Here is a 144,179-nt window from a genome sequence, read left to right as displayed (position 1 = left end):
ATGACACCCTCACAGGTCCACATAATCATCTTGACCAGTGATAAGTGCCCATTTGCTTTACAGCTTAATAATAAGAAAGCTGGCCCCTAAGCCAATCATGGAAAAGCAGAAACATTTAGGGACTCCCCTGGTGGCCCAATGGCTAAGATTCTGTACTCCCAATGCAATCTGGGTTCGATTCCTGGTCAGGGAACTAGATCCCACATGCCGAGCCTTAAGAGTTCACATGCCACAACTGAGACCCAGTGCAATCAAAAAAATAAATATTTTTAAATTTCATTTTTAAAAATAATAAGCTTATAAAAAATAAACAATCTTCTAACTAGTCTTGAATACCATTCAATACCCCAGGTTCCCCGTGAGAAGGGACTATGCCTTTTCATCAGCCTTTCCCAGTTTCTCCTGGTGTCTCTGCTCTCCAGTTTAAGGGCTTATTTTCCCATAGCATGGATGTGGAATGGAGCACACTTGACTGGGAATCAGGAGCCAAGGCCCTAATGCTGGTTCTTCCCCAGCCAGCTGTGTGACCTGGGAAAAGTCCCTCACCCTATTCAATTCCCAGTGTGAGATAAGTGGGCGCATTAGATGCCTACCAGGTCCTTTTGTTCATCTCCAGGACCCATAGACTTTACCAAGACCAAATTCCAACGCATACATCTTTGGGACCTCAGCAATTCAAGGAAACTGAATTTAGTTACAATGGTCTCCTCACAAAGACCTTCAGAGTGATTATCTGACATAGTGACCAACTTGCTTCTGCTGGGAGGTACCCTCCCAAGTCCCCAGGTAACTCAACCCAGAGCTAAGGAGCCTACGTGAGTTTTGCCTTGAGATAATCCAAGAGGAAACCTGTTCCCCAGCCCCACCCGCAGGCACACCGCTCTCCGGCCATCCAGTCTGTGCTTTCTGCCATCTTGGAATTCTGCATGACCTCAAACACGCCATCTCTGTCCTCTTTGTGATGCTGTTTGCTGCCCAGGCTGGAGGGCAGATGGGAGGGAAGCAGGAAGCAGGGTGGAGGCCCCACGAGTCACACTGTCAGTCCAGCCGTGGGCTCCCTTTAATCAGAGACAGGCCAGAGCCTGGTTAGCCCAGGAATGCCTATCTTAGGCAGATGTCTGCTACTTCTAGAAACCATTTACAGCAGCCTCTTTCTCCTCGCAGACTTTTGGCAGCGCTCTCGCCATTTCTTCATATTAATAATGAAAAAAGAAAAGCCCTCAACGAATGTGCAGTGAAATGAATCTGCAATTAATTTTAAATAAGCTTAAAATTCCATCGAAATGCCCTCCCTTGGTATTTTTATGGGAAATGGTTTTTGCTAGATATGCACACCATAAAGATCCTGAAACATACGATAGACAAAATCCTCTTAGGCATGCTAAAGGATAATTTGGTTTTTCTCAAAGCGACATTAAAAAAAATAATAAATAAGGGATAGAAATAAGCCAGCTTTTAAGGAAATATTAACCACTAACCTATAAACTGTCCCAAAAAGCAATCTTCCTACTCAGGAAATTTAGCATATGGTTCTCTCCCAGCTTAACCATTTTGCTGTTTCACATCTTCGTGCATCTCTGACTTAAGCCAATTCACTTAAAATTCCTCATCTCCAGAGGCCTAAGAAGGCCTTTTCTCGTGCATCTAAAATCAGCAATGACCCTAAGACCAGAGGCTTCGCCAGGTTGGTCTGGCTGCAGGTCAGCCCTGTGCCAGCCAGGAGGGGCAGGCATTCCAAGGCACTGGGAAGCTTTCTCTTCCCTGGCCTCCCGGACATTTTCCAGATTCAGTTCTCAGGCATCCCCACCCCCCATCTGAGCCCAGGCCAAACCTTGGCTCCAATAATAACAAAGAGTCCCAGAAGATGAAAATCTGAATCCTCTCCCTTCCAGTTGAAACCAGGTGTGATGTTGGCAGGGAGACGTCCCAAGCTCCAGAGAGCCAGATGAAACAGTGCTAAGGCAATAACCCGAGAACAAGCCCCACGTGGGGCCAGATGCCCAGACCTTTCACTCATTTCACTATAAATGAGTTTCCTGGGGCAAAATAATTCCTTCCTTCAAAGAAAATAACAGTCAAAGGCCAGAGAAAAGAATGAGGAGAGGGGGTTGGTGAAAGGGGAGGAGAGAGAGGCAGGTGGGAGGAGCCTCTGGGTAGATGGTTCAGGACTTCCCAGAGAGCTCAACCAGGCCCCTGTGCATTCTCCTGCTTGGAAACTCCTACCTGGATGTTTACAACGGGGAAGAGCCCTAGGAGGACTGCCCAGACTTTGGGCAAATGCTGCGTCCCTCAGCAGGGAGACATGGCTTTGGGATGGTTTCCTGGCCTCCCAGAGAGCTGGATCTCCTGGTGCCCTGGGGCTGGCAGGATCCCAAGGGAGGCATCTGAATACCAGAGTAAGGCCTGGGAGGTGGATGCAGACAACAGGGTGAATTAGAAGGCTGCTCCCATCTCCTTGTGCCTTAGTGGTCATGCAGATGCAGGGACTTAAGAAGGCAGCATTCAGCCCGGACTGCCAGGAAACCTTTGATCTTCCTTTAGAGTCTCAGGGTCACATATATTTGGAGCTTTTGGACTCAACCACAAAATGAAAGCCAGACACCCTGCCAAACTGCTTCTACCTGATCATTCAGAGTGGACAGTTCTACAGGCTGAACCAGAGCTGGTAGTCACCAGTCCGGGATGGGGTGGGGGTTGGGGGGGGGGGGCGGACTTTGTGCAGTGACCAGATATGGAGACACAGAGAATGATAAAGGATCTTTCTTCATTGCCTTGGTAACAGCTCATTCAGGAAGAGAAGTATGTCTGGCTAGTGGCTGCCATGCTTCCTAAGGCCTCAGCAGTCTCTGGGATCTTGAGCCACCATGTGGAACTCAGCACATTCAGTTTGTGTCCGACTTTGCAAGTCCATGGGCTGTAGCCCACAAAGCTCCTCCGTCCATGGGGTTTTCTGGGCAAGAATACTGGGGCAGGTTACCATTTCCTTCTCCAGAGGATCTTCCAGACCCAAGGATCAAACCTGCATCTCCTGTGTTATCAGGTGGATACTTAACCAATGAGCCACCTGGGAAGCCCATTCAGTGCCAGATCGAGCACCATATCCCTCTGGTCAGATTTCTCTTTATTTCCAACTTGGCGAAGGCTGAATCCTCACTCCATCACATCCACCCTGCCAAGATGAAGGGAGGGTTTGAGGGAGTCATCTGTCAGGGGGTATTTATTGAACACCCACTGTGTACCTAGTCCTGTTGCAAGCATTGGGGATGCTACAAGCTGAGAATGGAAAGGTTCTTTTCTCCAAGAAGTTGCTGCTTGGGGTCCCAGAATATGAATCTGCAGAAATCATCCAATCTAACAACCCCAATCGCCAAGGGGCTCCAAGGCCCAGAGAGTGGCAGATCCTGCTCAGAACCGCCCCTAGCATGAACTGGGTCTCCTGCCCTCCAGACCAGTGTTCTTTCTGCAACCCCACAGTCTCACTCATCAGTCTCACAAGTCTTTATGGATCATCTGCAGTGGACCCAGCCTGGAAGACCTAGAAGATCCAAACATAAGGCAGGAAGTGGGTTTCAGAATTTGACTCTCATACCTGTCATTGAACATGTGACCCTGAGTGAATCATTGAACTTCCTGAACCTCTTCCGTCAAGTGGGATCTGACAGCTGCTGGCTCGTACTAGTGAAATTGTCATGAGTCTTCGGGAGAATGTTTGTCTAGCCTCTGTGGCTCAATAGCAGCTGTGTAAATGCCAGATGCTTTGTAATGTAAATGTAAATTACTAGGTCATGGCAACTGGCCTGTCCTCAGGGAGTAGAGAGTCTAGATGAAAAGCTAGGACGTGGGCAAAGTGGTCAGAATGCTGCCACTGGATATGTGCCACGTGTCAATGACTGGGGCAGGGGAGGGAAAGAGCACCCCGTCCTCAACTTCCTGAAGGTGATGTGCCTTGGCCTGAACTCTGATGGTCGGATAGGCTCTGGATCATTCTGAGCAGGCCAACTATTTCAGAGGGAGGGGCCTTCACGATCATGTCGTCATTCATTTATTCTTCCACTTGTTTGGTTGACAAATGTTTATTGAGCAATAATTATGTGCCAGGCCCTGCTCTAAGCATTGGAGGGATAATGGGAAATAAGACAGGTGGTGTCCTTGCCTCCGTGGAGTTTATATTCTAGAAGGAGAGGCAGTCAACAAATTAGTAAATGTGTAAATTAACAAGAGAATTTAAGGAACAGGTTGATGTAACAGAGAAAAGTGGGTAGAGAGGAACCTTCTTTGGATAGGGAAGCCAGAGGAAGTCTCTGTGATGCAGTATTTGGTAGGGGGAGGGGGGGATGCTGTGACAGCACTTGCTTAGGATCCTCCATGGAGGGGCAAAGAAAACAAGGTATCAGGATGTTGAAGCAGTTGGATGATGATACTAGGTTTTACTGAAATTATGGGTTCTGTTCAGAGCATGTTCTCTTTGATATGCTTCTTAGATATTCAGGTCAAAAGAGACATAGGGCTGAAGACACATAAATCAAAATGGAAGACTAAAAGCTATGGGGCTGGGAGATATCAGTAGGGAGAGGATAGAGAAGGAGCAGAGGACCCAGGATCAAGCTCTGGGGCCTTTTGATGTGTAGAAGTCAGGTGAGCAGAGACACTGAGAAGAATTGGACTCTGAGAAGGCATGAAAATTAGAAGAAGGTGGGGGACTCCCCTGGTGGTCCAGTGGTTGAGAATCTGTCTTCCAGTGCAAGGGATGTGGGTTCGATTTCCAGTTGGGGAACTAAGATCCCACACATTGAGAGGCAACTGCACCAGTGTGCTGCTAACTGCGGAGCCCATACACTTTGGATCCTGCACACCACACCCACAGAGAAAGGTCCACTCACCGCACTGAAAGATCCTGAGTGCCACGACTAAGACCCAATGCAGTCCTAAGTAAGTAAGTAAGTAAATAAATAAATAAATATATATATATATATATATATATATATTTTTTTTTTTAAAGAAGGTGGTGTCAGAGTAACTGTGGCTCATTTGGTTCCATTCCCACCTGCTTGCAATGAGCTTTCTTGCCCACTAGGAGGATGGGAAATGAAAGGATATCATACCCACGGCCCCTGCAGCTCAGGTTTGCCTGTGACCTAGGTTTCTTCATGCAGGCACTCACAGTTTGGAAGATGGGCCAGAGTGTATATCTGTTGCACCTCCTGGCAGGCATGGCCATGGGGGCATTTGCTTTTTTGGAACAGTTATAACAGTATTCCTTCAGTTGGCATGGACTATAGCGGGGGCAAAATGGACCAGTTGCAGCGTCCTAGCCATGGCAGAGGCAGCAGCTCCTATGGCAGGCCAGTTCTTCAGTGTTGTTCTAGGAGGTGTTTCTGCTGGATCACATGTGGTGGGTGACAGTCTCCAGCAGCCTCTCCAATCTGTCCAATGCTTTTATAAGCACTGAACTCCCCTTATTAAATCTCTTTCTGCCTAAGCTAGCTGGGGTGGATTCTCTCATCTGCAGTTGATCCTCAGATGAGTCAGAAGTGAAGGGAAGTGGTGTAAGACTTTGGGAAAGCTATTCAACTTTTCTGAGCTTCCTCTGTAAAGTGGGAAGAATCATTGTCCCCTTGGAATGGATGTTGTAAAGGTTAGATGAGATTACACACCTTGCCTAGTGCATTAAGAAGTTCTTAATGAATAGTAGCTACTGAATCAGAATTCCTAGGAGAGGAGCTTGGGATCTGAATTTTTAATAAAGTTCTAAGAGGTTATTAAGTGTTGGTTCTTGGGGTCTTCAAAAACAGTTTATCTTGGGCTTTTCATATGACCTGGAAGATAGTAGGAGCTCAAGAAGTATTTGTTGAGTGATTAGATAGATAGACAGAGGAGAAGGAAAAGGAGAAGAAAAATATTGTCTTAGTCTGCTCAGGCTGCTATAACAAAATATCACTTATAAACCACAGATATTTATTTCTAACAGTTTTGGAGGCTGCAGAGTCTGAGATCAAGGCACCAGCTTGGTTTGGTGAGGGCTCTCTTCCTGGTTCATGGCTGGTGCCATTTTACTGTGTAAAAGGTGGAAGAAGCAAAGGATTTATCTAGACCCTTTTTTATGAAATATTAATCCCATTCAAGAGGGCTCCACCCTCAATATTTAAGTTCCTTCCAAAGGCCCCACCTCGTAATACCATCATCTTCAAAGGTTAGGGTTTTTAAATGTGAATGTGATGGGGACACAAGCTCTTAGGCCATGAGAGGTAGGTAGGTAAGTAGGTAGACAGATACACAGCTATACAGATAGATATGAAGGAATGAACATAGATAGGTAAATAGAACTGGTTGTTAGGATTTCAAAATATGAATGTGATGGGGACACAAACATTTAAGCCATGATAGGTAGGTAGGTAAGTAGGTAGACAGATCGATAGATAAGAAGGAACAAACGTACATAGATACATAGACAGAACTAGCTCTAAAAATTTACCAAATCAATTTCAAACATTAAAATTTAGACCCTTCCTTGTGACATCTTGCCACTCTCCTGTAAATAACAAGGCCATAGCACATGAGTCATTTCCCTCTTTGGAGAAAAATCCCAAGGGAGGGCCTTATAATCACATAAAATTCAACACCAGGCGAAGCCAAATGAGCCGCAGACTTAGTGCACACAGACTTTTTATCTTCAAATAGAACAGTTGAGGTTTTCAGCGATGGCCTTGCAAAGCTGATCTGTTTGAAACAAACATTTCATCTGGAAGCAGAACAATTCTGTTGGCCCTAATTACACTGAATCCACTGCAGGGAACGATTTCACCTCTCCATCCCAAGATCAGCCAGAACACAGAGCACAGACAGCCGGAGAGATTCTCTACCACAACCCCAAGCCCCACCAAAGCCGGTGCTGACTCAGGCAGGAAGAATCACTTTTAAATTGGCCCTGATGCAGGTTTTCACCAATGCCTTATCATTCACCTAATTTATTAGTGTCTGGAAACCAAGGCTTTGGAATCGTCCTAATTTCACTTCTTCCTGCCTGGCTGGCAACTCTCCTGAAGTTTAAATAAGCCAAAATTTAAGTGTGTGTGGGTGGATTGGGGGGTGGGGGAGAGCGGAGATGATGAGGAAAGAAAGTCCAAGAAAAAAAATAGCCTGCCTGACATTTTCTTTCAGGAGAATCGTTTGTTATGCCATTCAAGCTCCCTCTCTCATCATTCTGGGTGAATGTCAGTTTGAATATTCAACTTTTCATCAACCTTGATCTCAAGTTGATGCCTCTTCCTCCCTGCAGAGCAGGAATTTTGAAAGGTTAGAGGCAAACAGCCTCAAAACCATAGCCTATTAAAGGTTTGGAAACCAGACTGCATCTCCTCCAACTCCATCTCTTTGGGCAATTGTTAAGCGTCCCCGGCAGCTGAGCCTCACTTGGAAAGACCTCCCAATGGCTACAACAGACTGTTTTTTTTCTTTTTTTTTTTTTTTTCAATTTTTCAGTGAACATGACATTTTGAACCTGAAGCTAGGGTATTAATAAAGTCTGCATATGGAATGCAGATCTGAATGACCTGAAATTTGCAGACTCAATTTCGGACAGTAATTGTTCCTACAGCTATTTTCTGCTGACTGCATTGGAATGCCAAAGCATCTTAAGAAGGATGGGAGACATCTTTAAGACAAGCTCAGACAAACTCAGTAGGGCAAAGCTTCAAAATATTCAGTTTTTGTCTGAGTGTGGCAGCTCAGTGTGTGAAAATTCCACCTGGGGATGGGATCCTAGCATGCTCATGAACTAGCTGTGTGACCTTGGGCCAGCTGTTTTAATCCCTCTGGACTCAGTGTTTTTATCTGTAAGATGGGTGGGAACAATGCCTGCTTCGTGAGGGCAAGTGTGAGAAATATTAATGCAAACCAGACCTCACAGGATGCTTAGCCCAGCCCCTGACACGTGGTTTCAGCTCAGCCCAAGATCATCTCTCCCTCCTACCCTGGCCCTCTTCCTAGGAGCCCTCTGCCTGGACTCCCAGGGGAACAAGGGTGGGGCGAAGCAGAACAGGTTCTTCTCAGAAGATGCTCACTGCTCAGAGAGTTCTCCTTCCAAGGTTTTGTCCCTGCATAAACTCAACAAGCAAAGATGCCTTTGATACTGGACAGAGAACACTCTGTGTCCTCACCCTTGGTTATAACAAGTTCAATATCAGCCCCTTATTTTACATCAAGAGAGACAAAGACATTGGAATTTTAAATTCCTCTGAGTGCTACAAGATAATAATCGACACTTGCAAAAAGAACTGATGCATTAATCTTTTAAAACTTGAGGGATTCTTTTTTTTTCTACACAGTAAATGAACACAGATTTATTTTTCTTCCCTGAAAAGACCTTCACATACACTGCTTAGACCTTGCTAGCATCCATCTAAACAGTGGATATTTATTTTTAGGACACAGTTACACTTTCTGCTTAAGAAAAAGAAGCTCTAGATTCTCTGAAAATCTTTTTTAGGCCATGCATAAAATCTCACATGTGCTCCACCATGGGTTTCTCACTACCAGCATGCAAAAATATCCCCCCATTAGACTGTCCTCTGCCTAAGATTCCACCACTACCAATCCACTCTCCTTGGGTTAAGCATTATCTTTCCATTTGGCTACTGGGAGTTAGTGAGTCTAACAGCAGCTAATGACAGTGTAGCAGGAGTAAATATCTACTCGTAAATTTAAACAGGCAGTAAATATAATTATATTTATTTTCCTCTACTCAAACTAATTCCAGACCCCTGAATCCTGAACCCTTCCAGAAGGTCCCCCCATTCTCCTGTTTCCCAGCCCTCTCTCGTATAAAAGTTCTGACTTCTAATTCTAATAAGGCTTGGGTAGAAAGTGGACCCCAACTAGTAGGTGTCTACCTCATTTGCCTAATCCAGTCCCCTAGGGATGGCCGTAGGTGCCTCATATCCTCCCTAAGATAAGCAATACTATGGTGACCATCTTACATCCTAGTACAAGTGTTCCAGTGAGGTTCTCTGGCATTCGAGAGCAGATGGCTGGGTGCTCGGGTACACCTATGCCCAGTTTCACTCTGCCCTGCCAGATTACCCTTTAAGACCTTAGAAATCATGGTTTCTGGTTCCCCATCGCCTCCCCAATGTTTGGCATAACGTGGCTTTCTTACTTTTGTCAACCTGCTAGATGTAATGTATATCTCATTTTGGCTCTATTTTTTGCTTTTTGTGATTACCAATGACATTAAACATTTCTTCAGGTACTTGTTACCACTAGGTTCCCTTTCTGAGAAATGCCAGTTGTGTCCTTTGCTCATTTTTCCGTATCATTCTTCATCTTTTTATTATTGATTTTTCAACAGTTGCCTGTATATTCTGAATGTTATTTTATTTCTACCTTCTCTAAATTTTTATTTTGAAATATTTCAAATGAACACAATTATCATAATGGAGTTTCCAACTGTTGATATTGTTCCACATTTGCTTTATTTGTCTTTCTTTCTTTGACATAAGCATGCTGCTGTGTGTGTGCTCAGTCGTGTCCGACTCCTTTGTGATCCCATGGACTGTAGCCTGCCAGGCTTGTCTGTCCATGGGATTTCCCAGGCAAGAATAGTGGAGTGGGCTACCATTTCCTACTCCAGGGGATTTTCCCCACCCAGAGATCTAACTCACCTCTCCTGTGTCTCCTGCATTGGCATGTGGATTCTTTACCACTGCACCACCTGGAAAGCCCATAAGAGTTGATATAGATATACAAATATATTTTGCTGAAACATTTGAAAATAAATTGCTGATGTTCATACACTTCACTAAACATTGCAGCATAAATCTTCTAAGAACAAGGACATTTTCTTATAGTAAAATTCTTCCACTCAATAAATTTAACATTTATACAAACATTTATGCAACACTAATGTCTAATTTAAGGTTCATATTCAACATTCCCCATTTGTCCCAATAATTTTTGACATCATAAAATGACCTCCCAATCTGTCTTTATTTATTAGCATCATTTATGAAGATCATTTAACAGAATCTTTAATACTTATGCCATCAAATGCATTAATGTTTTTCCCTAAGAAGAGAAGTTTTAAGGATCTCATTTAAGAAGTTTTTGGCCATCCTCAAATTGCAAGGATATGTTTCAACAGTTTCTCCTGTTAACTTTACAGTTTCACCTTTTAAAAGTAGATCTTAAATATAAGTGGGGTTTACTTTTATATAGGATAAGAAGTAGGGAGTCAACAGTCTGTTTGTTTTTTCCATAGAGTTTTTCTGATGCCATCTTAAAAGTGGTCTGTTCTTCCTGCCTTGTTTGTGGCCCTCTGTCGCATACCAGGCTCCCATGTCCCGGGTTTGTTTCCAGGGCCCCTCTTCTTTCCATATATATCTATTTGCCCCTTCCTGCATAGGAGCTACTCATGGCTTTGACATATGTTATCATATCTTTCTGTCTGATAAGTTGTACTCTCTCTCTTTACTCTTATTTTTCAAACTTGACAGCTACTTGGGGATTTTTATTCTTCTACATCAATCTTAGATTATGTTTTTTAAGCTCCACAAACATTCTGTCCATAGCCAGTCATTGTAATAACCTTGATACACAGCTGCCCTGATACTAAGTGGCAAAGTTACAAATGAAGGTTCTATCTCTGAAAACTCATTTCATATCATACCACAAAAATGCCAAAATCCATCTTGAAAGTAGACAGATAAAAGCAAATATTTGTGAAGTGATTTTGAATCACTTCCCAATTCACAAGTCCGAGGGTACGAGGAAGGACACTTTTTCTAACATCTCAAAACTGACCTGAATTTCTTTTTGGAGCTCTGCTGGAGTAGTGGAAAGTTAATTTCAGTTAATCTGGGGGGGGCGGGGGGCTCTTCCCACTTTCTCTGGGATGGTATTTGAGTTCCAAAGGGCTTTCAGAGAACCAAGGCTTCAAGGGGCAGGGAGATCTATTATGTCAGCAATGTCATTAAGTCAGGCAAGCATCATTAAATGTCTTTTGTCCAATCTGCTCTTCAGTCAGTGGTCGCCAAAGGTCTCTCTCTACTCCTGTCTGTTCCTTTTTCAGGCTCCTGACAATCATCCTGTGGTTGCAAGGAGGGGACTGAGCAATGCTGTGAGACCCCATCTGCCTAGGTGTTTCACACAACCCTCTGGGACCTTTCCACCTCTCAAAACTCTACCAGGAAAATTAGCAAAGGGCCCCTGTACTCTCAGATCCCACCAATCTGCCTGTTAAGGTGTCAGCAAGCTTCATTCTCCTCTCCCTGGGACAACTAGCAGCTATCTTCATAATAGGATTCTCCAGAGAAATGGAACCAACAGGATGTATGTGTCTATATACAGAGAAATTTATCACAAGGAATAAATTTTGGAAGCTGGCAAGTCCAAAATCTTCAGGGTGGACTAGTAGGCTGAAGACCCAGGAGAGAAGTTGTTCAAGTCTGAAGGCTGTCTGCTGTAGAACTGGGAAAAGACTGGCAGATGAAGCCCAAAGGCAGTTTGCTGGAGAATTCTCTCTTGCTCAAAGACTTGTCTTTTTATTCTATGCAAGCTTTCACCTGATTGAATAAGCCTACCCACATTTTGGAGGGCAATCTGCTTTACTCAAAGTCCACTGATTTATTATAAATGTTAGTCTCATCCAAAATTCCCTTAAAGAAACTCTCAGAATAACATTTGACCACATGTTTGAGTATTGTGACCCAGCCAAGTTGACGTGTAAAATGAGCTACCACACTTTCCTTGATTAATACTATAGCAATCAGGTTCTAGACAAGTAATTCAACATAAAGTATTTATATTTTTAATGGGCCTATAATTCACATACCATAAAATCTCTCCTTTTAAAGTGTAGGCAGGAAGGCTAGGGGGTCTCCAAACAGAAGAAATAGGCTGCAAGTGTCAGACATTTTTTATCTCTCTCTTAAGCGGCAGGAGGAAACAAACTACAAGTGTCAGATTTTGTTTCCCCTTCTCTATACAAATTTAAAAGGAGGTTTCTCTTAAAATTCTGTGTTGCCATGATGACACCTGGTTCCACCTGAACTTAGCTTTTCTCAAACCTTGAGCTAACCAATGTGTTTTTCTTATGGAAATGCTTTTCTTAAGCTATGTTAATGAACTATGTATTTACCCTAGACTCTGTCTTTCTTCAAGTTGTTTCCGCTTAAGACTCAGAACCCATAAGGGCTCAACAAACCAGTATGTTTTATTCATACATTGTTCTCCTAATCTATGTTAATGAAACTATATATTTACTTGGAAACCTGCCTTTCTTTGAGATTCATGTCGATCGTTTCACGGCCAGGGGTGACTCACCTTGTCCCAATGTTATCTCAAAATGCATGTTGTGGGTGAGCGGCCTGGTGTGCCAGTCTCCTGAGTTTTGAGAAATTTCCTTTCTCTGATTAGCAGCCTGCTGGTAGCTATATAACATCCGGCTAAAGACTAGCAGGGGGACACTCTTTCTGCCCCCTTCTGTTGTCTATATCAGAAGCTTTGTCTGTCTCTGTTATACTTTAATAAAACTTTATCACACAAAAGCTCTGAGCGATCAAGCCTTGTCACTGGCCCTGGATTGAATTTCTCTCCTCCGGAGGCCAAGAATCCCGACATCTTTCTCAGCTCAGCAACAACCTTTCACAACCATCACCACTGTCTAATTCCAGAAGCTTTTCCTCACCCCAAAGGGAAAACCCATACATATGAGCAGCCAATGGGAGGATTTAATATAGGAAATTGTCTGGATAGCTATCAAAGGACTAAAGAGGCAGAAAAGAAACTCTGATGTCATGCAAACATGTAACTTTGGGAAACAGCTACCGCTCTGAGCACTGGGGGCACAAAGGGTAGAAGTTGGGGTGACCAGAACCCAGGACCCTGGAGGAGGGGTTTCACAGAACTAGGACTTGGATCTCCAAGAAGGGGGCATGAGCTAATGCCACTGCACTACAGGAGTGCAGAGGAAACATCTAAGTGACCTCTGATGGAACATAAAGAAACACTGGAAACTGGACCCAAGTCTGCTGCCTGGCTGATGCTGACAAGAGCAGCAAGCACATAGGAGTAAGACCATTTTCCAACCTCCTGCTTTCTGGGCACTCTTTAGTGCTCCTTTTTGATAGGACTTGGAAGGGAACTGCTGGCAACAAGGAAATTGAGTTGCAAAGTTATAGCTTCACTGTCATAAAGCAAAGTATAGAAGAATTTGTGAGGAGTGGGGAGATGATAGCTTATACACCACATCTCTCAACTCTGCATCACCCCAGTCCCAGGGGCAGGGGCGCAGAGAAGTCTTATCTGGAGTTTGGACAACAGGGATAGCAGAAGTCTTGCTCTTCCTTGAGACATTTTTTTCCTGTTGCAAGTACTTTCATACTGTATCCTCTCCCTGGTCCTAAGGCCTGTAAGCATGATTCCCAGAGATGCCTGGGGTGAAGCTTGGGCTGCTGTGGTGTGGAGAGGTGAAGGATGGCAAAAGGGGGCCTTGTGCCAAAGTGGACTGGATTATAATGAATGCCCTTCGAGCCACATAGCACAGAGTGCCTCCTGAGACTGATGAGGGCCTCTGTCTCAGATGAGGTGGTCCTGGCACCTCATCACACTCACCCACATGCAGAGCTGCTCCCATTTTAACCCCAGAAGTACTTCGCTCAATGAAGCAGCTCTCATCTTAGTAAACAGGACCACACTTAACCTCAATAGGGGCTTCCTCAGTACACAAAACTGGCACTCACGGGGACATTTCTTGCCCTGGGTTATAGCCACACGGATGCTCGCTGTAGCTGCACATTTTTGTTTTGTGAACTTCAAAAAAGGTCTGCGTTGACCCTCAGACATTATCAGACACAAGTGCGAACCAATTGTGTGGCCGCCTCTGCCTGTCCCAAATAACGTTGCTCATCTCTCCACCCGTGTCCTGACTGCGTGGCCTCCTTCTGTTTACTTTAGGTGAGTAAACACTGTTTGATTTACTCAAGTAACGTCTGTGTCTGGGTTTTCCTTTCATCCAAGTCCACTGTTGACTTTTGTCTTTTCAGTATAGTAGATGTGCAATTTCCCATTACCTGAAGGGCTGAAACTTTGAAATGCAAAAAGTCAGGGGGAAAGGCTATTTTTAATTTGTACTTTTGCTATCATCTCCTCTCCGGAAAGACTCAGCACAGAATGGCCTACTGGCTTCACAGTAGGTGGCAGAGTGGGAAAGAGATGTGTCATAATTGCTTTTTTTTTTTTTTAACATTTTGATTTTGTAATATGACATACATTCTGTTCACAAAACAAAAATGTACAGCTACAAAGTGAGCATCCATGTAGCTTTAATCGAGGGCAAGAAATGTCGCCATCACCCCTAGGAACCCCCACGTGCCCCTCTATTGCTCTGCTGACCTCGGGGTTTGGATTGTGCCAGTTTTGACTAAAGTGAGATGAGGCTCCCTGGGATCCCCAAGTCACCTGTAGAATAAATCAATTTCAGTTGTCCCCCTCTCCTAACCTCCAGTTTTTTCTTGTGCAGAGTTGGAAGATAGAAGTGAAGGAGCCGCCCCTCCTTTCTAAGGGTCGTCGTGGTGAGATGTGGTGGCAGACAGATGCAGAGGTCCCTGTGAACCCCAGCTTGTCCTCACTTTCCCTTGCCTGCTGAACCAACAGCAATCCCAGCTGCAGATTCTCAGAACTGGCTGCCACACAGGGGCACTAGCCTTCTAGAGACTTCTCCCATCTACCTGTTCTAGTCCAGCAGCTGCCCATAGTGTCTGGTTTCATGATCCCCTGGAAGGCCCTGAATATCCACTCCATGCCAAGCAGTGCTTCAGGGGATTGGTCAGCAGTGTTTCTCTCTCTCCTTCAACTTGGATGAGGTGGTCCTGGCACATAATCCACTCATATGCAGAACAGCACTAGCTTTCTCTATTTGTTTATTCTATTTGTTGGCTGAGCCACACAGCATGCAGGATCCTAGTTTCCCAACAAGAGATCAAACCCACACGTGGAAGCATGCTTTCTTAACTGCTGGACCTCCAGGAAATTCCTTAAATTTTTTACAGGATATAGCAATAAAGCCTGGAGTTTTCTTCCCAGAAATTTTGTTTATTTTAAGAGCAAATTAAATTTATCTAATAGATACAGGAACTAAAGAGCCTCTTGATGAGCACGAAAGAGGACAGTGAAAACGCTGGCTTGAAACTAACATTAAAAATAATAAGATCGTGGCATCTGGCCCCATCACTTCATGACAAATAGGGTGAAAAGTGGAAGTAGTGACAGATTTTATTTTGGGGGCTCCAAAATCACTGTGGATGGTGATTACAGTCATGAAATTAAAAGACACTTGCTCCTTGGAAGAAAAGCTATGACCAACCTAGACAGCATATTAAAAAGCAGAGATATCACCTTGTCAACAAAGATCCGTATAGTCAAAGCTATGGTTTTTCTAGGAGTCATGTATGGATGTGAGAGTTGGACCATGAAGAAGGCTGAGTGCAGAACTGGTGCTTTTGAACTGCGGTGTTGGAGAAGACTCTTGAGAGTCCCTTAGACTGCAAGGAGATCAAACCAGCCAATCCTAAAGGAAATCAACCCTGAATATTCATTGAAAGGACTGATGCTGAAGCTGAAGCTCCAATGCTTTGGTCACCTGATGCAAAGGGCCATCTCATTGGAAAAGACCCTGATGATGGGAAAGATTGAAGGCAAAAGGAGAAGCAGGCGGCAGAGGGTAAAGTGGTTAGACAGCATTATCGACATGAAACTGAGCAAACTCTGGGAGATAGTGAAGGACAGAGGAGCCTGGCATGCTGCAGTCCATGGGTTTGCGAAGAGTCAGAGACAACTTAGCGGCTAAACAACAACAGTCTATTTTGAGTTTCTCCTTCATTGTGTGACACTTCTTGTAAATTCTGTTTTTTCGATTTACATGTCCATTTCTTCCATCGTGTTGAATTTTTTGGTATAAAGTTATTTATAACACTCTCTTACTTTTCATGTTTGTGGTAATAAAGCTTTATTTATTCTTGATGTTAATCATTTGTCTTCTCTCTATATTTTCACGATAAGCCTAGCTAGGAATTTACCAATTTTGTTCATCTTTTCAAGGAAACAACTTTTGACCTCATTAATCTCTTTGTATCATTTGATCTTTTCCATATTAATTTGTTCTTTTATCTTTTTAAAAAATTTTATTTACTTTGGGTTTTACTTCCCTCTCTTTTTTTTCCCCTAACTTTTAAAAGGGTACCCTTGGGCATTTGTCTTGAACTTTTCATCTTTTCTACTATAAGCATTCAAAGCTATACATTTCCCTCTAAATACTGGTGTAACTAAATCCACACATTTAGTTATTGTATTTTCATCTTCATGCAGCTGGAAACATTTTTTAATTTACTTAGGATTTCTTCTTTGACCCAGAGATTATATAAAGCTGCATTGTTTAATTTCAATATGTAGGTGTTTTTCTGGACATCTTATCATTATTGATTTCCCATTCGATTCAGTGTTGGTCAGAGAACATATTATGAGCACCCCAAATTCTGAATTTACCTCTTGGAATTTCCTTTCTCCACCTATCCTCTTCACCATTATATCAGCTGCCTAAAGTCTTCAAGCAAATTTTTAAAAATAATGTTATGTCTGGCTTTTCTTATTGTGCTAAGTGGGGGAGTTAATCCAAATTACCTAGTCCTTCATTATCAGGCATCACTAGTTGCATTTACAGAAGTGTCATTCAGACTAAATCAATCATTCAGCATCAAAGCTATGCTGTAAATGCTTTTGGTGGAATTTTTCTGCACGGACTAGACTAGCTCACTTCTTGAGACATGAGTCAAAGTTTGGGCCAGAGGTATTTTCTCCCTCTCCTAGCACAACCTTCAGAATCAAACCTGGGCAATCTTTTTACAAGGACTTCCAATAGGGACCGCAAATTGGGGTCCTCTGTCTCAACAATTTTTCACTGCCTATTCAGTTTATAAGAATGTCTCTGACATGTATTATGTGGTAATTTCTGAGGAGAAAGAAACTTCATTTTCTTCTCTTCTTCTTCTATGCCTTGGTCCCCATTTAATCCACTGAAAGGACTCATTTTAGGCTACCTTCTCTTCAATAATTAAAAATAATCTTTTCTAGAAAATTCTACAATGCTCTAGCTAGTCGTCCAGTTTTCCTCAAACCCCAAGGTCATTGTTGAGAGGAGAAGCCTCTCATGTCTCATTCTACATGGAAGGGCACCATTCTTTGTAATACCTTTGGCCTTGCTCAGATTGGAGGGTTGGAAAGAGAAACTGGGCATGTGCAGTCCAGCCCCTTCTGCCCTTTCTCTTGGGCACAGGTTGTCCTAACGAAGCACACCTCTGTTAAACTGCTCCAAGAGTAGTAATTCCCAAGCCAATATTTCAGGGGGCTACATTTATCCAAACCTGAGTTTAGAAAGCCCAAATATCAAATTCACCACTCATCAAGGAGCTATTTTGGTGTTTATACACTTAAGCTCTTGCCTTACTTCTCAGGACATTTGGAAACTAGGGTGGGGTAGCAATTAGGGTTTCCCCCAGTTTGATTCCTGGGTCAGGAAGATCCTCTGGAGAAGGGATGTGCTAGCCACTCCAGTATTCCTGGGCTTCCCTCATGGCTCAGCTGGTAAAGAAGTGTCCTGCAATGCGGGAGACCTGGGTTCGATCCCTGGGTTGGAAGGATCCCCTGGAGAGGGGAACTGCGACCCACTCCAGTATTCTGGCCTGGAGAATTCCATGGACTGTATAGTCCATGAGGTAGCAAAGAGTCAGACAGGACTGAGTGACTTTCACTTTCACTTTCTTTCACTTCCTAGGCTCTCTTGAACCCAGTAGATATGCAAATAAGTTCTCTTCCTGAAGTGATCAATCCATCCTTTATTTTATTTTTTTTATTTTTTATTTTTTTTAATCATCCTTTATTTTAAAAAGACAACATTCTCATGTTCTCAAATATTCCATAGAGAGACTGTGGCTCTTCTCAAATGGCTCCTTGGTGCAGAGGCACATGGATGTAATTCATCCATAGAAAGGTTTTCCACTTTGTGAATCAGCTCACCAGATTTTTTTGTCACCATGGATTGCCTGGACTAACAAAAAGTTTCAGTTCAGTTCAGTCTCTCACATGTGTCCGACTCTTTGTGACCCCTTGGACCTCAGCACACCAGGCCTCCCTGTCCATCACCAACTCCCGGAGATTACTCAAACTCATGTCCATTGAGTTGGTGATGCCATCCTCTGTCGTCCCCTTCTTCTCCCACCTTCAATCTTTCCCAGCCCTTATTCCATCAATTAATTTAACTTAAGGAGTCTTACTTGTGACAGATAAGAAAGATCAAAAGTGGGGATGCGGCAGTGAAAATATGAGTGTGTGCAAGCTCAGTCATGTCTGACTCGTTGTAACTCTATGAACTGTAGCCCACCAGGCTCCTCTGTCCATGGGATTTTCCAGGCAAAGAATACTGGAGCAGGTTGCCATTTCTTCCTCCAGGGCATCTCCCCGACCCAGTGATCAAATTCACGTCTCTTGCTTCTCTGGTATTGGCAGGAAGATTCTTTACCACTGAGCCACCAAGAAAGCCTGAAAATATGAGTTGAGCATCTCCAATGAAAGAAAAATATCACTCTTGACTCTTCAGTGTGATGTGATGGGACAGAACTGAGCTCAAAAATCAGCTCTGCAGCTTTGAGCAAATATTCGGCGCCTCTGAGTCCCAGCCCCCTCTCTTAGAAAAACAGACAAATAATGTCCATCTTCGAAGCTTTTAAGTGAGGTAACATATTGGAAGGCTTGAAACGTAATGAGTACTCAATAATGGCAATTGCTTTTCCCTTCCAAAAAAACCAACTGGATCAAATTTTCTTGATTATCATAGAAAGTCTTGGGGAATATTCTCAGTAATACTGAAAACTAGAGAAATAGGAAGATTGGCAAAAGCAAAATAGACAAAACAAAACAACAGAGTTCAGAGAAGAAATAATTCGCTAAGGCAGCTTACATCTGTACAACTTAATGCTTTGCCAAAGGGCTCCCCTAACTGTTATTTGATTTGAGCCTTACAATAGCTCTATGAAATTGATGGGGCAAATACTACTGGGCCCATTTGAATCAGGAGGAACTAAAGTTAAGAATCGTACGTGATTGCTCATGGCTCTTCTATGTCCAATCTAGCATATCTCTCCCATGGTACCCTCTCTGTGTCACAGCTACTCTGAAATAATGTCCATAACGATGCCACCCACGTGCATATATGGCACTTTTCAGCGTGCAAATCTCACATTCATTTTCTCATTTGTCCTCACAACAAGGATTTCTGGATATTTTACAAAGGAGGAGCCACAGGCCTCAGAGAGGCCAAGCAACCAGCCCCAAACCACACAGCTCACGCAGAGGCCTTCTGACATGCACACGGCTCCTGCGCTTACGGATATTAATCACATGGCTCAAGTGGTAAAGAATCCGCCTGCAATGCCGGAGACGCAGGAGATGTGGGTTCAATCCCTGGGTCAGGAAGAGCCCTTGGAGAAGGAAACGGCTACCCACACCAGTATTCTTGCCTGGGAAATCCCATGGACAGAGGAGCCTGGCAGGCTACAGTCCATAGGGTCACAAAGAGTCAGACATGACGGAGTACACATGCCCATAGATGTGCTATCCTATCCTAAGGACATGGAGGGCAGAGGAAGATGGTCTCATGTCCAGGGTGAAAGCAGAGCACGTGTTCTTCAGCCCTGAGGCTCACTTTGCACAAGGCCCTGGTCCTTGTGGTCACAGCAACGGTCACAGTAACTGTCACAGCCAGCACTCTGCCCTGGTCATTTAGTACAATCGGCAGCAATGATGTGATTTATTGATGGCTTTCATTCCCCACTGGGATGGCATGGAAATAATCAGATGAATAATGAGCTCATGAAGATGGATGCACTGTGAGCCAGCTCCCACAGAAGGGAAATATATGCTGGGGTTCTGCCCGGAGCAGCACAGGACGATGAATGTTTCTGCAGAAAGCTGGGCCTCATTTGCTCCTTTGGCAGAGAGTCACTACTCTCTACAGACACAGAGAGGCTTAAGAGGTAATAGCACTGGCATTTCCCTGTTCCAGGAGTGGAGATGAGATGAGCACTGATGGGCTCTGGGATGACAAAAGAGAGCCTCATCCTTGGGGGAAGAAGCTGCATTTAACCCTATGGAAGCTGGCAGGAAGGCCCGCTCCTCCAAGGTTGTCTAATGCATGGGCTCCTGCCCGACTTGGTTATGAGCCATGGGTCGGTCCTGCTGGTGCATCCAGGTTGTTTTATTGCTGAATCACAAACCACCCCAAAACTTAGGGACTTCACACAATGATCATCTTATTACTTACCGTTCTGTGGGTCAGAATTTTTTTTTTTCAATTTATTTTTGCGGGTCAGAATTTGAGTGGCTCAGGGGGAATGCTTATCTCTGCACCCTGTGTTGCTGTCTGGAGTGGCCTGACCGGAACTCAAGAATCCCAGGTGACCTCACTCCGTGTCTGGGGCTATGCTGTCCACTGTTGGCTGGAAGCCTCAGTTCTCCTCTGCACAGCTTTCCTCCAGTGGTACAGCCTGGACTTGTTTACATGACAGCTGGGTTCCAAGGGCAAAAGTGAAATTTGCAAGTCCACGTGGGCCTGGACTTTTAAATTCCCAGAAAATCTCTTCTACACATTTTCCTGGTCAAATCAAGACAAGACAATGAGGCCAGCTCAGATTCCAAGGGTGGAGACATGGTCTTCATCTCTGCATGTCACTGCAAAGGGGTGTGGACATAAGAGGGGCCCCCCATAATTCCTTGGGGGCCACTGGGAAGCAGGCTCTGAGTTGGTATGTAGTGAGTGAGCAGGATATGTATCAAGGGGGGCCCTTGGAATGGTCACCAGTAGAAAGGAGGGGAAAGGAGCAGGCGGGGGCAGAGGGGGGTGTTGAGTAAAAATCAGGCCCACAGACAGCCCAGCCTCCACCGCAGACACGCTAAATGGAAAATGGCCCTTCAGAGCTGTCCTGAGGTAGGAAAGATGGCCAGGATGTCATACGCACAAGTCAAAGGATGTGGGTGCTTGGAAAGGGACATGACTTGGGCGAGGCAGTCCCTAAAGGCTGCACTCCCTGCAGCTGGGAACAGGCCCTGCACTGAAGGGCATCTGGGTGGCCCTCACGGTGTCCACTCTCATTCTACCACGCTTGCCTTCCCAGAGAATCTATGTTCCTCTCAGCTCCCCACCACCCAGAGGACAACGCATGACACCCTGGACCCCCCTGGACCTCCCTCTCCATCTGCCTGCTCAGCGTTCTGCTCGCCGCGTGTCCAGCCTCTCCCTCCCTACCCATCGTGCCCGCTCTTACCTGGATGACTGAGATGTACTCCTACCAGGTGTCCCCCTTCCGCCCTTTCCCCTTCAAAACCCATGTTTCTGCAGCAGCCCCAGCTGTCTGAGACAGAAATCGACCCAGGATGCTCTCCTGCTTAGAGCTCTTCCCTGACCCCTACAACCGCAAGACCACACCCTGGCTTCCCACACGGCTCCCCAGGCCCAGCACATGGCCTGACCGTGGCTCCGGCCACTTCTCCCTTCACATTCCCCCCAACCCTCGGGAGCTTTGAGCACACTCTTGTCTCTGCCCCATCTGCCTGGACACTCACTCAGTCCTGTGTATCCCCCTTTCCCATGCCCCTGAGTCCCCTCAGTCCACCCCTCAGCTCACTCTTCAGCTGGCAGCCCTCCTAAGCCCCCAAGTCCACCCCAAGTGTGTCAAGCGGCCTTCCTCACGTTCCTGGGGCCCCTGCGCTCCCCGACTTCAGCAATCTGCACACGGGGGCAGTAGAGGGGCCCGTGATGTCTGTCTGTCTCCCACTAGACGGTGAGCCCACAGGGGCCGGCCCCATGTCCACTGCACCCCAGTGAGGAGAACCAGCATCACAACTGCGACCTCAGCACACAGGGGCCCAGTCACGTGTCCACTGAGTCACGTGTGACCCAAGAGCTGGAGGGGTGACAAGAGGAAGGGAAACAAGGCCTGCACCTGAGGTCCAGAATTAGACCAGCCCCGGGAGATGAAAGCCCTTGGGGGAGGATGGAGAGTGGCTCTGGAAAACGGGCCTGACTACAGCCTGTGCCCGGCCACAGGCCGGCGTGGTGAGAGCCCCTCCTCGGGTTTAAGGTGGACCAGGGCAATGGGAGCCTGGAGGATGCCCAGCGACAGTGGACACGCTGTGGAGGGCGCTACGTCCTTTAGGATGATATCCACGCCTCTACTCCCTACTGGGCTTTTCCTCAACGTTTCCTCACAGCCTATCTTCCTCCCATCCCAGAGAAATGCTGCCAACCCACAGCGCAAGAGAAGCGCCCATCATTCCTTGAGCTCGTACCCTGTCCAGGGCACTCTATAGAGATTATAGTCCTTGTGTTCCAGGTTAGGTAACGGAGGCTCAGAGAACAGAGGCGACTCACCCGAGGTCCTTAAAACTAGCACATGGCAAATCTGGGATTTGAAATCAAGCCCTGTGTCCTCTGAACACCTGAGACTTTGCACGAGGCCGAGGCAGGGCAACCTGGAAGAGACAGAGCTAACACCCCAGGAAGGCACTCACAACCAAAGAGGGATGGCGCCTCAGCAAATAGATCACCAAGTTCATATTCCAACTTCTGTAATCGACTCTACCACTCGCGAACACAGGACTGAAAGCAAACGTGGAGACAGTCTTATCTAACTACCTCTGTTTGTATTTAATTTTATTTTGAGCCCTCTGGGTTATGGTCTTAAGATCCATTCCTGTTTCTAAATGAACATCTGGCCTGTTACTTTTAAGTGTTTCCAGTGCTGCATCAACCCTGGTTTACTGCCCACTGCCGTGAGGATGGACGTCCAGATTGCAGCTCACTACAGACTCTGCTGCACTCACCCATAGTCTTGCTTCTGTCTTAAAGGTGAGAAAACAAGGATCAAAGGGTGGGGACTGGCTGGCAGCCATATTCATCTGTCATAGCCATCTCTAGTTAGCTCTAGGCAAACCCAGAGGGTGAGGCATTTCTCTCTCCTAATTTTTGCATGTCCTCTAATGACAGGGCTCTGAGTGATCTTGTTTGCATGTTCATACACATGGCAATGGCTGGGGGAGGAGGGTGCTGGAGCATTCTGATAGGCTGAGGTGGGCCATGTGACCACCTTGGTTAGGGGTAGGTTGAGCCATTTCTTACCTCCCTACAGGGGACATACAGGATGGGGAAAGAACACTGAATTCTTCAAGGAAAAGAAGAGTCTTGGCAAAGAAAAACAGCTGGTGTCCACCTGGAGCCTCAAGGTCATTACTAGGTTGGGTCAGCCGTGCCGGTCATAGGGGTGGGGTCCTCTGAGTGGTGGGCACAGTGCAGTCCTCCTAAGGAGCAGGGGTCAGCATGCGGCCCTAGGCTGCCCACCAGGAGTGGTTCATCTCCAGCGGTGTGCCACCATGGAGGGCGAAGAAGCCTGATCCGATCCCCCTGCCGTCCCTCTGAGACGCTGAGCAGCAAGAAGCAGAGCCCCTTATTGACCACACACCCCTCTCCCCATGTTGGTCCCAGCCGGGGCATGGAGATGGCGAACCTTGGCTGACGCCCTCACCACATTGCCCAGCAGCAGACTCAGGGCGGGGAGAATCTCCAGACCCAGACCCATAAGGGAGCTTCATTCTGCTAAATGTAGAGTCCAGGCCCTGCTGATACTGTCATCTGTCTGTCAGCTGTAAACTGGCACTTGCCATCTACCTCTATAAGGATTAAATCATGTGCTGCTGCAGCTGCTGATTTCCAACACCTTCTGAAAGGAGCTCAGGGTGGAGAGCAGAAATGAAGCACTCAGGAAAAACTGGCAGGACAGGTCTTCAGACAGATATTTTCAGGAGCTGATGTTATGAGCCCAACTCTTACATCTCCTCGTATCTAGAAAAGCACTAAAATTTTTCACAGTGATGACTGCTCCTTGTAACCAGCAGAAACATTCTGTAAAAAAAAGAAATGTGCTCAATTGCATGTCCCTGCCCCCTTCAGCAAAATCACATATATATTGACCTTCCCACTTACCTCTTTGGAGCAGTTTCTTGGAGCTATCTGAGGTGCTGTCTCCCAGGCTATAGTCCTCACTTTGTCCCAAATAAAACTTACTTTGCAACTTTCACACCGTACATTTTTTTAAAGTCAGCATCTCAGAACATAGAGGAAGGAGAGTGACTCCTTAATTCTGATTCCCCAAGGACTCTCTGTTGAAATGGACAAGAAAGGAAATTGAGGACATATGGTCAACCTAGAACATAGGTGTAGAGTAGTCCTGTGTCCACACCCTACACCCTCTACTGGGACCAGGGCACACCTGATACTTGGCACCAGACCCAGGCAGGGCAATCTGCAGAGACAGAACTAATGCCTTGGGAAGGGCCCATATACACTGAGGATGGAGATTTGGTGAGTCAACCTCCAGCCTCCTTTCCCTCCTGTAGGGCAGCTCTGAGACCCCTCTCCTGGGGCTCCCAGGCTCCCACGGGGATTAAGTTTTCCGTGACCACAGTGGATACATGGGCATAACACACATTCCAGGAGCTTCCTTCCTTTCTTGACTCATTTCTTCTCTCCCTTAGCCATGTCCCTGGGATCGCTTTTCAAAAAATGACTTACACTCAAATCCTTCTCCAGATATGTATCCAATTTAAAGGGTACTTTCTCAATCTCAAGAACACTTGAGAAAGTAAATCTGGAAATCTGAAGATGCAGCAGTAATAGAGTGGATGACCCTACTCCGGGTTTGGAGTCATACAGTCTGTGTTTAATCTTTGGTGTGTTTAATCTGTGTGTAACCTTTGGTGGCGGTGATGGTTTAGTCGCTAAGTCGTGTCCGACTCTTGCGATCCCTTTAGCCTGTCAGGCTCCTCTGTCCATGGGCTTCTCCAGGCAAGAATACTGGAGTGGGTTGCCATTTCCTTCTCCAGGGGATCTTCCCTACCCAGGAATCGAACCCGAGTCTCCTGCATTGCAGGCAGATGATTTACCAACTGAGCTATGAGGGAAGCCCTAATCTGCCTTTACTAGTATATAAATATTTAAAATTAAAATGAATGTTGTTTACAGACTTTAGGAAGTAGATTTCAGGACACGCAAAGCTGGAAACTCTAGAGACAGGAAGATGTCTCAAAAAGGATGGGAGGCTTTTACAAATTCTGAGAATATACAAATAATTCCTTCCTCAGAGGCAAAAAGGACAAAAGGCAAAAGAAGCCTCATGGCACGCTGAAAACAGAGACTCCACCCCCAGCCTGTAAGACAGGTATTGGGAGAACACACTTAGGCTTGCTAATATCCCCAGGACAATAGAAGGGGCTTTGTTAAAGTCCTTCCACATGAATTGGACATCAAGGAGATCAAACCAGTCCATCCTGAAGGAAATCAACCCTGAATATTCACTGGAAGGACTGATGCTGAAGCTGAAGCTCCAATACTTTTGCTACCTGATGCGAAGAGCTGGCTCATTAGAAAAGACCCTGAAACTGGGAAAGATTGAGGCAGGAGGAGAAGGGGGTGACAGAGGATGAGATGGTTGGAAAGCATCACTGACTCAACGGACATGAGTTTGCGCAAACTAGGGGAGACAGTGAAGGACAGGGAAGCCTGGTGTGCTGTAGTCCATGGGGTCACAGACAGTTGGACACGACTGAGAGACTGAATAACAACCACAACAACATGAATTGGAGGAGGAAGGGACACGCTGGTGCTTGTGACAGAGTGGGACTCTCACAGGTGACAGCAAGAAAGCAGAACTGCAAAACCCCTATTTTACTCCTATCCTTCCTACCAAAGCAAAGGTTGTAGAACATAAAAGGTAAAAACAGACTGAGTTAAGAGAAATTAACACACAACTGAAGTCCAGGTGCTGGGGCCTTACAGGATTACAGGCTGGTAGACTTAGTGAGGCCGGGCTTGGACTCCCCAGCTGACCAATCTCCATCCTGAGGGCAGTTGGCGGGTAGTAACTGAGGGTGGGCTGCAGGGTCCCGTGCTTCGTTTGAGCATGTTTTCCACAAAACATGACAATCCTAAGTACAGTGCTTGTCACAGAGAAGGCTCCAAACCCAGGATATTTTCTGGGTCAGGAAGACTCCCTGGACAAGTGAATGGCTACCCACTCCAGTATTGTTGCCTGGAGAATTTCATGGACAGAGGAGACTGGTGGGGTCGCAGAGTCAGACACAACAGAATGACTGAGCACATGAAAGACCCCACTAGCTTGTCACAGCTGGGTGTGTGTGGTGCTATTGACATCCAGCGGCCAGAGGCCAGGGATGCTGCTTAAGTTCCTACAATGTGCAGGATAGACCCTACCACAAAAGGTTATCTGTTCCAACACGTCAACGGAGCTAAGGTTGGGAAACCTGGCTCCAGGTGAATGACTGCTGAATGAGTGAGGAGTTAGTAAGCGCTGGTTTTAGAAAAGGCAGAGGAACCAGAGATCAAATTGCCAACATCCGCTGGATCATCGAAAAAGCAAGAGAGTTCCAGAAAAACATCTATTTCTGCTTTATTGACTATGCCAAAGCCTTTGACTGTGTGGATCACAACAAACTGTGGAAAATTCTGAAAGAGATGGGAATACCAGACCACTTGACCTGCCTCTTGAGAAACCTGTATGCAGGTCAGGAAGCAACAGTTAGAACTGGACATGGAAAAACAGACTGGTTCCAAACCAGGAAAGGAGTATGTCAAGGCTGTATATTGTCACCCTGCTTATTTAAGTTATATGCAGAGTACATCATGAGAAATGCCAGGCTGGATGAAGCACAAGCTGGAATCAAGATTGCCGGGAGAAATATCAATAACCTCAGATATGTAGATGACACCACCCTTATGGCAGAAAGTGAAGAAGAACTAAAGAGCCTCTTGATGAAAGTGAAAGAGGAGAGTGAAAAAGTTGGCTTAAAGCTCAACATTCAGAAAACTAAGATCATGGCATCCGATCCCATCACTTCATGGGAAATAGATGGGGAGACAGTGGAAACAGTGTCAGACTTTATTTTTCTGGGCTCCAAAATCACCGTAGATGGTGATTGCAGCAATGAAATTAAAAGACGCTTACTCTTTGGAAGGAAAGTTATGACCAACCTAGACAGCATATTAAAAAGCGGAGACATTACTTGGTCAACAATGGTCCGTCTAGTCAAGGCTATGGTTTTTCCAGTGGTCATGTATGGATGTGAGAGTTGGACTATAAAGAAAGCTGAGCGCCAAAGAATTGTTGCTTTTGAACTGTGGTATTGGAAAAGACTCTTGAGAGTCCCTTGGACTGCAAGGAGATCCAACCAGTCCATCCTAAAGGAGATCAGTCCTGGGTGTTCATTGGAAGGACTGATGCTGAAGCTGAAACTCCAATACTTTGGCCACCCGATGTGAAGAGCTGACTCATTTGAAAAGACCCTGATGCTAGGAAAGATTGAGGGCAGGAGGAGAAGGGGACCACAGAGGATGAGATGGTTGGATGGCATCACTAACTCTATGGACATGGGTTTGGGTGAACTCTGGGAGTTGGTGATGGACAGGGAGGCCTGGCGTGCTGCGGTTCATGGGGTCGCAAAGAGTCGGACACGACTGAGCGATTGAACTGAACTGAACTGCAGATGTACAGATGATTGAGACACAGTCTCTCCCCTCAAAAGCTTATACTCCAGTACAAGAGCTAGAGGCAGGTGGCTGTATAACAACGAAATATTCTTTTCTGGAGGGGATATGAGAACAGAGATAATGGAATCACCCATCCGACTAAGCGAAGGTGCCTTGTGAGCTGGGCTTTGAAAGATAAAACTTGGTCAAGACACAAGGTGGAAATGAAGGTGAGCAGAGGCATGACATGTGCCTGGTGTGTTGGGGGCATCACAAGTAATCCAGTGTGACTGGTGTGCAGGGTTCTTAAGGAAGAACTTTGGGGACCAGGTGAAGGGTGCCAACGCCATGGTGAGACCCCTTGATCCTCTCTGTGTTACAGGCACAGGGCTAAGAAAGTTGTTAGGCAGATGGTAACATGGTCAGAATCATCTAGTGAAAATAAGAATATGTTCATTATCTCTTTGGTTAAAAAGAAATCTTTTATGTAAAGAATTAGTATAACATTAAGCTCATTCACAAAGCCACCAGGATGATCTCACAAAAAACACAGCGGAATATGCTAGATCCTCCCAAAGCACACCAGAACCCTCTGCCCCACCCACCCTGCTCAATCCCACCCTTTGCCCTGTGTATGCACCAGATTGTTTTAAGTGTATGACTCAGTAATTCTCAGTAAATTTACAGAGCTGTGTAACCATTACCATAATCCGGTTTTAGGACATTTTTATTACCTCAGAGTCCCACGTGGGTATTTGTAGTCAATCCCCATTCCTACCCCCGGCCCCAGGCAACCACTGATCCGCCTTATGTCTCTATACATTTGCTATTTTTAGACATTTTGTATAAGTGGAATCACACAATGTGTGGTCTTCTGTCTCTAGCTCCATTCACTCAGCATCATGTTTCGAGGCTCATCACACGGGAGCATGAATCAGCAGTCTGTTCCTTTTTATTGCTGAATGATACTCCAGTCAGATGTCTGTTTCAAAGAAGGATGCTGGTTCTAGAAGGTAAGACGGGTAGCGGAGGAAGAAATAGAAGCCGAGGGACAAGCTAGAAGACCCTGGTGGTTGTTCTGGCTGGAGACCAAGGAGGCCTGAGTTGGCTGAGCAGCAGTGGGCACAGAGCGAAGAAGGGAGGGAAGTGACAGCGTCTGAAGACAATCTGCTCACATGAGCTGGATGGGGAAGGTGAGAAGCCTGGGCGAGGTCCGGATTCCCATGGGGTGAGGAAGGGGCGAGTGAGCGGATAGCATCTCTGGGCAGATTCATACCTGGCTAATGGGGGCCAAGCGTTCACAGGTCCAGTCAGCCCTGAGCACCCTCCTGGCAGCCTGCTGAGAGGTTGGGTCCTTGAGCCACTGGGATGAAGGCGCTGAGAACAGGTCTGCCCCTGTGCTGACACAGAGCTATGAGGGGCAGCACATTTGTGATGACTCAATACAAAAAAGCTTGGCGGGCTCAAATGATGGGCCATGGCAGAATCTGGGCAGCTCTGCAGGAGTGAGACCTACAAATGCCAGTGGACTGTGGTTTTCTGGACACCCATCTATCTTCCTGGCATGCTGTGAGCTGTAGGAACAAAGACAGTGCCTGAGGATACAAGGAGGATCTCATGAAAATGACCCCAGCAGCTGGCTTTGGTTGTCAGGGCCTCATCTTTTCAGCTTCCTATGGGAACAAGGAGCTCCTTTGCTTCACAAGACAGTTTGCCCTGCCTGAAATTCCCACAGGCCTCCAAGTCCCCACATGAAGGGTGACAGCTTTCCTCACTGCTCCTCTAGTGCCCCTGCATTGAACAACAAGCCCAGCATGCCTCTCCATGGGATGCTGAAAAGATGGGGATCTCATGTCCCTGCTTGCTGATCTTTATTTTGGTGTTTCTCCCAATAAATTCTGCTCCTTAACCCTTACTGTGTATTGTGCAAGAATTTATGATGCTATTAATCACCGTAGCAACTAACAACACAATAGGGGTTTCTTCACTTTTGAATCCATGCACTGCCAACAGAGCGTCCGACTCTTTGTGACCCCATGGACTGCAGCATGCCAGGCTCCTCTGTTCTCCACTATTTCCCAGAGTTTGCTCAAATTCATGTCCATTGAGTCGGTGATGCCATCCAACCATCTCATCCTCTGTCGTCCCCTTCTCCTTTTGCCTTCAATCTTTCCCAGCATCAGGGTCTTTTCCAGTGAGTCAGCCCTTCACATCCGATGGCCAAAGTATTGGAGCTTCAGCTTCAGCAACAGTCCTTCCAATGAATATTCAGGGTTGATTTCTTCTAGGATTGACTGTTTTGATCTCCTTGCAGTCCCAGGGACTGTGTTTGATAAGTAGCTATGGACAAATAAAAGCACAGACCACTTGGATGATAGGTACCTGCCTTAAAAGCAATTGGTTCAGAATTCCAGGTATTAAGCAAAGATTCTATCACTGCACTCTATTCATCGAGTCCCAGTTCTTGGAAACTGGAGATCTGATAACATTTACTGTAATTTCCAATTATAAAAGTAGCATATGCTCTCCAAGGCAGATTTGGACACTATAAGCAATGTTAACTTTTTGATTGATTTCTTTCTCGATACAGAAGGAATGTTCAGAATATTTATTCATTCATACATATACATAGGATACATACACACACACACACAACAGATCTTTACTACATAATTGGGATCAACAGGAGGATTTAAATTTTAACTTAAAAACATCTTTCTGTCATTAAAACTCTTTGGAAACACCCTTTTTAATCTGGGCGGAATAGTCTATCATATGTAGGTTACACGATTTATTTGCCCATTCCCCTCTCACTGACCTTGTAGGTTGCTCTGGGCCTGGGGGCTGGTTTCAGTGATACCTAACTCTGCCTGTCCCAGGTGGGGCTCCGGAGTCCTTCCCCAGCCACGTGATTCTGTTACACTTTTTGGCCCACCTCGCTCAGCACCTGCAAACTCTCCTGTTCTGGCTACCTTGCTCCAGGTTTATGTGCAGCCTTACCCCTGCCCCTGCTCCCCACCCCAGGTGCCAGTTCTGCCCCAGTTTCCTGTTTCCTCCCTCCCAAATAGCGTCTAGGACTCCGCATCTTCACAGTCCTGAAGGCCAATGGTGGCGGTTGTTCCTGGCTCTCTCCTGCCATCTCCTGCCCACTTGCAGCATCTCTAATATCCTAGCTTCAATCTTACGATGCTGGGCCACTTGGGAAAGAACAGGTCTAAATCAGGAGAACACCATTTAACAGGTTTAATTGTAAAGTCCCATACTTATTTGTTCTCAATTATCTGCAGAGTAACACTATGAAAGGCCTGATTTAACTGTACCTAAAGGAGGCAAGGGTTCAATCCCTGGGTTAGAAAGATCCCCTGGAAGAGGAAACGGCAACCCACTCCAACATTCTTGCCTGGAAAATCCAATGAACAGAGGAGCCTGGCGGGCTACAGTCCATGAGGTCACAAAAATTCAGACACGACTGAGCGATTCAGCAGAAGCACAGAAACAGTCCTAGAGGCTTTGCTTGGTAATAAGCCCTCTAAGAATCACTAATGGAATGTGGCTGTCAAAAAAAAAAAAAAAGTCATACCATTTCCAGTCACCTTTATGTACTATTTTGGGACTCAGGATCACCAGGGGGATGTCTTGGGAAGGCAGATTTCAGGTTAAAATAAGGAAAAAGCTTTGTAACAGGAGCCGTCCTCCAATGAAATGAACTGGCAGTGACTGTTACTGTTAAGAAAAGATGGGATCCCTTATGCCTCCAAGATTTTATTGCTGCCCACACACACTCATTACACACGCTTCTTAAGTGACTGCAAGGAGACTGAACACCCACGCTAGCAGTGGGAGGTGTGAGCTCTGGGTTTACATGTGAGCCTTCATTATGCAGCTTGTTCCCTGCCATCACGGAGAAGAATTCAAAGGCTAAGTGAGGCGTGTGGTAGCTCCCTGGGGTGGTAGCTCCCTGGGGTGGGTCCGGGGCAGGCCCTGAGGCCAGCTTTCCACCGCTGCTAGGCTTTGGCACTGTGAGGCAGCAGCCAGTCTCATGAACTAGGATGATGGTACCTCGGGGGGTGGTGGGGAGGAGAGTGTCCTTCACTCTCCCCAAGCTGGGCAGGCCCCACCCTGCTTTCCCATCCATCCCAAGACACTCTGCTGCTATCACCGTACCTCTGCTCCTGCTTAGCCACTAAGCCATGTCTGACCCTTTTGCGATCCCACGGACTGCAGCCTGCCAGACTCCTCTGCCCATAGGATTTCCCAGGCAAGAATACTGCAGTGGGTTGCTATCTCCTACTCTGGATCAAACCTGTGTCTCCTGCATTGGCAGGCAGATTCTTTACCTCTCGGCCTTCTTGGAAGCCATGTCTGCATTCATATAACCCACAGCAGCTCCAACAGACACTCGCCTGTTACTCACTGAACACAAATTTCCTTCCTCTAGGCCTGTTGTGTGGGTAAGTCTGCAGGGGAGGTTCATGAGTGCATAAGGGAAAGGCTCCCTTTCCCTTGGGGAGAGGGAGCAAGTCTTCAAGGGCCAAGGCAGCCATGTGAAAGGATGCTTTTGCCAGACAAGAACAAGTGCAAAAGCAGAAGGGGTGGAGTGGCTTGGGATGGGGATTGGGGAAGAAATAATTCAATATGGCAAGTTGCCTAGTCTGGCTGGGGCTGACGTGATGCAAAAAAGGGTGGGTGAGAGATGAAGCTGGAGAGGTAGTTGGGACTCAAAATAAGAACAGCCATACTAAGGAACCTGGATTCGAAACTGAAGGATGTGGGAAGCTACTGTCAGAGAACAGTACTAAAACCCCGAGAATTCAAGGACTGTGAGGTGTGTGCCTCCTTTTAAGAACAATGACCAACTGAAAGAAAGACTGAACGGCTCTGAACCCTAAGTTCGTGATTTTATAAGCTCACCTTGCCAACAGTGACCAACCAGAGGCTTCATGGAGCACCCTATGGAGAGCATGGTGTTTCATCCTCACCGATACACACTTGGATTTGTGTCCATGCACATGATGCCTCTGCTAGCACAACCAACTGTGGACTCAACTTCTACACATTCTCAGGATCAAAGACCACCTTGCTTCTAAGGAATCCAGCCTTTGTGCAAAATTAGGAAGTTGGTTGATAGATCTCATTCAAAAGTTTTTACCATGTACCAAATTATTCACAGGCAACTGGCTTTATTGTTGCTGTTTAGTTGCTAAGTTGTGTCCGACTCTTTGCTACCCCATGGACTGTAGCCCAGCAGGCTCCCCTGTCCATGCCATTTTTCAGGTAAGAATTCTGGAGTGGGATGCCATTTCCTTCTCCAGGGAATCTTCCTGACCCCGGGATCAAACCTGCATCTCCTTCACTGCAGGCAGATTCTTTACCACTAAGTTACCTGGGAAGCCCCACTGGCTTTATAGAAGGGTATAAAACTCAAGGTGTAGTGCCACTGGAGAGATGACACCTTTGAGGTTACCACATTGATTTACAGCCTATGATACATACCTTGAACCAGCAAGCAATACACAGGGCCAGGAACCAAGCCATGAATGTGGAGGTGCTCACTTGTCACTTTCATAACTAATGACTCCCCAAATTTTTGCTTCCCATCCCTATAACTCGGGGCTCTGTTTGTTTAGAGATTTTAGCCTTGAGAGAATGTTTCCATCAGGAGACAAAAATAAAGGTTTCAAAAACTTGGCTCTGTCACCTCCTCATACTACTCTGGTGTTGTAATATAGTGTGTAACATAACGATTTGGAACACACTGTCCATGGAATTCTCCAGGCAAGAATACTGGAGTGGGTAGCCATTCCCTTCTCCAGGGGATCCTCCACATCTACTACATAATTCAGGAAGAGAAAAGTATAGATGTAACTTAGAAGATCCCCTGGGACTTCTCTTTAAAAGGAATGAAAACAGTAATCGATGACACTGAATTGTATTGCCTGCCAATTTCCTTAGAGTAAAACCTCCTACTGTGGCCAATGTCAAAGCATCAATATGACATTACAGCATTCTGAACATGCAGTTTAGATTAACAGTAGTCCACCATTATGTGGTTTTTATACAATACATACAAAAGATATAAATAACCCCAAAGGGATAGATAATAGTAAAATAACTAGAAAGTGATGAGCTTGGGGTATTTATTACATTGTTTTTAATATAATTTATTTGATTGTGAGGGCTTCCCACATGGTTCAGTGGTAAAGAAGCCACCTGCCAATGCAGGAGACACAGGTTCAATCATTGGGTCAGGAAGATGCCCTGGAGGAGAAAATGGCAACCCACTCTAGTATTCTTGCCTGGGAAGTCCCATGGGCAGAGGTGTCTGGCTGGCTATAGTCCATGGAGCTGCAAAAGAGTTGGACACGACTTAGCAGCTAAACACCAAAGTCCCACAATAACACGTCATCTTTAAGGAAAACCAGGGTGCAGCACAACTGCTGACTGCCGCAGGCCTCTGGCCAACTCTGTTCTCACATGGAGGTGGGCTTAATTTGTCATCTTCTACTTCTGCAGCAGGAGGGAGGAATATGGAAGGAGGGTGAAGCTGAGGAGGAAAGCAGCAGGCAAACTCTTCAATAGAGAGCTGGAGGCTGTACTCCTACATCGCTCGCTGATTTTCTCTCCAGATCAGGGCAATTAGATGAGAACTGACTAAGTGGGAGAGCTGCAGAATCATTGTTACTGCTCTGGAATCTCTGCATACTACAGAATCCAGAATCCTTCTCTTGACATTTCAGCTGGAGCTGACAGCTGCCCCCGTGACGCCATATGGCAGCTGGGACATGGCCCCAGTTGAATCAGGCAGTGGGGACTTTCAGAATCACCATCCAGCTAGCTCTGATGTCTCGCCCAGTTATTTTTAACACAAATATATTCCACATTTTACAAGAGTTGAGTTTGGGGGGAATTTACTTATAACATTGCAACAGGGGTTTACTGGATTGGACACCAGAGGGAAGTTGGTGAATATTTGTATTTTGTTGGCTTGATTTTGGCCTTCCCAGAATTTGAAACCATTTCTTTAATTGGGAAACTCCCACTGTATGAATCTCAGTATGAGGTGGTGCTGATGATGCCCTCCACTCACTTTCCCAGCCTCCCTCACAGTGAGCCCGGGCAGGGGCAGCGGGGATGCAAACCTGCCTGGCGTCTGGCACTGAGCGATAGGAACGGTGGCACCTCCACCAAACCAATTCTGCAACGTGATGTGGCTGCTCAGCCTTCAGGTTTCGTCTTTCCATCTTCCCAGTGATTCTAGTATTTGTTTCAATAAATTACCTTTCATCTTGGGCTTCCCAGGTGGCGCTAGTGGTAAAGAACCCACCTGCCATTGCAGTAGATGTAAGACATGCGGGTTCGGTCCCTGGGCTGGGAAGATCTCCTGGAGGAGGAAATTACCCGCTCCAGTATTCTTGCCTGAAGAATCCCACGGACAGAGGAGCCTGGTGGGCTACGGTCCACAGGGTTGCCAAGTCAGTCTGACACAACTGAAGCGACACACGCCTTTCTTCTTAAATCAGACAGTTGTTCTTGTGACTAAAACCCTCGGTTGACATCATATAAATAATTCTCAGGGGGAAGTAGCAGAGTCTTATTCTAACTTTTGGACTAGTGATGCAGGAGGTAGGGCCATCCACTAACAGAGTTCTGTGCATATGGCGGGTACAAGCGAAATGACGAGCCACTTTGAACAACTCTGAAATCCTTCCTGAATGAGTCTATTTCCAGCATCAATTTCCTACTTCTATGGTGAGCTCTTTGAACTCTCTCTGCCTTTAATCTCTCCTGTCATATGGCTTGTCTTCCAGGCACCATTGTAGAGGCTGGAAGGGAGCTCTTATACCCAAAGTGGCTTGATTCTCCCCTGTATTTTTCCTCTCTGTTAATACATATAAGCAAGGACTGACTCCTTAACACCAGTGGTGAGGGGTGTGGGGACATGTGTACCAGCACACATACATCTCAAGCCAAACTGAGTCAGAAAAAACAACCCTGAAGCTCATAATTCAGAAAAACCAACAATCGTCCTAGGAGTGGAACTTTTCATCAAACTTTTATGCCAAGAAGAGCTGTTGTAATAATCAAAGCATTTCTCTTCCCACTCAGGTGTGGATATCAAGTCACACCAATATCAAGAGTATACCCAGGAGCCAGAACAAAATTTTGCTTACATCCATACATTTCACAAAACTTCATAAATTCTCATCATTAAATACATCCCAGAAAAGCCCATAGATAATATCTAACATGACCTTATACACACACATGCATACAGTAGCCAGTAAGACAAAAAGGCTTTCTATACAAAGACAAGTCCCAACTTCCAGCTAAGCTCACTAATTTCCAAAAGACATTCCTCACTTGATCTAAAGCTAATTTCTTCCCCCAGGACTTTAATCTCTTCTCCTACATCATGATGCCATTTTAGAAGGTTCTCAGCAGACTTTGGACTTTGAAATTCTAATGTGCAGTTTTTCCAGCATGGGCCCTGGCTTTTCCTGTTGACCAGCATAGCCAAGGCATAAACTGGGCAGTCCAGGCTCTTGAATACACCCCCATTCAAATGCAGAAGAGAAAGGATATGGGCCACTGCTGAATGTTTTCACTGTCACACAAAATAACAGAAAAAGTTCTTTGACCTACTCAGGTGCTAACGATGCTATCCTTTGGATTACAGTAGTAGCCCAGGGAAAAACACAGAAAACCCTAACAGAGCTAGTTTTCTTTTTTTTTTCTTTTTTTTTTCTTTTGGACTTCAGAAAGCTCAGAGCCAGCTCTGCAGGTCAAGTTTAGTTATGCTATGAGGACGTTACCCTCACCTTTCTCTTCACCCTCAATTTCCTAATATAATTTTACCTTGCCATATATATTTCTTATTTTTCTGAAAAACAAGGGGAATTTATTTTTACCATATTTAAATTTCAAATAATTACAGAGTCACTGAAAGTTTTTTTTTTTTTATCCACTTTTTTTTTTATTATTTTTTTTTTTCCAGTGGGTTTTGTCATACATTGATATGAATCAGCCATGGATTTACATGTATTCCCAATCCCGATCCCCCCTCCCACCTCCCTCTCCACCCGATTCCTCTGGGTCTCCCCAGTGCACCAGGCCGGAGCACTTGTCTCATGCATCCCACCTGGGCTGGTGATCTGTTTCACCACAGATAGTATACATGCTGTTCTTTTGAAATATCCCACCCTCACATTCTCCCACAAAGTTCAAAAGTCTGTTCTGTATTTCTGTGTCTCTTTTTCTGTTTTGCATATAGGGTTATCGTTATCACCTTTCTAAATTCCATATATATGTGTTAGAAAGTTTTAAAGGTATGAGAGAGGTCCTGCTTTTCATTTCCCAAGAGCAGGAACCACCCTGCCCTGGCTCTGCCACATTCTGATGAAAGGCCCCTGGGATCAGCTTTCCTTGTCCTGAGAAACCTACGTGCTGAGGCAAACCAGGCCTGAGAACTGCGCATGGTTGGGTGGGGTTAGCTGTTTCAAAACAACTGCTTAAAGTCCAAGAGGTTTGACAATGTGGATCTGGACTCTAATTCCCCAGCCAGGCCCCTCGGGATGCAGACCGTGTGTCCTGCATTCTGCATGTTTTCCTTCCTGTATCCCATTCATTCTTTTTTCTACATTCCCTTGCTGCTTTCTTCATAAGACATGTTTTTTGAAAGGGTAGAAGCCTTCAGTGAATTTTTCTGTATTTTTAGCTGTTTGGCCTTGTCTTATGTTTGACCAAGGAGACCCGAAACCAAAAAAGCCCCAAAGAGTTAGGGCAGCCTGTCTGGATAATAGGCATTTTTGCTTGTATGTTTATTCCCAAGATCCTCACTTGACTGAGGGGCACGGAGATTAACGGTTTCATTCTGTACCGTTTTGTATGATTTGAATTTTTACCCTATGCCTGTTATTAATTTTTTGTTTGTTTGTTTACAAAGGTATACTTCATCAACTTGTTGTAGGTCATAGCCTAAGAGAAAAAGTTTTTCTGGGAAACAAAGATTAAAGCTAGTATATTTTCCCAAAAGCCATACAGTTGTAAACGATACTCATCAGTTCATTCAGTCCCATGTAATTAATTCCTGTTGATCTGGATGAAGTAATCAGGTTTTTCAGTAGAGTTTTGTCATTTGCTGGGCTTTCCAGGTGGTGCAGTGGTAAAGAATCTGGCTGCCAATGCAGGAGACAAGAGTTCAATTCCTGAGTCAGGAAGATCCCCTGGAGTAGAAAATGGCAACCCGTTCCAGTATCCTTGCCTAGAAAATTCCATGGACAGAGGAGCCTGGAGGGCTACAGCCCAGGGTGTCACAAAGAGTTACCTAGTTTCTTCCAAGGTTCCACTTCACATAAACATAGTAAAATACCAAAACCAGGAACTTGATATCAGTACAATGTGTGTGTAAAGCTCTAGGTCATGTTATCACATTCATGTAACTCTGTAACCTCCACTGCCAGCAAGATACAGAAGCATTCCATCTCCAGAGATCTCCTTGGTGCCATCCCTTTTCAGTTGCACTCACTCCCCTCCCTCCACTGGCCCTAACACCTCTCAACCATCAATGTGTTCTCCATGGTTACAATTTGGTCATTTTGAAAGTGGTATATAATCCAGAATGCCCAATGCCTGGCAACCACTGATTTGTTCCCATTACTATAATTTTGTCATTTTGAAAATGTTGTATAATTGGGCTTTGTAGTCAGCAAAGGTGAATATATTTTTGAAGTACAATTATTTGTTTACTCATCTCTTTTTCTCTAGATCACTTCAATTTTCTACTTTACTTGTACATTCACTTATTCAAGTGGAAGAGTCTGGGCTGGGGTAGCTACCACTTGGAGAGGGTTTTTTTTTTTTTGAGCACCTCTGCTGTCCAGTAGGGTTTCCCTGGTGGCTCAGCTGGTAAAGAAGCTGCCTGCAGTGTTAGACACCAAGGTTCGATCCCTGGGTCAGGAAGATCCCCTGGAGAAGGAAATGGCAACCCACTCCTGTATTCTTGCCTGGAAAGTCCCATGGACAGAGGAGCCTGGTGGCTATACAGTCCTTGGGGTCGCAAAGAGTCGGACACGACTTAACGACTAAACCACCACCTCTCTCCAGTCGCTTAGGAGATGTTAATAAAAACAATAAAACTTATTTTGAACTTCCGTCTTTCTGAAGGTGAGAGGATAAATTTCTGTTGTTTGAAACCACTGCATACGGTAGTTTGTTACAGTTGTCGTAAGAAACCAATAGGACAACTAAGACAGTGCCTTTCTGATACAAGGCAAGCACTCAAGAAATGTTTTGTGAACTTCTTTGAATTCAGAATAAAAGGAAAAACTCTTCCAAAAGGTAATTCCTGGAAGACTTCATGGGAGTGGGATTTAAGTTATTCCTTAAAGAACTGGGTAAATCATAAAGGGAAGAAAAGGAGTGAGAGATCATTTTAAGTGGGAGAAATATGATGGGGAAAGCAAGGAGGTGGGCAAGCCTAGGACTCTGAAGGCAATGACCCAGTTTATCTGGGATAGAAGAGGGCCCTCATGGGGAAAAGTGGGGAAAGTACTGCAGTGCAAATGCCCTGGTTCCCCCATTTATCAGCCTACATGTGTGTTTTCACCAGTTTTCCTCCAATACAACCAATCTTATCCATAATCTTACAGATTATTCGTCTAAGACCTGAGTGTAAGCAGTGTTATTCTGTGGTGTGCTGTCATAATCCAAGTGGGTTCCCTTGGATTCCCTACCAGAAAGCTATATGGAGCAAGGCAGGATAGAAAGAACCTTCTTCCTCCCCTAGGATATGGCTCCATGAATTACTGATCAACTGTGTACCACTGTCTTAGTTACCATAACTCACAAAGTCTATTCATCGGCTTAGCATAGATGTGGTAATACACATAGCAAATTAATGGACTTGCCATCTGTCTCCAAGGACCCTGCCATTCACTTCACTCCCAGGACTCCAAAAGCAAATTCAGTCAGCTCTGTTGCATGCAGTATTCTGCCCAAGCTCTGTTAATGAGGACATCAGTGCATTTAGAGCATAATGATAATTAGTGTCTGTGCTGTGGCTGATGATCCTGAAATACAATAAGATCTTGACAGCCCTATGCATCCTGAAAGGCAAAGTCAAATTACTTCAATACACTTGCTTCTTTACCAAAATTCTATATTAACCAGAGCATTCCATCTCCTGCTCACATTAAAGGACAGAGTTTTCCATAATGATGGTTCTAATCAATAGGTTTACCCCAATCCCTGCCTATCTATCCAATATTATCTTTTATCTTTCTTAGAGTAACTGCCAAAAGATTTGGAACTTGAGATAACATATATATTTTTGAAGTGGAGGTTAACAGATATGTAGACACATGGAATATAATGAAGATTAAAAAATAGCCCCAAATAGAAACTTATTACACTTTTGAATGGAAAAAACCAATATTATTGCATTGAAGAAAAAAGATAACTGAATTAATTAGACAAACTGGATAGAAATATGGGTAATAACTAAACTGAATCTGTACCTCATGTGATAGCATAAAAAAGTACAAATGGCTTGTTTAATATAAACAACAATATAATTAAAGAACTAAATAAAATATAGATCCATATGTTGAGAATGTTTAAGGTATGATATCAACCCCAGAAACCATAAAAGACTGACAAATTTGAATACAAAATCTAAACTTGGGAATGAGAGAGAAAAGCCAAGTTAAAAGGAAAATAACAAAGTCAGAGGGGAAAAATTACAGCCTATTTGGCAAAGAATTAACATCCTTTTGAAGGTGATTCTTAGGTTAAATTTAACCATAATTTAAACTTAAAGGAGCTGAGAGCAAATGCTTGCCCACATAGTCCAATTCAATTAAGCACTCTTAACTTCAGACTCTTCAAACAATGGTAGGAAGCCTATTTATTGGATTCCCTGATCAAAGAAGGAAGTGCCCCCAAATCCTGTACTATTATTGCTTTACAGGATAGTCTTTCTTGGAAAGGACACAAACAGGAAGACTGAAAAAGACACAACAAAGCATTAACCATGGTTATAGCAAGGTTTGGAAGAGTTGGAGGGGTTAGTTGTTTTTTTCCTTTTTCTTGTCTGTATTTTCTAAAAGTTTTCAAATTGAATATACGTTGTTTTGGAATAAGGGGGAAAATGTTTAATCAGCCCAGATTCTTATTTGCAAGCAACAAAATTCAATTCTGGCTGTTTTAAGTAAATAGGGGATTTACTAAGAATGCACTGGATTAAAAAATTGTTTTAAATAATAATTTTTAAGATGCATTTGGAAGCTCATTGAGTTATAGAGAAGGTGGAAAACCAGACTTGGGCCTGAGTGGACAGAAAAATCTTCCAAATCATATTTGAAAGTCTGAGGAGAAGACAACAGTGGTCCCATTAAGGACTAGATGGTAATCTTTGGGATCACCTCCATCTCAGCACCAGGAACTTGTCTTGGAGCAAACCCAACTGTCCCTGCAACCAGAAAGAGAGACAAGTGCCATCTCCCCCTCTTACTTTTAGTCCCCCTAGTCAAAGTCAAGGGCACAGCTGGCAAAATGACCTGGCTTGGGTCATGTGCCTGCATCATAGGATGCTGGGGAAAGGCAAACCCTTGGCATTTGCAGCCTCCATAGTGGGCGGGTATCTCTTCATCTCGTTAAGGTACGCGAGGCAGAGAATGCCCTAGACATGGAAAAGTGGTTCATAGGCTGGTGGTCAAGAGAAAAGTAATTGGCCACTACATAATACATTTTAGAGATTTTCATTAAAAATATAGAGGGAGGTAGGAATTTGAAAAGCAACAGCAGCTTAGAGGGAATTGTGATGGGGTAACTCAGGCAGCCAAGATGGCTCCTCATGAGACAAATTATCTCCTTCTCCCCTTAAAAATAGAATTTCTTCCAGTAATTTTATTACTAAGATTATCTGCTAATTAGTACATTGTTTGGGGTTAAACATACCTTTTTTAAGTAAAAAATTTACTTATATAGTAGTTAACATGTTCTCAATAATTTATAAATATATTCATTTGGTCATACTGCTTTTTTAACTCCTGCCTCTGAAAGCGTCACCGTTACTTTCCTTGGAATAGAGGTGAGGGAGATAAAAGAAAATTGGGGTCCATGTCAGGCCTGGATAAGGGGGTGCAAAATGGAGGATTCAGGGTATGGTGAGAGCATAGGAGGCCTGAAGGGACAGGGGGAGTGAATGCACAAAAAGAGCGGAATGGAAGGCAAAAAATACCACAGACAGATAGCTACTTTAAAGTTTTGTTTGAAATATCTGTCAACCAAGAAAAAGGAGAGAGCCATCTGTTAGAATGGCCATCACTGAAAAGTCTACAAATAGCGAATGTTGGAGAGGGTGTGGAGAAAAGGGAACCCTCAGACACTGTTGGTGAGGCTGTAAATTGATGCAGGCCCTGTGGAAAACAGTATGGAGGTTTCTTAAAGAACTAAAAATAGAACTACCATATGATCCAGCAATCCCACTCCTGGGCATATATCCAGGAAAGATTAAAACTCTAATTCAAAAAGATACATGTACCCCAGTGTTCATAGTAGCACTATTTATAATAGCCAAGACATGGAAGCAACCTAAGTGCTCATCAACAGACGATTGCAGATCTTCCCAGCCCAGGGATCAAACCCAGGTCTCCTACATTGTAGGCGGATTCCTTCTCCAGGGGATCTTCCCAACCCAGGGATCAAACCCAGGTCTCCCACATTGCAGGTGGATTCTTTAGCAGCCAAGCCACAAGGGAAGCCCAAGAATGCTGGAGTGGAGAGCCTATCCCTTCTCCAGCGGATCTTCCTAACCCAGAAATCAAGCCAGGGTCTCCTGCATTGCTGGTGGATTCTTTATCAACTGAACTACTAGCGAAGCCATATACAAATGAATCTATATACAAACAGAAACAGACTCACAGACATAGAAAACGTGTGGTTACCAAAGAGGGGAACAAATAGCGGTACGGGATTAACAGAAACTATGTATAAAATAGGTAAGCAACAAGAATTTACTGTATAGCACAGGGACTTTACACAAATCATCTATAAGGGAACATAATCTGGAAAAATACAGAATCACTATGCTATCTACCTGAAACTAACACAATACTGTAAATCAACAGGAGTTCAATAAAAACATAAGGGGAAAGAAAAATACAAATTCTTCCTCGTGGACCCAAATGGATCCAAAATGTGGAGCATTATTACTCAGATTCAGTCTTATCATAGGCTCATTATTCCAAAATTTAAAAATTATTACAAAATAGCTTAAACTTTTACCATGAGATCTGATGGAAGCACTTAGGGAGATGCACCCTGTTCATCCCACTGCATGTGCCCTGAAGGGAGTTTTCACTCCAGTTTGGAATGACATGCTGGACACCTGGGGGAAAGGCTGGCCAGCTTCAGAACCAGGAACAACTGCTCTACCTAGTGGATACGGTATCTCACATGTGTGATGTCCACTTCCTTACACTGGCTGCTAGAAAGTCCCGTCAAACTGAGGCCAGTTCCAGAAATGTAAGCAGAATAGTGTTCATGGCATGTTTTCTAGATCCCGAGCTGTTCCTTGTTTTTCCTGTCTTTTTAGTATTTACCGCTCCTCTTTCCCTCTCCCATACTAAGAAAAAAATTGCAAGCCACCTTAAAAATCTTTTTTTGTAATGAGGTAGGGCAAAAAGTAATAAATATGCATATTGACATTTGCTTGGGAACCTAAAATGTAAATTCAACGCACTAGCTCCCTATTCTGGTTAGACATCAGATCACAATTAAATCTTCCTCAGATTCTCTGTTGTCCTGGTAACTGCTCTCCGCTTAGAGAACACAGAGGGTGATATCGCCCAAAAGGGTCTGGAAGGAGAGCAGGGGCGTATTAAGGAATTCTTTCTGATGTTCATAACCACACAACAAGCTGTGGCAGAATGGTAGCATGGAGCGGAGACAAGCCCTCCTCAGGTTACTCCCGTTGCTGTGATGTAGTCGGGCTTTGCTGCAGTTAAGTGGCTATGTACGTTATAATAACAAGATTGGCTATGGCACACCAAAAATATTGACAATGAATAGTACTTTGGATAATCACAGATTGCAAATCCTCTTAAACGCATTCGACTCTAACAGATATATTTAGACTTAGATGAACAGTAGCTGAGGGAATTTCTCAAAGTGTCAATTGGTGTGAATGAATAAAGATGGCTTTAAAGGAGCTATACTGCTTAGGGATTAAGGCCAACTGGAACAATTCACTTTTACAAAATAAGCCTCCAAGCTCAAGAGAGCAGCCCGTCTTTGTTTGATGGAGGCGTATACACTTCAACCCTCAGGACGTGTGCTGGCAATCCTGTGATGGTTCATCCCTGTCCATTTGTTCAAGGAAGAGGTTTTAATTGTACATTGATGGGAACTCGCAACTCCGTTGAGACAATCTTTGTAGCAACAACAAAGAGGGAAAATTTTTAAGTAGCCGTCATTTTTATTTTGGCTTAACAGATTTTAGCAGGAAGATTCTGAATATGAATCGGCTTCATTTTTAAATCCTAAAGAGAATTTCTGAAGCAGCCCAGAAGGTGCCACTTTAGTCGGAGGCAATTAAAAAAAGCCCAGAATAGCAAGAAAGAAAATCACACAATTTGTTTGGACATTGTATGGAAAAAAGTTACAAATTATATGAACTCCTTTCCTCCATCCTCCCTGAGTCTATTTGTTCTTGTTTACACTCCTACATAAAATTCTTCCTCAGTGTTTGGAGGTGGGGATGGGACAGGAGGTATGATGTAAATAGTAAGAAGAGTTTATATTATTTAAGATATTGCTTGTCATGTTTTAACTGCAACAAAGTCAAGTGTTACATGCACTTAACAAAACGGCCAGTGCAGTGACTTTCCTGGCGGTCCAGTGGCTAAGACTCCCCACTCCCAATGCAGGGTTTGATCTCTAGTCAGGGAAATCGATTCCACGTGCTCTAAGCAAGAGTTCACATGCTGCAACTAAAGATCCCTCATGCCGCAACAAAGACCCTGTGTGCCACGACTGAGACCCAGTGCAACCAATAATTAATTAATTATAAAGGGGGGGGGTGGTACACTTTTGGATGGTACAGAATCTCTTCCCATAGGTGAGTTGTTTTTCTCAAGAGTTGAATTCCAGCCTTTAGTCGGTAATGTGGGCATCAGTAGAGAAAAGTAGAAACTGATTAAAAGTCATTTCTCTCTAGGTTTTTTTTTTTTTCCCCCTTTCCCTTAAGGACCACCAGAGAATGCATTTTCAAACTTAAATCCTTTATAATGTTGAGCTACCTGAAACTATTAGAAATATGGTTCCTCGAACTGAAATGTCAACAGAGCGTACCCAGCTACTGGGATTCCCTGCAGGTACCACTTTTAAAGTGACCCGCACCATGCTCCTCCAGTGTGCGAGAGAGCTACTTAATGATGCATAAAACTAATTATTATAAAATAAGACTGAATCTGTATGGTAGCTGTTCACAATGTGGAAAATCACACTTTTTCATGGCCTATTTTCTTTTAAAATGTATGCCCTTTTCCCATCCTTAATGTGCTCTGTATATGTAAAATAAATACTCTTCGCAGCAGGACCCGGGCTTGGAGGCCTTAAAACCCAATAAAAGAGTCCTGTAGTTTAATGGTCCTTAAATGCTCAACATCTTTTTCACTTAATGTAAAATCCATCTGATCTAATAGCCGTGACTGAATTATAGATATATAATTTTTTTCTATTAAATGTTAATCTTCTGACTTGGCAGAGCAATAGAAGCTCTAAATTATTAAGAAGGCAATAACCTCTCTAAACTCTTTCCTGAATTCAGAATATTCCCAGGACTGCTATCTTGAAAAAAAAAAACAAAAACTGCAAACCTATTTAAGATATAAAATAAAAATTGGGCCTATTAAGTACAATTTGATGCTAAATATCAGTTATAAGGGACATTATTTTTATAGATGTTTATCTTCTTTATTATTTCACTATATGTATGTATGTGTTTGTAGGTATGTGTATACAGATACACACTTATAACTGGAGAAGCAACCCTCACAAGTCCTGGCTCTTTTTCATTTACATATGACATTTTTGTAACCTTGCCTTTTTGGTTGAATTCATTCATCATCAATGTTTGTTCATGCAGGCATAAATAATGAAAATGCCCTCTAATGCATAAGTGATACCACATGTCCAATTATGCTAAACACAGTCTCAATGCCCAGAGAATCTTATTGAGTGCCATCTTTGCTGCAGTTTTTCTCTTTAAATCTCTACATCCATGATTCTCATGAGCCAAAAATCCATACGTGCAGTAAGAAACAGAGCCACGTTAAGAAGGTTAGTATGTACCTGGGGAGGCTAGTATAGACACTCTTGTTTCAAATACTCAAGCCCAAAACATAAGAAAGAATTCTATTTCCAACAACAAAGTCTTAAATCCAGTTTAGTTGGGAACAACACTGAATGAAGCGCGAGCTGAAACATCTATTTAGCATTTTGTGCATGATATATCTTCTGGTGCCGTTTGCTTTTTTTCTTTTTCTGAAAATCACTCACAGTAATTGTTTTTCCTCTCTGAAATTTATTCACAACATTCAGCAGCCAGGAGCAAGGTCCAGGTTCTTCTCCCCCCGCCATACATGTGCAACCATAATTTGCACAATTATCACAGGCAATTCTCTTTCAATCCTTATTTTGGTGCCTTTACTTTGATACATAGAACTTGTAGGATGAAAAGGATCACCACAAGGTTGTAGAATCCAGTGACGAGGAAGATAAAGAGACTGAAAGAAACAGTTTTCTTCCACCATGGGGAAGCGGATGTCAAAAGAAGTTTGTAATCACTACTGTCAATATTACCCACTTGGCATTAGTGTAAGCAGGCACTGATGTATCTAGTCATCATGGACACCAAAAATTAATCTGAAACTCTTCCCTTTTCTTCTTTGAAACAAGCAAACTGAAAACATGAGCCATGTTCTCTGCAGGTAAGAAGCTCGTGTATGAGACCAATATTCAGGTCTTTGTTAGAAGGAAGGTGGTTAACACTGCAGGCAAAAAAAGTGCTCATGTTCTAAAGCTGCAAGCTTTTTAAAGCACCAGTGAGCCAATGCATTTAGAATTACAGAAAAAATTAAACTGTATAATATTGGTTAGGGACAAGAGGAAAGGTTTAAATAAAAAACAAGCTATAAGAAAGATTAAGTTTAATTCCCAGGTGGCGCTAGTGGTAAAGAATCCACCTGCAAATTCAGAAGATGCAAGAGGCCCAGGTTCAATCCTTCAGTAGGGAAGATCCCCTGGAGTAGGAAATGGCAACCTACTCCAGTAATCTTCCCTTGACAACTCCCATGGACAGAGGAGCGTGGGGGGCTGCAATTCATGGGGTCACAAAGAGTAGGACACGACTGAGCACACAGACACACACATCTGAAATTTTAGAACAGCACAGGTGTAGCTAGTGTTTGATGCTGTAAAAGTGCTTCATTCAATATGCCAGCAAATCTGGAAACCTCAGCAGTGGCCACAGGACTAGAAAAGGCCACAGTTTTCACTCCAATCCCAAAGAAAGGCAATGCCAAAGAATGTGCAAACTACTGCACAACTGCACTCATCTCACACGCTAGCAAAGTAATGCTCAAAATTCTCCAAGCCAGGCTTCAACAATATGTGAATCGTGAACTTCCAGATGTTCAAGCTGGATTTAAAAAAGGCAGAGGAACCAGAGATCAAATTGCCACATCTGCTGGATCATCAAATAAGCAAGTGAGTTCCAGAAAAACATCTACTTTTGCTTTATTGACTACGCCAAAGCCTTTGACTGTGTGGATCACAAACTGTGGAAAATTCTTCAAGAGATGGGAATGCCACACCACCTGACCTGCCTCCTGAGAAACCTGTATGCAGGTCAAGATGCAACAGTTATAACTGGACATGGAACAACAGACTGGTTCCAAATTGGGGAAGGAGTACATCAAGGCTGTATATTGTCATCCTGCTTATTTAACTTATATGCAGAGTACATCATGTGACATGCCAGGCTGGATGAAGCACAAGCTGGAATCAAGATTGCTGGGAGAAATATCAATAACCTCAGATATGCAGATGACACCACCCTTATGGCAGAAAGCAAAGAAGAACTAAAGAGCCTCTTGATGAAACTGAAAGAGAAGAATGAAAAAGTTGGCTTAAAACAACATTCGGTAAACTAAGATTATGGCATCTGGTTCCATCACTTCATGGCAAATAGATGGGAAAACAATGGAAACAGTGACAGACTTTATTTTGGGGGGCTCCAAAATCACTGTGGATGGTGACTGCAGCTATGAAATTAGAAGATGCTTGCTCCTTGGAAGAAAAGCTATGACCAACGTAAACAGCATATTAAAAAGCAGAGACATTACCAACAAAGGTCTGTTTAATCAAAGCTATAGTTTTTCCAGTAGTCATGAGTGGATGTGAGAGTTGGACTATAAGGAAAGCTAAGCACCAAAGCATTGATGCTTTTGAACTGTGGTGTTGGAGAAGACTCTAGAGAGTCCCTTGTAAGGAGACCCAACCAGTCCATCCTAAAGGAGATCAGTCCTGGGTGTTCATTGGAAGGACTGATGCTGAAGCTGAAACTCCAGTACTTTGGCCACCTCATGCGAAGAGTTGACTTACTGGAAAAGACCCTGATGCTGAGATAGACTGAAGGCAGGAAGAGAAGGCCGATGCGATGGACATGAGTTTGAGTAGGTTCCAGGAGCTGGTGATGGACAGGGAAGCCTGGTGTGCTGTAGTCCATGGGGTCGCAAAGAGTCGGACATGAATGAGCAACTGAACTGAAACTGAGCTAGTGCTTAGTTTAAAAGCACTAGCATTATTAAATTTTAAGATGTTCATTGCATTACTATTTTATTTGAAAGGTTCTTTATAATACTAACCCTTTGTTAAAAGGAATGAGCTTTTCTGATGAAGTAGAAGTGATTTAAAGAAAAAAAACAAGCAACAAACAGTAATAAAGCTTTCAATGAAGGGATTCAGTGATTCTTTCAGAGAGCACTCGTATCTTAGACAACTGATCTTCCTCTTGGCCTAAGTTCAGACTTCACAGTCTTTCTGAATACAGAACAGCAAAGTGACCAGCATCACACATTGTATATGTTTCATTTGTTAAGGCTTGTACGAGCTCTGCATTTGACATCCAAAGGTGAGTGAATGAGAAAATGAGATTAATTCAAGGAGGTTACTTGGTATTGCATTCTACATAGCTAACTGAAAATAGGTGTCATTCGATGAACATGGGTTTGGGTGAACTCCGGGAGCTGGTGATAGACAGGGGGGCCTGGCATGCTGCAGTTCATGGGGTCGCAAAGAGTCGGACACGACTGAGTGAATGAACTAAACTGATCTGTACTTTACACCCCATCATTCTCTACCCAGAATTCTCCAAAAATAGCAAATGGACTTGATCACCTTGTAAATCTCTTGCAAGGATGTTCAAAACAATATTCCACAGAAAAATGTTTTTTGATGGCTGAAGACAAAATAAAACATAAATAAACCCATACAGGGGTTCCCTTACCATTCCTAATAAGGAAAGTATAACACTGAAAATTATTCAGTTAAGAACTTCTCTACTCTAGAGCTTCAATAGGTGACTTAAAACTCATGAAATAGAACTCATGCTGAAGGACAACATTAAATATAAAATTTAAAGAATCTAAATATTGCTTATGTAAACTACATATACTTAACTAAAGAATTAAAAATAAATCCATTTCTGACTTTTCATTGCTGCTTCTATATTGAAGAACTAGGATAGTTTATTCTTTGGTGAGATAAGTTATTCTGATGGTCCTTTGTCCTTGTAATTCGCAAAAATGGGATCAAAAACCTGGTTCAGGATGCTCAAAGATTATTGATAAGGCACATTTTGCAATTAAAAAAAAACTTGGTTGAAATGATTCATTTGTGTAGTTTATTTGCTAATAGTCAAATTAGTAATTTTCAATCTGAATTGTAAATAAAGTATTAACAAAATAACAAAACAAATAATTTTTCCTTAAGGAGACAGAAATAATAAAAATGGTTGGTTATAATATTTACTATAAACATGTCCAATTGCATTATTTTCTTGCTATCTATATTCTTACAGTTTACTATGTTCCTGCACTTTTGTCTAAATCCTTAAAGATCTGTCCTCTAAAATCCATTCTCTAATGCTAATTTTGCAAGAAAACTGCCTTTTACATTATTAATCTCATTAGTGCAATTTTCCTATAAATAAGTACAAAACATTTGGAGGATGCATCTATAATAAGTGCTTGGTTACTATAGTAGCAAATGTCAGAGTAATTACTAAAAAAAAATGTCTAAAACTTTTGACACTTTGAAAAATCTAGTATACCATTAATCATAGTTTCCTACATACTCTGGCAAGAAAAGTCACCACAAGTGAAAATTAAGATACCATTATGGAGATTATGAGGCAATTTTATTATGAATTCCTGATATATTCCACCCTTGCCTGTTCTTAACCTAAATGTAATTTAGCACTGCAAACCATCTGTGAAATGAAATTTACTTTAAAAGGCATAAATGTTACTAGTGTAAAAAGAAAAAAAACGTGTACCTCCCAAAGAAGTCAAAGGCACTCATTAAGTTACTTGAATAAAAATGGAACTTGGCCAAGTTACCATGTGTTCCTTGAAACTTCATGAGATCTCATGGCTTGACTGAAGACCTGAAAGATCTTTTGAGCCACTTAAACGTGGCTCCCAACCCAATTAATTTCTCTGGAAGAAACCTTTAATTATTTCCACCTAACCCCTTTTCAAATGGACCCACTCAGTTGGCTCAGGTTTTACTGGGTACTCAATCAGTTAAAACAATCCAAGGCAAAGTGTTAATGTTGTTTGCCTATTGTAAAATTAACATACACAGAATGTAAGATTTGAACTGATACTGAAGAACTCAGTAACATAGCTGTCTAAATTAAAAACCTACTGATGGATCAAAATACACTTTATTTTAATTATACTAGCACAGCAAGGCCCAGAAAGGCCATGAGGTTGCACGCAGAATGCTCAGCACTAGCAGAAGAGCCACCGTGGGGGGTGGGTGCCCGCTAGCACACGAGCCCCTGCCGCATCTGTATGATCTGCAGTAAGGCGGCCTGCACGTCCTCATCCATGTGACCCTGGGGAGAAAGGGGAGAGGGGAGAAGTATTTTATGTTATCTCCGTTCACACACAGATTCTTAAGACACGGGGCTTTGTAACAGGACTTTATTGGTTGTGATTCACCAAATGCTAAATCCTCACCATCGTGGTGACATTCTCAACATTTTATTGGAAAGCAGAGTAGAGTTCTATCGTGGAAAGAAGGACAATCAACGTAAAAGTAGTGCACACCAGTGCCTCTAACTGTCTAGTATCAGAGAACAGATGGACAAACTTCCTTCTAGAAAAAGAAGTAAAAAGTAAAAAGACAAACTTCTCTTTTTACTAATGGCTCAGATGATAGAGGCAGCATAAGTTACAGATGAGCAAAGTAAACTATTACAAGGAAAAGTTTCTTTGGCTTCTGCCAAGTTTTTTTTTATCAGAAAAGTAATTAATGAAAATTCCTATATTTATATTTTTTACATAAATAGGATCATATATATTGTTTTGCAATTTGCCTTTCCACCTAATGTCACAGAAATCTTTTCCAGGTTATTGCTTATTTTTATTCATTTATTTATTGGACACACCACATGGCTTGTAGGATCCTAGTTCCCCAAGTAGGGATCAAACCTGGATCCATGGAAGTGAAAGCCAGAGTCTTAACCACTAGAATTTCCTGCCTTAATTATTTTAAATCATTGTATAATATCCCATTGTGTGTATGTATGATAATTTCTTTATTCATTCTCTCAAAAATAGACATTTATGGAGTTTCCAATCTTTCACGCAGGTTCCTAGAGAAGAAACTGCTGGGTCAAAAGAGCAGGCTCAACTTTTAAATTTTGCTAAGTACTACAAAATCTCCCTCTACAGAGATAATGACAAGCTACACTCCTACCAACAGGGTATAAGTGTCCATTTCCCACAATGTTCTGAACAGTGCTACAGATTATCCTTTTCTTTAATATTTGCCAATCCCAGCAGTGAAAAATGGCACCTCCTTCTTTATTTCCCCTTTTACTAGTTATGTTGAGGTCTTTCAACATGAATGTTATCCGCTTATATTTACAAAGAGACACTTTAAAGTTAAAATGATGGCAAGAGGTTGATTAAATGCAAGTCAATATGGTGGGCTTACAACACCCACCCTCCTTCCCTTTTCCTTTGCTTGAGTACTTGAATGCATTTCAGCATGACACTTCCTACTAATATAAAAAGTTTAGCTTCCAAAATCTGTTTCTATAACAGCGGGATGTTTAAATTCGAAACATTAGCCATAGTTGACTAAACTGAATTTCTTAGTTAACTTTATGATGCCAGAAGGCAAGACTATTTCATATGCCAATTGCTTTTGTTATGTTTCATTAGGAGTCAGTAGAAAATAATTTCGAATCTCAGAAGCATACATGATAAAAAGTTGATAGGCTTGTTAGCTTTGCTGTCTTTCAATATGCTGCTCCCCGCCTTGGCCAGTATCAGAGCCAAGCAAGTTCACCCTCACTCACACAGAGCTTCTATACTTTTCTACTATTTTCCCTCCAAAGAACTCCCCATCCTGCTGCCCGTCAACAGTCTTCTCTAATAATTACAATAATAACAACTTTCAAACCCCAGCTTATCTTCTATCTACTCAAAAGAAAGCAGCCAAAGAGACTACCATATTATTCATCCTTTTTCATTGGTTTCCCCTTTATCTCCTACAGAAAAGGCAGGCCTTTTTAAGAAATTGATACTGTAAAAATCTCTTCCTTTTTATTTTACCTAGTTCTTTTTCTAAAAATGATCTTTTTTTTTTTTTTTTTCAGTGTGGACACTTCAAATCCTAAACAATTTCTATTACATCTCACCTGCTTATTGCTATTCTAACATTGTCTCAACTGTCTTCCCAAAAAATCTATCCTGAGAATTTTGGAGATGCTGATCATGTTTCTACAGAGTATTAAGTATAAAACACTTCATATGTTAAACATATTTCTTAGTGTGATTTTTTAAATAGTTTTCTCATTACACCCCTCAAGAAAGCAATCTGTGGTCTTACGCTTCACTGAGATTAAGGCTCAATAAATAAATACTGCTGATATTCTAACAGAACCTCTGTTTTCTTATATTATTACGACTCTGTGCACACTTGTCACTTTTTTGGTATTCTCTACATTTCAAAGAAACACTTCTGAGCTACCAAGAAACAGCGAAGTTCTTCCTGCTCTCCTCTTTCAGCAACAGCCATGTGTGGATGTCAAGGCATTATCTCCAGCTAGCGATACCGTAATGTGTGCCGCCATCACATGTTGCCAAACTGTCTACAAAATGAGTGACAAGCAGATGGAGACAACACTAAATTTAAGATGCTGTGTTGCCACACAGCTTTGTAAATTTCTCTGGAAGACATGCAACCCATGATTAAAAGAAACAATTATTTTAAAATAAGCATATGGGGGTACAACTACGTTAAACATCAATGACTTTCACATAAATTTACTGGAAAATAAAGAATTATTTTCTCTAAAATGATATCCTATCCAAAGGAGGAGTTCTACTTTACCTGCGCAGCACTAAGAAGGTGTGTCCGATAAATTGCAATTACTTCTTGGTGCTGTCTGTCGGCATCCTACAAGTGGGAAAGATGGGGAGGTCAGACTATCAGCATTCAGTTTTCAAACACATGGAGGCCTGTAACAATGCTGCCCTCAGGCCTGATGCTTCTAAACAGTAGTATTATTAAAGCGCTCCTGCTATATTGCAATAACAAACCACCTTGGACCCACCAGATGCAAAATTCCATAGCAAAACAATAGTATAAACTTTTCTAAAGAAAGTATGGGAACATTCACAGTGAAAGCAATGCCGCTCATCCTAGGTAATATGAAATTATTGCCTTAGATCACATCTAATGCCATGAAATTATCCAGACACTTATCAACGTATGCTTTAGATTACTGCAAAAACTTCCCATCTCATCACCTGTCTCTGGACTTTATTCCCTTTCATGCTACTGAGACTCAGGTAACTCTGTCTCACATCACTTTTCACTCAAAAATCTTGGGTGACACCTCATTATCTGATATCTAATATCTCATATCTGTAAGAGGGAACTGGAACTCATCAGCTTGATTCTCAACAGCCTCCACAACTGGGCCTCAATCACAGCTCCCAGGACCAGCCAGCCCAGCACCCTTTTACTACCCTGAGGCACGCACGCCACTTGATTTCACTTCCAGGCCTTGCTTCACACCTCCTCTGCCTGCGGGAGGCTCTGTCTTCCTTTCACCTACCAAAACACCATCCATATGCAAGTTCAGCCCAGGTACTCCCTCCCTCTTTCAAACTGGCTCCTACCACATCAGTAAGCTTTCCTTCCTGGCAATTCATATCACTTAGATCCCAGGACCATATACTCAATTCTATATTTGATATTTTTGTCCCACTATTTTACTTTTTATGGATATGTATTTTGCCTAACTACCCAGAACCCTTGGGGACAGGGACTGTATACTCTCTTTATCCCTGACAGTGCTTAGCACAGTGTCATGAACATAATAAACAATAAACAAATATTTCCAAATACTGAAAAATCCACCACATCCTTTTGGTAAGATCCAAATTAGCAATATGTCATCATTAATCTGTAGGCCAAGAGTGTTATAAAATGAACACTTTAAAAAATAACTTTCTTCTATTCAAAAACAACTCACAACAAATTCCTATAGATTAGAAAAACAGCACCCAACAATTTACATTTGATTGGGCTAAATTTTACTTAGCCTCACAGCTCATTCAACTAAAAAAAGGAAACAAGCAAGCAATCAGTTCATATTATCCTATTCTAAGGATGAGGAAGCCAAGGATTAAGGGAAATGTATCATGTCACTCTCTTTTAAGTGGCAGGGCTTAGAACTGAGCTCCCAACTTCACCTTCTTAATCCAGATGTTTTCTTTTAATATATAAAGGAGATACATATCCACAAAGGTATTTATGAATGTATACATATATATACACACACACACATATTGCCTTTTAATATATATAAGGATATAATGTATAAAAACCATAGGAATGCCTACCTTTATTCATAAGGATAAAAGATTATTTAAAAAAGCGTGCTCTGTTGTGTCTAACTTTTGTGATTCCATGAACTGTAGCCCGCCAGGCACCTCTGTCCATGGCATTTTCCAGGCAAGAATACTAGAGTAGGTTGCCATTTCCTACTCCAGGGGATCTCCCTGACCCAGGGATGAAACCACGGTCTTCTGCATCTCCCGCATTGGCAGGCAGGTTCTTTACCATTGTGCCACCTGGGAAGCTTGCTTTAAAGTGAAAGTGAAAGTCACTCAGTCGTGTCCGACTCTTTGTGACCCCATGGACTATACCATCCATGCAATTCTCCAGGTCAGAATACTGGAGTGGGTAGCCTTTCCCTTCTCCAGGAAATCTTCCTACCCCAAGGATCAAATCCAGGTCTCCCACATTGCAGGCAGATTCTTTACCAGCTGAGCCACAAGGAAAGCCCAAGAATACTGGAGTGGGCACGCCTATCCCTTCTCCAGGGGATCTTCCTGACCCAAGAATCGAACAGGGGTCTCCTGCATTGCAGGCAGATTCTTTACCAATTGAGCTATCAGGAAAGAAGTGGACCAAAATTTTAGAGTCTGCAACAGTTGGAAAGCTATCAGATTTGGAGTAAGTCCCAGGATTAAATCCTAGCTGTATGATCCCAGGCATATTTTCGTCTTTGTTTCCTTAAGAATTAAATGGGGGGCTAAATAAAACCTTGTAGGACTGTGAAGAAGATCAACTTTAAAGATCAAGCACATAAAATGCTTAGTATAGTGCCTGGTACATAATAAGCACACAAAAATGATATCATATCATAGTATAAATAATTTCTAGCAAAAATGATTACATTCTTGGATCTGAACACAGCCACAAATTAATCTGATTTCTAAATAAGATTTTACAAACAAGCAAAGGTGACCCTGCACATATCAGCATGAAGCCCTGCAGGTCCCAGGTACTCACCGCCAGCTGCTGCTGCAGGGACCGGACCTGCTGCTGCAGGCCGTCAATCAGCTGACTCTGCCTCTTGCTGGGACTCCCACTCCCATAGGTGAGCTGGGAAAGGCCATTGAGGGCCTGTTTTAATCTCTCCACATCACTGAGCAGTTCAGTTATCTTACGAAAAAAGAAAAAGGGTTGTGGGAGAAACACGCATTAGTCACATATTCACCTGTAAGGAACATCTTTACACAGAGCTCATTCTCTGAGACACAAAATTCACCTTTATATACCAGAAAATTGAGGAAGGAATACTGCCAAGACTGTTTCAACAGTATGTGCAGTATATGATTTTCTCCCAGTACAGGGAGAATCTTTCATAGTTAAGGAAATCAAGTAAAATCCTAATATATGTTTGGTATGTGGGTGTGCGTGCTAAGTCACTTCAGTCGTGTCCGACCCTATGAACAGTATCCCACCAGGCTCCTCTGTCCATGGGATTCTCCAAGAATACTGCAGTGGGTTGCCAAGCCCTCCTCCAGGGGATCTTACCGATCCAGGGATCGAACCTGTGTCTCTTATGTCTCCTGCATTGGCAGGCAAGTTCTTTACCACTAGTGCCACCTGGGAAGCTCCCTGGTATGTAGTATGTGCTTACTAAGTGGCAACAACTGTAAGTGGGAAATTAATAACTTGTTATCATAATTTCATATTATATCCATAACTGATTTCCAAACAAGGTGTGAGCACTAAAGTTCTAGGTCATGTGAGCAGACATGCCAGAAGGTCAGTACTTGCACCACTCCACTGGGCTGAAGCTGGGCTGTGTCACTGCATTCCCAGCACTAAACATAGCCCCTGGCAGGTAGAAGGCATTTAATAATTATTTGAATGGGTAAAATAAAACTGCATTCAATCTCCCTGATTTCTCATCTTCCTAATACATACTTGTATTCAACTACCAGTTTTGAAAATGTTATTGAGCACCTGTTCTGTAAATTGTACAATGAGAATGAACAGTAAGAAGGAAAGATAAGTTATGACTCTGCTCTTAAAAACTGGCTGGGAAGACCACCCATATCATTCTGACATGGTAATATATATGCTGTGAAAGTGAAGTAGTTCAGTCATGTCCAACTTTTTGCAACCCCGTGGACTGTAGCCTACTAGGCTCCTCCCTCCATGGGATTCTCCAGGCAAGAATACTGGAGTGGGTTGCCATTTCCTTCTCCAGGGGATCTTTCTGACCCAGGGATTGAACCTGGGTCTCCCGCATTGCAGGCAGATGCTTTAACCTCTGAGTCACCAGGGAAGGCCTGTAAATGGATGTCAAAACACAACATACATTTTGGAAGAGGAACTGTTTACTGTAGGCTAGATCGGCCAGTGAAGGCTTTAGGAAGGAGAGTTAAGTGAAGATGTGGGCATTAAGAAATGTAGAGAATTTGAGCAGGTAGAAAGGAGGGGCAAAGACATTCTGTCTAAAGGAAGATAAAATGTACAGTGAGTTGGAGGGCTCAATTTACTGGTATGAGTGAGTTTCAAGATTCTGGGAGTCTTCAAATTCTGGGAGGCTCTGCAGTGTCTTCTGCTTCTTGCAGCCCAGAAACACAGTTTAATATTTTTCCTTTCCCATTCTTTAAGTGCCCTAAAAACCCCTAGGTTTTGATTATTCATTTTTGAGGCAAGCGAATCTTGAGTCTCCCTATCTTTCCACAGTTCTTGCCTGAACCAGATGAGAAAACAAAAGGAAAACTGCTTTTGATTTCTGTTTGTGTAACTTTACCTTTTTCTCAACTCTGTTTTGTTTTTGTTTTCGGCATATTCACAGTCACACTAAAAAGGAGGCATTTAATGATCACTTTGTCGATGCTTTGGTAAACCTGTCTTGTGGAGTGCTACAGTAAACAGTCCTATCGTATGTACCCTGGCAGTTCTGCCCTGGGGTTGCCAACACCAAGCCATGCTTCCCTAAAGTGTTATCATTACCTTATTATCTTTTGCTTCGATTTGTTTGGCAGATTCCTGTATCCTTCTCTGTAGCTCTGTGATGGTTGTTAAGGATTTGTCACATCGTTCCTGCTGATCTTTGATTTCTTGCTCAATGCTGAAATGGAGCAATTCCTTCTCATCTTTAGCAGACAGTTCCTTCTTTTTGGCATGCAAAACCTCCTCACATACTTCCTCATACTTCCTATTCAGATTGGCCAATTTTTCGTTTAAGTTGGAAATCTGTGTCTCCAAATCGCTTTTCGTTGCTTTATATTTCGACAAATCAACCACCTCCCTAGTCTCTAATTTTTTTAGCGCTTGTTTAGTATTCTGAATCTCAGACTGGAGTTTGGAGACCTCTTCGGTTTTGTTTTGGCTTTCTTCTTCCTTTTCTCTCAAGCTAGCTTTTATGATTCCAACTTCTTTCTCAAATGCTTCCTTAACCTGCAAATGCTCAGCCAGGGGCACAGAGGAGTTCTTCTGATTCTCCAGCACCTGCCGCAGTTGGGTCACTGTCTGCTGCTCTTTCTCGTAACATCTCTGCTTAGTCTTCAGTTCCTCCCTGAGTGTCTCGATTGTACCACTAAGAGATTTTTTCAGGGACTCAACCTGTTCCAGCGGAACATGCTGCTTCTGCAAAAGAGTTTGTGCTGCAAGGATCTCAGAAGTCTGCTTGGCATTTTCCTCCACAAGCTTCTCTTTCTCCTTCTTTGCCTCTGTGTATTTCTGCAACAGGTCTTTTAACTGTCTGTTCAGCTCTTCTGTTTTTCTGCTTAATGCTCTTTCTGTTTCATGAGAATTCTCAACGAGAACACTCTTATCCTTTAGATCCTTCTGAAGAGTGAGGATCTCCTTCTTTAACTTGTCATTCTCTTGCTTGCACTTCTTGGCCTCTTCTTCGCTGGTATGATACTTCTGTGTCTGCTGGGATAATTGTTCTTTAAGTTCTTTTTCAGTGGCTTTAAATTTTCTCTCACATTCTTCCAAGCTGATGATCGGAGCATATTTTAGCTTGATGCATTCCTGTATCGTGTCGAGTTCTCTTTTCTGGGCTGCGATCTCAGCATGCAGGGTTACAATCTCCTCCTGGCCTTTTTTGTAGTTAGCCAGTATTTCAGCGCTGTTGTCCTGGACCTTCTTCATGCTCTTCCTTATGCCACTCACCTTTTCTTCATGCTCTCTTAGGCTGATGTACTCAGCTTTTACTTGGTTCTGAGTATTCTCCAGATTTCTTTTTAATATTTCATTCTCATCTTTTATTTTCACAAATTCTTGATTTATATCTTCACACTTCTTCTTCACATCTACTAATTCTCTATTGGTTTTATCCAATGTGCTACTCAAGGCAGTTTTGATCTCTTCATGGGTTTTCACTGGCACATACTGATGACTCATGGTCTTTTTCAAATCATTGTTTTCAGACATGAGTGAATATATTTTCTCTTGGTCTTCACCACATTTTTTATTCAGTTCAGACAGCTGCTTCTTAAGTTCAGTGATATTGGATTTCAGAGCCATCATCTCTTTTTCGTGTCTCTCAGGAGGTATGAACACAGTTTCCAGGCGGCTGACATTCTTACTTAAACTGGCATTTTCCATAAGCAACTTCTCCATTTCCAACTTCTTTTCTGTATATTTGTGTGTCACATCTGAAAGCTTTTTATTCAAATCATCAACAATTACATCATGTGACTTTTTCATTTCTTCACTTACTTTTAAAGGGACATAATGATTTTTCATTTCAGTTGTTAAGTTATGTACTTGTTGCGTAAGGAGCTTATTATCCAGGCAGACCTTTTCGATTTCCTTTTGTAACGTCTGATTTTTTGATGTTAACTCAGTGATCCTCTTCCCAAGTTCTCCTGACTTTTGCTCTAATCTGCTCTTGAGCTGCTCATGTTCCTCTGGTTTGACGTGCTGAGCCAGTTTGGCCTTCAAATTCTCAAGTTCTCTCTTTAATGGTCTAACTTCATTAAGTGATCTTTCATACTCTCTTTCCACATCTATTAATTTTTTTGCCTTCTCGTTTACTTCATTTGATAACAAGCTCTTCATGTTTTCAAATTTCTCTGCTGGAACAGAAAGGGCCAGCTTGGCTGACAAGTCCTTTAACTGGCCTTCCATCTCAGTGAGCTTCCTTCCTCTCTTCTCTCGCTCCAGTTCACACATGCTCAACTCCTTCTGCAGTCGCTTATTCTCTTCCATCAGCTTGCCCTCATCTCTCTTAAACTCTTCAACTAACATTTCATTTTGTTTGATTTGGTTTCTCAACTTCCCCACTTCTGCAGACGCACCTTCATATTTCACTTTCATGTCTTTCAACTGCTCCTTCAGTTCCTCCATCAGTCTGTGGTTCCCAGTAGCTGCATCACTTGTCAGGTGCTCTTTCAAGGCAAGAAAATGTGTCTGCATTTGTTTCACTTTACCTTCCGACTCATACATTCTCTTCTGCACGTCTTTCAAGGCATCTTCCAGCTGCTTTACCTGCTCGTCTGAGTCCTCTTTCACCCTCTCACACTCCAGCGCTAAGGCTCTGCACTCCGCCACCTTATGAGCCAGTTCATTTTGGAGTTTGAGTCTGTCCTGTTTTGCTGAATCACAGAAAGTTCTCATCGCTTCTAATTCTTTCTTTAAAATTTCGTTTTCCGAATATGAGGCTTGGTTAGGTAAGGCTAGCTCCAGTGGTCTTAACATAGATCGGCTTTGCATATGGACTGGCATGCCTGTGGAAGTACACTGCAAAAATAATAGTAACACAATAAAATATCAATCCCAAAAGCCTAAAGAAGACACTTATTTACCAAACTTATAAAGTTGCCACATCATCAGTAGCCAAAGGGTTTCCAGACTAGTATATTAGAAAAACATAGTAGTACTGATTTTTGAGGTAAGAAAAACAGTTCTAGGCATGATTTCCTTGATGCAGTGACATTTGGAAAGCCTGTTCACTTTACGTGTATTTCTGGCAGACCAAAGAAGGAAACAGTTGTGGCCTCTGGGGACTTTTTTCTCTTTCTCTTTTTATAATATCTACCGATGAATGTCAACTGATCAAAATCCATTTACTATTTCTATGTCTTATGGCACATAATCTGCTTAGAACTTCAAATTCTGAAGAAAGTCATCAGAACCCTTGAGTAAAAACAAGGGTTTTGCAATTTTAAATCTGCAAATAATTTTATAGAATGATATATTATTATCTAATAACATATATTGACCTCTGAGTTCCCTCAATGCTAACATCAGTGTAATGTTTAAATTATAAAAATAATACCAAAATAAACCTAGCTATTATAAGAATCAAGAGAATGATATTAATCAATTCACAAAATATAAACATGTTTTCTTCTTTCAAACAGAATGATAAATTAGAATTTACCATACACTCTTACTACAAAATTGAATCAACATCTTGTTTCTTCTATTAAATGCTGACAAAAAGAAGTATAATTTAAGTTCTCACTGAAATATATCATAAGTACCAGAACACAGAACATATAATCATGAAATATTAAATTTAACTATTTCTATTTTTCCCTATCCACCCTATTACAGTAAGGGCTCTTTTAAAATACTGATAAAAGCCATGTGCTATGAGTATGTCCTACTATTTTAATAGGCAGGTTTTACTGTTGTTCACTTCAATTAACACTGCCTTCCCATTGATGAAGAAGAAAACCATGCTGTGCCTAGTCGCTCAGTCGTGTCTGATTCTTTGCAATTTTATGGACGATGGCCTGCCAGGCTCTTCTGTCTATGAGATTCTCCGGGCAAAAAATACTAGAGTGGGTTGCCATTTCCTCCTCTGGGGGATCTTCCCAACCCAGGGATCAAAAACATGTCTCCTGCATTGGCAGGTGGATTCTTTACTACTGAGCCACCTGGGAAACCCAAAGAAGAAAATTAACAACATGGAATAATTTCTCAGCCTCAGTCTGCTTTCAACTTACCAATTATCTTTGGACTAAGACTACTATAATTCACCAACAAATTACTTACACAGCTTCACAATTCTCATACTTATTTTACTACAATCAAATATTTATCTTATCTTCTTAAATATTATTCAGTTAATTGACATCCATTCTCTCAACTTAGAATCTTAGAAGTTTCCAACTTAGAGGGACCCTAGACATCATATAGGCTAATTCACTCTGCCCACGGATGATGAAGGTATATATATAAAACCTTTAAAAGTCCAAATATTTATCAGTTCTGCAGTTCATAGAGGGTACTAGGAAGGCAAACCTTGTATCCACTGGAAACTAAAAGTGAAGAGCAGCTAAGCAATAGAATCAGACAACACTCCCTCTTGGAAGCTTTATTTTGAGGTGAAGTGAAGTGAAGTCGCTCAGTCATGTCCGACTATCTGCCACCCCATGGACTGTAGCCTACCAGGATCCTCTGTCCATGGGATTTTCCAGGCAAGAATACTGGAGTGGATTGCCATTTCCTTCTCCATTATTTTCAGGTAAATTTCCCAAATATAGAATACACATTTGAATTCCAGGAACAATACATCTCAAAGTCAAAATGAATGCCTTTTGAATTATTCATACCTGTCTCCCCTGTAAATGGGCAATTACGAAGAGTTGGCCAACTGCTGTTAAAGAATAGAGGCCTAATATCAAAGACAATGAAATTGTAATTCAAATCTTTTAAGTCACTGTCACCAAAAATACTCTAGACGGCACTAAACAGCGTATCTGCTTTTACTAAACTCAAGACCACAAGACCAATTTTTCTTTGATAATGAAAACTTAATTCAATGTATATATAGATGATAAATAAACAATGCTGCTTTCCTCCTTTTAAAAAGGCACAAATATTTTTATAAATATTTTTTTAAATAAAACATTACCTGTGATTCTGTCATGTACATCTGACCTTGTTTAAGAAGCATATCTTCTTTCCCTAAATAAATCCAAATAAAGGATACCTTAAATATCCATACCAAAGAAGGCTAAGCATTAATTTGGTGTTATTATCTCCTTTATTATTCAAATAAAAAAGAAGCATGAGTTACAAAATAAAATTACCCTGTTCTAAAATGGCCATATTTTAACTTATTTTTCTATATATATAAGGAAAGTATGTATATTCTTTTGAGTAGATATGAAGTTGGTTTTTAGAATTATGTAAAACTGTTAGGCTAAATAAGTTAAATGATTATTATAAAATATGTATGTTAATAGTCAAAATAAAAATGATATCATTTGCAATTTATAGGATAAATATTACAACTGTACTTAGCTAAGGAATAATTTAATATTCGATAGGAAGCAAAAAATTAGATTTTATAGAGAAACTTTAAAGTTGGAGAATAAACACAGTGAAGATTAATTATGTAAAGTCTTAAAATAATAAAGAAATATTTATGGAACATCTAAATTCTAAAATGCTTACCTGCATGAGGTTATATCCAAAGATTTTTCCAAATCAGAAAACTATGTTTACATCTCTTTCAATAAAGAGCAAGTCCCAAATATCATAAGTTAAATGTCTTAACAATCAATATGCAAATCTGGTAATTTGTACAGCACACAATTTAAAAATTTAGGTCCTAAGGAAAATCAGAGCCTTAGTGATTAGCAGATTTTCTGCTAAGAGACTACAGGAGTCATTTTAACCTCTTCCCTGCGCCATGCTGAGGTATAAGATACAAGTAGTTGATGAAGTTTTGCAGCAGGAGTATCATATATAGTCAGAAAAAACATTCTTTTTTGCTTAAACTGGGTGAACTGTAATGATAATCTATACTTTTATACTTACTGAAATGACTTCCTGATCCTAAATGATCACTCTGAAATCAGAAGAATACATTAAAACATTTTAGATGAATACTGCTTCAATTTTGTTAAATTCTATATCTATTTTAGCTCTAAATGATCCAGTCATAAAACCACATTTTCAACATTCCTTGTTTCTCCTGGGTATTATTCTACTCAAACTCACAAAAAGGCAAAGCACAATTAGCGAGATCAGTTGGGAATAAACTACTTCACTAAGCATTTTAATAAAAGCAGCAAGTATTTCAAGAAAAAACTTTGACTGTTCAAAAGAAAAGCAAGCTCCAAATGAACTGAAACAACTTTGAATACGTACTCTCTGCTGCTTCTTTACCTCAAAAGGAAGGAAATGCCACATTCTCACCAAGAAATCAATTTACTATATCACCATTGGGGAGCAGAAACCTTAACTCATCAACTATGAAACATTAGCCTAACCCTTTATTTCAGATTTATAAAATGCTAATTACCTTTGAAGGTAACAGAGACAGAGAGCAGGAAATAAAACTGAGGCAAAGAACTGCATATAGTTCATAATAAATCCACCAATGCATCAGTTAGGAAAAGGAGAAAAAGAGAGAAAATTTAGATACTCTGAGTTAAAGTATACTTGGATTGATCCCTATCCCAAGTTAGCCAAGTACAAAGAACCTAACAGAAATTAAAATACTATACTGTCAAGAGTAAAGATATGCAGATGTACATCATGTTTCTATATTTGTCTATATTCATACTAATGGCTGTGTGTCAAACTCTGGTAAGTGACCATGATAAAAACGGCCCACAGTTCAATAACTAAATTAATGTCCCACTAATACTTATTGCCCCAAGGGTATGGGAAAAGATCTGTAAACTTAGGTAAGCTCTTTGTTCTAAATAATATGTAATACTAGAATCTGCAGTAGGTAGTAAATGGGCTTATAGATGAATGGGTGAAGGGAGGCCATGGCACATAAGAAATTCGAAAAACTTAGTTTGGACTTATTACCTTGCCTTGATGACTCAAATGACAACAAATGCATGAGTTACAACATAAAATTAGCCTTGTTCTAAAATATCCATGTTTCCCAAACTTGTTCTGTAAAAATAAAGAAAATGCCTACATATTAAGTACCACACAGTTGCACTCATCTCACATGCTAGACTAAAGTAATGCTCAAAATTCTCCAAGCCAGGCTTCAACAATATGTGAACCATGAACTTCCAGATGTTCAAGCTGGTTTTAGAAAAGGCAGAGGAATCAGAGATCAAATTGCCAACATCCGATGGATCATCGAATAAGCAAGACAGTTTCAGAAAAACATCTATTTCTGCTTTATTGACTACACCAAAGTGTTTGACTGTGTGGATCACAACAAACTGTGGAAAATCCTTAAAGAGATGGGAATACCAGACCACCTGACCTGCCTCCTGAGAAATCTGTATGCAGGACAGGAAGAAACAGTCAGAACTGGACATGGAACAACAGGCTGGTTCCAAACAGGAAAGGGAGTACGTCAAGGCTGTATATTGTCACCCTGCTTATTTAACTTATACACAGAGTACATCATGAGAAATGCTGGGCTAGATGAAGCACAAGCTGGAATCAAGACTGCTGGGAGAAATATCAATAACCTCAGATATGCAGATGACACCACCCTTATGGCAGAAAGTGAAGAAGAACTAAAGAGCCTCTTGATGAAAGTGAAGGAGGAGAATGAAAAAGTTGGCTTAAAGCTCAACATTCAGAAAACTAAGATTATGGCATCTGGTCCCATCACTTCATGGGAAATAGATGGGGAAATAGTGGAAACAGTGTCAGACTTTATTTTTTGGGGCTCCAAAATCACTGCAGATGGTGACTGCAGCCATAAAATTAAAAGACGCTTACTCCTTGGAAGAAAAGCTATGACTAACCTAGACAGCATATTAAAAAGCAGAGACATTATTTTGCCAACAAAAGTCTGTCTAGTCAAGGATACGGTTTTTCCAGTAGTCATGTATGGATGTGAGAGTTGGACTATAAAGAAAGCTGAGCGCCAAAGAATTGATGCTTTTGAACTGTGGTATTGGAGAAGACTCTTGAGAGCCTTTGGACTGCAAGGAGATCCAATCAGCTCATTCTAAAGGAGATCAGTCCTGCGTGTTCATTGGAAGGACTGATGTTGAAGCTGAAACTCCAATACTTTGGCCACCTGATGCGAAGACCTGACTCATTTGAAAAGACCCTGATGCTGGGAACGATTGAGGGCAGGAAGAGAAGGGGACCACAGAGGATGAGATGGTTGGATGGCATCACCAACTCAATGGACATGAGTTTGGGTAAGCTCCGGGAGTTGGTGATGGACAGGGAAGCCTGGCGTGCTGTAATCCATTGGGTCACAAAGAGTTGGACATGATTGGGCATCTGAACTGAACTGAACTAAATATTACACATAATGCAGCAATGCTGGTGGCAGTTTATGAAGACTTTCAAGGGAGGTGAGATAGCAGTGGATATTCCATATTACAAATAACGATTCCTTAGTTTTTAATAACGGCTTTCATAAACACTGGGTCACAAATAAAGCAGACCTTATAATTTTCTCTTGGATGGTTAAAAATCATTTCCAGCATAAAAATTCATTTGATTGGGGAAAATGTCCCCATTATACTGAATGCAAAAACTTATAAAATAGGATGTATAATAAGATTCCATCTGATGAATTCATGTATATAACAAAAGTTATGTACAAAGAAGGGGCTTCCCAGGTGGCTTAGTGGTAGAGAATCCTCCAGTCAACGCCAGAGACACAGGACACACGGGCTTAACCCCTGGGTTGGAAAGATCCCCTGGAGGTGGAAATGGCACCTTCCTCCAGTATTCTTGCCTGGAAAACCCCATGAACTGGGGAGCCTGGTGGGTTGCAGTCCATGGGAGTCACAGAGTCAGACCCGACTCAGAGACTGAGTGCACACACACATACATGTACACAGAAAGGTTTGAAAGGATGGTCAGGTGCTAAGAATACCACATCAGCATAGATGAGCTTTGTATCAGCATAGATTAGCCTTGTGTCAGCATAGATTAGCTGTGTCTAGTTCTGCACTTCATAGAAAAGGAATTATGCAGTAAGTGCTCTTTGCATCTGATTTCTTTCCTCCAGCATTATATCTGTGAGTTACATCCATGTCTTTATATTCTTTTTCATAGCAATACCCGTTTTTTTTTTATTTACAAAGAAAAAATTGACTTTTGCTATGTATTTTGGAGTTATATCTCATAATAAAGATAAAAGACTCACATTGGAATCAGCTACTCTCTTCAGCGACCCCAGTGCTGAACAACATTTATAAAAATATGTATTATGGCCTTGCAAAACACATCTATTCAGTTGCAGGTCTGGAGAGTGGTCACCCTTGGTTCAGGGAGCATGAGGAGGCTTCTGGATAAAGGTGATGTGCTATTTTCTGATCTAGGAGGTTTGATTTGTGAAATTTGTGAAAATCCTTCAACTTATCCACTTTAACATATACTTTTTAACATATATTGCATTTTGAATAAAAGTTTTTAGAAAAACATAGTCTTGGAAAAACTAAGAGCTAACTGAGTCAACAAAAGATAAGTATATGACCTGAGCCTTATTAACACACTACCCTCACCAAACAAGTTTGTACATGCACCAGGCTCTTTCTGAGATAATCCTGGAATTACCACTATTCATTTAAATGATGCTTTTTATTAACACTATCAGAATCACTGTAATTTTACAGGTAAAAGTATGACATCTTGAAATGGTAAAAATGGACAAAGAGGAAGGTTGGGGAAGAGAAACTGGAACTGAACTAAATATTCGTTTAGTCAATTTCAATTATTTCATTTAAACTTTACGACAACTCTGCGGGAAACGGGACAATCACCCCAATTTTGCCAAAGCAGCAAAAAGCTCAGAGACTTTAAATGAATCACCTGAGGTCACACTATAAAAGAGAGAGTGATAATTCAAATTCAAGTCTGACTTCAAGCCATTTACCACTTCCATTGTAAGTTACACAAAATACTTTATTTAAGCTTTCTGTACCTCAAAATACTTAAATCTACTTTTCAGAGCTTCAATAGTTCTTAGGCTTTCTTCATGTTGCTTTTCTTTGGCTGCCAAAAGGGACTTCAGCTTTTCTTTCTGAAATGAAAAGGAATAAATACAGCACAAAATCATACTGTGCTTGAAATCATACTGTGCTTGAAATACATGTGCATGAAATGTATTACAGAAAATGTGCATTAGAATTACTTTGAGGACTATCGTTAATGAATTCTATAAGCTGGTAGATTTTTAAACTATTAGTCAAACTTCATACCAATATACCAATAATATACAAAATATACAAACAACATTATGAAAAATTCAAATTTCTGTGGTTTGGTTTAAGTCATACTATTTTCAGACATTTTCTTTATAATGCTTAGAATTTTATATCTTTTCACAACAAGTCTCATGAAAAATGAGACATTCAGAGGAGTAACAGCAAAATGCCTACAATAACCCATGCCACTATTCTCAAAACATAATTTTACAGTCACACATAGGTTTTGTTTTTCCCTTTGAACAATTAACCAAAAAAGCAATTCCATCTCCATCTCAGTTTAGGACTTAAAACTTCTACTGCAATATTCTCTTCAATTTACATAGTATTTTACAGCTTTAAAGTAAAACTTAATCATCCTACCTCACTTTCCAGATCATCAGCCACCATTACTTCCTAAATTTAAAAAGAAGAAGAAATGTATTTTCACTCTTGACAAGTTTATTTTAAGAAGCATGAGCTTGGCAAATACCTTTTAAACAGACGTGCATGTCATTGAGCCTGGGGTCAAGCATGTGAGGAGATGCCTGTGCCCCCACTCCTGTGCTCCCGCTGTATTCGTTCGTCTCACTAACCTTGCTCACATGCACTTCAGGCTCTTCTGACAGCCTGTCAATTCCTTACAACTCTTACTTGCTCTTCCTCCTCACTCCTGTCCATTCCTTCCTCTCCAATCCCACAACTCCAGTGTTATCACCATAGACCAACAGTGTTCTCTGTTCTTAGATTTGACATTAAGTTTCATGTAATGAAACTTCCCTGGTGGCTTAGCCGATAAAGCGTCTGCCTACAATGCAGGAGACCAGGGTTCAATCCCTGGGTCAGGAAGATCTCCTGGAGAAGGAAATGACAACCCACTCCAGTATTCTTGCCTGGAAAATCCCGTGGATGGAGGAGCCTGGTAGACTACAGTCCATGGGGTTGCAGAGTCAGACACGACTGAGCAACTTCACCTACACCTTCATGTAAAGGTCTTAATAAGATCTAACTTTCCTCAAGGGCAATGATCTGATTTTACCGCCTTTAGCATCTGACACATTGCTGGGAGGGTTTGATCATTAACAATTTGTTATTGACAATGATGATGACTCACAGTAAAATAGTTCTGGATGTTTTTGGTATTGTGCAGATTATTTACCTCATTTAGCTGTAGTTGTAAACCATTGACTTTATCCAATAATATTCTCTGTTCTTGCTGAATTTTTCTCAACCTCTCTTTCAGATCTTCATTTTCAATCTCCAGATCCTTCAACAGTAAAGAAAACAGATGCTAGGCCAACTTTAAAGGAGCAACTCTTATGGAAGAAATTTCTGAAAGCAGCTCACTAGCATAAATATATACACATACAAACAGCTTTAAGTATAAAGATACAATAATTTCAATGACATTTAAATAACAAAATCTATACATGAGAAATAATGTAGAAAATTACAGTTCTATGATAACTAATAAACATAGCTATATATAAGACAGCAAATCATGATTCTAATAAATAAGAAATAAAAGCATCATCTAGAAATAGAAAATAGCAGAAGAATATGTCATCTTAACTTTTGCCAAACACCTCTCAAATTAATGAGTTTAAAAAACTGAAGAATATTCTTACACTTTGTTAACCTAATCATCATCACTTCAGTGCTCTGATAAAACATTTAAGGCTATAGTTCACTTTCTTAACACTACAGAGTAAACTATGAAATCCCCCCAAAATGCTTTTGCTTCATTGTACAGAAAAGGTTATTCAACTTATATTTTAGTAGTATTTGTCACAAAGTAAACCATTTAATTATGGCTCATCTTCCAATGCAACCCAAATAATAATCATTATTTGAACACTTTAATGAACATAAAAGGTAAAACTACTGTGTGGATAACAAAAATATTTTTTAGTCAAAATTTTAAAATTTAAGAAAATGTTCAGATTTTGTTTTATTCACAGTGATAATCATTTTGTCATTATAATTAATTTTCTGAAATAAATACAAATGTATGATTTATGGCCTAAAACAGATATATTTAAATCAACAAAAAGTTATATAAAGTTATTTACTTCCTAAAGTATATTAAAACAATGCTTTCTGTAAGATAATACTGACACAAACATTCATATCAAAAGTCAATTCTTTTAGAAGGAATAAGGCAAGAAATAGAATCACAAAATATAACAAGCTTCTCCTCCTGCCCTTACTTGTCCACAGCACGTCCCATTTTTGCTTCCTTTCTTGTCCCAAACCTCACTACAAACAACACTGGAATTCTCTGCAAAGGAAGATACCAATGTTTTTCTTTTTACCTGAACGTTTTGATGCTCCCTCTGATTTGACTTCATATTTACTTCATCTAACATCTGAGACAAATTTCGCTTTGGTAAAACATATGAAAACACAGGTTAGCAAGTGTGAGAATAAAGAAAAGTACATTTTCCTCAACAGGAAATATACCCAATTAGTGATTTTTCAGCTTAACCAAGTTTTAATTTTCCTGTACAAAACACAAGGTGGCAGTGTTTCCACTTAAAACTCCAAATGGAAAAAATAACAATATAGGTTTTAAATGGAACAAATATAGTCTATTTTTAAATACTAAAAAATAACAGAATTTAAAATCTCTATTATTAACTATTTATTTTCACCAAAGTCACAAAATTTTAAAAAGAAGAATTTATACTAGAAGCAAAACTCAAAGTTATACTAAAAAGCATCAGCTACTATTCCCAAAACAAGGGAATTGGTGTTTAAAAAGAGAAGGGAGAGTTATATTAATATTGAAAGAAAAATATGGAAATTATTTGAGTACTGATGAAATAAAATATCAAAGGGTGTGAAAAGAAAGAGACAGACAATGCACTGACGAAAGCTACATGACTTGGCTGGTACATGATCTGTTTCTGTACACTTACTGCTTTGAAACTTTATTCCAGCTTAGAGATTTGCTTTAATAAAAACACAACACAATCATTAAACAAGAGAGAAAATAACCTTTTTTTGCCCAAATTGATCTGTAAATCTACACAATAATTTGACAGCTAAAAAACCAAATAAAAAAGTAAATGCCTTAGTTCTCTAAGGTTATTACATTTTGCATTATTTGTTGAGTTTTGTTTAATCAAGTGTTTAAACTATCATTCTAATGAGCTTGGATTTGGAATTGGAGGGGAAAAAAGTTCCCATTAAGATGATACTTCGTATCCACAATTTGGCCCAAACTACATTTCTAGCTTCATTGCTTCTAGCAAAGGTCCGTTCTCACGTGGAATCTGACCAGTCTCTTCATACCATGTCCTGCCCTCGCCTTCCCTCTGGTCCCTGTCCCTCTGGCCCTCTACTGCCCCCTTGGGCATGTCAGACACGTTCCCTCATCAGAGGCTTGGTACTTGCCACTCCCTCTGCCCTTGAGGTTTCACCCACAGAGCCCCTGGCTCCCTCTTCACTTCCTTCAGACCTCTGCTGGAATGTCACTTCCTGACCACACCATCTAAAATAGCTTCCTGCCCTCTGTCTCTGCCTCCCCTCATCCTGTTCTGCTGGTCTTCAAAGCATCTCCTAGGATACTAAATACCTACTTGTTTATTATTCATCTCTCTCACTAGGCTGGGAGCTCCATGAGAGCAGGGACTTGGAACACTGATATCCCCAGCACTTAGAACAGTAATAAGTAAGTAACTGAATACATCTTATTTTTAAACTATAGGCGTCTTGATAACAAGGATTACATGTCCTTTAGTACGGAAACAAATCCTATTTATAACAGCTATTATAAAATGTATTTAATAAATAACTGAAATAAGTTTCATTGTTCTTAGTAGAATATTAATTTCATGAATTCATTTAGATAACTTATTCATTAAGATACCATTGCCATATTAATATTCAATAATTCTTTCTTTTAAATACCTATATATTTCAGAATCATTTTTCTCTGAATCTGGGTGAGATGACTGGTACAGTTATAAGAGTGTACATTTTATTTCCCTCTACCCCAACTTAGGTTATCTAAAGAGACAGCTGCTCCAGATGGAAAAAAACTGACAAGTAGACATGACCCATGCATGGACATATTACTTAATTCTGATGGACTGAAAAGGCAGCATGCTTTCATATAGCTTTCAGATTCAGGTGCGGGCTAGAGAAATGATGCAGAATGATGACAGGATGGTTGAGAAGGTACCTGATTACTTTCTCTTCAGGGTTTGAAAATGTTCAGGTCCTTCTCACTAGAGAAAAGCTGAAAGCCTGGAAGGGAACAGCCAGCAGAAGAGGAGAGTTGCCTACACTAGCTTTGGGCAAGATGGTTAGAGTGCGTAAAGCAACCCCACTCATTTTAACTCAAAGAGAATAGGGGGAATAATCAGACATCTGCTGAGACACAAAACCAGGGTTAAGTAGTGATTTGATAATAAAGTTAGTGCAAGGGATGAATTACTTCATGTACTGTGTTTTTTTAAAAAGTCAGTGTGAAAGTCACTCAGTTGTGTCCGACTCTTCGAGAGCCCATGGACTATACAGTCCATGGAATTCTCCAGGCCAGAATACTGGAGTGGGTAGCCTTTCCCTTCTCTAGGAGATCTTCCCATCCCAGGGATCAAACCCATGTCTCCCACATTGCTGGTGGATTCTTTACCAGCTGAGTCACAAGGGAAGCCCCCTTTAAAGTCAAGTCCTCATTAAATTAAATACACACAGCAAAAAAGAAAAAAGAAAATCAAAATGTTAACGAGGCATTGAAGTCACATATATAGTCTTCCTTGAATTGTTTTCTTCACTTCTTATTGCACTGAAAGAATTTTCCCACCTCAGGATATATTTGGTTCTGTTACTAAGTGAAAATAGAAAACTGTCTATGGTCTGCCAGACTAATATTCATCATCAAAGAATCTCAACAAGGTGCAATATTTCACACTTGAAAGGGCTGTATGTTCAAGACCAGTGATCAGGAGGTTGCTTATTGCCCACTGGATACATTCATTGTAATTAAGACCCACTGTCTCAAGCTGAGTGACAGTATCTGTATAAAGCCTCAGGATCTCATGACCTAGGTTCTACATGGGCATGATTAACTGAGAAGAGAGAACAACATGAATTTAAACTCAAAACAGTTAAACATAACCATTAACCAGGTTTGCTAAGCACTTTACTTAAATTGTACAATATACATAATTTTTAACCTGTTGTAAAGATGGTCCTTTCTTCCAAAGTTCTCTCCCTGAAGATTTAAAGAGAGGGAAAGAGAGGAGAAAGAGGAACAGTGAGAAAGAAGGTTAACTCAGGTAGATTTCCATTCCCTAATTATATAATTAAGTCAATATTAAAGAAATAAATTTCTTTCTTTATAGCTTACTACCTTACAGTTAAAACAATAGTGAAACATCACTTTTGCCTATCTAATTGGTAAAGTATTTTTTCCCTAGGATAACATCTATGTAGATAATATTCAATGCTAGGGAGGGGAGGGAGGTGAACAATGCAAAATTGAAAACACTCCTAAATGAGAAGGCAACTTGTTGATATATATCAAAAGCTTAAAGAAATGTGCATAACCTGAAACCTCCTGACTCAATTTCTAGGAAGTGATTCTAAGGGTATAATAAAAACATGCTAAAACATTTACACATAAGGACAGTCACTAAATGGTTATTTACATTAGTAAAAACTGTAAGCAACTTAAATAACACCTATAGAAAATTACTTAACCAAATTAAATGTAAACAGATTGAATTTTATGCATCAATAAAAATCATACTGTAGAAAAAATACTTATGAGGGAAAAGTCTTTAAACTGTATTACACAAAAAGTAATCTATAGCTTACTACAGGTGACTTCAATTTTATGCATAGTGAATAGACTGGGGAAGAATATTCCTCAAAATGTTAGTAGAGGCTCGTCAGTGGCAGAAAGTGAAGTCGCTCAGTCGGGTCCAACTCTTTGCGACCCCATGGACTGCACAGGCTCCTCCATCCATGGGATTTTCCAGGCAAGAATACTGGAGTGGGTTGCCATTTCCTTCTCCAGATGTTCCTGACCCAGGGATTGAACCTGGGTCTCCCATATTGTAGGCAGACGCTTTACCATCTGAGCCAGCAGGGAAGTGGCAGAATGAGTGGCTAATTTTACTTGCTGTGCTTTTCTGTACTTTCCAATTTCTCTTTAATAAGCATAGAAACGTACTTGACACAAGTATTCAATAAATCTTGGTTGAATATTTTATATACACGTTTAAACAATGATTCTTTAAAACTTTTTAAGTATAAGACCTTAAATCCCTCACCCCTCATCAAAAAATATGTATTAGTAAAGCCCTTTATTTGAGTCTTTCTTTTCAGTTCTTAAATTACTCCACAGTAGAGGAGGGTTGAGTGGATAAGCTAGACAGTAAATGTAACACACACTGCCTCAAAATGAGTGACTGTAATGTAAACCTGCACAGCTGGGGCAGAGAGGGAGATGAACCAGTACTGCTTAAAGTAAGGAGTGTTTTGCCCCTTACAAATACTGTAGCTCTACCACGTAAATCTTAAAAAGCTGTTCTTTATTAGCATGCTTTATTAACTAGCACTTTCTAGTGACAAAAAACTGCTGGTACCTTTGTTGGAATTTTCCGATGCAGTCTTCAGTAAGGTTAGAATGTCCAGATTGTCACCAATTCTTGCATAGTAAGAACTATCATGGCCAAGGGCATCCAGCAAGGTTACATCAGCGCCATTTTTGATTAAGACTTCTACTGCATCTTTGCAACCATACTCGCATCCTAGCATGAGAGCAGTCCTACAAGGGAAGACAGAAGAATAAAAGACCATAAGGAGGATACAAAAAATATTTCAGAAATCTCTTTCAGAGGCCCCATTCCTAAAGAACAGATATGACTTTTAAAAGCTATATTGTTAAAAAAATAAAATAAAATAAAAGCTATATTGTTACACACACAGATTTGACTTCATATTTTTGTTTTATATTTTAACTCCATTGCATTTATAAAAACATGTGCTTGTGTCTTAGTTTGCAGGGCTTCCCTTAGTTTACAGTGGCGCAGATGGTAAAGAATCTTCCTGCAATGCAGGAGACCCGGGTTCAATCCCTGGATCAGGAAGATCCCCTGGAGAAGGGAATGGCTACCCACTCCAGTGTTCTTGCCTGGAGAATTCCATGGACAGAGGAGACTGGCGGGCTACAGTCCATCGGATCACATAGAATCAGACATGACTAAGCACAACACAGCAATGAAAAAAGAGATAAACATACTTGGAAAAACATAAGATCTATTAAACAAGACATTATATACATGGATCAGCCAGATCACGCCTCTCTGATCTAAAATTTATTTTTATATCAAATTTTATTAATCATGCTTGGAGCCAGATTATAGTATCACAAAAACAAAGTAATATAAAAAAGTCACTTTCTTAAAAATCACACTAATGATTAAATTGCTTAAGAATTTCCTCCTTTGGGATGCCTGAACAGTAAAAACGATCAGAGCTATAAAATCTGACATCCAAAGACTAATTATACTTACCTACTTCCAGTGAACTACAAACAATAGAATACATGTTTAAAAGAATAAAATAAACTGAAAAGAAACCAACAATTTGACTAGTATTCATCTATAAAAATCTCAGAAACTTGTCATAAATTATTATAATGCTTCACCTGGTGAAATGGGCATATTTTGGATACTTTGTTGTCAGAACCTCTGTGACTATAGACATCAGAATTACAATATAACAAGTGGTATGATACACTAAGCCCAGAAAAGAAGACAGGGAGAAACACAGACAGAAATTGTTAGTACACATCAATTAAAACAACATCAAACACAGATGCAGAAGTAAATGAATGGGATCTGTATTGGGGTACAGAAATGAACTGAGTTTCAGAGAAGGAGGTGGCATTGTGCCCAGGTAGAAAGGAGAGAAAATACCGTGAGAAAATCTACACTGAAACATGTCCATCTCCAGGACAGCCAAGAACTCCTTTACTCTCAAGATTCACTAATGAAGAAGCAGATTGTAGATGTAGCTTTTTATTCTTCTTCCTTATTTGAGCCCGTTTCACTAAAGGTTATTTTAAACGTTAAAAATAACTAGGATACAATTCCTCTTTCTTCAGTTCTTTGACTCAAACACAGGCCATAGTCACTGCATATATTTCGAGTATTTCCCTCTCCCCTCTTAAGTAGTGAATGCTAATTCCAAGGAAGGGAGAACCACAGGAGGTGGAAAGGCCAGGTCACAACAGCAGAGCTTCAGGATCACTGGGCATCCAGTTCGTGTCTAAGGAACCTTGATAAAAGAATTACCTGTTTTGTTTGTCTCTGGAATTAATATCCGCCCCTCTATCTATCAGCAGTTGACATATTGTTGGCCTACACATCTGAGTAGCCAGAACAAGCGGTGTCCGCCCATCCTAAGCAACAAAAAAATAAGACAGCATTAAGACAACAAATCTCCCAAAATGTGAAAGTTAGAATCCATGAGTTGAAATGACAATAAACATAAACTGACTTACTACATCTTTGGCATTCACCGAGGCCCCGTGGTCGCAGAGCAGCTGTATGCTAGAAGGACAGTCTGCCATAGCTTTGAGGAACAAAGGAAAATGATAAATGGTGAACATCTGCTGGTAACACGTGGTGTTTTGCAAGACCCATATAAGGCCTAAATTCTTCAATCCCTAAAATACCAAGCTTTACATCCTTCACTCTCAGTTTAGCATTATAAGCATTGATTTTTCTATCTGAAAATGGATTAGACAAGATCATTTTGTAAGTTTTATATAATTTATTAGAACCAAGGAATACTGTCATTCTTATAGAAGATAAGAATATACTGCTGTTCTAAGGGTAAACACTGACAATGAAAATCAAACTTAAATTTTCTATTAGAGTATATTTTAAAATATGGCTATAACTGACTGCACCCTTGAAGTATTAGCTGAGATTTTTTTTTAAAGAATCATATCCTTTCTTTTTTTTTTTTAAATAGAAGAGCTACAGTTAATAAAGTATGACTCACATAGTTCACATGCCCTTTCAAAGCAGAAACTGCAATGTCTGACCTTAATTATGCAAAAAGCAGGGTCATTTTGCTAAAAATTGTATTACAAAGTCACATCATGCTTCTTCTCTGATTGACACTAGAGTTCATATTTATATCAGGAAAAAATGGTCAAATTCATAAAGTGTGTTTATATTTCCCATGAGTTTTTATAAAATTTTATGAGTTGATATTAGATTATCTGCACAAAAAGAACTAAGTCAATGTTCTTTTTTTTTTTTTTGTAAAATTCAATAAAGTAAAACCAAACATACATTTAAAAAAATCAAGTAAATTTTTCATTTCTGATGTCTTTAATCCAGCAATCTTTTATATAAAATATACCATCAACCTTTTAAAAAAGATAAAACTGAAATCAAATACATTAACTCCAGAATTATGAAATGAACAACCATTCAGGTCCAAATAATAATGAACAAATGCAATGGATAAAAACTTGAGAGTTATACATATTGCATAAGTCAAGTCAGTATTGAAGGTGCTATGGTGGAGAACGTTAGCTGTTCACCGTTCTTCCGTGGTAATAAAACTGTGCCAGTCACACGGTGGTTCACCTAGACCACAGGTCCCAGGCTCCTTTGCATGCAGGCAAGAGTACATGAGTTAGATCATGCCAGTTGAGTCTGACCGGAGGGATATGTGCTACCTTCTGAGGCTAGGGCTGCAAAATGTGGTTACACATTCCTCCATAATCTTTCTCTTTCCTGTTAGCAGGAAAACGGATACCTGTTGTCAGCTTTAGCCTTAAAGAAGAGGACAACACCCTAGGCAATGGCAGAAGTGCAAAATGGAAGTAATCTGGGTCCCTGCAGGACCATATGGAACAGAGGAACAAGCCAATCTGATCATCAGGGCTGTGACATGAAAGAAACTGTGTTTTTTAAAAGCCAATGTTATTTTGTCACAGAGGTAGAATCTTATCCCTAATCAAGACAAAAATTGCTACTGGAAGTCAGGCCCTGCTAATAACTAAACAAATAACTAAATTACATGGCACCGGTTTACTGGATGGATACTAGGTGGTCAGTAAAATGTATTTCAGGCTAGGAATCTTGTGATTTTTCTCATGTTGTAGCAAAACATTTGCTAGATTTATCATGTGTTCTAATTTAAAAGGTACACCATGTGACTATGGAACCTTTCTAGGTGAAGCAACAGAAGAGAGTCAAAATTTTAGTACATATTGACAGCTGCTTACTGCTTTTAGTAAGGTATTTTAAGAAAGTGATGAGGTTAAGCAAAAATTAGTTATGCCCACTGTTGGAAGCAAACAGAGTGCCTAGATATTTGGGACCTCACAGGTATAGGGAAGCTAATTATTTCTCTTTACCAAACAGCAAGATCTAAAATTATTGCTAGTCACAACTTTTCTCAAAGACTGCGCAATAAGGAAAATAAAGAAAGGGGGCGAAAAAAGGTCCAGTCCTGGAATAAAGATGGAATTGAGGATACTATATTCCTATACAAGACTATTATTTCAGATGACTTTGAGATAGCAGTATTAAAATGAAGTGGAGAACCAATGAACTTATTTTCAAAACAGAAGTAGAGTCACAGACATAGAAGACAAACTTACGGTTACCAGGGGGTGGAGGGGAGGGATAAATTGAGATTGGAATTAACATATACACACCACTCTATATAAAATACATAACTAATAAGGAGCTACTCTACAGCACAGGGAACTCTACTTAATACTCCCTAGTGGATTATATGGGAAAAAAATCTAAAAAAAAGAGTGGCAATATGCATAACTGATTCACTTTGCTATACACTTACTTGTACATTGTAAATCAACTATACTCCAATAACAATTTTTTAAAACCTTGTAAATTAACCTAATGTTCTATACTGTATGGAACATTTTACAAATAAATAAATTTTCTAAATTTGGCCAAAAAAATAAAATGAGGTAGAGAATCATGACTCTAGAAATAAAGACAAGAAATAAAGGAGGGTTAAAATTTTTATGTCCAGAAAATAAATGGTGAAATAAATATGAAAGTGGCTGGCAACAAACAGGCGAGAAACCTTCCAAGGTTCTGAGGGAATGAATGTACTATCCCAAATCCGAAAGCCCAGGCAGCCAAACCAATAACTCTTCCTGCACTTAAGCTGCCTATACAGAAGGCATACCTTCCAGCATCCAATTTATCTGTGTCTTAGAGGATAATAGATAAGTAAGAACCTCCGAGATGGCAGCACTAGGGCCCACAGATGACAATGACAAGGGATTTCTCATGGGAAACAGAACCAGGGGGGCACATGGAGCAGTTAACCAAGAAATTTACTCCCAGACTTCAGCTTTCAGCCTTTGCAAGTTTTGCTCAGCAGCATTTGGTACCCACTATTGATTAGTGATTGCTGTGTATTTCCCAGTTCTCCCTTTTCTGGAACAGAGACTTTATTTATCCTGGTCTTGTTTCATCACTATATATTATGAAGAGTACATTTCTTTTCTTTGCGTTTACCAATTGTTGGACCATGAAGAGCCATCTCAGAGCCAACAAGAGCACAGCACCCAGAAGCCCGACTCTGAGGTGGCCTCAGTAACTGAACTGATTACGTATCCTCTCCTTGGCGGGGCGGGGGGCAAAGGTTCTGTGTGTGGGAAGTAGCGGCTGCAGGAACATTTGGAAGGCCAGAGGGCTGGACTGTGGCGACTGTTACCAACCTGTTCTCCCCTTCTTCTACAGTGGAGCAGCTGGGCTGTGACTAGTTATCTGGAGATTACATTTCTGGGCCTCCTTTGCAGGCCACCAACTGACTTTTCTCTTGTTGATGGATTAGGAATAAAGGGCTGTTTACCACTTCCAAATCTGGGCCTTAGATCGCGGGCATTTGCTCCCCCAGTTCTCCTTCCCTTTGCTGCCGGCTGGAACACAGATATGACTACAACCCAGCTGCAATGATGTAGCTGAGAAAGACACCAGAGTAAAGTGGAGCAACAAGATGGAAAGAATTCAGTGCATCAAAGACCTCAAGCCACGTGCTAACCTATATACCACTCAACATTTTTATAATAAGCAACTGGTACTAAAGTTCTTTTATTATATCAACTCAGTCTTCATTCTAACTTCATCAATATACCTAATGGACAAATATTTAGATTTCAATTGGTTAAGTTGTACCAGTTTTAAAAATAAGGATAATAAAATCTATAATATAGAAAAAATTATACACACTTAATGTATACATTTTGATGAGTTTGGACTAAAGAATATATTGTAATACCATCACCACAATCAAGACACTAAACATATGGATCACTTCCACAAATTTCCTTGTGTCGTTTTGTGTGTCTGTGTTTTTGGGGTTTGAGGTTTTTTTTTTTTTTTTGGTGAGAATACTTACCAAAATATTCTACCCTCTTAATATATTTTAAATTATACAATATCATATTGTTAATAATATGCAATACATTATTATATTATATAATTATCTAAATTTTTGTATAATCATTATACCTCAGGTATTTAAAAAAGTAAAAATAACTGGGGAAAGCTGAACATTGAGTAGATGATATTGAAACTATTTTCACACACACTAAGTGCGATAATGATGTTACATTTAGGTTACAAAATAGAATAATTATCTTTCAGAGATAAAAACTGAATTGTTTATGGACAGAATTATATGACGTTTTGGATTTGATTTAAAATATGTCAGGAGAGTAGAATAATGGGTGGTGGTATAAATGAATCAAGATTGGCCACATGATCACAACTGTCTAAATTGGATGAACAGTATAAGGTATTTTAATATGATAGTTTAACATTATGGTTGAAATTTTCCATAATAAAAATTTTAAAATAATTTTTAAAATGATTATTAATAAGGTTGGACTGATTAAAAAATAACTATGAAAAGGTGGTAGGAGAACAGAAATATCACATGACACAAATTCACACTTCATTAAGCAGCAAAATCATTTTAAAATTTCTATCAAGCACAATAAATTAGTGCTACAGAAATGAACTGTATTTTTTTTATGGTGTAAATTTAAATAAATCTGTTTGGTGATTCTGTAACTACACAAGCTTGATAAGCATATTACATATGAATCTAGGTTTATGTTTTTTTAATTACTTATTTTTATACAAGTAGCAATACAAAATTATCATAAAAATAAAAAACTACAGAAACTCACAGGGAGGGGTCATTGTGAGGCTCAAATGATATGTATGTAAAAATGCTTTGCAAATAATAGTACTCTGTTCCAAAAATTTTTTAAATGCACTGTGTAAGAGATTAAACTATCATAGAAGTACATATTTTTTCAAAGGAAGAAAATCAAGTTATGAAAGTTTGAAGGAAATTTGAAGTATAATACATTTTTCAAGGGACCACTCTAACTACCACAGTTACTCCATATACATGAACGGAAACAGTGTGTTGTTTTTTTTTTCCTTTTCTTTGAACTTCTAGTTAACTATTAATTTCAGTCTTAGAAGAGTCCAGCCAGGGGTCAGAATATCTTACATTTCAACAATCCTTAAATATTTAACTTTTTCTAATCATTTTCTTTAAGACACCTAAAGAATAAAGCAGATAAACTTTGATATTAATAAAATTCTTGAAATTACTAATATAAAACTCTTTTAAAATAGAGCACATTACAATGATATCAAATTCAGCACTGATACCTCTAAACCAAAACAAGCACCACCACCATTAATTGAGAAGTTACTACATGCCAGGCACTATTCACTAATCATGAATAGTTATAACCATTACTGGGCTTCCCTGGTGGCTCAGACGGTAAAGAATCCGCCTGCAATGTGGGAGACCTGGGTTCGATCCCTGGGTTGGAAAGATCCCCTGGAGGAGGGCTTGGCAACCCACTCTAGTATTCTTGCCTGGAGAATCCCCATAGACAGAGGAGCCTGCTGAGCTACAGCCCATGGAGTCGCAAAGGGTCAGACACGACTGAGCGACTAAACACACAAGGCAGTAGTATGCTTAACTTCATTCAGCAGATGAGGAAAATGAGGTACAGACATGTCAATGAGGTAAATACAGTTTTTAAGAAAGAGACAAGTCTTCCTTCTTCCATTTCTCCTACCAGTCCCCAAGCATACACATGGTATTTACAGCTCCTTGAGAACAAGGTTATGGTTTATTCATCTTTGAACTCTCAATATCTCGCATCTTGGCCTGGAAATACTGGCTGAATGAATCTTTTTAAGCTGTACAATCTACCCAATTTCAAACTTCAGTAAATAAAAAATTCATAACATTCTGTTTCTCCATGGATTACATAAACATATGCATGTTAAACTCTGAAATTAATTTAAATGCCCAGCCATTTTAACAAAGATTTATGTCCAACTGAAACCTTTGCTTACCTGCATCATGAAGTGCGGTTCTTCCCTGCAGGTCTACATGTTCAGTGGGACAATTGTACTGTTAAAACATATAAATTTAGTCATGTAAGGAAGTTTTATTTTCAAATTAAATATCATGATTCAAATGAACAGCTGTTACTTCATCTTAAAAATATTGCATTTATCAAAAACTCTAAAGAGTACTATACAAGTCATAAATATTTTGACATGTGACAAATATAATAACATTGTACTATAAATTTAACAGTATTCCAGCAAACAGGAAAACATATGGTATATTACAATAGCATGGAATATAGAAATGGCTATTGTTTGGGTTTTGCTTTTTTTTTCTGTAGCAGTTAAAACTTGAACAATTGAATCAGAAAAAAACAAATGAGCTCTGCTGTGAAACTCAGTAGCAAACATGTTCAAGGAAACATGTGACTAGACTTTTCAACTAAAAACTTAATCTAGCCCACTAGTTCACAGAACTTTGTGGCTGCCTGATTACAAGCTTAACTAATGATGCTATTATACAGTCTGACTTATTGGTGTTTATATAGAAACATATAGATCCTATGCTGTGCCACTTCATCTCAAGTCATATACCAGACCACAGAAAATTCCAGTCTCTAGCTAATGTCAACAGGAAGGTCAAGTCTTTGTTGTTTATTTTTAATACACTGAGTTATGCAATTCACTTCCCTCAGAGTTTTTGCTCTTTATTGTTCACATTCTTTCACAAATGATGGAAAAAATATTATGTAAGCTAACAGTCAAAGCTAGCCTACTATTTTCTTTGATCTCAAGTTCCAAAAATGCATTGAAAACACATCTACTATTTGCAGTCAAAGTAATAAAGCCAAAGTATTAACCACTTTTACTACCTGTAGAAGTTTTTGTAGACACAGCGCATGCCCATACTTTGCAGCCAGGTGAAGAGCATTCCTTCCTAGAAAAGAGATAATTTTAAATATATGATAAGGGTTATTTTCTTCACATGTGAATTCCCCTTAAAAATGTGATTGATTTTTCCAAAATCAGTTGACAGACTACTTTATTTATAGGCATGCCTTAAGTGTGAGCTTTATTCACACTGAAGGAGGGAGGGCAAAAATCACTCAGATTGGTCTCTAGGCAAAGCATCCAGAGCAGAAAGAACACAGACAAAAACAAAAAAGACATATGTTGGAGCTGGAATCAGCACAATACACGTACAAAGTTTTATGAGTTCTGAAAAGGTATGGTTAGTAAAAAATTTCTAAAAATAAATATTCTGCTTCAATGGAAAACACACACACGTGTGTGTATATGTGTGTGTGTGTGTAATAAATAGTTTTTTGTTCATTCAAAGCTGGCAAGCAAATAAAGTTTGGTCTTCAATTAAGAATTTGATGTACCTTTAGGTAAAGATTTACCTCACTAACTCATCTGTGATGTCTCTCTTTCTCTCCCTCCTTGCCTTCCATTTCCAAACAGAATGCTGTTAACAGCAATGCATTTATTTGTCCACACATGAAGTCACAGGATAAAACATTAAAGTTGTTAAGGAAACTCTCTGCTCTAGGTCAACTCCCATATTTCACTGAGTAACAAAGTATAAGCTCAGAGATACACAAATTGCAAAGGATCTCAGAGAACTGAGAATGATTGTCTAGATGAACGGAAAACTAAAACATTCACTAAGAAAAGTGATAGCTATATTCAAACGCTTAAAATCTATCCTGTGATATGCAAACAAACATATGCTATAGTATTTTAAAAGACAGACATAGGTATGACTAAGTTTAAGCAGAAGGCCTGTCTAGAAGAAATACTTGTTTATAAATACAGCTAGCCAAACAGACCAGGTCTCCTCATGAGGCATAACGGTTAAGAACACAGACTCTGACTGTGACTCATACACTGAAGGACCCTGGCACATCACTTAACAACTCAGTGCCTTGCAGGCTCACTGGCTTGATGTGAGGATAAAATGAGTTAGTACATGTAAAGTGCTTAGCAGAATAGCGTCATCTATTATCATGTTAAAAAAAGCATCATCTATTCTTGTTATGATCACTACTGGTGATGCTGTTATGAGGTAATTAGTTCCCCAACAAGTCTAACCAAAGGCCAAATGACCTCAGAACAGCAAGAATTTACATACTGAATAGAACATGCATCTGTGCTAAGTCGCTTCAGTCACACATGACTCTTTGTGACCCTATGGACTGTAGCCCACCAAGCTCCTCTGGCCGTAGAATAATTCTCCAGGCAACAATACTGGAGTGAGTTGCCATGCCCTCCTCCAGGTGATCTTCCCGACCCAGGGATCAAACCCACATCTCCTACGGCTCCCGGCATTGCAGGCAGATTCTTCACTGCTGAGCCGTGAATAGCATATAAGTATAAATTAAATGGCCCCTATAGATTCCCTGAAGTCTGAGATTTTAGAATCCTATAACACTACCAAGACAAGCCCTAGACTTCAGGTCTCCAGCTGCTAATCTGTTCACTCATGCTTTCCGCTACATTGCCCTCTCCCCAACAATATCTCAACTAATTAGAAACCAAGTTAAGGCCTTCTCTCTGAAAATCACATTTAAGTCCGACTGAGAGCATTGGGGGCAGGAGGAGAAGGGGACGACAGAGGATGAGATGGCTGGATGGCATCACCGACTCGATGGGCATGAGTTTGAGTAAACTCCGGGAGCTGGTGATGGGCAGGGAGGCCTGGCGTGCTGCGATTCATGGGGTCGCAAAGAGTCGGACACGACTGAGTGACTGAACTGAACTGAACTGAGAGCATTATCAGTGGACAATGCTTGTCTTCTCTGCACTAACTATGGAGGCAAACATACCTGCCGTGTCACTGGTTGTAATATCAACTCCATGTAAAAGGATGGCATTCAAACACTCAAGATTTCCCTTTGAGGCTACAACATGAAAGCTAAACAAAAAGAAGATTTTGTTATGCCATGGAAACTACCCAAGGTCAACTTTAACGTTACATTCATGTCATCTTATATTCAATACTCCTACATACAAACACGTACACACATGCGTTTTAAAGGCTACACTAAACACTACATATTTAATACAAGAAAAAAAGAAACTTATTTCACATTATTGAAAAACTCATTTTAATCCAAATTTATGTCACTACCCCTGTAGTTTATCATTTCAATAACAGAGGCACTGGGGTTTAGACCTTAAATGCACTGAAAATTTTCTATCAGATTATTTTACTTAATTTCAAATATACGGAAACTGCCAAAACAAATGAAGATACCACAGAATGCTAAGGCTAAAGAGAAATCAAAACACTTATCCAGCTCTTTAGAATTATCATATTAAAGCTGGCATAGAAAACTTTTCAAAACAAGCTAAGCTATACTTGAAAGCCACAAAAGATCTGGCATCATCTTCTTCCCCCAAAGTACTACCACATAATTCCTCCTTTCACTCAAGAGATCTGTGTGACTGGTTGAAATTTCACATAAACAGGCAGAATTGAACATGTTTTCTAATAAGGTAAGTAAAGACTACTTAAAAACATAACTTTAAGTCATCAAGTATTCAAGAAACAGGATAAAATATCCCATTGTTTCTTTGATCATCTAATACTTTTTCTTAATGAACAAACACAGAAATATTTTGTGTGCATTAAGAACTGATACTGTACGTAAATACAGTAGGACTTGTTGGCAAAGGACACTGAACTCAGGCCATAAACAAGCACAGTAACCACTGTGAAGATGCCAGGAGATGAAGGCTCAGCAAGGCACCTGGATACAGACACACTGCACACCCGGCAGCAGGGCTCTTCCCTCACCATGCCACTTAAAAATTTTACATTTTCCCACTCCCTGAAACCTTAGTACTCCTAGCTCCCGCATCCCTGCCTTCATTATTTTAAATATAACTATGCATTTTCTAATATACATAAATTCAAATTTTATTTTCTTTATGGTCTATTAATCTCCTCTAAGAAATCAGGGATTCTTGGCTGTTCTGCTTCCTATTATATTTCCAGAACCAATTAAAGTACCAGACAGATGTGTTGTTTTTTAGTCACTAAGTTGTGTCAGACTCTTTTGCGACCCCATGGACCGTAGCCCACCAGGCTCCTCTGTCCATGGGATTTACCAGGCAAGAATACTGGAGTGGGTTGCCATTTTCTCCTCTAGAGGATCTTTCTGATCAAGGGATCAAACCCGTGTCTTCTGCATTGGCAGGTGGGTTCTTTACCACTGAGTCACTTGGGAAGCTCACCAGACAGATGATGGACCCTCAATACTTGAATAACTGAATGCTTAGGAACAAAATATAGAGATACCTTGCAAATTCATTTTCAGATATTAAATTATGCCTACATTAGCATCATGATGAATATAAATGCAAACTAGAGACTGAGCACTACTAAGTAAAGTAAATCAGGTTTGTGTACAGTTTAAATGAGAGAGAGAGATACTTCTGATAAAAAGAATATACTGTTCTTAAAAGTCAGGTAAGTTCTCCTTATAGTAGAATTAAACTGCTATAAGGCTGAGGGTCTCAATTCTATCTGCAACACTGAAGTGGGGAATTATATTATGCAATGCACTGAGAACTTTTTGAGGAATGATAATTTCCTTCAAGCAAAGGTTTTTCACCTTCAAACAACTTTGGAGATCTCATTCTTTGTCTACCTGTTTTCACTTCTTAGGCTCACAAAATTTGAAAGACTTCTTTCTCCAAAATAACTTAGCATTATACTGATGATGCACTAAGAGGGCAGAAATCAGAGCAAATCTATAATGCATTATTAATATGGGTGTGCTATAAATAGTAGATGTGCTTCAGAAAGAAGATATATCAATCATTACACTGTATGCAGAGTTGCGAGGGAAATCTGGAAAACTGCTTTATAGAAATATGCTTTTTCAATTAAAAAATCAACTTTTTCTTTTTAAAAACAAGACAAGTATTACTACTATAATTGGAGATCCAGGTAATTTGGACAGTCCCCACCTTTAAAGACAACCAGAAAAGCATACAAAATAAGAAATCTGCCTGAAGGTATCAGTGAGCTAACAAGATAGTGAAAAATTACTAATACAGTATGCAGGGAAGCACAGAGGCCCAGAGAGGTGAACTTGGAATATGGGGCTACTTTTTCTCTAGGAGCATTTGCTGGTTAGAGAGAAAAGAACTGAGAGGTTGAACAGTACTTTTGACAGCCTGAGGGGAAGGCGAGTCAGGAACTGGAACCCACAGCTCTCCAGGAGGCAATAGGGATTCTAGGTGAACCTGCCCCATTTTGTATTGGCAAAGGGCTACATCCCTGGGAAAGAGGTGACCAGGAATAAAATAGATTCTTCTAATGACTATCACAAAGCCTCAAATATCTCATTTTTGAAACTGTATAGAGATCAAGAGGGGCTTTGGTGATGGCTCAGATGGTAAAGAATCTGTCTGCAACGCAGGAGACTGGGTTTTATCCCTGGGTCGGAAAGATTCCCTAGAGAAGAGATTGGCTACTCACTCCCATGTTCTTGCCTGGAGAATCCCACGGACAGAGGAGCCTCGAGGGCTGCAGTCCATGGGGTTGCAAAGAGTCAGACATGATGGAGTGACTTATACTTTCACTACAGAGATCAAGAAGGACTTGTCAATTTTGCCTTAAATTTCAAAAATTAAGAACCAAAAAAAAAAACCATTCAAAATTAAACTATTTTTATAACTATAGAAAATATATATTTGTAGTATGTCCTGTACTTGACTAAATATAAAATGCTTTAATTAAGAAACACTTTGTGTGTGAATAACAAAAGGAAAATATTTTACCCTATGAATCCTAGAAAGAATTCTACTTCTATAGTGAATACCTCAAAAACTTACACTACTCAAATATGTCATAAACTAAAACTCACAGTTCATCATAAACTAAAGTCCACAGTTCATCATATTATACCAGATTTGCATAACTCTATTAATATAAGTAATTTCCCTCAAAATTGAACCTTAGATCAAAAAAGTCTGAACAAAATCTCAAGTAACCATTCATCCAAAACATTCAAAGCATGGGCAGACAAAACTGAAGAAATAAGGTTTCACTGAAGATTTTCATTGAACTTTTAAAATCATGGCACTCGGGGAAAAAATACGAAAAACAATTTTGATATTAAATTTTTACTATTTATACTGCGAGTCCTATAAATGGCTTAAAATTTAGCAAAAATAGAAGCAGGACTCAAAATAACCAGTTTCTGTAGCTATCAAATTGCCTACTTTACAAAACTGAAACAGTACAAAAAATTGGGACTCCTCAAACTTCAATGTTCTTATAAACAAAGTCATGCTCTGCTATTTTTACTATATTTTTGTATCTAAGCATTCTAAGATAGTAACCTACATCAAACATTAACTATTTACTTCCTAATATTCATTTCTATATTTAGTATCTAGTTTCCAGTATTCTAAAAAAAAAAAAAAAACTCATCCAAGTATAAGGCAGACAGGAATTTAAGGAAATGAGACTTTTCACCTCTAACTTTGGAAGGTTTCCCAGATAAGGTCTGAACTGCTGTATTTATAGAGGATAGTAACAGAATCTAGATCTACCCTTTAACCCAACTGCTCCCTATCCTCAACATGAAGGGAAATGATGAAGACTAGGAAGAGGTAGAAGAAAAGATACCTGGTTTATAAGCATATAGGCAAGCCAGCAGCCTTCAGTAACACAAAACAAAAGGGCAGGATCACTGCCTATATCTCCCTAAGTCACACTAGTTATTCTGCCTCTCTGTTGTCCTAGACATCTTCATTTAAATTAACTACCCCAATACAAAAAATGGATTGGGGTTAAGGGGAAAAGGCAGTGTAATTTATAGAACTCTTCCAAAATAGAAAACTTGGGTTTATATCCCAGACTGTGACTTTTAATGAGACTAGACCCCAAGTTATTTAGCCTCTGTAAACTTCTTCCTACTTCTTTCAGAGGGCCACTGTGAGGATCAAAGATGATAAGGAGTATTAAAAAAAAAAGCTTATAAAACAAAATTGCACCAAATAACCCAGGTTGTGATTTGCCATAGGGCCCAAACAACTAGACCACTGGGTGGTATTCTAGTATTCTCTCTCTCACTTTGAAAATCTTTCATATTGAGGACAATTATTAGTCCAAATTGATGAAAGTGATGTCTGAAAGATTTTAGAGTGTGGGTTTTGATAAAAAAATTTTTTAATTACATGTTGATAACCGTAATTCACAAATTTCATTTGTGTGCCAAGGGTGTACCCTTGAGAGAATTACCACGAGTAATACTCACGCAGATCTGCCTTCCACATCTAGCTTGCCTGGATTGACTCCCTTTTTAGCAAGGATTGAGGACACTTTTTCTACATCTCCCCTTTCTGCTGCTTTCATCAATCGGTCATCATATTTGTTCCAATCTGCTGCTTGCTACAATAAAGAAAAAAGAAAGTAAACATAGCATACTATATACTATATTAGTATGGCTCTCCAAAGAAGGGGAAACAAGAGAAGGGAAAACAGTGCTGTATAATACATCACTGGGTTCCCAAATGTATCTCAAATTCCTTTCTCCTCACTATTCTAACTTGATGAAAAGAGCCTTTCCAAAACACACAACATACAAGAAATAATTTATATATTATATATTTGAGAAAAAGGGAATTTCTCATGTTTTCTGCCCTGTTTTCTTTGCCTTCAGAGCAAAGAAAGGAAAGGAATTAACTGTTGCATACCTGCCATGTGCCAGGTATAAATTACTGGAACAACTCTAATAAACTAGATTTATCATCTCCATTTAACAGATGAGAAAAATCAAGGCTCCAGGGATATTAAATGACTTAACAGGCCAAGCCCAATTATGACTTCTCATGACTTCCCAAATCAGTGTGCTTGTTTTCCTGTTCTATAATTCAAGCTTTTGAAATTGGCTCTGGTTACCTATCACCCAAGACCTTCAGAGGCAGTGAAATTCTGTACACATTTAAGAACACCCACCCCTCTCCCCCCAGCATCACTTGCTTAAAAGGTACTATTGGAAATATAATTATAGAAGCAAATTGTACACACATACATGCAATTAAAAAAGCAATCCATTATGCTTATATATTAGGATAAAAAGAAACATCTACATAGAAAAAAATTTTTTTAAACTCTAAAAATATTAACTACTTAAAAATCCTAAAATTATAGGATCAGAGATGACTTTCATTTTCTTGCTTCTTTACATTCAACATATACTGCTTTTTATAAAAAAAAAAAAAGATGTTTGATTTCAACAAAAACAGTGCATATGTATTTCAAAGGAACAGTAAAGGTAATTTTTTTAAAAATAGAAACATATCAAATGATATAATTTTATCAAGATTATCAAGTTTTAATTAGAGAAAATACATTCAAGACATCAGATATTCTGAAGCCAATAACTTTAACCTTTTCTTAGTAAATAGAAATGTAGAACTCAGAACTAAAATATACATTAAACAAGTAAGGTTTTAGCCTTTTAAAATTCTATACAGTAAACTTATTGCTAAATTCTTCTTTGCTAAGTCCAATATCATTTTTAGAACAAAAAATAATGTACATATCTTTCACTTATCTTACAAAGCAATTCTTATGTCCACAAATACAATAACAAAATCTCTGGAGGAAAAAATGAATCACTTTATATAAAGCATGTCCTCTAAACATTTGAGCAATAGGATTATTTTATATCTACTCTCCTCTAAAACAAAACTAAAAAGTAACCAATTTTCTAGCTAAATAAATAATGTATTCATTAAATACTTGAAGTGAAAAATATAAAAACTGAATATGAAAAAAGATAAATTAAAATTTTAACCCACCAATGAAATGTAACATTTCAATGGAATCTGGTTCAAGTATCTACACAGACTTCAGAATTGCTGTCTGCAGTCAAATTTGGAGATGAACTACTTCCTTCTAACTTGAAAAGTTCAAATTATCAACTATGCTCTGAGTCCTATGAGCTCTACTTACTGCCTCAATCTAAACAACCCTTTCGGCTTCCCCTTTCTTTAGCTTTAAAACAAAACAATCAGTGTGCTGGCTCTAATTTGGGGAGTGGTAGTAGATGCAGGCTTTGTGATTTCAAATGCCTAAGGGATTAAGTCACGTTTAGCACACAAACCCTTGCTCTAAATTGATTAGTTTACCCTTGCAGTTAGAACAATCTCAATTTTATTTCCAAGTAAACTAGCTGGTGGAAAAAGGAGCTATTTAAAACACTAGAACAATTGCAAAATCCGAAAGTAAGGCTCTTTAAAAGATAACTAAATAAGATTAAAGTCTGGTATTAATCCGGTGATTTTTCAGTTCTACTCTACCAAGCACTCTGGCCCACTGTCAGTTAACAGAAATACTGCTGAATTACTAAAATTCTATTATGAGCTTTTTGAATCCAGAAAAAGAAACAAGCACTTTTGTTTTCGATCACTAGCCCCAGTCTGCTAATCAAATAAACCAGAGAGAATAGAATAAGACAAAGAAACCAAATTTTTTTAAAGGTAGTACATTTTAAAAGAACACAGTTCAGAAAGCCTGGCCAAGACTCTTTTGTTTCACTGACTATAGGGATACCTACTCTGTTCTTAGGAGCACAAGAAAACCAACAGCTCATCATAGACAGGATTTAGTTTCTTGTTGCTAACAGCAAATTAGTTCACATTAAGTTACAAATCACTGTGGCTCACAGAGCGAGCCCTCAGAGAAACTCCTAACTAGTGACTCAGTCCTTCTTCTTACAGCTCTTCCTGTTCTGCAATCTTCATGCTGCACTACGCTTAGCTTGGATCTCTAAGGATATTTTCTTCGTCTTCGGAATCCTTCTCCGCCTTCATAACGCTTGAAAATTATCTTCCTTGCAGCGGCAGCACTTGATTAAGAGCAGCCCCAAATCAGGTACTGTAACTCCTCCTATTTGTTATTCTTTAGAAGCTGTCTTTCACCGCCTTCCCTTTTCGGGGACTCCACTGGAAAGCCGGAACAGCACTCTACATCCTGCCGCCTCAACACTGCGGCACAGACCAGCGCCGGTGCACAATAAAGCTGTCCACATCCGAATCATCCCCGAAAACAGTGTGAAGACTGCCTCCCATTGGTCAGGATCTATTTTAGATTCCATAGGCCTTGACAGCTGAGTGACAGATAGAGAAGAGCAGCTAAGAATATACTGCAAATGCATGCTTCTCCTCTGAGTAATAAACTTAAGGTCTGCGAGGGAAAAATGACTCAAACACATTGTAAAACATGCTTATTATATCAAAGCAACTTGCGTGACATTACAACAGTATTGTTAACAGACAAATTTGGTTATTCCCACAAAAAAATATTTTAAACCAGTTTCAGTCTTAGGATCGTCTAAACAGAAGTTATAATAACCTTGATAAACAGAATATAAAATTCTATTTTTGGCAAACAGAATCACACTTTAATTTAAGGAAACACACACACACACAGAAACATGTTCAGATTTTTCTCCATTTTCCTTGTACCCCTCTCAGTCTCGTTCTGCATGCAACCAGGTTTCCGCTTACAACCGCTGCCAGCCTGTCTCCTAACATGTTAAATGAGAAGAGCAAAGCACTGCCAAGACATTAAATAGTCTGCATTATGATGAATACTTTTCAACAAATTTTAAATTTAACTCACTGCTCTTAATTTCCAAGTTTAGCACCCTGCCTGATATAGCAAGTAAATATTTTATCAGTGGAAAATCAAATTATCTGGATTCAGGGATTTTAAAACACAAGTAAGATGATTAAATATTAAAGGAAGCAAATGTATATTAATCACTGAGCTAGACTGTAAATAAAACTCCACCTGAGGACAAAGTAAACACCCTCTCCACGTTCTCCTCCGTGATGTTTAACCTCCTTGTACCACAACATCCCTTACATTATCAAGGACGGTGACAAATTTCCACAAGCTCCAGGGATTTTTTTCTGTTCTAGTTCCCCCATTAACACAAGAGTAATTTACACTTCTTCCAAAAAGTCAGATTTGGGAAAACCATTTCATGGGAATGAAAAACAGCCCAACACGACTGTTTACAGGAGGAGGTAAGGGCTATACTACAGATCATGCCACCAGCTAAACTCTGTTATGAATATCATCAAGAAATCCATTTCCTACTATGTAAAATATTAGGGACATATTCTAAGATATATAAGATCACATACCATAATGTATTATTTTTGAAACAACTTTTTTTTTTCCCCAAATCACGTTAGACATCACAATGGATTCTTGGCTGGACCCAGAGACTCTGCCCACTCAATTCCACCCTTCTTCAGGGAAATCTGGGTGGGATAGAACTCACGTCCTATCCTTTGGTTAACAAAGCAAGCACATTCTTTCTAGAAATAGGACAGCAAAGGCAAAGGAAATAAAAAGAAAGGAGGAAATCTGCAAGAAGTAATAAAAGCCATATATGGAGCTGTCTTGTGCTAATAACCAAGGCTCAGGAGACAGGATGTATGGACTCTCCTAAACTGTGGCTATCCTGAACCTCCTCTGTTCCTCAGTCTCCTTTTCCTACTCTCTCTCTCTCTCCTCCTCAGCTGTTTCCCGAGAGCTCAAGACAAATTCCCATCTCTGCTGCCCCCTGTGCCAATGAGGTTCTTCCCCTACCTTCATTCTAGTTCTTAAACATCACTTCCTCAGAGAACTTCTCAAATACTGTATCTACAGCACCAGCCCATGCTACCCTTGCCACTCTTTATCTTTCTGCCCTGTTTCATCCATCTTCATGATACTTATATCAGTATCTGCCAGTATATCATATGTTTACCCATTTATTAGCCTACTTCCTATTTCTGGTATTTACTTCAAAAATAATCAAAATAACCAGGGGGACAGACTGAATTCAACAGCACATTGAAAGGATTATACACCATGACACCACATACACCAATGCAGGAGACACGGGTTCAATCCCTGGTCTGGGAAAATCCCACACGGCCATGGAGCAACTAACCCTATACGCCACAACTGCTGAGCCCTGCATGCCTGTGCTCCGCAAGAGAAGCCATGGCAACGAGCAGCCCCTGCACTGCAGCCAGAGAAGAGCCCAAACAGCAGTGAAGGCCCAGCAGAGCCAAAAATAACTAAATCATAACAAAGGAGGAAATCACCTCAACACAATAATAGTTACATATGAAAAGCACACAGGTATCATCATATCCAATGGTGAAACACCTCCTCTAAGATCAGGAACAAAACAAGGATGTTCACTCTCACTACTTTTATTCAACAAAGTATTAGAAGTTCTACCCAGAACAACTAGACCAAAAAAAAAAAAGGAAATAAAAGGCATTCAAATTGGAAAGGGAGGAACAAAATTATATCTGTTTGCAGATGACATAATGTTACATGTTGTTCTTTGTTCTTTAGTTGTTAAGTTGTATGCAACTCTTTTGCAACCCCATTGGACTGTAGACTGCCAGGCTCCTCTGTCCATAGGATTTCCCAGGAAAGAATATTGGAGTGGGTTGCCATTTCCTTCTCCAGGGGATCTTCCTGACCAAAGATCAAACCCATGTCTCCTGTGTTAGCAGGCAGATTCTTTATCACTGAGCCACCTGGGAACCTGATATTATATGCAGAAAATCCTAAAAATTCCACAAGAATAAAAAATTTAGACCTAATCAATGAATTCAGCACAGTTAGAAGTCGCTCAGTCGTGTCCAACTCTTTGCGACCCCATGGACTGTAGCCCACCAGGCTCCTATGTCCATGGGATTTTCCAGGCATGAATACTGGAGTGGGTTGCCATTTCCTTCTCCAGGGGATCTTCCCGACCCAGGGATCAAACCCGGGTCTCCTGCACTGTAGGCAGACGCTTTACCGTCCAAGCTACCAGGGAAGCCCATACCAGGGGTAAATCCTATACAAAAGCAACGCACAACAATTATGCTTCTACATGCACTAACGAGGAGCAATCCAGAAATTAAACTAAGAAAACAATACCACTTACAATGGCATCAAAAATAATACAATAATTAGGACTAAACCAATAAAGTGAAAGACTGGTATACCAAAGACTACAAAACGTTGTTGAAAGAAATTAGAGAAGATACAAATAAATGGAAAGACAGAGCATGTTTGACTGGAAGATTTACTATCGTTAATGTCACTACTACTCAAAGCAATTCACAGATTCAATATAATCTCTACCAAAATCCCAAAGGCTTTTTTTTTTTCAGAAATAGAAAAATTCACCTTAAAATTCATATTGACTTTCAAGGGAACCCAAATAGCCAAATAATCTTGAAAAAGAAAAAGTCTGAGGTCTCACCTGTTCTGATTTCAAAATATGTTACAAGGTCACAGTAACCAAAACAGTATAGTACTGTCATGAAAACAGACACACAGATCACTGGGCTTCCCCGGCGGCTCAGACGGTAAAGAACCCACCTGCAATGCGGGAGACCTGGGTTGGACCCCTGGGTTGAGAAGATCCCCTGGAGGAGGGCATGGCAACCCACTCCAGTATTCTTGCCTGGAGAATCCCCATGGACAGAGAAGCCTGGTGGGCTACAGTCCATGGGGTCGCAAAGAGTCAGACATAATTGAGCGACTAAGCACACACACAGCACAGATCAATGAAACAGAATAAAGAACCAGAAATAAACCCTAATATATAAGGTCAAATGATCTTCAACAAGGGTGCTAAGACCAGTTGATGGTGAAAGCACAGTCTCTTCAACAAATTCTGTTGAGAAAACTGGATATCCATGTGCAAAAGAATGAAGATGGACCCTTATCTTACACTATATAGAAAACTTAATTCAAAATGATTAAAGACTAAATTTAAAGACCTAAATTTAACATTCAAATATAAAACTCCTAAAAGAAAATACAGGGAAAAGCTTTATGACTTGGGATTTAACAGTAATGTCTTATATATGACAACAAAAGCACAGGCAACAAAAGCAAAAATGGAACTACATACAACTTAAAAACTCCTGTACAAAAGACACAGAATGAGAAAATATTTCCAAATCATGTATCTGATAAACAGTTAATAAGGAGACTATATAAAGAATTGTAACTCAATTATAAAGAAACAAATAACCCAATAAAAAATGGGCCAAGGACTTAAATCAACCTTTCTACAAAGATGATATATGAATGACCAACAAGCATATAAAAAGATGTTAAACATCATTAAATTAGAAATACAAATCAAGTCATAATAACATATCACTTCACACCCATTAGGATGGCTACTATCAAAAAATTAGAAAATGATAAGTGCTGCTAAGGATGTGGAGAAATCTGAACCCTTCCCACAGATGGTGGAAAAATTTGAACCCTTCCCACAGTTGGTGGGAATGAACATGGTGCAACCACTACAGAAAACATGATGAAGATTCCTCAAAAAATTAAAAATAGAACTACCATACAATCCACTAATCCTTTTTCTGGGTATATATCTGAATGGATTTAAAGTAGAGTCTCAAAGAGGTATCTGCACACCCATGTTCACTGTAGCATTATTCACAATAGCCAAGAGGTGGAAGCAACTCAAATGTCCATTGATGGATGAATTGATAAACAAAATGTGGTATATACATGCAATGGAATAGGAATCAGGCATAAAAAGGAAGGAAATTTTTCACATGTTACACCACAGATGAATCTTAACTTTATGCTAAGTGAAACAAACTCCAGCCCTCCAAAGACAACTACTGTATGATTCCACTTATGAGGTATCCAAAGTAGTCAAATTCAGAGAAACAAAACATAGAATGGATTAGGGGAAAGAGGGAAACGGGGAGTTGCTATTTAATGAATATATTTTAGCATTTCAGATTTATAAGATGAAAATTTTCTGGTGATAATTTGCACAACAGTATGAATATACTTAACACTACTGAAATGTTCACTTAAAAATGGTTAAGATGGTAAATTGTCTGTGCTTTTTACCACAATTAAAAATAAAACAAAAGAAATGCAATCTCACAATATCATTAGCATGCTTTATATTAATTAATAAACTTTTAAAAACAAAATTAAGAGGGTGAAGATACAGATGAAATGAGATTGACCACAGGTCAATAATTGTTAAAGCTGAGTTATAGGTTCATCAGGGGTTTGCTATGCTAAACTATTCTCTAAACTTCTGTGTTTCATGCACTTTTGACACTTGGTCCAATAAATTTGGTTGATGCATACATTTCTAAACTATATTACATGCCTCTTACCAAGGCCCTTCATTAAACTGGCAGGAAACACAGTATATCCTTTCCACTCAGTCCTCTCTGGATTAAAATGAAGCCATTTTCATTCACAGCCATATACTTACAAGATAAGTCCTGTGCTACTGAATGAAAGCATTCTGAAAAGAAGCAATTTAAAAAAAAAAAAAGCATTAAATGTTTACCACATATTATAATAAATATATTTCTGTACTTCAGTACTGTAATATTTGAAAAGAAGCTATTCATTAAACTCAGAATGTACCAAGCCAACACATCTATGGTAAAAATCAAAATACAGTTGTTTCTAGAGAATAAATAAAACATTCTAACACAAAGTATTCTAGGTAGACCTAAAGAGATGATATCTTTAAACACTAAATCACCATAAAGAAAATCACTTAAAAGTTTTGACAGTGATTTCCTCATATTAGCATGAACTGCAAATTCACAACTTTTCAGAAATTAAATGAAATTTTTAAAGTATTTAAGTAATACATCTCTAATGTAGAAAATCTATAATACATTTAACTTTACATATAAAAATAGAAATTCCACCATGCAGAAAAAAAAATTACTAAAAATTTTGTATACTAACCTCTAATTTCTTCTCTGTTAAAAGGTCTAGTCAAGATTTTTAAATGTAAATGAGTCCAACAGTTGCTTCATTTATTCAATATTTAGGATAAAAGGTCTCTTGAGAAGTACTTTATAGAAGCAAATAAGCAAGTAGACTTTAAAATATATGCAAATTCATATAAAGTATTTATATATTTAAGGGGTAGACTCAACAGATCACAGGTAATATTATTTGAAGACCAGTTTTAGCCTAGAGGCCATTCTAGATGCTTTATCCAAAAGAGAAACATACACAAAACTTTCACAGATTACCACAAAACTTTCATAGAAAACTGCTTAAAACCAAGAAAAGTCATGCTAAACAAAAGTACCTAATTCACAGTTGTTCATCATTTTAGTGTCGCAGACCCTTTCAAGAATCAGATGAAAGGAATGGATGCTCTTTTTAAAAGTATATATAAGCACATAATCAAAATAATTTACATTTATTTTTGGAGGGTCACTGATCTCTCTACAAATATGGAATCCATGAACCCCAAGTCAAAAACCACTAACACAGATAAGGAGAAGCAGCAAAGGAGTTCTGTCTTTCATATAATACTTCTAAAATACTGAGTAACTGTCAGAAGATGGGATAATTTATTTTGTTCAGTAAAAATTTACCAAGCATTATGTGTACAGGGATATATTTAAATACTCGATTCAGGATTTAAATATACATGATCATTTGGTATATGCTACGGCACATGTCAGGTGCAGGATATAAAACAGGGAACGAAACACACAGGAGACCTGGCCTCAGGCAATTCACAGGAATAAAACCCAGTTATTTTCTTCAATTGCTCTCACAATATGAAAAAGATACATATGTAAACATGCAAATAATCATAATACAATGCTATCTATGTTCTATGCTCAGATGCTCAGTTGTGTCTGACTCTTTGTAACCCCATGGACTGTTGCCCGGCAGGTTCCTCTGTTTATGGGATTCTCCCAGCAAGAATACTGGAGTGGGGTGTTCATACACTGCTGCAATATTACATTAATTATATGGAAGGTATAGAAGTATATAAAAAGAGAGAAAATCAGAAAAAAAAATTTGTAGAAAAAAAAGTAGATAGTTTAGCAAACTATATACTAAAAGATGAGAAGGGAGACAAGATCAGAGGCCGAACTCGGGATCTAACAAGATGGCCGGGCTGCCCCAAAAGATTATCAAGGAAACCCAGCATCTGCTGGCAAAACCAGTTCCTGGCATAAAGAGAACCAGATAAAAGCAATGCCTGTTATTTTCATGTGGTCACTGCTGGCCCACAGGATTCCCCCTTTGAGGAAGGGACTTTTAAACTTGAACGATTCCTTCCAGAAGAATACCCAATGGTGGGCCCTAAAGTATGTTTTATAACCAAAATTTATCATCCTAATGTAGACAAGCCGGGAAGAATATGTTTAGATACTGTGAATAAGTGGTCCCCAGCACTGCAGATATGAACGGTTCTGCCATGGATCCTGGCTTTGTTAAGTGCTTCCAAACCAGATAATCCATTAGCAAACAGTATAAGAGCAGTGGAAGGCCAACCAAGCCCAAGCCACTGAAACAGCCAGAGCATGACTAGGCTATATGCCATGAATAATATTTACATTGATCTGAGCATCAAGTCTGCATGACTTCTGTTCTGCCAAGACTTCTTCCTTTTTTGTTTGCATTTAATGGACACAGTCTTAAAAACATTACAGAATAAAAGCCCAGACAGCTTCAGTCCTTTGGTGATTAAATGTACATTAGCAAATCTATGTCTTGCCCTGATTCACTGCTGTAAAGCCTGAGCAGAGGCTACAAGTACCATCTGGATGTTGCAAAACATTCAAAAGCAGTGACCCCTCTCTGCTTTTATTCATTTCCCCCATCATGGTTTAAATAGAAAGCACTGTGAATAAAGGTAGTTGTCAGGGTTAGCAGCAGGGGTGCGGGTGTTATACTTTATTTTTTTGGTGGGGGAGAAAGTAGTTTTAGTTTATTTTATGAGTTCCTTTCTCCCGTCTTATGGTGATCTAACTGCATTGGGTAAAAACAGCTAGCCAGTTTTTTAGAATATGCTCTCCAGCCAAGTCTAACTTTATTTAGACCTGTAGATGGACAAGCTCTATTGTTTGAACCAAAATGGAAACATTAAACAAATATCACAGCCCCTATTAGTAACACTGTGACCCTCCTGTCAAGTGTAGAATTCTCCTTTCAAGAAAAACCTTGTGATCATTTTGTGTGGCTTGTCTGAAAACTTTTGTAAATCTTATGTTTTAGTAAAATATTTTCTAAAAAAATTATTCTAAAAATTATTCTAAAAAATAAAAATTTTTATTCTAAAAAATAAAAATTTTTATTCTAAAAAATTCTAAAAATTTTTTATTCTAAAAAATTAAATTATTTTATTCTAAATACATATTCTAAAAAAATTAAAAAGATGAGTAGAAAAATCACCAGGTTTGAAATACCACCACAAATTAGGAAATTAAACAGAGCTTGTAGACAAAGCACTTCATCATATTGTAATTAAAAAATCTGTTCACATATGACTGTCATATACACATCTGCAACCGAGGCTTCTCTAAGCTTCAGGCCCACATATTCAAATACCTTTGTGACAATTCGTCTTCAGTGTCTTAAAAGTACCTCCATGTTTCAAACTATAAACATGTTCCTCCTGAAGCTTGATCTTACTCCAACTTTCACTAACACAGTAAATGGTACTATCATCCATCTAGTTGTACAAGACGGAAATATAGAGATGTCTTGACACCTGACCCTCCTTGTTCCCCTGGTACCAAATCTCAGAGACTTTACCTCCCCATTATTCAAATCCACCTGCTCATCTCCATGTCTACCGACATCACCCTACTTCAAGTTAGCACCATCCTTCACCAGGATTACTGCATTAATGTCCTAAACAGTCTGTCCAGATTCATTCCAGCCCCTTCCCTTGTATTCGCCACACTGTAGCCAAAGTGATTTTCAGAATGAAAACCAAGTCACACCACCAGCACTCCTTTCAAGCACCCTCTGCCACCTCACTTAAAATCTTTCAGTAGTTTCCTATTCTTGGAGGAGAAAAACAAATTCCTTCATGACGTCTTGTTGTTCAGTTGCTTAGTCATGTCCGACTCTTTGCAACCTCACGGACTGTAGCACACCAGGCAATGCTCATGATGTCTACAAATCCCTGAAAAGTGTTATCCCCACTACCTCCTTCAGCCTCCTCATATTGAAATGCTAACTGATTCTCATATTATTTATGCAGAAACTGAGTCACTGGGAGATTATGGGATTTTGTACAAGGCAATTGCAGTTAGCTGCAGAATGATTAGAGAATTCTTTTGTTAGACTTATCCAGTGGTTTCTACTAATTAAGAAATTTCAACTTCTCAAATCATCTGAAAATAAATCTTTGACATAAAAATGCAAGTATCTTTAAAAAAAGTAAGCATCATAAACTTAGATGTCCTTTACATCAAAAAAATGAAAAATAAAAACTTCCATATTTGCAGATACAAACTTTAATGAAGCACCTAATAATATGTCAGGCATGGCACCAGAGATATAGAAGTTAATAAGATAGCCAAAATCTCTCTTTTTTAAACCACTTTATTAAAGTATAATTGACATGTAAAAAGCAATACATATTTAGAGTACATAACTCAATGAGTTTAAGGCTTCCACGGTACCCTACAATTATCACCATTCTCGTTACTAAACCCAAGACAAGCCCTGCCACAACCGAACAGCAGAAAGCAAAGCTCATGAAGCATAAACATTCCTTGAAGATTAGGCTGCACAATTAAGAACTGTTCTACAGTTCACTGGATTGATGATGGCTAGAAATATTTCCCCCATTCCATTTAGTCCAAAGGTTATTTACTCTTCTTTCTTATATAACAGCAAGTTAGAGCTTACATAACAAAAAAAGAAAAAAAAAAAAGAATGTTAAAATAAAACAGGAAAACAAAAGCTGTGCATCCAGTATCTTTCTCCTACATTCCAGACTCTCTTCCCTTTCTGATTTTTCCTTTTCCTTATTTAATTAGGCCCCATTTTATCTACTCAAGTCTTCCACTATATGATCTGAAAGTACTATTTAGTCAGGACTCAATGGAACAATTAGAGGAAGGGAAAAATTTATCCTGTCAACCATTTTTCTGACCAAGACATTAACAGGCTAAATCCTGCTTTACTGAATTTCTCTACATAAAAATGTCAAGAAAAAACAACAACAATTATTGTTATTATTACTTAAATAAAAAATCTAATATCTTAAATACTGAAGGTGCTATAAAATTTTAAAAATAAATATAATAACTTTAAACAAACTACAGTCTAAAAGACTCAGCACTGCCTTGATAAGATTTCCTCACCACTCCGTTTCATTCTATTCTAGTCTTAGTCTGTCGTATAAATACCAGACTGTCTACCACTAACTATTGCAGGTATTTGCTCCTTTATTAGAGCTGTCTAGGGGCCCAAAAGAGGTTGTTTAAAATAGATAGGAAACTGCCTCTCCAATTTTAATAAGTATCATTTATTTAATAATATTACGTATTTCACCCTTCCTGTTTTATTTTAACATTCTTCTGGCAACAGAAGAAGCATCAAATTCTAAAGTAAATATATACATAGATCTTGAACACAACAAATGATAAATATGTATCATACAAGAATAGAGCTCTTAGGCTGGATATATAAGATCTTATTTAAGATCCCCTTTAAAATGCTAAGCAATTGGTTATTTGGGAGAAAATTTTAGAGAAAAGTGTATTCAAATTAGAGTTCTTTAAACATCTAAGTGTCATGAGTGAATTTTTTTCAGTATAAAGGTAAAAACCAAGAAGGGTCTATTATGCCTCCTACCCTACCTTACACACACCAATGAACACAGTAATACCTCTGATGAGTTTTAACAAACATTTCTGCTAATGTCTGAAAACAGGACAGGTTTAGGAAACAGTCTATGTTTATTCTTGACAAAGTAAAAAGCAAAACAGATACACTTATAAAAGAGCCTCTGATGGTGTTTGACTACAGTGAAAAATAAGAGATATTTTTGTTTCTTTGGTTTTCTATTTATTCTTGGCTTTGCAGAGAAACAGCTAAATAAAAATATGTTTGCTAGAACTAAAAAGACCCTTAGAGAATTAAACTGATAATAAATCTTACCCTACTAGCCAGTATTTTTAAAATTGAAAGTTGGAAATACAAAGATATGTACAGACAGAGGGTCACAAGAAAATACATGTTTTTACAAACACATTAGAAGTTAACTGCTTTTCTTTTTAATTATGAAAAGGATAATAGTTCTACACATATGCCTAACTCTTCCTGCATGGTTATTTTACAGAGGATTTGCTCCCAATGAGTCTTAATATGTTTCTCCTCATTAAAAATACATGACCAAATTAATAATGAAGAAGAATGAATACTCTCATGATATTTAAGTATACAATAATAAAACACAGCATTTAAAATAAAGATTCAATTTCAAAATTCTTTAAGAACTACTTCTAAGTGCTTTATATACATAATTGTTACACTACAAGAAAAACTCTCTAAGTCACATTGTTATTTCTACTTTCCAAACAGGGCATAAGAAACTAAGCAACTGATGGTGTTAGATTGGGCAGCTACTATTAATTCCCTCCTCTCCTGTAAACCCATCCTTTGCAATATGACTTTGCCATGATTCTCATCAAAAGATGGCATTTATTTTCTCATCCCTTAAATCTGGGCTGGACTTGACAAGTTGAACTGTGGCAGAAGTGATCTTGTAGAACATTGAATCGAAGTCTCAAGAGACCCTGCAGCTTCCCCTCTGGGGCTGCTGCTGACACAGGGTAAGCAAGCTAGCCTCCTAGAGCATGAGAGATCTTATGAGAGAAAGAGCCCAACCACCCAGTCATGCAATCGAGCAAAAACTGCCAGACACATTAGCGTGGCCAACTTAGACCACCCAGCCTTAGAGGCACTACCAGATGACTTGGCAACCTCATGAGTAATCCCAGACAAGACCAGGGGAACAACCAAGCAGCAGAACCCAGCCCAAACTGCTGACCTATGGAGTCAGCAGCAAGTAAAATAGCTGTTGTTTTAAACCACTACATTTAAACCGAGGACTGTCTAAATCCAGGGCCTGGACTCTCTCTACTAACCAAAGCTGCAATTTATTACTTGGTTGGGAAACAAACGCATCTTGTAGTCTGATTCAGTTTTACAGATAAAGGAGCAAATTAAAAAATAGATTACTTTTTTTTTTAATCCATTATATAAAAAAAGGGGATGAGCTGGACATAGAAATACACCTTTTTACCATCTTAAAAGAAGGAAAATAGATACAAACAATGAATTCTGCAATTGTAATAATATGAAGCTGACAAAATTTTGTACAAAAAATACTTTCTATTCATTCCCAAAGATAGACAAGTATTCATTTAAAAACTAACAGCATTCATATATATTTTGTCCATAAAAACTGAATTCAGCAAGTGATCTAAGAGCAAATTTGAATGTCTATGCAATCAAAAGTTAAGAAATTACTAAATTTTATGAAACTAGTTAAATCTGTGGCTTTCAAAAACAAAACATTGCTACTGTAATGTTTAATAAGTATACATTCATACTTGAATGGAAATATTGAGCTAGGAATGAACTATAACAAAGCAAGAACCACAAGCAGCATTTCTATGTATTCTTTAAGCATTGGCAAGCACTTGCTATAAAGGGTTAGATGGTATTTCAGGATTTGCAAGCCATGCAGTCTCTGTTTTAACTATTCAACTCTGTCACTGTAGAATGAAAACAGCCACAGACAATATACAAAAAATAAGCACTGCTGTGTTACAATAAAACTTTATTTATAAAAAACAAGCAGTGGGCCACAGTTGCCAACCTCTGTTTTAGATGCTCAAACATCCTCAGTTTATTAGTTGTCATCAAACTAATTTGTTTGCTGCCTTATCATGAGATTTATTAGAAAGTACCTTCTGTATTCATATTCCACTCTCTTCAAAACAGCACTATATGTGTGTGTGTGTGTGTATATATATATATATATGTGTGGGTAAATTTTATAGGGCAACTTGGCTCAGCTATGATGTCCAGTTGTTTGGTTGCACATGAGCCTAGATGTTGCTATGAAGGTATTTTGTAGATGTAATTAACATCTGAAATCAGCTGACCTGAGGTAAAGGAGATAACCCTTGATAATGTAGGGTAGGACCTCATCCAATCACTTGAAAACCTAAAAAGCAAGATCAGAAAACTTCGAGAGAATAAGCAATCCTGCTTCATGGCTATAGCACAGAAATCCTGCCTGAGTTCCCAGCCTGCTGGCCTGCCTTACAAATCAGATTTTTCAGTCCCATATTCATGTAGGCTAACTCCTTAAAGTAAATAAGTATCTCTCTCTTAGATACAGATATCTTTGAGATATAGATACCTAGATATATTCTATTCTGTTTCTCTGGAGAACCCTACCTGATACAATAATAGGGTTTTCCTAGTGGCTCAGCCTATGGGGTCGCACAGAGTTGGACATGACTGAAGCGACTTAGCAGCAGCAGCAGTGGCAAAGAATCCACCTGCAGTGCAGGAGACCCAGGTTTGATTCCTGGGTCAGGAAGATGCCCTGGAGAAGGGAATTGCTACCCACTCCAGTATTCTTGCCTGGAGAATCCTATGGACAGAGGAGCCTGGCAGGCTACAGTCCATGGGTTGCAGAGTTGAACATGACTGAGCAGCTAACACTTCACTTTTACATACTCCCACTGTAGATGCCAATCACAATTCCAGTCTTTTCACCAAGTTGCCTAATATTTTACACCTAACATTTTTGTTTACCACTACATTATGTGGTTTGCCCTTACAGCTTCCTTGCTTCAGCCCCCTGGCCTCCATGCCTACATAATTTTATTATTTTTGGTGGTACTGGTATTAAAGGTAGCACCCCACTTCTGGTTCCAGTTCCTGCAGTGTTCATTTTGTTGTAATAATTAGCTCCGAATTTCAGTGGTTTCTCAAAATAACAAACTTGTATGTCCTATTAACATTATGTTGCAGACTGTGGGTCAGCTCTGTAGAAATAGCCTGTGATGCCCCTCCAGAACCAAGGCTGAAGGAACACCCCTTATAGGAAACATGGCAGTCTCTTGATAAAGTATTGAAACAAGAAGGCTGGCCCAAATTTGGCCACAGCACATGACAAGCTGCTCCTGCTGCTGCTAAGTCGCTTCAGTTGTGTCCGACTCTGTGCAACCCCATAGACAGCAGCCCACCAGGCTCCCCTGTCCCTGGGATTCTCCAGGCAAGAACACTGGAGTGGGTTGCCAGTTCCTTCTTCAATGCACGAAAGTGAAAAGTGAAAACTGAAAGTGAAGTTGCTCAGTCGTGTCCGACTCTTAGTGACCCCATGGACTGCAGCCTACCAGGCTCCTCCATCCATGGGATTTTCCAGGCAAGAGTACTGGAGTAGGTGCCATTGCCTTCTCCTGTATATGATATGAGCAGTCCCCAAATCAATAACCATGGGAGGTAGAGTCTTTGTGAGGTGTGCAAAAGTCACACATGTGGGGACACACACACACACACACACATATGATCATCTTTGAGGAAGTAGGGGATTGGATAATCTCAAATAATAATACTGTCTACCACAACTTCCTTCCATAGTTTTGGATAATGTACAAAAAATCAAGAGTATCCTTTTTAAAATTTAAGGTCATTATTACCTTAATGTTGTTGTTTAGTTGCTAAGTTGTGTCTGACTCTTCCGCGACCCCATGAACTAATGAGAGCCACCGAGTGGGAGAGGAGCATCTAAAGCTACATGACTGATCCCTGAAGCTGTGAGGGCTGAGCTAGTTCCGGGTAGCGCCTACACTGAGTTATATTATAGGACACCCAGCTGGTACGCACAGAGAACTGCTTGGTGTGGAAAAAACCCACACATACTTGGGAATACAAAACTATTCAGTGAGTTGTGAGTAAAGGAAACAAATGTTTTCCTTTCACCCAGTAAACTCTTTCAGTGGAACAAAGTGGCTTGGAGGGTAACTCCCCACAGGAAGAGACGAAGGATGTGGTGCCACAGAAGCCTGATAAGCTCAAGATAATTGTACTGATGTCTAGAGAAAAATGCATTTCTCAAAGAATTGAGGATGTAGTTCATAGCACATGGATCTGACTGAAATCAAATAGATAAAAAGACAAAAGACAACTTCCAAAACAATCCCCAGCCTGAGTTAAGGGTCTATTACTCTTCTAGATCATCTTGGGTCCCCAAGTTTCTATAAGTGAGAGGCAGGCCAGGAAAGCTGCTCAACACTTATCTCATTCCCCAGCTGAGAAGGGTATACCCTCCAATACTGTTCCAATATGGATGAGTATGATATATTAAAGGAAACACTTCACAGAAGGCATAGCCAATGGCCACGGAAAATGATGAACGAGGGAGACTCACACAGGAGCACAACCAGGGCCTAGTCAAGGAGCATCCCCTAGTGCAAAGAAAAGGAGGCCTTGCTATATTTACCCAAGAATATTCTTATAATTGGGGCTTCCAGGTGGTGCAGTGGTAAAGAGGCCACCTGCCAGTGCAGGAGGCACAAGAGATGTGGGTTCAACCCCTGGGTCAGGAAGATGCCTGACAGAAGGAAATGGCAACCCACCCCAGTATTCTTTCTGGAAATCCCATGGACAGAGAAGCCTGGCGGGCTATAGTCCATGGCATCTCAAAGAGTCAGACATGACTGGGCTACTGAGCATGCACGCGCACGCACACACACACATTCTTACAATTGCCAGGGTCCAGTGACTGCTGTACCCTGGCAATTGTAAGAATGTGTTGCTCTGGCTTCCTGGTAGCTCAGTTGGTGAAGAATCTGCCTGCAATGCAGGAAGCCCCAGATTGAGTCCTGGGTCGGGAAGATCCCTGGAGAAGGGATAGGCTGCCCGCTCCAGTATTCCTGGGCTTCCCTGGTGGCTCAGACAGTAAAGAATCCGCCTGCAATGCAGGAGACCTGGATTGGATCCCTGGGTTGGGAAGATCCCCTGGAGGAGGGCATGGCAACCCACTCCAGCATCCTTGTCTGGAGAATCCCCAGGGACAGAGGAGCCGGGCAGGTTGCAGTCCATGGGGTCGCAGAGAGTCGGACACGACTGAGCACAGCACAGTGACTGCTGTATGCCTCCTTTCTTCCCCTTTCTTAACAAACGGGTTTACTGTGGACAGCCTTTCCCCGCTCCATCACTGTACGCTGGGGAGACAGAGGGTGCAAGATGACTTGTCTCTGGGTCAAGAAAGTCTACATACAGAAATGACAGGTAGAAATTTTACTGTGCTTCAAGACTTCAACATGATTGGAAGAAATTCATGAGCTATTTTTCTTGAGGAAAGGATAAATAAATCTAGTACACAGAAAGGAAGGAAGTTAAGAGGCGAGATTGTGGCAGATTATATTACTGTTCACTCTTTACCATACCCATCCTTGGAAGAGGCTCTATATCCCTGTCCATTAATTCATAACTTGCCTACACCCTCCAGTGGGAACAGTATTTGTCTGTGCCTCTGACTTTGAACCTAATCAGGCGACATGTTTTGGCCATCATGAGGCACTCCACACCTGAACTGAAGCTTTAAGGGTTATCACAAGTTTCAGTCAGCCCTCTGAGCTCTCAATACCATGCAAATGGCAGGTCCAGACAGAGGCTGCTCCTTCAGTCTGGGTCTTAAGATTGAAAACATGTGGAGCAGCGCCACTCTGCACAAAGTCTTTGTGTAAGGTAATATGATTATAAGCCACCGAAATCTGGGAGTTACCTATTTCTATAGCCAAGTTGATTAACACAGAAATCAAATGAAGCAAAAGGTAAAAGGTGGAGGGATTCTGTGATGTGTAGCTATCACTTTAGTAGCTGAATATAGGGCAGGATACCTATGATTATAGGCTAGCACAGTTAGTGAAAGATCTATATTTCTCTAGCAGCTGGGGGTATGAGTAAATATAGATTCCATAATGGATAAGTCAGCTCAGTTCAGTTGTTGGAAGTGAGGTTGCAGCAAAAATAAAACTAACGTTGCAAACCTTAGTTTGTTAATAATAAGTTAATATTTATTATTAATAATAAGCACTTCACATTCCCTTCACATAATCCTCAACTTGAGCAAAAAGACTTTTATTACCATTTTCATTTTCCATATAAAGAGAAAGAAAATTAGAAACATTCAGTAACTTGCCAACATTAAACAGCTACCAAATGACAGAGTAAAAATTCAAATTCAAGACTCTCTAATTCTAAATTTCAATGCTTTTGTATCCCAAGCTGTCAAAAAAAGGGCAAAGATTATCAAGTCATCAGTCCACAGAAGAGTTATTTTGGTTTTATACTTTTTACATTTCTACAAAATAGATGTAAGAGGAAGCTGATGTCATGAGCTCAGTTCAAAATCCGAATCATATTAAACAGAGTATTCATGAATTTTTTCTTTTATACTCTAAGAGGTCCCTATTCATATGACAATCAAGAATCTAAAATAATACATCTTTTATTTCTACTGAATATATTTTCTTAACTGTAGATTATAATAATTCAAAATTTTGAAGATTCAGGTCAGGTAATGGCCTAAATTTACCTAGTTAATATGAAAGAGATTTCCCAAGCAAATCAATAATGCAAGAAAACGACTGGTGATGCATTTTAGATTAGAAGAACATTTTAAACACTTTATGAACCATTTAATAGCCCTTATCTCACCCATATAAACAAAAACCGACAGCTATTTTATCATATAACACACATTCAGGGTAGACAAATTATACAAGACTAATATAAATTCATAAAAAGCAGAAAAGACAACCTAGTAAAACCATAATTAAAGAGATAATAACAACTTTACATTTTGTTACACATCCTTCCTCATTTTCCATACATAGATACACAATTACTTTTAAATCAAAATACACATATTTCATTTACATAGTTATTTTTAACATGAGTTGAACAGAATTGCTTATAAATGTATATTCCTAACCTGGAGAATTTCACTGTATTCAAATATCAGTCTTTCTGGCTCCCTCTGCTGGACACTAAGAGAAGCTTTTTATTATTATTCATTTTGTTTAAAAACTCAGTCTCAGAGAAGCACTCATTTATCATTATTAAAAACATCTTTGAGAACTTGTTTGAATGTATAATTTGGCCAGAAAGAGTACAAGGGTCTATTATTGAGGGTGCTCCTATTAGCCAACAGGGATTTAGCATCAAAAAATCCTGGACTCAGTTCCCAGCAAGTTCCCAGCTTGATAACTTATTTGCTAATGACTGTGATCAAATTATTTATCCCTTCAGAGTTTCAGTATCCTCATCTGTAAAATGAAGCTAATATCATTTAGCATTTATAATCACACAATTAGTTATAAAAGTTCAAATTAATAGACTAAATGCAAGCTAAATGGCTGTTAAGTATTACTGCTATTACTATCACCACCACCACCAAGGAGTCAAGTTGGGATTAGACAGCATACCCTCTAAAGAATTATTAATACTATACAGTTATCAAATTCAAATAGATTAACTTTTAAAATGTAAACTTACTGTACTTACTCTCTGCTTCTTCCTATTGCTCTCTGCTACTTCCTATTGCTCTCAAGATCAAATTCCTTAAAATGACCTCTAAGATTCTTCATGGTCTGGCCCCTACTAACCTCTGAAGTGTAATCTTGAACCTGGATACTCTCCCTTCAGTCCTCCAATCTCTTTTCATAGTGAAGTTCTTCAAAAGTATCAGGTTCCTTCACAGATTACCTAATTACAGCATTTCCTTCCTCAATGCTGCTTAACAATAACTCATTCTTTTAGATCTCAGTTCAGCTTTTGCAGAGACACTTGCTCTGCCTTCCCAGACCAAGTCAGACCTTCCCTATTATGTATTATCTCCATTACGTATTATCACACAGAGCTATCACTGTACATTTAAATGTGTTAGCCCTGTAATACTGCCTCCTGACCCACCCTTGTCTGTCTACAAGCTCCTCAAGATCAGGGAGTAGTATTCTATATCCTCACAACCTCTTGGCTGCATAGAGTAGGCACTTAAGTATCTGCTGAGTGACTGAATAAACTTCATTAACAAATACTGAAATCAAAGAATTCTTTCTCAGCCTGACTACTTCACACAGAAAGGTGGCCACGTAATGTAAAACAACATTATGGATATTTTCCTTTAACTTCTCAGGCCAGCTGCTCATAAAGCCTGTTCATGAAGTTAGACAATAATACACAGAAATATCTTTAACTAAGTTGCACACTTAAAAATTCTTCTCTTTTAAGAACACAGAAACCTAAATATATGATAATCCTTTAACACGATTTAATTTTTTTAATTAATGTCTGTAAAATGTCTTTAATGTCTTTAAAATGGCTTTCTTTTGTAACAAATATTCAATTGAAAATTTGTCTAAAATTGATGTTTTACACGGTACTAAGAGGTTTGCTTTTCAAGGGAATTTATGGTTAGCGAATTAGTTGAGCTAGCAATAACCAGCTAAAAGCTGTGCTTCATGGTTTCTTCCAGAAGTATGTATACTGCACTATTTTAAACCAACACCTACCTCCGATTGCCTCAAAGAGTGTGACCTTTCTATAGATTTAGCTCCTTCCTTATATAGTAAGCATTCCCGAGTATGTAAGTTTTGCCCCAAATGGCTTTCCCTCAACGAGGAATGCCCCAACCAAACAAAGCAACATTTGCAACATACCTCCTAGACTCAAATTTTATTTGATAGGATATTTGATAAATTCATTTGACAGATGTGTTGGATATATTTTTCTCTTTACTAATGATTTTAGCAGATCCTATGACTCCAAAATAGGCTTACCTGGTGGTTTAATCCCTGGGTTGGGAAGATCCCCTGGAGAAGGGAACAGCTACCCACTCCAGTATTCTGGCCTGGAGAATTCCATGGACTGTATAGTCCATGGGGTAGCAAAGAGTTGGACACGACTGAGCAACTTTCACTTTCACTTTTCACTTTTATGACTCTAAAGCTGCATTATGACATATAGAGAATTGAAAATTAATTTCTTCCCTTGTTATGTTAGGGAAAATTAAAATTTTAAAATAAGCTCATATATATATAATAGACTCAAGCTGTTGGGGGATCATCCAGTTCAGGAATGGTAAATACTTAGCATTATATGTGGCCACTCCCATGGCAAATATAGATAAATCAATCTTGGCACTCTTTCCTTTTGATGAAGGATGTCCACAGACCTCCCTGAGAATAAAGCAGTAGTCAAAAATGTGAGAAAAACATGTGATTTTAATTGTTACAGGGAACATTTGCTGCTGATGGTTGTGACAGGAGATAGCCAACAAATTCTGGTAAATCTCCCTCCTCCACATTTGAAAAGGAAATCCTTCAACTTTCTTGATGGACTTTAAGCCGTGAGGAGGATCTCTGGTGATAGATCTCTTAATGCACCACAGCCTCCACAGAGGTGGACGGGCTGTGATCAGGTTCAACCTTCCATTTCCTAGGTTGTCATTTAACCAAAAAATAGGAATCAAGAGTGACAGGCACAACTAAAGTACCTGTGAACAAACTGGAATGAAAGCAGAGGTGTATTAAGAGGGAAAGTTTTCAGAAATTCAGGTACTGACCTTGCAGGAACAATCCAAGGAAGATGATGGGACACCAAATCATCAAAACACAATGATGGCTTTAAACATTGGAATGGTATGACTCATTCCCACTCTTCTGATGCTACCTTCACCAAGCAAACTTCTGATAAACTTGCTTCCCTATAGGGAAAAACTGGATGAAGTATCCAGCCCACTAGTCAGCTACTTACTTCTTATAATACAATAAGGTGACATTTAATACTTCAGTGAACTTTCAGTGTAACTCAGCATCTTCGAATCCAATCAAGATTGAGTTTCTGCTCAAACAAGCCTAATGCGAATTTATTAAGGTGACAAAAAGGCTTCACCTGACAACAGGAAACTGGGTCTCCCTTAACAAAACTTTTAATTCAAACTTTTACAAGACATGTAATATATGAGCAACACAGAGGGAATTTGTAAAAACTGTAAACAGCACTGATTTTCTCATTAGCTTAGAAGCATCCTCTTTGCTGCTCTTTTAAAAGTAAAACTAAATCTCTCCAAAATTCAGGTTTTAAAAGTACATACCTACTAGTCTCTCCAATTCTTGTTTCACTTGGCTTTAATTTTCATCTGAAGTAGAAATAAGATCATAGAGCTCAGTACACTGAAAAGGCATGCAAACATTAATCTAGGTTGTAAGATCACAATTTTAAGGAATAAACATTCAGAAAAATAATGGAAGGAAATAGCAAAACAGTTAACAGTTATGGAATGTGGGATTAGAGAAGACCTGAATTCTTTATATTTTCTGTATTTTCTACAATGAATATTGTTCTATTCAAGCTTCTTTACTTGCAAGAAAAAACATCCATTCACAGTTGCCTTAAGAAAAACTGAATTTATCATAAAGCTATATAAACAAAGAGCTGCAAGAGAAATCTCACAGAAAATGACAGCTGAGCTGAGCTCTACATGTCTGGAGCTGAGGTGGCCCCGGCATCAATTCTGCTCCAGGAACCTCAAAAAGAGGACTGAGTGGAGCTGCCCACCAAAACTCTGCCACATACATTGCTCTATTCTAGTCCATGCACGTCTTCCACTCGGCCAGCCATGGACATGCTTTCTTTGCTTCCACCTTAAACTCCATATTTCCTTCATTTTAAGCAGAAGGCTATGTGTTAAGGTATAAGAAGGTTGGGAAAATAAGCAGCTTTTGCTTATGGATTGAACTGTACTTTTTAAGATTATGTATTGAATACACACACATGGTTTTTAGAAAGAGCCAACAGTACAACTTTCTTGGTGGCTCAGGGGTAAAGAATCCACCTGCTAACGCAGGAGACAGAAGTTCAATCCCTGGGTCGGGAAGATCCCCCTGGAGAAGGAAATACCAACCCACTCCAGGATTCTTGCCTGGGAAATCCCATGGACAGAGCAGCCTGACAAGCTAGAGTCCATGGGGTGGCAAGAGCCAGACACAACTTAGTTACTAAGCAACAACAAGACAGTATAGAAAAAGGAATATAAAAAGGAAAAGTCTCCCTCATCTTCCCTGATATTTGGAGGTGGGGAAGAATAACCTATAGAAGGAAAGTTAATATTTATGTTTCTAAAAATTGTAAAAATATTATTTAAGAAAGCACAATATCCTTAGTTTCTCATTTTATTACATAAACAATGATTATACAACAATTAGAAAATATACATAATCAAAACAGACTACTTTGAAATTATTTGATATTGCATCACATATAAATAATATGAAGCACTATAAAGCTGGTTCCATTTTAAATAGATATATTTTCTGAACTTTACTGTCCACAGAGCAGATTAATTTATATTGGCAACCTATTTATAAATTATGTGAAATATTTCATCATGGGAGAAATATCTTCTTTCCTAATATGCTTTCCCATCTGTCTTGCTCAGATTAAATTGATTAAAATGAAAATAACTGAGAAAATGTTCTCAAAAGCTAAAAACTCCAAATATACATAAGGTAGAGACATTTAAGTTTTAATTACTAAATACCCTCAAACTGTTCTAGAACTTCTGCTTGATGTGGACAGCAATCTCGGACGGTGGTTTTCATATCTTTTTAATTTCAGAAAATTTTTTCAAAGAAGTCCTGAAGTGAATAAAGAAGAGGAGTTTCTCTTTGAAAACAGGGTCCCTTTTTTCAAAGGGACTGTATTCTTTCCTTTGTCCTCTACCACCTAAGACACTCCACAGAGCAGCTCAGGCCTGCAGGCTGAGCTGGAGCAGGGAAGCCACCAGCATCAAAATGACCTGGTACATGAGTTTATTCAACACACAGAGTGATACCAACTCTAACGCAGCTCTTAAAGTGTGGTGCAGAGTATCTTTGAGAACCCCATATTCCTGTACTCCTTAAATACAGGAAAGTACTTTTAAGAGTTTAATGAAGAATTTAGTTTATATTTTTCCAATTAAAAAAAAAAGTCTCCACTAACTAAACTAGGATTATACTAACAGGCTATCCTCCAACTTGCTTTTTTCACAGAATAAATATATCTTGGATATCTTGACGTGTCACATATATGTAAATATGATAATGTTTCATAATCTAAATGATAATCTCTAAGGATTACAATTTTCTATAATCAGAGAAAACAAAGTTTTTAAAAAGGAATGAATAACAAATGTTTCCACTGCTATTTTTGTTATTTTGAGTACTTTGAATTGATTTTAGAATTTAATGTTGGGGATTATAATATTAATATTGTACTGGAAGGTACCTTTGTGGGAAACATTCTTGGTTTGGGGTTTGGAAGTTCACTGAAAGTGTCACTCAGTCATGTCGGACTCTTTGCGACACCGTGGACTGTAGCCTGTCAGCGTCCTCTGTCCACGGGATTCTCTAGGCAAGAACACTAGGGTAAGCAGCCAATCCCTTCTCCAAGAGATCTTCCCAACCCAGAGATCGAATTCAGGTCTCCTGCACTGTGGGCAGATTCTTTACCATCTGAGCCACCATGGAAGCCCTGGCAGACTTCTAAATTGGTTAATTAGTTTAATTATAGTCTTCATGTTTTGAAAATATTTAATAACTCTTACAAGCAATTTTGAATTTTTCACATATTTTACATCAGTCAAGTAACTGCATATGAAGAATAATTTGAATTTAGCATGAATAAGTAGTTTTCAAATTAGTATGATTTAAGTATTACTTTATAATTAAATTATAGCAAACTATTCTAACAATTGTATCTCACTATACAATTGGAATTGAGGTACCTTGTATTGATTTTAATAAAATGATGGCATATTCAATAGATTTCAAATAGTACTCTGTACTTGAGAAATTATGGAGCTTAAAGTTCAGTATCTTTATTCTCTTCTTAACAAAGGATTGTAGTTACTTGTATTGCAGTGATTACTCTAATTGGAGTTAATAAATGTTTATGTTTATAACCTCTTGGTTGACAGTGACAGAGCTCATGACTTTGCTAATGGCAGGGCTAGGCACTGTGTGTAATAAGGATCCTTTCAGGCATTGTGAGAGGAATAAGGGTGGCTCATGTTCATCACCATATTTTTCTGAATTTCAAGGATGTTTTATGATAAGGAGATCTGAGATCTAGCATAGTTGCGGTGCTTTAAAATCATTAGTGTTCAAAGCTGGGAAACAAATCTGAATAGATGGCTATCAGGGCTCAGGGTGCGAGACTGTCTGAGAAGACTGTCTATCCCTTTAGAGTGTAGCAGGACCCTTTTTGGGGACCACTTCCATACTGTGGAACAAATCAAGAAAAGCAAGCTATTTCATTCAAAGTCTTACATAAAATATACACATTAAAGAGAAAAAAACCTGTATGCTCTTGAGGTAAAAATCTTAAACTTTGTTACATTTTTCCTAAGAAGCTTTATTCAGTTTTAAATTTGCACAGCATTTTTTCCCATATTCAAAAACACTTGCTAAATCTACTTACTTATATGTATTTATACAATATAATTATTTTGTTAAATATGAGACGGTTCAATTCTTTTTAAGAATATCTTTTGTACTTCAATCACAGCCTTTTCCTTAAAAATGAAAGAATTTCTTTTAAAAAGAACAAGTTCGGCGGTTATAGTACTTAAATACAAACCAAGCCAAACTCAGAGGTTCACTCTTACAATAAAAAATTTGCTTAGACTTTTCCAAAAATATAGATATAACACAGCCTCACATATTTTATAATTTATTATTCCATTCTCACCTTTCTCCTTAGTGTTTGGAGGAGAGATGAGCTTTTAAATAAACCCATGAGTTTATTATTTTACAAGGCCAATTTTTAAACATTTCATTCTTTCTTAAGTGAGAGTATATGGAAAATACAGAAAAAGTTTTAAACAGCCTACGATAAAATTGATTTATATTAATTAATGGCAATAAGAAGAACTGGCACAGTGGTAAAGAATCCACCTGCCAATGCAAGTTCAATCCCTGGGTCAGGAAGATCCTGTGGAGGAGGAAATGGCAACCTACTCCAATATTCTTGCCTGGAAAATCCCACAGACAAGAAAAGCCTGATGGGCTACAGTCCATGGGGTCACAAAGGGTCGGACACAGCTGAGCCACTGAGCACATGCACACATCATGGTTTTGCTTGGGAGTTCTGTGTTTTTTTAGTTTCTGCATCACTGTGGACTATTACGGTAATCTATGAATTGGCCTCCCCACTCTATCTGTGCCCCTTGACTACTTGTAAGCTACAGTTTACACTCTACACAGTAGTCAGAATACTTTTTAAAACCTAAGTCAGATCATATCACTCCTTTGCTTAAAATCCTCTAGTAGTTAGTATTCTTAAATATTTAACCTGAAAGTAATATTAGGAAGAAATCAAGAAAAGTCCAACTGTGGGATGTTTTGTAAAAAGCAAACAAACAAACAAGAATTGGCCTACTGGACTTTTTAGATTGGGATCCAAATATAATCCAAAATCCTTACCCATACATGATCTGTACCTGCAAGAGATCACTGACAAAATTTCCTTCCACTTTCTCCTCTTTGCTCACCTCACTTCAATTTTAATGGTCTCCCTGTTTTCAAATTACGAAGAAAACAAATATAATTGCATCTCAAGGCTTTTTAACAAGACATCTGCCTAGAATTATTAATAATTAGAAGAAAAAGCAGATACATTCATTCCCTTCAAAAAGCTTACTATATCATAATTTATCAGTTTTCCACTGCTGCAAAACCAGACACAGAGACTTAAAATAGCTACCATGTAGTAATACTATTGCTCATGAGTCTACATGTCAGCGGGGCAGTTCTGCTGTGCTGGGTGAGGCTGGGTAATCTCGGCGATGCATGTGTCTACCGTCAAATAGCCCGGCTGGCTGGACTGCGATGGCCTCTTTCCCGTGTCTGGTGATTGGTGAGATGCCTCCTGGGACAATAGGAGCAACCAGTAACTAGCAGTCTAGCCAGACAAGTGTGGGCTTGATCACAAGAGAAAATAGAAGCATGAAAGGCCTTTTGAGACCTAGGCTCAACATCATTTCCAACATTTTCTACTGTCCAGAGCAAGCTGCTTGTACAACCTATATACAAGAAGCAGGGAAATAGGCAAACTCACATTGCAAAGACTATGGGTACAGTGAAGGGTAAAGAATAGAACCATTTTGTAAGTGTCTACCACACATCACGGATGACAAGAACATGATTTCAAAACGCTGGTTCATCTAAGATGTGTGGGTGAGGAGAATAAAATATACAAAGGATGATATAAACTATATTTTGCTATAAATCCTATAAAGCATGCTTTCTCAGCCAAAGGGTGTGTCCTATGCACTCTGGGATGCTTAGCAGGATGGCTCCCTGGCATCTACCCGCTACACACCAGTAGTACACTCCCATGTTGCAATAACCAAAAGTGTCTCTAGATATTGCCAAATATCTCCTAGGGAACAGAAACCACTCACAGCTGCGAACCGCTGCTAAAAAGGAATGAAATAAAGTAAGGACAACTTGGTCTTATTACTGCCAATATAACCTAATTTTACTTTAAAAGGCCATTCAAATGAGTCTAAAAGGCAAACTTTATTTACAGATATGTAAGATGTATACCAAATTCTTAACAGTTTACATATTAAAAATTCAAAACTTCACTGATAATACTTAAGATTCCTGCCAATTTAACCAAAAACCAACCATATTTTGGCAATCAATATGAAAGAATTTAATTATCAGAAGTTCAACTAAACTAATAGTGCTACCTCTAGGATTTGGTATGTGGTGCATAAATAAATCCCAGATTGGTTTATTATTTATATTTTATAACAAATGAATACCAAGAAACGATGGTGTTTCTCTCCCAATCTCCAAAGGTAAAATTCTGTCTCAAAACTGCCGTTCATGTCCAATCCTCTCTCTCCCCATTTCAAGCAAACGGCAATATACATCCCATTTCCACCCCTCACTCTTAAGAGCAATTACAAACATGAGACACACCATGAAAACCTCTGTCATAAATTACAGGAGAACAAAGTCTCAATAAAAGAAGGAAGAAAATGACAAATTAGAACATTCCTGGGCACACTGGAAGACCTTGCAGTCACAGTCATGAACTACGTATTGATCTAAACCGTTCTCACAATACTTATGCTCTGGAAATGCTACATACAAGCCAAACTACTTCAAATGCATAAACTAAATATCCTCTAACTTATATTCATATACATATCTGTGATGGTATTGGCCAAGTGAAGTCATATATACAAGAACCAACTTAAAGACCCTCTTTTTGGATTCTCTGGGCAAAAATCTAATAGTTTCTCCTTCAGAGAAAAGAAAATGTGGTAACTTGCTAACCCAGTGATGCACCAATGAGCAGGGCTGGGACCACGGTAAGGGGAGTAAAGTGCTAAGGCCACCAAATTTAAGGCAGGACTCATTCTGATGGCCAGGTAATAAGCTAAAATATGAGGAAAGCAACTGCTGTTTTAATCTTACCTCCGGTTCAGCAGGGATTGCACTTAACAGCAGGAAACAGCACCCTGATTTCCGCATCCCCAAGTTCTGTCCTGTCCGAAGCCTTGGCACTTACACTTTTCTCGTTATCTCTGAGAGCCCTCAAAGAACCACAGGGCCTGCCTAAACTGTTAGTCTGATGGTACCAAACACGGAACTGGGGAATGCAGCAGAAAGAGCCACCCAGATGGATACAACTGGAACACCTAAATTTTGAAATTTTGAATGCTGGAAAAAAAGGGGGCATTTCAGGAACTCCAAGATTGTCCTTCATAAAGCTGGCCTTGTGTTTATAAGTGGTTTATAATTGTTAAGCATGTGTATTCACACTTTCAATGGAAATATTATCATTTTCAACATCTTTTCCCAATTATCACTATTTAACTCAATCAGTGTTGTCGACTAGAAACACTGAAAAGCAGTAGTATACCTTGTGGTTAGCAATATTAGTTTTAATAAATCAGCTTCAACCCAAAAAATAACTATAGGGTAGGACTTCATCTTCATAATGCAATACTATCCTTTCCCTACTTACAGTCTTAAGAAGTATCTTCAATGCTACTGAGGAGCAGACAGAGGAAATTTATAAGTTAGAACCACTGACAACAAAAACCCCACGATAGCCTCATTACATAAAACGAGACACTTTTTTGTCTTAGGAGTAGACCCAAACACGCCACCACACCCAGAGGTGTTTGTCAAGCGTCCTAAGTATAGTTCCTTCCTCTGTTGTGACTCACCCTTTCCCACGCTATCGAACAGTTCAACAGCAGGAATGCTATTAGATCTAAGCAATTAGGAAAACTGCTGTTCCATTTCCTCAGCTGTGCAGAGAAAGAGTTCTGATTAACAAAGTTTGACTTGCCCAACCCCCTGCAGTAAAGCTACTTATTAAGCCTAGATCACTTTAAGTGGCTTGGAGACGAGTCATATTCGGTACAAGTCCTTTCCCATCTGTATTTTAAAGGCCACACATAAGCAATTTAAATCTACCTTTCCAACAGCCACCTCGTGACCCCTACACAGAATTTCTTTTCCAAAACTGTGCAGGCCTATGTGTTCCCCTCAACAACACAGGACAGCAAAGGCTATTTCCTCAGCAAATTAGCGATGGGGTAAATGCTAAGGAACATAGGGGTTTTAGCTTATTGTCAATGGGCTCTTTCTACCAATTATCTTAATTATATACATTCAATAATTAAGGCAAGGAAAACCACTCAGAAGCTTTTTACTCTTGCCAGCAAGAATCTTTCAGGCCTATGGACTTACATGTTCCCAGTAATAAATCCCCAAATAAAATTAAGCTGTTAGTTTTCAATAAATAAGCGTATTAAAATTGTATTAATATTAGTCTATTTTTATTATAAAAATTAAAATCACAAAGAAGTGAAACATAAAAATTTCATAATCCATAACGATGATCATCTTTGTGTTTTTCCCTGCTGGTCTTTTCCCATGTGAATTTTTATATGACTATTATCAAGTTGTACCTATATTTTTTATTCTGATTTTTTTCACTTATAAGATTTCCATTTCTTCCATAGAATTTATTTATATGGCAGAATAAGAGTATGGCAAAAGTATTGCATTGTTCTCAGTCAGTCAGTTCAGTCGCTCAGTCGTGTCCGACTCTCTGCAACCCCATGAATCGCAGCACACCAGGCCTTCCAGTCCATCACCAACTCCCGGAGTTTACTCAAACTCATGCCCATCGAGTCGGTGATGCCATCCAACCATCTCATCCTTTGTCGTCGCTCAGTGGTGTCCGACTCTCTGCAACCCCATGAATCGCAGCACACCAGGCCTTCCAGTCCATCACCAACTCCCGGAGTTTACTCAAACTCATGCCCATCGAGTCGGTGATGCCATCCAACCCATCTCATCCTCTGTCGTCCCCTTCTCCTCCTGCCCCCAATCCCTCCCAGCATCAGGGTCTTCTCCAATGAGTCAACTCTTCGCATGAGGTGGCCAAAGTATTGGAGTTTCAGCTTCAGCATCAGTCCTTTCAATGAACACCCAGGACTGATCTCCTTTAGGATGGACTGGTTGGATCTCCTTTCAGTCCAAGGGACTCTCAAGAGTCTTCTCCAACACCACAGTTCAAAGCATCAATTTTTCGGTGCTCAGCTTTCTTCACAGTCCAACTCTCACATCCATACATGACCACTGGAAAAACCATAGCCTTGACTAGATGGACCTTTGCTGGCAAAATAATGTCTCCACTTTTTTATATGCTTTTTAATATGCATTGTTCTACTGCTGTGTAAAAATTTACTACAAACTTAGAGGCTTAAAAACGAAACTTATTTATGAGTTCACAGGTCAGAAGTTCAGTGGGGTTGACTGGGTTTTTTGCTTAGGGTCTCTCAAGGCCAAAATCAAGATGCCAGCCACGCTGGGTTCTCGTCTGGGAAGAATTCACTTCCAGGTTCATTCAGGTTATTGGTGGAATTTCGTTCCCTGAAGCTGTAGGTCAAGGACTCTCTTTCCTTGGTGGCTGTCAGCACAGAGCCTCTCTCTCAGCTCTTCAAGGCCTCTTGCATTTGTTGACACACAGCCCCATCCATCCTCGAGCCAGCAACAACATACCAAGTCCTTCCTGTCCTTCAAATCTCTCTGCTTTCCAATTCTGCTGTGAGCCAGAGGTTAAATCTGTTTTTTAATTCTCATGTGATTAGAATTGGCCCACCTGGATAAACTCCCTATTGTCTAACTCAAAGTCCAGTTGTTAGTAACCTTAAATTACATCTGCAAAATCTCATTTGCCATGTAACAGAACATAACCATGGATACAGTATCTCATCAAATCCAAAGCCCTGGGGATTAAGGTGGGAAATTATGGAAGGCCATTTTTAGAATTCTGCCCACTACCTCTCTGTCACAATAGAAAATGTATTTCCAACTGTGGATAACAGTTAAACTTTAAGGTCCTTTCTAGTCCTAAAATGCTTTTTAAAAATCTAATATTTAAACAAATTAAAGAGATAAAGTGAAGGGCTATTTTAAAACTCATTAAGAAAATCAAATTATATGAATTTAAAAATTAGTCACATTAAAAAGGGAATTGAACTTTCCCCTAGTTAAAAAAAAAAAAAAGACATGTAAGACATGTTTTTGCAAAATCATCACCTTTTGGAGCCAATTTTCTACACCAAAAGGCAAAGCATGGCTATAGAAATAAAGGTTAGTGCCAAATCATAATGACTGGGTAAACCAGAGTGAAGAACCCTAACACCAGTGACAATTTCTATAGTACAAAACCCCAGTCTGATTCTTGCTATAAAGAGCAGAGGAGTAAATGGGCCAAATGAAAACCAGGTTCTTGGGCTATTCCACCCAAGGTTCATTAAGGAAAACTACGACTAAAGATACAACCCAGGGATCAGGGTAGCTGGGCATCTCAGAGGGACTCAGCCAACTGACTTTGGTATGAGACAGTCCTCATGCTCACCACAGAAATCTAGCCAAAAAAAAAAAAAAAAGGAAAGGGGAGGAAAAGGCTATGTTTGTTAGCCTTCAGGAACTTCACTCCTCTGGACAGAGACGAGAACTCTTTCTAAATCTCAGCTACTAATGGGCTAAACATTACCAATTGGCTACCGATAGACTGACAATGGGTCCAAGGTGGGGCAATCTGCAAGGGGACGGGAGAGCAGTTCCTGAGAGCGGAGAAGAAAATGAAGGCCAACAATAGAAGTTTTAAGCCCAAGAAAGAAAGTCTGACAAATATGAGCGGCACTGAAATTTTCAGTCTCAAAGTAGCTATAATTTATACAATGACAAATATATCAATACAAGTAGCTATTGCATGTTCCTCAACAGAATTACAAAGATTTGTTCCCAGCAAAATAAGCCAGATTCTGCCTGTTTGTATTAACCGGTGGGAAGAGTACACTGATAGATATGAATGATACCATGGAATGATAAGCTCATACAGTGGTAAATATAAAATACTAACTACAATGCCATGTGGTGAGGCCAAAAAAAAAAAAAAAAACCAACTATAGCTTCAACTCTATCAAATACACGAGTAATGTCTTCCACAGCTAGCAAAACACTCTAAATCGAGGATTCTTACAATGCTTATAAGAATTATATGAATTGCTTATAATGATTATTATAAGCAATGTACACTTATAATGCTTATAATGTGCTTATAATGATTATTAACATAGCACCTTAAGCTTTCAAACATATTTTTCAAACAACATCATCCAAACTATGAATCAGTGTACTCTAAAACAAGGCTAAGATGTCAGGATACAGGAAGATGGGGACAGCATTCTCTCCAGCCACCCCTCCACTCCCACCTTGAGAGTTACTACCTCCAGCCTGGGACTGCACCTTCCCCACACTGCAATCAGGTGCAGGGGGCTTAGTGGGACTTGCTCAGGGCAAGTTAACTGTATGACTGGCAAGTCACAACTCCTCTGGTCTCAATGACCCCTGTTTCTCTAATGTACTCCCTCTTCTCCGTCCCTTCCAGCACTATTATGATTCAGGCCCTCACTAACCCTTGCCTATCCTATGGTAGCAGACTCATAAACAATCTGCCCACCTCTAAGACAGACCACCTCAAATCCATCCTGAACACAGCTACACAGTAATCCATCTAATAAAACACCGGTGATCATATGATTTGCCACTTCTGCATACACAGGACAAAGTCCAACACAAACAACGTGGCCTATTTTAAGCCATTCCAAGATTTAGCCCCCAACCTCCCTTCCTGACTAGCTCCCCTTCAATCCCTTGCTGATTATTTTGGTGGCAAAAAGTTGAGCTGACAATCCAACTGCCCCTTCCCCCAACTCCAACACTTCTCCCCTTCATGCCTCTGCTCTTGCTGTCCCCTCTGAAAGGAATGTCTTCCTCTCCTGGATCACTCCTACCCACTTCTTCTAAGCTTCGGGTGAAGAGGCTCATGCTGCAGATGGTGGCTGGGGTGCCAAGGGGTAGGGGAGAAGAGCTGGAAAGCAGCTGCTTAATGGGTACAGGGTTTTCTTCTGGGGTGATGAAAAAGTCTGGGAACCAGAGATGGTGCTAACACAATCCTGTTAATATATTATATGCCACTGAATTGTTCACTTTAAAATGATTTCTGTTATGTGACTCTCATCTTAATTTTAAAAAAAGCAGCAGCAGCCCACCCTACAAAAAAATACAAAAAACCTTCACCAACTCCTCAGCCCCAGACTGGGTCAGCACCTTGTAAACGCCTCTGTCATAGCACTTATTACTTTGTATTATCCATTTATAGAGTTCCTGCACAGTATTTTGAGCCTCTTTATCTTCTTCATCTTCTCATCTCCCTGTGCTTAGCCTAGGCCCTCAAGAATTAATTTTTAATAAATAAAAAATAGAGATACCGCTTATCTCCCTGGGGGCAAAAAGCTAGGGGCAAATGATCTTTTGAAGATCTAGGTTCTATAAAAAGCCTACAAGAGCATGTATTAATTGGAAAGAAAAAGATCAAGAAGACTGCTATTTATCTGGTTATAAAATTCAGGTGAGATTTTTCAGGGAGTAATGAAAAGAACTACCATTTATTGAGTTAACTGCAATTATTAACCCCATTTTCCAAATAAGGAAACAAAGTATATTGAAGTAACTTGCCTAAGGTAATAAAGCTGGTTATTGGGAGCAGCAAGATCCAAGTTCAAGGCTACCAGACTGCAGAGCTTGACCCTACAACGCTAACACACTACCCGCCCCTTCACATTGCTCCAGGCATAGTTTCAAAAAATATGAACCGTCTGGCCCCCAGTGTGCCTTTTCTAAGGCTGAGAAAACACTCTACTTTCCATATTTTTCTACTTATCCATTGCCACGAATGTTGTTTATATTTTATAAAGTGTTTTTAAAATACAAAATGTTAACTTTTTAAAAGAATCCAACAGTCAAGAAAATAGAGGTGAATCATAAAAAAATCTCCCATTTAAAAAAAAAAAACCTCTCACGTGTCAATCAGCACATGTTTGTGAGCTATTTCTCATGTCACAGCAGAAAAGATCAGAGAGCATCAGCCTCACTAGAACCACAGCCACAAGGCTTCCCCACTGGAGAGCCTGGGGTATTTTCATGATACCCCACCCTCTACACAGGCTAAGTATCATGTGGGTGAGAAAACTATAGAAAAACCAAAACAAGCCAGAAGAAAATTTACAGACACTTTTTTTTAGTTTAGAAAGCATGATTGTTTTATGTCCTTCCTCCCTCCCCCTCTTTAATAATACCAGTATCTGGTAAGAAAAAAATTAACCAGAAGCCAATGAGACTTTTTAAAACATGCTTGTGCATCCGAAAGGAAAAACTTTACTACAGAAGTAATGTTGACCTTGACAACATATCAATAAGGTCAATATTAAAAACATATTTCCCCCATCCCAAAAAGCATATACCCTTTTAGACACACATGTACACAAGCATGCATGCACGTGTGTATGCGCACACACACACCCCTTTCCAGACAGTAAGCCAACAATTTTTAGTTCTATTGGATACTCAGGACTTACTTCACCCATACATCCTCCAACTAATGCTAAAACTAAGGATGATGGGATAATGTATTGGGTGAACATACACATATACACAACAGCAAAAGGCAAAGAGGATACAATATGACAGTATTAATATCAACAATTCAAGACAAAATTATAATGGGACAAATTCAAGATTTGTATAATCACTAGTTAGACTTTACAATGAATATAAAGTAGCCAGGAACCTTAATATATCATTTAAAACAAAATTAAGTACATAAAGCAAAAATTATTTGAAATATAAAGGGGAAAGGACAGAAACGCAACTATAGTCAAAGATACACTACTCTCAAAGCTATGATGGGCCATAAAATAGCAAAAATAGAGATATAGAGCTCTCAAAGATCAATGTGAACAAGGCATCAACAGAAAGAAATGGTCAAATAACATGAAAGAACCAATAATCATAAGAATATTGTCATACTCCCTGGAAAATAAAGACACAGATTAAAGCAATAATATTTTGGCTGATAAGTAAATATGTTTTAAATCATAGTATGATTATTGGAAGGGAATGGGTAATGCAACTGCTGGATAGAACACAAAATGGTTTTGAGACTTACCCTTAAAGGTCTTCCTTCTGCCCAAATACCCTGCCTCCCAATTTTTTAGGTCTTTGGCTTAAGACACAAATTCCATAGCTTTCAATTTGAAATATATCAGTTCACAATGGTTAAAAACATGGTTCCAGAGTCAGACCACCTGGCTCTCCACTTATAGCCATAGCACCTGGGCAAGTAAAGTATTTAACTTCCATCTATAAAATGATGGCAATAGTACTCACTTCTTAGGGTGGCTGTGAGGAGTATGTGAGTTCATGCAAAGCACTTAAAATGATGCCTGGACATCCACGTTCAATAAATATTGGCTATTGGCACTTGGACTTCTTGTATGTTATTTATTTTTAAGAAAATTCACTAGCATTTACTGAGTTCTCCTAATGGGACATTTGAATCTGCTCAAATCATTTCAAATTACTTGTAGTTTTAAGTACAAAATGTCTTAGAATCAAATATTATTCAAAAACATACACATATCACTACTGTGGCATTAAGGTCACTAAATGCTAAGTAAATAACAAAGAGGTACTAAGGAATCTTTCAATAAATAGCGTTACCTGCAGTTTCAAATCTGATGAACAGAACTACAATTGACTTGTTTTGTTCTTTATCTTCAACTATATTTTGTTTTCTACAATGAGCATGTGTGACTTTTATGGGGAAAAAAAGATTTTTAAAATCAACAGCCATTTATCCTCACTGGTTCAGTCAAATATCTACTCTCTCTTAAGGGCACCTGCCAGTCTGATTCCATTACATAAATACAGCTCATCAAATCACAGCCTTGGTCAGAGCTTTAGTCACTCAACTGTACTGGTTCATGTTTTACACTTCATTTTAGAGACTACACTATGTGCAAATAAATTAGTCCACGTCAACAATATTCAGGATTCCTGAGAATATAAAAAAGCCCAACAGACAAAACTATTTTTGTAACTACAAACAAGTGAGTTTACTCTTGTGTTTTTGTGTTATATTTTTAAACCTTAAAGACCTATTACTTTTTCCAACTATATAAAAACTATGTAAACCTTTTACATGTTTTATGACTTAGGAAGAGACAAAATGCATATATTAGCCTACCATTTTGCTTATAATTTCAGGAAGTACATTTCAAACATCTATTTTTAGGCAAATTCATTACAGAAATCAATTTGATTTCTCTCACACAGATAGCTCATGCAGGTGGAAATTTTCACCAGTTTGTTAGATCCCTTATGAGAGGACAGACAAATGTTTGCATGATCTGTAACAGGACAATAAAGGTTTCCATATGATACTGACCCAGAGACTACATGAGTTATGTTGAAATCTAATATTCTGGGATCTAGATTTCTTCAGCAAGGATACAACCATAAGTGAAACAGTTTGATGAGAATAAAATTTTGCTGGCTGTTAGCTAATTCTAGAGGAGAAGGGATGAGTGGGAACATGAACTTGTTATTAACAGGATAATCTCTGAAGATGAAACTTAACTGACTCTAGTCAGAGATCCCTCTAAACAATGGTTAAAACTTGTCAAGAAATTCAAAGTTTTAATTCAAGGTAAAAAAAAAAAATAGAAAGAAAGAAAATCTTCCTTTCACTCTCCTCGCAAGCTGTCACCCTCTAACTCCTGACTTTCACTGAAATCCTTGTAACTCATCTGTACCATCCTTTACAAGAACACCAAATTTTGTTTTCAAACCTAATACTCCCACAATTGGCTATATAATTTCACAACTCCAAAACACTATGCTCACTTCTCTTTTGCCCTCAATGCCCTTCGAACTCTATGTGACCCATGTTCAAGTTTCACCCTTCTACCTTTATCCCTGACCCCACCCTACACATCTGTGCTGTCAGAGCAATTTATACACACCTATATTATGACTCTTAGCATACTATAGTATTATTTTATGTCTAGCTCTCTGAAACTTCTTGAAAATTATGATTTTATCTTTCCTATTACAGAAGTTTTCAAACACATACAAAATAGTATCACAAAAGTAAATACAATAGTATCATTATCCAACCAATTACAATAATTATTAACTCACAACCAGCCTATTTCAACTATATCCCCCACTTACTTCCCCACCCACCCACAGATTATTTTGAAGCAAATTCCAAACTCCACATCATTTCATCTGTAAATAGTATACTCTTAAATGTTTCTCTGAAAGACAGACCTCTTTATAAATGTAACCACATTACTACCACTGCCACACTTAAATCTTTTAAAATAATTCTATACTATCAACACAAATTTAGATGGTGTTTACATTTCAATTGTCTTATAAACTTTTATTTTTATAGTTATTTAATCAGGGTCAAATGAGGTCTACCATTGTGGTTAGTTAATACATCTCCTAAATCTCTTAATATCCAGATTTCTCCTCCATTTTTTTTCTTCTTCATAGAATGTATTTTCTAAGAAACTAGGTCACTTAAGTCTAGAGTCTTCCATTATTAGAATTAGGCTCATTGCACCCCCATGTTTCTCTGTCCTCTGTATTTTCTGTAAAATGGTGGTTAGGTCTAGAGACCTATCATATTCAGGTTTGGCATTTTTGGCAAGACAGTTAGTGGCAATGAATATTCCCATCAGGAGATAAACTACGTCCGACTGTCTTTCTGAGACATTAGTAGCCACTCATAAACGCCTGTCGGCACTCTATAGCCATTGATTCATGAGGAGCTAAAAAACTGTGATATATTAATTCTATCATCCCATCTTCATCTATTAGCTGGGGTAAAACACGTTTGGTTACCCTGAGAAAAAGCCCAAGTTTCATTCCTTCTCTTTATTTTAGTCCTGATCTTTGCTGACTTCTTTGCCTTCTAGTGTGATGAAGCCTGCCATGGTCATCTTGCACATTTTCTGCTCCCAGTTTGGAATTATCCATGTCTTCAAAGAGGATCTAATTATTAATTCAGTTTCTTGAGCCTAGCTTACATGTGCCATAAATGTCTTACAAACTAAATAAGGCAAGTGCCTTATTACTAAACTAATGAATTTAAATTTGAAAAATGTGTATGATGTGGAATAAATAAATGCACAATCATTACTCCACTGTTATTAAAAGAAGTAATTAAAATGCTTAAGTACTCATCATTTAAGTTCTTGGACTCATTATGTACTAAAAGACATACCAAAGCAATTCAACCCTCCTGCTTTGGAATTATAATAAAGTTCAGCAATTAAAGTCAGCACGATGCTGAGCAAAACTGATGCTGGGTTACAATCCAAAAGTATAAAAAGAGGGCTTCTTTACTGTGATCTTCCTGCAAGAACCACAAGAAATACAACACAGGAATAATCCTAGAAAACTGTCTGAATAAAGTTTTAATTAACGTAAACATTTTGACTAAAGGTTGGCATCTTTAATGAAAATGAGTAAACATTGCTCAATTAAGTAACATGAGTTTAAACAGAACAATTTGTGATCTTAATTTTCACATTACCACAAAATCATCAATACAAAAATAACAATAACATCCTTTCAAACACACCCATATCACTGAGTGGAAAACACAAATGCTTCATTCTCAAAATTACAACTAAAACAAAATAATACTTAGTCCTTTATGCTTTTCAAAACATCCCAAACTTCTGCTCTTGGTGGGAACCAAAAGAAGTTTTTTGAAGATTTTTCAGTTGCTATATTTGTAACTCTAAATTCTTTTAGAAATACCAAATTTTTTTCAGGGTACTGAGACATTAATGAGATGCTTTAGAACATATTTGGTTGCTGATTTATAAAACTGATTGCCCCATTTTAAGAGCAGCCTAAAGAAAGGGCAGCAAAAATTATCACTGCAGAACTTTCCAGGTCAGAGATTAGTAGTATAGGTACAATTTAAAATGGAACCTCCTTCCAAAATGTGTGCTTGTAATACTGGTTTGCAGTAGTCCTTTTAATTACTACTCAAATTTCCTAATCTGAACTAGGTGAAAATGGAACAAGCCTATTCTCATTGTACACATAATTGACTGTACGTATAATTGACTAGATCTGAAGTAGCATTTATAGTTATTTAATTATCCCTTTCAGAAATCTGAAACTCCAATTTAGTAATTAAAAATAAATCTGACAACAAAAATTGTCTTATTTTATGATTAAAAGATGCAGCTATCTCTAGATTTAGCTAGTAAAGGGCACTCACATGTATTCTATGCACAATTTAAAATTGTGAACTATATTTATTTATGTGTATAAACACACCCTCTTTTAGTGAACTCAAAACTCACTGACATATTTATAACCACGGTACTACTCAGAATATTTGAAATTCCTTATATAGTATATAATTATAATTTAGCATGTTACATTAATATGCTGTATTTTGCATACATACTATAATATCATAAAATATTTACATAGTTCAGTTTATTTCTAGTGTGTCTCCAAATAAGCTTAGATATTATAAATGCATGAAGAAAATTATTTATGAAATACACTTTTTAAATCTTTAAAGTTGTACAAATTGTGATCATTTCCATAATGATTAAATGAATGCTTTAAGATTCAATCAGGCAGCCACTAGGGGAAAATGGGAGAGAGGAAGAAAACAAGATGTATACCTCTTATCTTACACCAGAAAAAATTCTATATGGATTAAAGAGTTGAATATTTTTAAAAATGAAACAAAGACTAGATGAAACCATCTAGAGATTTTTCTTTATTTTTGTTTAATATGGCAGAGTGGAAAGGCCAAGATATAAAAAGTCACAAAATAAAAGGTTGATAAATTCAACTGTATAAAAATAAGCCACACTCCGCATAGCAAAAGCCACCATAAACAAAGTCATAAGACAAAAAACCAATGAAGAAAAAAAATTCATATTGAAAAGGCTAATTTCCCCGATATAAAGTACATACAAACGAAAAGGAAAGAAATCGGCAACCCAATACAAAAATGGAAAGAGTAAACTCTTCACAGGAAAGAACATGGAAGGGGCTCTTAAAAACATGCAAAGATGCTCAACTTCACCCACAGTAAAAGAAATCCAATTCAAACTATCCCGAGATACCATATTTACTTATCAGGCTGGCAAAACTTAACAATTTGAACAAACTTTAAATAAAGCATGGGAAATAATACTTTCTTGTACACTGGGTATATGATGCACAAGTAAATTTAACAACATTCTTTAAAACTATACATGCACATGTCCTTTAATCTAGCAATTACACTTTCAGGAATTGATCTGACAAGTATACACACACATGCTTGCAATATATTCAGGCGTATTCATCATAGCATTGTACATTATAGCAAAAGATTTGATTGGGGATGCTCTAAATGGGCCTAGATACTACAGTTTAAAAAAATATATGGAACAGCAAGTACAGTGTATTACCATTTATATAAAGAGTGAATACTTATATTAATATTTGCTTTTATATGCTAAACTCTCTCTGGTGGGATATACAAGCAATTGATAACACCAATGGCCTCTGAGGAATGGTGGGGGGTAAGCAGAATAACTGAAGTACACAGGCGGGAGACGGACTTTCTGCTGTAAATAATTTTGTTCCTTTTAAATATTAAGCCACGTGCTATATTATCTATTCAAAAACAAATAAATTTTTAAATAACTTTGAAAGCAAAAAGATTTTTTAAAATGCTCAATCATAACAATACATACACATGTGACCAAATAGGACATTAGGGCTTATGGTTTATAGACTGAAAAGCAGAAAGAATCTATTTCCCCCTGTTCCTTTATTAAACTCTATCAATATTTAATTTGGTTTTATTACTCATCATACTTATATATTTTCATTTAAATATTTTACAAAACGTATTTGAAAATTTAGCTAAAACTGAGAGATGTTCACTTTTTCTAAGCAGGTAGGTTCTATTTTTTTATACCATGTATTTCTCTTTATTTTTTATGACGGTATTTTTAAAAAAAAATAACAGAATGCCCAGTGTAACAAGTGCTAAAGATTTACATTCAGAAAGATGCATTTTATGTGCTGAATGTATAAAATGCAAACTGGCATGCTGGTAATATCAATAACAACTAAATACTCTGCATCTCTAGAAGAGAAAACAGGCTAAAATTAAGGTGTACAAACTTAGTGCAAACCAAATGGGGTAAAACATTGTGAATGATCCTAGAAAAGTACACTGGTAAAGCTGAAAACAACCTGCACTACAAAGAAATTGAATCTTCACCTCAATTATGTATGGTGATCTGATATCATTAAATCACTAGTCTGTCAATAATTTTCTTTTAAAAAATCTGAAAGTAATCGTCCCTTCTATGGGCTAATTAAACAATTTCATGCCATATTAACCAATATCAAATCATCAAATATCATGCTATCTGAAACTATCCCTTTTTTTTTTTTTTCAATTGGGAAGTAAAGAGCCAAGTTTCACCACAATTTCCTTAAAGCCCAAGTAAAATCATCCTAGAAGTAGTGAAGTGGAGAGAAAGGCATACTTCTGAATTCACTCAAAAGCCAAAGCAGATTAATGAGTAGTCTCAAAAAAAAAAGCATTTAATCATTTGGCAAAACCTATGTAAAATTATTAATATCTGTTTTAATGACTCCAAACGGACAACCAGGCAGTTTTGAGTATTACATCTCGCTAAACGTTTCTGACTCTCAAGACTTTTAAAATAACGTTTATTCCAATAATACATAATGTGGAAGATATAGCCGTTCTTCTACTGCCAAATTATCTAAATCCCAACATCTGCAGTCAGGCTGTTTCTCAACATTTCTGTTCTCCTGCCAACTAAACAGAGGCCCTGAGAACTTAGCGTGCAGAGGCCGGGCTGCGGATCACCGCCGAATGCAGGTCTGCCGGGGTCTGTCTGTCCCACAGGTGAGACTTACAAGACAATTTCCCAAATTCACCACCACTTTCAGTATCATCACCCATTTGGGGCTTTGTCTTTACAACTACACCAGATGCATCTGCCTCACTCAGAAATCAAACTTTTGTGTTTGATTCTGAGTCCCAGTGACCCCGCGACAGCGGCCAGCACACGGCGTCCACCCAGCCCAGCAGCGCTCACCCACGAAAGGTCCGGAGTCCGGACCGGGCGGCGCCGGGTCCACTGCCCTGCCCACCTGGGCCGTGGGGCGCCAAGCCCCCGCCCGACCCGCAGGCCCGGGGACTGAGGGGCGCCCGCTGTGCCCAGCAGAGCCGGGGCGGGACTGAGCGCGCGTGGGGTGCGGGGGTCAGCCGCGCAGAGGGCAGGGGCTGGGGTCACCGGAGAAGGGCCGAGGTGGTGGACAACCCCGAAAACACCGACTTGAGGAAGAGGGGACGATCCAGTCCTAAAGGCCAGGAGCTTGGAGACCTAAGGGTGAGGGGTGGGGAAGGGGCCGGAGAGCCCCGGAGGCAGCGGCGGGGAGGGTCCCCGGGGTCTCCGGGCCAACGCGGAGCCCTGGTCTGAGGAGGGAGGAGGAGTTGCCGGGGCCGACCCAGCGGGACGCTGTAAGGGAAAGCCGAGCAGAGACGGGCTCTGCGGTTCGCGGGAGGGCAGCGCCGGGCGCTCGGGGCGCGCACTGGCCACGGAACTCACCGCGCTGACGGCGGCGGCGGCGCCGGACGGCGCGGGGCCGGGCGCGTCCTGCCTCCTCAGGCGGGACTTGAGGCTCTTCATGGCCAAGACCTAGCAGTCCCGCTCCCGCCGAGCGCGGCGCCCCCGACCAGCGTGCGAACCTTAAAGTCAGCCTGCTGGAAACGCGCGGAGGAGGCGGCGGCGCGGGCGGTCCCGGCCCCACCTGCCACCTGGGGGCCCCGGGCGGCCGTCGGCTCCGAGCCTGCGGCGGGACTCCCCTCCCACAGCCAATCCGCCCACGACCCTGGTGGGGATGGGGCTGGCTCTGACCAATAGGAATCGGGGAAGGGGGAGGGACTTCCCTTTCAAACTTAATAACACCCTTCCTCTCCACGCAGGAAAAAGTTTGGAACTTCAGCTGGGGAAGCGATGGAGGTGAGCAGCCAGCGATGTGGAGCGACTCTAGAAGCTCCAGGCCATGGGCACCCCGACTACCTGGGTGATGGAGCGTCAGGTCTAGAGAGAGCATGGAGTCTAGCCTACACCAGCTCTCTTCTACCCGGACTCCCCTCCTCTCTCCACCCACGTGCTCTTTCCCAAGTAAATTTCTCTTTCTTCCGGCTGATCCCAGAAAAGACTCTTGGTCACCTGCACACTCACCGGCTTCCAAGAACAACTTCCCTTACATCGGTTGATGTTTCGCTAGACAGATCCCAGTATCTGGAAACAACTACTCGCATCCAAAACTCCAGGGGAAAAAATAAAAGAAAAAACAGACTTTGAAGAATAAGGTAACAGTTGCACAGAAGTGTTAGGAACAGACTGAAAACGTTATAGAAAATCAAAGCACATGTCATGTGCTCAATAATTATTTGTTGAGTCCAGAATCCACTGCTTTGGAGGGTAAGAGTTGAAAGTTGGAGGGGGAGAGCTTTAATCAAAAATGACGCACACGGTCAAAGTGATACATAAAAAGTTGTCAAAGAAAAAAAAATTGTCTTTTTTTCAAAAAAAATTATGGTGTTTCCTGTAGAAACACGTTACAGGTGAAAGTATACAATGAAATTAATTCATCCTGTCCAGAAATCTGGATGGATAAACAGGCAAGTGAGCAACACCCAATAATTTGCTGTTATGGTGACATCTTCAGAAGTCTTCCTGGGAGTCAGTTTTTCCCAGGAAAATATTTATTCTAGCAGTCACCCATTTGAAAAGACAAACAGTCCCCATTTCCCACTAACAAAGGGCTCCTTTTGTCTGAAAGGTCAGTTGCTTCTTTGGAGTTTCCTTAGAATAACTAAAGATTTTATTCGAATAGTGTAAGGAAGTTTTCAGAACTGTTTTGGAGAGACAACATTCCCGTGTTTACCCTTAACAAAACACTAAGTAACAGTTAACTACTTGAGAAAATTACTAAATTTTCTCTTGATTAGTTCTATGGAAGTAAATTTTCTTCCACCTCCTTCCTCAAGATCTACAGTCATTCAGTTTTGTTGGCTCTTTATAGTGTCTGTGGATAGCTAGTTACTCTCCGTCCTCATCTGCCACTGCAGATCCAAAATTATCTCATACCTGGATGTTATAGAAGCTTTCCAACAGAGTGTTGGTCAGGTTGCTGACCTCTGAACTCCCAATCGTCAAAAAATTTTACAAAATATTCCTCCTTTGCTCAAACAGCTTCAGGGCTAATAAAATTTAACTCTTTTACTTGGCATTTAAGGCCGTATAATATGTACCCAACCCTGTTTTCCAGCTGACACTCCAAGCAAACTCTTCGGCCCATTCCTCAAACATGGGTCTTGCCTTTTAATTTTCACATCTTTATGCATGCTAATCCTTCCTCCAGTAATTTTCTCTCTGTCTACATTCATCTAACAAAATTCTACTGCCCCCCACCAAGAATGATCAGAAGAGAGCACAATGGGAACTTCTGGAGCATTGTACTATTCTATCTGGTTATATAACTAGTGTGCTGATTGCATAACTAATGTGTTCAGTTTGTATAGAATCAGTTAGCTTGTAGTCTTTATGATATGTGCACTTTTATATATGTTATACTTGAATTTTAAAAGTCTTTTAAACTCATACATCCATTCCAAGTGTCCTCCCCTCTAATAGAGCATTTTCTGATCACTCAACTGAAAGTGATTTCTCCATCTTCAGAATGACTAAATTGAACTTCTCAGATGATACTAACACATATGTTCTGAACAAGCATTATTTCAGTACTAGACTTCAAACTCCCTAAACCCAGGGAGTAACTGATCCATGTTTGAATTCCCTAGAGTGCTCAGCATGTATCAGGTGCTTGATAAATATTTCTGAATAGATTGATGCATTTTTTTTTGTTACTAGACTGCATTACAGTTTTGTTGTGTGTATTCACGTCACACAGGATTGCTACTTTCCCTGTGGTGAATGCTGGGTGTCTCTTGAGCATCCAAGTTCTCGGAGTCCTAGTAACTGGTCTCTTTTCAGTTGTTACTGGATAAAGCAAAGGAAGCAGACAGCCACAAGTACAGCTTACATCAGTTTCCAAAAATGCGTGGGCAAGTTATTTTTATAAACTGTCTGCATGATGCCCCATGGTGTCTGTGTTCAGTGGCCTTTGTGGATTTTTCCAGGCTGGAAACTTGATAGCTGTTGTCTGCGTATTCCCATTCCAGAGCTGCTAAGTAAATAGCACTGGTTTGAATGTGCAGTACATCTTTTTTGTATTGATCTAGAAGCTCCCCACATGAAGTAAAGGCACTTTTATTAGTATTCAGCCAGACAGGTTTTGGTTTTTTTTTTAACCATTATCACTATTATTTATTTTTTATCATTTTATCATATTGTTTAGTTTTTATTATTTATTTTCTTCAGAGCAAAAGACACTTATCAAATCCAGATGGAATTTATTTGGTACCATGCTGAATCTATGTGATTTTTTGTTGTTGTTTTGCTTCTTATAATATATGAGGTCTGGAAGGCAAATGCATTTAAAATTATTTTAATAGGTTATACATTCATAATATAAAGACATCTCAAGTAATACAGAAGGGGGAAAGTGAGTCTCCTTACCACCTCTATTCTTTGGCTCTTGCAGTCAAGGAACTTGTATTCTAGCCTGGGGGACAAAGCTAACTAACACATAGCTCAACTGGAGAGCAACTGCTTACTAAACTGTATGGTAGAGTGCAGATGTGGGTGGTATTTAGGGAAGGAAAGATCAGGAAATAAGTTTGCATGTAGGGAGAATAGCCAAGGTTGGGAGAAGATTCAGTGAGTGTACTGAGAAGGAACACCAAGAAGGCAAAGGATTCCCTGAGGACCAGCCAAAGCAGATAAGAGAGTTGGGTTGGGAGATGCTCGTTGATAACCATGTGATGATAATGGCAACATGATGACAAAGACAAATTAAGCACAGATAATAAAAAATTTACAGTTAAAATGATCTACTTTTAATCACACGTTTTATGAATTTTATGTCCAACAACTTCCCTCTTCATTTTCAGAACTTCCTGTCTCCCCTGGTAACCCCAGAGAACTCTGCCAACAAAGTCAGTCAGTAATTCCGTGGAGAATCCCAGGACATCAGTCATTCTCTCCCAGCTCAGATACCAAAGCAGATTAGTGGCAGAACCACGTGTGGCCACAGGGTCATGAGGAAAGGCACCTCCACCCACAACCTATAGGGCAGCCCCAGGAATGAGAGACCTGAGGCAGTTCTCACACCCTCTTCTCTTGCCACAGTCAAAACTAAAACACGTTGCATAAGAGAGCTTTAAAAAAAAATAAATAGGTCATCTTTGGCACTAATTTTAAAACCATCTGCATTTCTAGTAAGCTCTCCAATGACTCCATCCTGGAAAACTCGAGTGGGAGGAAGAAAAGTAGGCAGAGAAGGTAACTGCTTCCCTCTTACAGAAACTCTTTTAATCTCCTGCTGAGGGCTGTTTTGTGTTCTGCTGTAGCAAGCTTGAGCCTACCAATTATCTCCTGAAGAGGACTGCTTTCTGTCTCCCTGTCCTCCTTGGCATTTACAGACTGTCATTCATGTATGACACATCAAATGTGTCATTAGTTTCAATACTGAAAGAGGGAGCAGAAAAGCAGGGAGCGGCGTTGTCAGGAACAAAACCAGACTTCCCTGTCATAACTGAGCTTACACCTAAAAACAGCCATAACTTTTTCTCTGAACTCAGTCAGGTTTAAAGTCAGAAAGTCCAACCCATCTCCTTTGGTGAAAAGTAGCCTTTATTATCGAGTCTTGATTACACAAAGCTCCAGAAATACCACTGGCCCCTCTCTGTGAGACTGATGGCCCTCGGTGTGAGTGGTAGAAGCTCTGGATTGCCTTTTTTAAAACAGGCTACTCAACCTGGAACCCAGATAAACTCAAGGCATTTGGTTCAGGAACCAGTAAGCATCTGACTTCCATGATAAACTTTCCTGGATTCCAGACCCTGGATTTTTCTTATCTTGGCCAGCACACCAGGATATTCACAATAAGCCAAAAAACTTTCAAGACTTCAGCACTGTCGAAGTGGAATAGAAAAGTTTCTTGCTTTTACATTGAAAATATGGCAAATAAAGAATATCTCTGTAAGAGTTTAAATGATAGTCTTGATTGAATAATTACTAGTAAATTATGTTACTGGAATACCATAAGTTGTTCCATGCCAATCTTTGCTACTTAAGCTAATGAAAGAACATTCCAAACAATAAGTCAAGGTAAATCTCACGTTCAAATATGCTTGGTAAAGGTCCCAGGCTTTATGGTACATATTTAGCAATGATCTTACAGTCATTTGAATTAAAACTATAGTGGTTTAGGTTATGCTGAAAGAAAAGTCACAGCAAAATGCTGGATAAATACATGTTCTAAAAAAGTTATATGTAAACACAGCTTATTATGTATATTAGATACTATATTATTATACTTCACATTATACAAGATTATATTATTATTTTTAAGCATTATTTAGGATCCATTTTTTTTGAGGCAAGTAATAGTGACTTTTTCAGAAAGTCAGCAGACTGAAAATGGAATTCTTCATAAAATAGCTTCACAAATTAACAAATCTTTATGTAAGCCCTAATTTTCATATAAAAAATTGAACCATATTAGTGTGGGTAAATTTGTATTTCAAAAGGTTAATCTTCAAAATCAGTTACTTGCACAGTATCATACAGGATTTATGTTTTATGTGTGTTTGGATTTGGTTACCAAATGACTCAGACTTGCTTCCTGTATAAGAAAAGCTTGCAAAAAATTTTTGTCTGTACCCTTTCTTCAAAACTATTTGCATCAATGTTTAAATTACTATCAAAAATTAAAATTTAATTTTGTATCAAATTTCTAAGTAATGCTTAGTTGCAATGCTTATTTGAGAGAAAATTTTAAATTAAGATACAGTTTTTGTGTACTGTGGCATTATTCCACACGGCACATAAGCAATAAGGGCAGTTTTAAAAGCATTCTTTAACTGTTCAAAGAGATTTGTCCACCCTGATGCCCTCATGAATTAACCATGTATATATACTTTACATCAGTGATATCAATTTAATATAAGCATCAAGATATTCAATAATAATGGATCAATTTATGCTTTGCTTTCACAATTGCTGTTTTATGAATGATGTTGCTACAAGCAAAATATATAAAATAACTAATCAGTTAAAATATTATCACAGCCTGGACTTCAAAGAGTTACATTTTAATTCTGTAATACTAAGGAGAAGCATTACATATTGTGTTCCATAAACTTCAAGACCATTCCTAGACCTAAATAACAATTAAGAACTGTTCCTTTGAATCTTAGGAGGGTGTAGTTCATGAATTACCTGAAGATCAAGGCATAGCATTTTAAGGCTAAACTAAAAGGCATCTTTCTTCCACTCCTGAGACATGAAGAGAATAATAAACTCTCAAGATGCATCAACGTTTCGGCTCGTAACTCTGAAGTGACAGTCATCAAGTTAACAAATACAAATAACCCTAATGCCTGAAGGGTTGGGCTCTGATTAGCCGAGTAAATCCTAATTAAAGTGACTTTGGAGAATCTCCAAATATGAATCACAGCAAACCCCTAACAACAACAAAGCTCACACTACCATATGAACCCTTATGGCCAGAAAGCCCCCATCCAATATCACATTGCTCCAAGTAAACACTAGATGTCCACACTTTCAATGCTTTCATTTAAATCACACTTCTCTCCAAAAAGAAACTGAGGTGACATAAAAGATTTCTCTGATGGTTCAAACAGTAAAAAATCTGCCAGCAATGCAAGAGACCCAGGTTCCATTCCCGGGTCAGGAAGATCCCCTGGAGAAGGGAATGTTTATCTACTCCAGTATTCTTGCCTGAAGAATTCCATGGACAGAGGCCGTTGGCTGACTATTGTCCGTGGGGTCACAAAGAGTCAGACATGACTGAAAGGCTAACACTTTTTAAACAAATCTTACTACCATACTTTCCTTAAGAAAAGTAGGAAATAAACCAGAGGAAGGGATTGTTAAAACAACTATTATTGATGGCCCGTTTTATTATTATTATTATTTATTTATTTGACTATATTGGGTCTTCACTGTGGCATAAGGATCTTTAGTTGTTGCATGCAAACTCTTAGTTGTGATATGTGGGCTCTACTTCCCTGATCAGGGATCAAACCCAGGCCACTTGCATTGGGAGCATGGAGTCTTAGATAGCCACTGGACCACTAGGGAAGTCCCGCTGTTCTGGGTTTGAAATTTGGCTTTCCACTTCCTAACAGCTAGGGCAAAACAAAAATGGAAACAATCAGTGACAGCTTTAATATGAGGAAAGGAAGAGACACAACAGGTTCTTCATAGAAGTCAAGTTTTCCTGATGCTGCATTGTAGAATATATTTCTCGTATGGGTGTGGCGTCACATACAGAACAGTGAGCAGTGTGGTAGACAATCTCCTCACTTATGTTTATCCTTGCAGTATTTAGAAATACCTTTGTTAAGCATCCAGGATGTTCATTCATTCACTCAGCAAGTGTTAGTCACAGATGATGTGTGAGACAGTGCTGAGGAAACAAAAGGGAACAAGGTGGACAAGGGATTTGCTCTTATGGAGCTTAATTCTCGCAAGAGTGTTGGAAGGGAGGAGAAAATGTAAACACACAAATAAGTGACCAAGATAAAGTCAGATAGTGGTACTTGAGGAAAATAGGAAGAGTCATGTGCTAGAGAATAAGGGAGGAGGGGGTTACCGCAGATTGGGTACTCAAGAAGGTCTCTTGGAGAAGTGAATTTGACCTCAAGTTTGGATGAGATCAAATTAAGCCTCCTCAAGCAGGCTTAAAGGAGCCTGCCAAGTATAGATATGGACAGGACTTCCCTGGCAGCCTAGTGGTTAAGACTTCGCCTTTCAATGCAGAGGGTGTGGGTTCCATCCCTGGTTGGGGAGCAAAGAGATCCCACATGCCTTGTGGCAGAAAAAAACAAACATAAAACAGAATGTTGTAACAAATTCAATAAAGACTTTTAAAATGGTCCACATCAAAAGATCTTAACAACAACAAAAAAAAGTGTAACTGTGGAGGCAGAGGAAACAGCAAATGCAGAGGCCCTAAGGGGAGGTCCAGGTTAGTGTGTTGAAGGAACACACGGAAAGCCAGTATGACTGGCACATAATGGGGAAAGAATATGAGCAAGATGAGTTTGGAGATGCAGGCTGAAGCCAACACAAGTAAGGCCTTGTGGGCCAATGTAAGGTTTTGGATTGTTTTCTAACAGGAAGCTAATTAAGTAAGAGATGATGGGATCATGTTATATACTGAAAATATCTTTCTTTTTATGGGGGAAGAACTGATCACAAATGACCAAGAAAGAAAGCAGGAGGGTATGAACAGGACTGGAACACAGTCTAGAGATAGAACTAACTTGCTAGCAGACTGGATACGGAGAGGAGACATTAAGCGACTAAGTGGATGGTGGTGCCATTTACTGGGTGGGAATGACTACAGGAGTTCTGCTTCAAAGGGAACTGTGTAAATTTTGTGTCCTGTGGCATGTTATTTGAGTGTTATTTTTTGGTCATGCTGTTTGAACTTCCCATTGGGCATCCCAGTGGGGATATATTGGTTTGGCCAAAAAGTTCATTCGGAGTTTTCCCATAAGATATTATGGAAAAACCATGAATGAACTATCTTATGGAAAAACCCCAAAAGAACTTTAACTGGACAGTCTAAACAGCAGTATTTTAACTAGACAATCTAAACAGCCAGAGTGAAACTCACTGGAGAGATGGGGCTGGTGACACAGATTTGGAAATTAAAAGCTGATAAATGAAATGTAAGGCCATGGAACCAGATGAGCTCTATTGTGGAAGAAGAGGGCCAAAGGCCAAGATATGGATACTGCAGCACTTAGAAAACAAGAGAGAGGGTGAGGAGGAGGAGACTGAGAAACAACGGCCAGAGAGCAGGCAGAAACCCAGAGGGTGGTGATGCAGCAGCCAAGAGAGGATGGATTTTCAAAGGTCAGCTCTGCCAAATAGTGCTGAAAGATGGAGAAGCATGAAGACAGATGAGAGACCATTGGACTTGGCATGAAGTACAGTACGAATAGCCTTGACAAAACAATTTCCATCAGATTTGGCTAAAATAGGTTCAAGACAGGATGGAAAGTAATGGGATGGAGATTATGAACAACATGGTGTAAAAGGGAGCAGAGAAATGGGGATAATAGCTAGAGGGCAACAAGAGGTCAGTAGAAGTCTTTTTAACGTGGGAGCTATTGCTACTAAAGCTTTTCTGTAAGCTGGAAGGAGAATGATCCAGGAGAGGGGCAAGGACTCATGAAACAGAGAAGGGAGCTGTTCATAGGGATTAAGTCCTTGAGAAGGTGAAAAGAGGGTCTGATTCCTCAGACAGAAGCCTGAAGTCATCATCTGTATTAACAGGAAGGAAGGCAAAAAAATACAGGCACAGATACACAGAGGTTGGTATATTTAGAGGAAAGAAAAATAGAAGACCTCAAGTGGGTTACATCTATTTTCTTATTAATCATGATCATCAGTTAAAGGAAAGATGAGCAGTGAGGAAATGGGGTTTTTGGAAGTTTGAGGAGAAATGAGAAGGTGTGAAAGAGTCAATATCTTTCAGTCTTACAACTCCAAAATATCCATTTTCTCTGCCTGAACTGAGATCCTCAATGTTATTCTGGGAGTATGAAACAACTATCCAACTGATCAATTTCTACTAGTAAAGGGATCCATTCAGACCGGGACCCCCAATACCTAAACCACCAAGCAGCACATATTGGTTATTTTGGGTTCCCAGGCTGTAAAGCAGGGATCGGTTAAAATACTGAGCCACCAAGGGACCACATCTCACCTTTTTGTGTGTATGGACCCCACCACACAAAGTGCCACTATTGAATACTACTATTACTGTGTTTGTGTTTAGTTGCTCAGTCGTGTCCGACGCTTTGCAACCCATTGGACCATAGCCCACCAGGCTCTTCTCTCCATGGGATTTCCCAGGCAAGAATACTGGAGTGGTTGCCATTTCCTTCTCCAGGGGATCTTCCTGACTCAGGGATCTAACCTGCATCTCCTGTGTCTCCTGCATTGCAGGCAGATTCTTTACCTGCTAAGTCATCAGGGAAGTCCCAGTGACTTGCTTACTACCTGAGTCACATGTATTGAGATACCACCACGTACCAAGCACAGTGCTAAGTTCTCTACATTTGTTGTTTCTTTTGATACTCCCAACAACTAATTGAGCAGCATGTACTATTATTACCTCAGTTTTATAAGTGATGCATATGAAGCTTACAAAGGCTAAATTGTATCAACATGAGAGACAGTGAAGTTGTCCATGAGATGGGAAAGA

General features: G+C 39.7%; 1 protein-coding gene and 1 pseudogene across 2 annotated transcripts; one reads left to right on the top strand and one right to left on the bottom strand.

Moving 5' to 3' along the window:
• Positions 1-50,632: 50,632 nt before the first annotated feature.
• On the bottom strand, positions 50,633-134,597 carry UACA (uveal autoantigen with coiled-coil domains and ankyrin repeats). 2 transcript variants are annotated; one of them, XM_043919749.1, is made up of 19 exons: positions 134,345-134,597; positions 89,567-89,700; positions 85,115-85,203; positions 83,159-83,223; positions 82,290-82,347; positions 76,394-76,464; positions 76,185-76,291; positions 74,472-74,653; positions 73,056-73,093; positions 70,185-70,253; positions 69,029-69,136; positions 68,254-68,286; positions 67,608-67,706; positions 63,551-63,581; positions 62,640-62,692; positions 57,776-60,514; positions 55,811-55,963; positions 53,336-53,401; positions 50,633-50,825 (listed from the first exon to the last, which is right to left on the bottom strand). In XM_043919749.1, the coding sequence occupies exons 1-19, from the start codon at positions 134,423-134,425 to the stop codon at positions 50,754-50,756; spliced, it is 4,248 nt and encodes a 1,415-aa protein (XP_043775684.1). In that variant the 5' UTR covers positions 134,426-134,597; the 3' UTR covers positions 50,633-50,753. The 2 variants fall into 2 exon arrangements, with proteins under 2 accessions (XP_043775684.1, XP_043775685.1); XM_043919750.1 differs by lacking the exon at positions 134,345-134,597 and adding an exon at positions 91,874-92,574.
• Positions 99,263-99,740, top strand: LOC122704991 (annotated as a pseudogene).
• Positions 134,598-144,179: the final 9,582 nt, after the last annotated feature.

This window comes from Cervus elaphus, chromosome 12 (genome assembly GCF_910594005.1).
Source record: "Cervus elaphus chromosome 12, mCerEla1.1, whole genome shotgun sequence".
Classification (NCBI taxonomy): domain Eukaryota; kingdom Metazoa; phylum Chordata; class Mammalia; order Artiodactyla; family Cervidae; genus Cervus; species Cervus elaphus.
This window is presented reverse-complemented; position numbering and strand designations above follow the sequence as displayed.

Bases quoted from the DNA above. Each gene is read 5' to 3' on its own strand.
- UACA (XM_043919749.1), bottom strand. From the start codon at position 134,425: ATGAAGAGCCTCAAGTCCCGCCTGAGGAGGCAGGACGCGCCCGGCCCC. The intron at 83,224-85,114 runs GTATGTTTGCCT...TCTCTTTTCTAG, and splicing joins TACAACCAGTGACACGGCAG to GAAGGAATGCTCTTCACCTG. The intron at 67,707-68,253 runs GTAGGATGATTA...TTTTCATTTCAG, and splicing joins CTGATGATCTGGAAAGTGAG to AAAGAAAAGCTGAAGTCCCT.